This window comes from Musa acuminata, chromosome BXJ1-1, assembly GCF_036884655.1.
Source record: "Musa acuminata AAA Group cultivar baxijiao chromosome BXJ1-1, Cavendish_Baxijiao_AAA, whole genome shotgun sequence".
Classification (NCBI taxonomy): Eukaryota; Viridiplantae; Streptophyta; class Magnoliopsida; order Zingiberales; family Musaceae; genus Musa; species Musa acuminata.
In genome coordinates this window covers 39934259-40078437 of record NC_088327.1, presented here as the reverse complement: position 1 = coordinate 40078437, position 144179 = coordinate 39934259, and the positions used below count along the sequence as shown (strand labels likewise).

General features: G+C 38.8%; 3 protein-coding genes and 1 long non-coding RNA gene across 4 annotated transcripts; all 4 read right to left on the bottom strand.

Annotated features, from left to right (window-relative positions):
* Positions 1 to 5803: 5803 nt before the first annotated feature.
* On the bottom strand, positions 5804 to 9335 carry LOC135678881 (large ribosomal subunit protein eL33w-like). The gene is made up of 5 exons (XM_065192117.1): positions 9213 to 9335; positions 9070 to 9105; positions 8742 to 8970; positions 8615 to 8660; positions 5804 to 6028 (listed from the first exon to the last, which is right to left on the bottom strand). Exons 1-4 carry the CDS (start codon positions 9242 to 9244, stop codon positions 8619 to 8621), a joined length of 339 nt encoding a protein of 112 aa, XP_065048189.1. The 5' UTR covers positions 9245 to 9335; the 3' UTR covers positions 5804 to 6028; positions 8615 to 8618.
* An 11647-nt stretch (positions 9336 to 20982) lies between these two features.
* LOC135678873 (probable xyloglucan galactosyltransferase GT17) lies at positions 20983 to 22845 on the bottom strand. The gene has a single exon (XM_065192107.1). The coding sequence runs from the start codon at positions 22703 to 22705 to the stop codon at positions 21242 to 21244; it is 1464 nt and encodes a 487-aa protein (XP_065048179.1). The 5' UTR covers positions 22706 to 22845; the 3' UTR covers positions 20983 to 21241.
* A 31191-nt stretch (positions 22846 to 54036) lies between these two features.
* Positions 54037 to 128957, bottom strand: LOC135678865 (uncharacterized). Its single transcript, XM_065192100.1, has 21 exons — positions 128689 to 128957; positions 128488 to 128572; positions 127493 to 127532; positions 127148 to 127396; positions 118437 to 118536; positions 118281 to 118355; positions 116765 to 116863; positions 116445 to 116561; positions 116245 to 116360; positions 116021 to 116120; positions 114842 to 115197; positions 88771 to 89104; positions 88304 to 88485; positions 87894 to 88112; positions 79787 to 79973; positions 71526 to 71776; positions 68803 to 68895; positions 68620 to 68721; positions 68081 to 68441; positions 55352 to 55489; positions 54037 to 54888 (listed from the first exon to the last, which is right to left on the bottom strand). The coding sequence occupies exons 1-21, from the start codon at positions 128818 to 128820 to the stop codon at positions 54160 to 54162; spliced, it is 4065 nt and encodes a 1354-aa protein (XP_065048172.1). The 5' UTR covers positions 128821 to 128957; the 3' UTR covers positions 54037 to 54159.
* On the bottom strand, positions 61437 to 63193 carry LOC135587712 (uncharacterized). The gene is made up of 3 exons (XR_010475956.1): positions 63003 to 63193; positions 61707 to 62912; positions 61437 to 61616 (listed from the first exon to the last, which is right to left on the bottom strand). It is a non-coding gene; the product is annotated as an uncharacterized LOC135587712 (long non-coding RNA).
* Positions 128958 to 144179: the final 15222 nt, after the last annotated feature.

Below are 144179 nucleotides of genomic sequence, written 5' to 3'. Positions count from 1 at the left end.
TTAATAATATCAATATAGTTAGTAGATACATCAATATAATCTCTAGGAACTCTAGACTTTCTTTAAATCAATAAAAACCATATGCAAATATTTCTTTTTCTCCTTACACATTTTTATTAATTATCTTAATAAATAAATAGTTTCGATGGTTGAACTTCTAAGCATAAAACTAAATTAATTTTTAGATATATGTATGTCTTATCCTACTTTCGATAACTAAAAATCTCTTTCATTATTTATTATGTATCATTCTAAATCTCATGATTTTTTAAATAAGTTAGTTAACTAAGCTACTCTATTGCGCCTTAAGCTTTTTCAAACATTAATAAGGATACTATCAACCCCACACTATCTTTAATCTTCTTTAATATATCTTTACTTCATTAGTTCTAATTTTATAAATAAATTTATGATTATTAAATGTATCATTATTATTTATTATTAAATCTAAGTCCTACATAGAATATTTATTAAATAATTTATAAAAATTATTTTTGCATCTTCCCTTAATCTCATTATTATTAACAAGTATTCTTTGATCTTCAATTTAATGCATCCTATATTACTTAAATCCTTACACTTTCTTTTTCCACTTTTAACAATTATATATATATATATATATATATATATATATATATCATCTTTCGTACCTAATTTATTATAAAAATTATCATAAGCTTTACATCTTATCATACTGATCATTTTTTAGTCTCTTTTTTAGATTTTTATATCTTTTAATTTTTTTATTTTATAATTTTATTAATTTTTAAAAAATAATTTTTTTTGTAAAAATTGTTTTTGAACTTCCTTGCACTACCGCTAACTCTTTTTTAACATTACATTTCTACATTTAATTTCACCAAAAATCTTATTTGTAAAGCTCCTACTCATATTTTACATAATCTTTATAAAAATTAAAAAATATTTATAATTTTTTTTTAAGCTTTGGATATTCATTTAAATAGATATTTAGAGTGGCCATTGGTACATGCACTCCTACCTACCTACATGAGAGTCATTTGTCATTGGATAGATAGTGAGTAGATCATATAAAAAATATATTATTACTTTTAGAGTCAGATGAATGACATACAAACCATAATGTGTATGGAACGATAAAAATGATCTTAGAGGAATATTATTTGGTTTTAAAATATTTTCTATTGGTTTTGATAATGCATCGACAAATATTGTTGTGGGAAACAACTTTGAGCCGTGGCCTCGGGGCGACGCGGCTCGGTTCGAGTCCGGACGACGGGGATCTCCTTGGGGCGTTCCTCGAGCCCGCTGAGGTGGTCGGGTGCAGTGTCCGATCAGGATGGTGTAGCCGTCTCCTCCGGGCAGGAACTCTTCACCTACGCGTCCGATGGGGACCTTCGGCTTCGCACTTGCACAAAGGTCGGGCCGGGGTGCTTGGCCCGACCCCTCCGACGATCAAGTCAGATGATAGTGGAGGGGGTTTCAGATGAAGAAGTGTTTTTTGTGTATCTCCCTCCCTCTCTCCTAATGAACGAGAGGGTATTTATAGGGAAGCTTACTACTTCCTGAGTTGCCCGCTTGCAGGGGGTAGGCTAGTAGCGTCTGACGCTTGGGTTGGCGTGGCGTGAAGAACGAAGCTTGAGCAGGGTGTTTAATGTGCCTCGATCGACGTTTCAATCTGCATTGAACAGGTGCTGTCGCGTCGATCGAGGCGTGAGGCATCATCTGACGTCAGTCGAGTCTTATCATAATTACTATCCTCATCATATTCCCCCCCCCGGAAAGAAGCTATGCGTCGGTCGTTGTAACGGGAGTCCGAGGCATGGCTTCCGCTTTCAGCCGGGCTGGCCGCGTAGGCGCGGTCTCGGGGAGCATAGAGCCGAGGAGCACGACGCAGGCGGGCTGGCCGTGCAGGTGTGATCTCAGGAAGCATGGAGGTGAGGAGCTGAGGAGCCGAGGAACACGATGCAAGCGGGCTGGCCGCGCAAGTGTGATCTCGGGGAGCATGGAGCCGAGGAGCACAACGCAGGCGAGCTGGCCGCACAGGTGTGTCTAAGGGAGCATGGAGCCGAGGAGCACGACGCAAGCGGGCTGGACGCGCAGGTGTGTCTCGGGGAGCATGGGGCCGAGGAGCACGACGTAGGCGGGCAGGTTGTGCAGGTGTGGTCTTGAGCATCATGCGGCCGAGGAGCACGACGCAGGCGGGCAAGCTGTGCAAGTATGGTCTAGGGCATCATGCGGCCGAGGAGCACGACGCAAGCGGGCAGGCCGCGTAGGTGTGGTCTCGGGCATCACGCGATTGAGGAGCACGACGCAGGCGGGCAGGCCGCGCAGGTGTGGTCTCGGGCATCATGTTACCGAGGAGCACGACCCAGGCGGGCAGGCTGTGCAGGTGTAGTCTCGAGCATCATGCGGCCGAGGAGCACGACGCAGGTGGGCAAGTTGTGCAAGTGTGGTCTAGGGCATCATGCGGCTGAGGAGCACGACGCAAGCGGGCAGGCCGCGCAGGTGTGGTCTCGGGGATCACGCGACCGAGGAGCACGACGCAGGCGGGCAGGCCGCGCAGGTGTGGTCTCGGGCATCACGCGACCGAGGAGCACAAGCAGGCGGACAGGTCGCGCAGGCGTGGTCTCGGGCAACATGGCCAAGGGGTGTGGCTTGGGCGGCAGGTCACCCTAAGGGGGGCTCGGCAGTCTACGACCGAGAGATATGGCGAAGGCCGAGGGACACGACTCAGGCGGGCAGGCCGCGCTGAGGTGGACTCGGGCAGTCTACGGCCGAGGGATATGGCAAAGGCCGAGGGACACAAATCAAACGGGCAGGCCGTGCTGAGGTGGACTCGACAGTCTACGACCGAGGGACACGACTCAAGCGGGCAGGCCGCGCTGAGGTGGACTCGGGCAGTCTATGGCCGAGGGACGTGGCTCGGGCCAAAAGGCTGCCCTGAGGGGGGCTCGACAATCTATGGCCGAGGGATATGGCAAAGGCCGAGGGACACGACTCAGGCGGGCAAGTCGCCCTGAGGTGGACTCGGCAGTCTACGACCGAGGGACACGACTCAAGCGGGCAGGCTGTGCTGAGGTAGAACTCGGGCAGTCGAGGGACATGACTCAGGCGGGCAGGCCGCGCTGAGGTGGACTCGGAAGTCTACGGCCGAGCCGTGTAGATTCAGAAGGGTTTAGGCCGGGGCTAACCGTGAGTCGGGAGGAAGTCAGGTAGATACTGAACCTTCGCTCGGAAGAGACTAAGGCAGGGCTTAGATTTCTTTTCACGAGGACTACATCGGATAGCCGTCGCGGGTGCTTGACCCCTTCTATGGAGCCCGCTGTTGAATGTCGTCCCTTCTCCTTACGGCCGCCCAGGCCTCCGCCGCGATGTATTGGTTAGCCCGTTGGAGCATCTCTGGCACCGTGGTGGGGGGTCGCTCCACGAGGGACCAGAGGAATCTGGAAGGTCGCAGGCCTATCATAAACGTCTGCACTAATAGAGAGGGATGAGTGTTCGGCAAACCCCAGATTTGCGTGGCAAAGCAATCCACAAAATGTGAGAGGGGCTCGTCCTCCCTTTGTTTGAATCCGAGGAGTAGTACCGCGGAAGGCTTCGGCCGTACATAGGCTACGACGTGGAACTCGAAGTCATTGGCGAGCTGGTCGAAGGAAGCAATTGTTCCGGTCTTCAAGCCGCCATACCACGCGTGGGCCGGCCCTCTCAGAGTGGTAGGAAACGCTTTGCACATCAGGGCATTAGAGGTTCCGTATAGCGCCATTTGGGCGCGAAAAGCGGCTACGTGGTCCGTCGGGTCGGTGGAGCCATCGTAAGCGTCCAGAGAGGGGAGCTGGAAGTCCGGGGGGACTGTCAGATCCCGTATCTCGGGCGTGAAGGGAGACCTTTGGTGTGCGTCCTCCCCAAGCTCTCCCTTGGACCTGCGAACCTGTTTCTGCACCTCGTCAAGTCGCTGGCTGACGAAGCGGAACTGGGCCCGTAGGGAGTCTGAAGAGAGTGCCTCGGGTTCCGGGCGGCCGCTCGGGTTTGCCATCACTAGATCCCCGAGTGGGGTCGGTCGGACCCGAGGTGAAGTGGGGGGCTCGGGAAATGTCATGTGGGCCCGAACGGGAGCCTTGCGTTGTCGCAGTGGTTCGATCGCAAGCGGATGCGTCGGATGAGAAACAAGCGGGATAATGATTTGCACCATTTCCATCAGAGCTCGGACTTGATGGGCGAGGTCTTGAAAGGCCTCGGATGATGCGGGCGTCAATTCGGCTGGGGCGTCGTCGGGCGACGACAGGCCCGAGTCGTTAAATATCTGCCAATATCGTTCTGAGGTCGTGGTAGGGTGTTCGTCACGATGGTCTCGTGCGGGGGATGTTCCCCCGAGGCTTCGGTCAGATGTGACCTCTCAACCGTGGGCTCATCTGAGCCGCTCGGGTGATCACCCGACATTCTGGGCCCTTCCTCTAGCGTTAATCTGTTGTGGGAAACAACTTTGAGCCGTGGCCTCGGGGCCGATGCGGCTCGGTTCGAGTCCGAATAACGGGGATGTCTCTAGGGCGTTCCTTGAGCCCACTGAGGTGGTCGGGTGCAGTGTCCGATCGAGACGGTGTAGCCGTCTCCTCCGACCAGGAACTCCTCGCTTGCACGTCCAACGGGGACCTTTGGCTTCGCACCAACACAAAGGTCGGGCCGGGGTGCTTGGCTCAACCCCTCCGACGATCAAGTCAGATGATAGTGGAGGGGGTTTCAGATGAAGAAGTGTTTTTTGTGTATCTCCCTCCCTCTCTCCTGATGAACGAGAGGGTATTTATAGGGAAGCTTACTGCTTCCTGAGCTGCCCGCTTGCAGGGGACAAGCTGGTAGCGTCTGACGCTTGGGTTGGCGCGGCGTGAAGAACGAAGCTTGAGCAGGGTGTTTAATGTGCCTCGATCGACGTTCCGATCTGCATTGATCAGGTGCTATCGCGTCGATCGAGGCATGAGACATCATCTGACGTCAGTCGAGTCTTATCATAATTACTATCCGCATCAAATACCACTTCTATTCTAGAATTACAAACAGTTTCCCAACGTGCTTTTGATTATATATTTTTTAATATTAGATGTGCTTGTGAATTAATGTGAACTTAGATCTTTTAAGACTTTCCTTTCTGATTTTATAAGTTAAATGGCAAAAAGCCCAAAATATTTCCTAAGATATTTATTCCGATAAAAATTTACATATGAATTGTTTAAAGATTCTTTTGAATATAAATAATTATTATACACTTTTTATTATAAGTAATGCTAAGCAAGTTTGTTTGTTTATATCCTCGACATTAGAATGTGTGTAAAAAAAATTAAAAACTTTAATAATATAACATATAATTTGTCTGATGTTTATCATCTACTACACTTTTTTTTTAATTATTTATATTAATATTTTTAGTGTTTTAGAATAACGGGAACATGATGATGATGATTTATAAATAAGAATAATGGCTACCAAATTAAAATGGATAAAATATTTTCTTGAAATTACACATTTTTATAGAGTTTCCTACTCTAGAATAATAATAGATATGATAAATAACAATATTTTTAATCTTGACAGAAGATCATGAGACAAAAATACTAATGACTTTAATGCCGTTAGAATTATAGATGAAATTAAATCGATAGGAGCTCAAAGCCTACCGTACCTTGAAAGGTTATGTCAATTCATAACATCTAAAAGGTTTGTCCTCTCGACAGGACCAACATCAAACAGTGAAAAAATTCCATGTAGGTAGATTGCCGCTATCTGCTACTGTGTTGTTCAACATTATCTTACCAGGAACCGCAAGGAGACACAATTTCACAACTGCCTAATGTTTTCTAATTAGCTCAACCGCAAGGAGTCAATTTAAGTTCAAAGAGCAAATTAACCCCGAAAACTAACACGAGTAGTAAGTAGTCCAAATAAAGTATCATAACTAGTCGAGCTACTTTTAGTATCAAGGAACACAATTTAGCTTCAATCCCCCTTAAAATCTCAGCTACAAATTCCGAAAAGCATCTGCACTGCAGCATTGACTCACCTGATCAAGAAAAAGACATAGCTGGAGCGTTACAAAAGCAATTCAAAGTATACAAGAGTCATAACTAGGCAATCAAACTCTCGGCATGTTTATCAACACAGGCATCCATATGCAGAAAAGTATCGAGTTTTGCAATTTTTCTCGCATAAGCAATCTAAATTCTTGATTTCTTAATTATCCATCTTTCTTCTTGTATGGATCTTTATTTTATGCAAGAACCATGCATCACATATAAGAAATATAGTATGCTTTTGAAAAAATATGTTTTAAGTGAAAATTATATGCTTATTTATTATGGAAGAACATAGGTTAGTTCAACAAGAACAAAGGAATGACTCTTTGATGTGACAATCTCCAGTGATGACTAGTAAAAATTGTTTAACTTAAACAACTTGATCTCTTATCATTTATTTGGATGTAACAATCTTCCCTTCAAATTGATAATTAATGATTTCAGAATGATGCATCCTATATTTTTTTTAATACTGTTCTGACAGCTTATGCTCTTAATCAGGCACAATCATTCGTAACCAAGGTAACGTGTAACTGGTTAATGAACATTCAGAGTTGTGATATGGCTATGGATTCACATATCCTGGTTCATGGTAAACGACGGTGGTCAGTCTACATTAACAAAATAACTCACAATCGAGAAAGTTGGTTCACTATTTTAGATCATGATTCATTGAATCACTGAGATTGATTAGTGCTTGGGCAAGATAATTGGTCTTACCAAGCCAATGATTATAAATTTCAATAGGTAAAACAAGAAATGCACAAAACATTACTGCTTTTATTTAGTGCAATTAACAATTTTGTGCTTTACTATTGAACTCCAGAATAGGAATATCCAAAACAGAATCTAATTATTTTTAGTTATAGTTATTTTATATAACAGTAACAGTTAAGGTGCTAGAGTCTGAACTTTAAAAATTCAAACACAGATGTTCATAATGCAAACATCAAACCCAATGTGGGGTCTAGGCAATGTTCTTGTTTCCAAGACGGGCAATGTGTCCCACTAACAATTTTGTGCTTTATTAATGGACTCTATAATAGGAATATCCAAAATAAAATCTAATCATGATGCCAATCGCCGGCAAGAAGCCTACCTTATGCAGATGGCAGTGCTGCCATCTGCGAGAGCAACAAGAGCAACAATAGTTTCTATTATTTCTCGTTTTTGCGTCAATGATTTTGACGCAAAAAGCTTCTCCAAAACACAATACACGTAGTTCAAAACCAATCATTTGCACAAATAACCTGGCTCTGATACCACTGTTAGGAATTCTAAAAGCGACATCACATGCGCAACGAAAGAACAGAAGACAAAAATCCTAAATTTCCCAAAAGGTGTTCATCATCGTATGAAGATTTGTGTGTAAAATCCATAAAACTAAAAACCACGTGCAAGACATTTGTGTTACCTAGAAAGATTGTATATCTTTAAATCCCTAAAGATTTGTAAGAGTTTATGATGAAGATCAAGGGTCCTCCTCTCTAACGATGATCCACACAGTAGAACTGCGACGACGCTCCTCAAAACTCACGGCCTACTATCTGAGGAGGAGAAAGGGGAGAGAAGAATAAAAGATGGCTACTAAGAAGCTCTAGCCTATGAGGCTTTAGTTCTCTCCTATTTATAGAGGCCCCTAGTTAACCCTAATGAATCTTATTCTATTAGGTATTGGATCTTCATCCATTTACCCAAACCTATTAGATTAATTGGTCTCTACCCAATAATCTCTTATTAGTTTTTATTGGATCTCATCCATGAGATCCAATAATACAGGAACTTATTAGATATCAAATAAGATAAAAACTCCAACGAACATCTCATATTTGAATATTTACTCGTCGCAACACTTACCATATGTGTGTGACCTTCTAAGCCCAATAATCAATATCGAACTGATTGTGAGTCATACTTATTAGAACTCCTTCGGGCTCGATGAATTATTATCTACATAATAATTCACTCGACTCATCAACTGCAGACGTACTAAACCAGTGCGCCATAGTCCCCAAACGATACAGGAAAATCCAATCCTTTGAACCTATCTGTCCTTAGCTACTGTATACCTATAGTCCATCATCCATCTAATATCCCAGAGATCATATAACGAGCATGATATTATCAGGCTCATACTGTTTCTTCTCGAGTCTCGCTCTAATCGAATTCTCCTGGAGAACTCTTTCTTTCTCAATCTAAATAACTTTGACTAAGGATTTATTTGAGCAATAACACACAGGATATTCCTCTCATAATACCAAAAACAAATAATCCTCTATCGACATTAGAATTTGTTTGGAACTTCAAAAGATGTTTCTAATGTTCTGCATTAAGCAAGTGAAACATTTCAGGGATGATATCTAAAACCCAAGTGAAAACATAACAATTTTGCGTGACAATTTCAGGAGAGATAATTAAAAAATGAATACAAAGATTGATGAAAAAAAATCATAGAGAAAGTAAATGCTGGAGAAAAACATTAAATAATAACAAGAGAACAATAAGAAAATAGAACCAAACAAGTACATTTCTCGAAATGACATTCTCCATAACAGGTGAATGTAAAAGCTCACCTCCTCAAATGTTGCTGGGGTACATGAAAACCCTGACCGTTCCACCCTGCAGATACAAAGACGAGGGAAAACCTAAGCAAAAATGTGAAATTTGGAGTACGAATTAACGCAGGGACTCGAGCCTCACCATGGATTTAGGCGGCAGATTGGATTTAAACTTGGCGCGGATGACGCCACTGTTGCCGTGGGGGCGTGCGACCTTACCCCAGATGCACCGGTACCGCGTCCCCTTGGTCTTCGTCTTCGCCTTGTAGATGTACGCCATCCTCTTGCCGCAGTACCAAGCGACTTCCTCCTTGGTGTTCACCCCCTCGATCTGGACCAGCGATGTGTTCTCGTACTGGTTCGACTTCGACCTGATCCATACATCCTCATCAATTCTCACAGAAGAAAAAGAACACAAGTCCAACTAACAACGAGGAACAAATTCGACTCCCGAGAAGAACTCGACTTGCCTCTTGTATCCGAGGATCGTCCCGCGGACGTACAGCCTGCAATCGAGATCAAACGACAGCGCAAGCAATAAGAGATCAACTTGATGAAATCGAAATGGAGAGAAGAAAGAGGTTCGGGTTTCGAAGAGCAAATCGGATTGCACCTGACGCGCTCGCCTTGCCGCCCCTTCACCATCTCCGCCGATGAGGGTGCCCGCGACCGATGCGCCGACTAAGAGCAGCCAACCCCAAGTGTGGGAAACCCTAGTGGCTGTTTCGGAGATGGGGGTTTTAAATAGGACAGCCACCAGCAAAGATCAACGGATCGGACGGTCGCGGTTGCGTCTCGAATGATGCGGGCTTCTCTGATGGGCCACATTTATGCGGGTGCTGAGGAGGGGGGTGGGGAGTTATAAAATTCCATATTTACCCTTAACTTTTGTATTCGTCATTCTAAATACAACACGATTATGAATAATTAGTTAAGATGAGAAAAAACATAAAAAATCTGAAATATCTCTCATCAATTTGTATTAGATTGATATATTTTCAAGGATATCAATATGAATTAGAATTTTTAACCTTTAATTATGAATGTATATATAAAATTATATTCTTAATGGAAGAAATGTGGATTTATAGATATATGCTAAGATTAATATCTCCCAAACCAAAGGTGAAGGGGAACAAAATAAAAGATAAAAAAATATACATTGCTATTGATCACCACCTAGCAAAAGCCCAAGGCAAGATAGAGAAACCCTACTTTGCTGCTTGGGAAGCAACATGGCCTGAGCACAAACCCCAAGCTTAGGGGAATGGATCAGGTCCACCTAGCACAAAAGTCTCTTGAGTTAATTATAATTCGATCGCCGTTATCCCAAATAGCTGAACCCATTATATGAAGTTGGCCCAATCAAGATCCCTATTGTCGCCTAAACTGGGATCCTCTCCAACCTAGACCGCTTCATTCGATATGATCATAATGACAATGATGTGTACTAGAGCACACTAACTAACATGTAATTCTCTTTGCAAGCACCGGCCATAAAGCTACTCCCATCCGTCGCTTTTTTAGAGACGCATATAGAGAAACCTGTTAGGTTGATGGCTCTTATTCAGTCCATGTGGGTTTTATCAGCCCACAGCCTACACCCCCTCTTAATCTAACCCTAATTAAGATTAGGGGGTGTGGTGGCTACGTTTTTGATGCAGATTAAAGCTATAAAAAGACAGCAACGAGGCAGATCTTTGTAGCCACGAGATTCTAAAGAGAAAAAGGAGAACAAGCCAGAAAAGGAAGAGAAAGAAAGGGAAGAAGACAAGGTCAACGCAGAGAGACTATTCTCAATCATCTAGTAGTGTTCTCATCTCAGGTTGATCAAATCTACAGTAGGCTCTTGCTGTGATTACTTGGGAGGTTTTAGATATTGTGGGCAGTGACGTGATCCTTGTATCCTAGTTATTCTCTTGTGGTTGTTGCTAGGGTTTTGGGCAAGAGATTGAGATTTGTATATTCATTATTCTCATAGTGGATTATCTCTAGTTTGCCCCATGGTTTTTACCCTTCACATTGAAGGGGTTTTCCACGTATATCTTGGTGTTCTGTTTGATTGTGTTTCCATTTTATTCCGCTGCGTATTTTGGTTTTCTAGTATTTGTTCCTATACAAAGGTTATTTCTGTTTATATCCCCATCAATTAGTATCAGAGCGGGGTTTTGGTGATTTAATTTTTGTATTTGAACATGGAGGCCAGTAATATTTCTCGCATGATTAGTTTGAATGGAAATAATTAGATGATATAGAAACCAAGAATGGAAGATCTCTTGTATTGCAAAGATTTGTATGGACCTTTGCAAGGGGATAGTGCAAAACCTACAACTATGACAGATGATGAGTGGAAGAGGTTAGATCGAAAAACAATTGCGTTTATTAGATAGTGGCTTGATGATAGTGTCTTTCACCATGTTTCTACTGAAATTTCTGCATATTCTCTTTGGAAAAAATTGGAAAGTCTCTATGAAAGAAAATTAGCTGGCAACAAAGCTTTTTTGATCAGAAAACTTGTGAACCTAAAATATAGAGAGGGTGCTTCTATTGTTGAGCATTTAAATAAAATACAGAGTATTACTAACCAGTTATCCTCTATGAAAATATCTCTTGATGATGAGTTGCAGGCATTGTTACTTCTCAGTTCATTACCAGAAAGTTGGGAGACACTGGTGGTTTCCCTTAGTAATTCTGCACCAGATGGTATTGTCACTATGAGTCAAGTAATAAGCAGTTTGTTGAATGATGAGTTGAGAAGAAAGAGTTCAGCAACATCTCAGAATGATTCACAGGCACTTATCTCAGAGAATAGAGGAAGGTCAAAGTCTAGAAGCAGTTCATGTATGGGTAGGAGCAAGTCAAGATCAAGAAAAGATATTGTTTGCTATAACTGTGGTGAGAAAGGACATTACAAGAACCAATGTAAGCAACCTAAGAAGAACAAGAAAAAAAGAAAAGAAGTGGAGTCTATAGAGTTAAAGGATAATACTACAACTACAATACAGGGTGGTGATTATTTGATTTTGTCTCCTTCTGATGATATTTTTTCTTGTGTGTGTCAGGATCTTGAGTGGGTGATTGACACAAGTGCTTCTTATCATGCTACACCTCGGAGAGAGTTTTTTGCTACATACAGGTCTGGAAACTTTGGTGTTGTCAAGATGGGCAACTATGGCACAGCAGACATCATTGGCATGGGTGATATCCATTTAAAGACCAACCTTGGCTACAAGTTGGTACTTAAGGATGTGAGGCATGTGGTTGATTTGAGGCTGAATTTAATTTCAGTTGGAAGACTAGATGATGAAGAGTATGAAAGCAGATTTCACAGAGGGCAATGGAAGCTCAGTAAGGGTTCTCTTGTTATAACTAGTGGAAAGAAATGTCATACTTTGTACAGGTTACAGGCTAAAACTTATGGTGAGCAGTTCAATGCTACAGAGAAAGACTTCAGTATGGAGTTGTGGCATAGGCGATTGGGACACATGAGCGAGAAGGGGCTGCAAGCTCTTTCCAAGAGAGAGGTATTACCATATCTCAGAGGTATACATCTGAACCCTTGTATTGATTGTTTGGCTGGTAAACAACATAGAGTTTCATTTGCTAGTGCTGCTTTGTCTAGAAAAATGTATGCCTTAGACCGTGTTTATACAGATGTATGTGGTCCTTTGAGGACAAAAACTCCTGGTGGATCTGTTGATGTTCTTGGTATAAGTGGTGCACTTTATTTTATCACTTTTATAGATGATTTTTCTAGGAAAGTTTGGGCTTATGCTTTGAAGACCAAAGATCAGGTTATTAATGTCTTCAAAGAGTTTCATGCTAGGGTTGAAAGGGAGACAGAAAGGAAATTGAAATGCATAAGATTAGATAATGGTGGTGAGTATACGGGATTGTTTAATGACTATTGCAGGTCACATGGAATCCAACATGAGATGACAGTTCCTGGTACACCTCAGCATAATGCAATTGTAGAGAGGATGAACCGCACCATCATGGAAAAGATCAGATGTATGCTTTCACAGGCCAAGCTACCCAAAAGGTTTTGAGATGAGGCTTTGAGGATTGCAGTTGATGTGATCAACTTATCACCATGTACAGCCCTAGATGGTGATGTTGCAGAGCATATATGGTCAGGGAAAGATATTTCCTACTGGCATTTGAGAGTGTTTGGTTGTCGCGCATTTGTACATATTCCTGACAATGAGAGGTCCAAGCTGGATGGTAAGTCTAAAGAATGTATTTTTCTTGGTTACTCACATGATCAGTTTGGTTACAAGCTTTGGGATCCAGAAAAGCAGAAGGTGTTCAGGAGCAAAGATGTTGTCTTCTTTGAGGATCAAACCTTTGAGGATTTGAAGAAGAAGGCACCAGCCAAGACTTCTACAGAAGGATTAGCAGATTATGACCCAGTTATTCCTCCGGTATATCAGGGTGATGGGGGAGATGTGCATGAAGATAGTGTAGAGCCTGATGTTGATTTACCTGCAGGACATGTTGAGCAAGAAGAAGTAGGAGAGCAAGTTCCCGCAGAACCTCAGTTGAGAAGATCTTCTAGACAACGTCAACCTTCCAGAAGATACTCTACAGATGAGTATGTGATGCTTACTGATGCAGGTGAACTAGAGAGTTACCAGGAAGCAGTTGAGAGTGAGCAGAAAGAGAAATGGTTAGTTGCCATGCAGGAAGAGATGGATGCTCTTCAGAAGAACCACACTTATGATTTGGTGCTGCTACCAAATAGAATGAAGGCCTTGAAGAACAAGTGAGTTTTTAGGTTGAAGACTCAAGAATATTGTTCTCAACCAAAGTACAAAGCTAGATTGGTTGTGAAAGGCTTTGGTCAAAAGAAAGGTATTGACTTTGAAGAGATATTTTCTCCTGTTGTTAAAATGTCTTCTATTCGTGTTGCTCTTAGTATTGCTGCTAGCCAGGACTTGGAGGTTGAGCAGTTAGATGTGAAGACATCTTTCCTTCATGGTGATTTGGAGGAGGAAATTTATATGGAGCAACCAGAAGGCTTCAAAGTCAAAGGTAAAGATAATTTTGTCTGCAAGTTGAAGAAGAGCTTGTATGGGCTAAAGCAAGCTCCAAGACAGTGGTACAGAAAGTTTGATTCATTTATGACAGAAAATGGATACAAAAGAACGGCTTCAGATGATTGTGTATACATCAAATGGTTTGGTGGGGATTTTATTATTCTCTTACTTTATGTTGATGACATGCTTATTCTTGGGAAAGATATGTCTAAAATTGACAGGTTGAAGAAGGAACTGAGTGAGTCTTTTGCAATGAAGGACATGGGACCAGCAAAGCAAATACTAGGCATGCAGATTTCTCATGATAGGAAAAACAAGAAGATTTGGTTGTCACAGGAGAAATACATCGAGAAGGTATTGGAAAGATTCAGTATGAGCAATGCTAAGCCAGTTGGTTCTCCTCTTGCAGGTCACTTCAAGTTGTGCTCAGAACAGAGTCCGTCAAGTGATGAGGAGAAGGAGAAAATGCAAAAGGTTCCTTATGCTTCAGTAGTTGGAAGTTTAATGTATGCAATGGTATGTACGAGGCCAGACATCGCATATGCAGTGGGTGTTACTAGCAGATTTCTTGCAAATCCAGGCAAAGAGTACTAGACAGTAGTGAAGTGGATTTTTAGATATATCAAAGGGAGCTCTAAGGTTTGTTTAAGCTTTGGAGGTGGACCACCTGTGTTAACAGGTTACACAGATGCAGATATGGCAAGAGATATAGATACGAGGAAGTCTACTTCAGGTTATGTACTTACTTTTGCAGGGGGAGCTGTGTCATGGCAATCCAGGTTACAAAGGTGTATTGCTCTCTCTACCACAGAAGCAGAATATATTGCTGCTACAGAGGTATGCAAAGAAATGTTATGGATGAAAGAATTCTTACAAGAATTGAGGCTGAAACAGGAAAATTATGTGGTGCATTGTGACAACCAAAGTGTCATCCATTTGTGTAAGAACCCAATGTTTCATTCCAAGTCAAAGCATATAGATGTCAGATACCACTGGATTCGAAATGTATTTGAAGAGAAGCAGTTGCAGCTTCAGAAAATTCATACAGATGACAACAGAGTAGACATGTTGACGAAGACCCTACCAAAAGAAAGATAGGAGATATGCCGACAGCTGGTCGGCATGGTTTCACATTGAGGAGTCATGGGACAGCCTCCCTTATGGGCTGAAGGGGGAGGTTGTTGGGCTGATGGCCCATATTCAGCCCATGTGGGCTTTATCAGCCCACAGCCCACACCCCCTCTTAACCTAACCCTAATTAAGATTAGGGAGTGTGGTGGCTGCGTTTTAGATGCAGATTAAAGCTATAAAAAGGCAGCAACGAGGCAGATCTTTGTAGCCACGAGATTCCAAAGAGAAGAAGGAGAACAAGGCAGAAAAGGAAGAGAAAGAAAGGGAAGAAGACAAGGACAACGCAGAGAGACTGTTCTCAATCATCTAACAGTGTTCTCATCTCAGGTTAGATCAAATCTACAATAGGCTCTTGCTGTGATTACTTGGGAGGTTTTAGATATTGTGGGCAGTAACATGATCCTTATATCCCAGTTATTCTCTTGTGGTTGTTGCTAGGGTTTTGGGCAAGAGATTGAGATTTGTATATTCATTATTCTCATAGTGGATTATCTCTAGTTTGCCCAGTGGTTTTTACCCTTCACATTGAAGGGGTTTTCCACGTATATCTTGGTGTTCTGTTTGATTGTGTTTCCATTTATTCCGCTGCGTGTTTTGGTCTTCTAGTATTTGTTCCTATACAAAGGTTATTCCTGTTTATATCCCCATCAAAACCAATATGGGAGCATTGTGCTTTACCTACCAAACCTCCCTCCTTACAAATATCAATCTCGGAGTTGTCCTTGGCTATTAGTTTTTGAGAGCCTCATGCAATGGATTCAATGCAGGAGCATGTGTAAGCTAGAACCCGTATATCATCCTGAAGCAGCCCCTCCCCTAAAGCATTTCCCACTGATTACTCTCCTAAAACACATGGCATGTTGCCTCTCTCACATCATCCCACCATTGCCATCCTCTTGAATCATGCAAATAAGATCTCCTAACAAGAGACCTTGATTTTTTCGCTGCTGCTGATGATAGAAAAATTATTAAGACGGTTAACCTGACCCTCCTTTAACCCATCACATGGCTCTATCAAGATGCCTATACCCTCCCCTTTACATATCTCAAATCCCTTTATGGTTTTGGCATAATGTGACGAAGCCTCCCTTCCTCATGCTATAACATTACTTCCTAGTTACCAATTTACAATACAAAGCAAACCTCAAATGGTCCAGACCCCCTCACCTCTTGCACCTAATCCTATTTTCTTTGATGCACTAGTTTACAAGATGATAGAGGCTTTTCACAAGGCTATAGAGGAAGGCTTAAGCAAGGTGATAATCTACTTACTAATGAGATTGTCTTGGTGGGTCAAGATTATGGAAAAAGAAGGGATAAACGTTAAGAGGAGAACCCTAAAGTCGACTCCTTCCCCACTTTCTTCCTTCCTTCCGATCCAAGAAGAAATAACTATTGCACCCTAATACCAGTGTCGAATTTTCAAATGTAGAGACCCTCAACCACTCCTCTTCTTAATCTATTGATTCTTCTCTCCTGGAATTGGAGGGATGCCTTGAAGCATCAAGGAAAAGAATGGCTCCTAGGCCTAATGAAAATGCATCAACCTAACATCATTCTCTCCCCTTGAACATGCTTAGATGAGGAACATAATCATATCGTCCTTTGTAAGTTGGGCAAGGCTTGGTGCGGGGATTTCATCCTGATGGTCGGTTATCTTGGCGGAATCCTAGTTTCTTAGAGATCCTCATTCAAGGCTATAACTATTAGTAAAAATGATCAGTCCCTTAATCTTATTATGGAGAACCTAACTACACCTCTACTGTTCTTTTTCATTATTTATGATAGCACTTCAGCCTTCGTTGATCTCTCTGAAATCTATTTTGTGAACTCAACTCTATTTCAATTTCACGGTTTCTATGTAATGACTTCAACGTAATTCTTTCTACCAATGATAACCTTAGAGATAGAGATTGTTTTATCTCTCTAGTTTTATTTTGGACTTTCAAAATTTTATTTTTAATACTAGTCTTATTGATATTAGATTTCATGATAATCGTTTTATGTGGTGTAATAATCGATTTGGCTCCACTCGCTCTGCTAGGCTTGATCATGCTCTCGGTAACCAACATTAGATTTTCTTATTTGATATTATCCTTGTCCAATACCTCACTTGTGTTGCTTCTAATCATTCTCCATTACTGATCTAAGCTAACATTCTTAAATGCGCTTACAATCATGTCAAACTTTTTTTATTTAAATCACACTGGACTGATTACTAAGAAGTTGGTAGCATTGTGGCTTTCTCTTGGATAAGTGGTATTAACCCTCTTATAGACTTTCACCATAGGCTAACCCACAATTACCACCTGCTTTTCCAATGGCACCAAAAGCATGGTCAAAATTTGGAAAAGACTAGTCTAGACAAAAAAAAAAATGTTGAACTTAAAACTAAGGACTCATTGGGCATTCTTGACCATAATAAGCACTTTAATCTTTTTTGCCTCGATTTATTATCTTAAATAGGTAACTTCATATTAAATGGAGGATAAAACCGCTAAAAGGATAAAAACACTATTTTTTTTCACAAAGTTGCCACCCTAAAAAATCATAAAAATTATATTAACATCTTAAAACGTGATAGTGGGGACCTCTACCATAATAAAGATGAGATATGCTCTCATTTTTCTAGTTGATACTTGAACTAGTTGGCTTATTCGAGCTCCAAAACTTTCAATAATTGGGATCTTATTCTCTCTCTTCACATTTTAAATCACATCGATAGTGCCCTCTTGAGTGTAACATTTTCTCTTTTAAAGATTAGTACCTCTCTCAAGCAAATAGGCTAAAGTAAGAGCTTTGATCTTAGTGGCTTCAATGTAGAATTATTTATTAAATATTGGGACCTTCTCAAAGATAATATCATGAATACTTTCCACTTCTTTTAAAACTTCAAATGCCTTCCTAAGAGCTCGAGTAGAACTTTCTTAGTCTTTATCCCTAAAATAGATAATCTTAAAAAAATTCATGGATGATTGGCCAATTACATTGTATAATATAATCTACAAGTTACTTTGCAAGATTTTGGTTGTCCTCAACCATCTTGTTCAATATGAGTAATTTGCATTTATATTTGGTCACTCTGTCCATAATAATATTTTGATTGCTAATAAGTTGGCCCACTCGATAGCCAACTCTAAAGGTAGCTCTCCTCTTATCATCTTCAAAATCGATGGCCTTTGATAGCATTTCTTCGAATACTAATTTGAAGGTTATGAAGCTAATAAACTTTCCACCCCCTTTCATAGCTTGAATTTTAGATTGCTTGTCCTCCCCAATATTTATTTGCCTGATTAATTAGATACCTTCTAACTAGTTCTCTAGATATTATACTATCTGCCAAGGAAACATAATATCTTTTTATCTATATATATTGATCTAGTAGAACCTATACTCTATTCTCATGGGCCTTATCAACTTAAATAAATTTACCCCCTTTAACATAAAAAAGAATTAAGATTTCTTATCTTATTTTTTATGATGATGTGATAATTTTCTTTAGGGTTAATACTAAAACCTTCAACTGTGTTATTTTTGCCCTTAACCTTAGTAAATCTAATATCTATTTTCGTAGATATTGTTCTCCCCTATGAAATATAGAATATACAATCTATTTAGTATCAATGAGAGATCTTGACCTATCCCTTAGCTTCCTACTTTTATTTTTCACACTAGAATCCAAGAGCACCACCAAGGTCTGATGGTGTACAAGGTCCTTAGAAAGATCAAAGGTTAGTACAAAGAACTTCTTTAGTAAAGCTATATTTATCAACTCTATTATCAATTTTATTCTTGTACATACTCATGAATTCTTTGACCTATAAAAAAATCATTAATAATATGGGTAAAGCTATAATAAATATTTTTTTAGAATGATAATACTGATTATAATAAATATAAACTCATTAGTCGGGACATAATCACTAATCTTAATATTATTGTGGTCTTGGCATTCATGATATAAAAATAATCAAAGTCACTTTTATCGCTAAGCATATTCATTAGGATCTCCCACACTAGGTAAGGGTTATTTAATCTTCTAAATCACCCAAGGGTGGGTTGTATAAAATCATTAAGAATGACTCTCATATTAAAGCATAGACTAACCCTTGGATTTGTAACTATCCGATCAATTATTATCCTATATTCTTTGATATTAATACTATTGAGAATATTGATCCTAATCTTATTGCTGATAGATTATGAGACTTGGTAAAACTCAAAGAGGTTTTCTACCCTCTCCTTGTATTCTGTATTTTTAGCATCTATGTGTCATATGTTCTCGGTGATGATGCTTGGGTTTGAACCCTTTCCCCTAAATGCTCTTTAATTACAAGTAATTTTTATAAGTAAGTAAAGACTAGTAAACAATATGAGGATAGAACTTGGAGTAGTTGGAAGGCAATGTGATAGCTTGTGGTGGCCCCAAAAATCAAAATCTTTATCTAAAATTTTTTGTGAAATTGCCTCCATATTTGTTTGACAAAATTCTACACTGTTAACATAAGCTTTGCTCTATTTGTCACTTATTTAATAATTCTTTATGTATTTTCTTTTTTAATACAAGTTTATTTCTCCTTTTGGAATCCGATTGGTTAGAGAATGTATGTTTATTTTTTTTTTTCTTTTCTTCAATGATTCGAATAATAGTTATTGGCTAAGAGAGGGCTTTAACCTTAGACACTTTAATGATATTTGGATCCATAGATTCATTATAAATTATCTTTAGAAACTTTTGTTAAACTGTAATAACTATCACTTTTGCAACCACTATTTGGATCTGTAGCTTTGTTGTGTCGTGAGGGAAATGACGTAATAGATCCACACCTTATACCACTGGGAGTATCCTCTTCATTGTGACTTGAATACAATAGATCTTTTGACCCTTATTATAGTTTTACAGGTGGTGACTTTGTTATCAAGATCATCGAAGGAAGGATTATACTTGAGCAAGGAGTTCCATGTATGACCTCCTCTACCTTGATGGTTGAAACGTTAGCTTTACGTAAAGGATTTTACTGAGCACTTTAGCATAACTTGCCCTCCTTAGAAATTTAGACGAACTCTATCCAACTTGTCAATTACGTCTCCTCCCACGAGATCTTTCATAACATCAAAATCATTTTCAACTATTTTAATAGAACACTTAACTTTGCAATCCATGTTCATACCGCTTTTCTAGGGTGTAGGCCACCTCTCATTTCAACTCAAGGTCTAAAAAAAAACCATTTTGAGGTTATTGTACTTGAAGTGACCTAGATCTAGGCATGCTTATTTTTTCACTTCAATCACACTATTTTCTCACATTTGCTTAAAAAGATACGTTAGATGCCTGAAGTATTCTGCAATGAAAATGTTTGTCTTGCTTATATCTGACAATTTAAGGCACCAATTGTGTTACCAACTTTGTCCATATTACTTTATGTGCTTTATTTAGTTGCTGCAATAGCTCATAAACCTTCCTTGTGTGCTCTCATTTGTAATAAACACCATGTGATTGACTTAGCATTGCAAGATGTGGGTAGCTGCTTCTTTGTGTGCTCTCATTTGCAATAAACACTGTGTGATTGACTTAGCATTGCAAGATGTGGGTAGCTGCTTCTTTGTGTGCTCTCATTTGCAATAAACACTATGTGATTGACTTAGCATTGCAAGATGTGGGTAGCTGCTTCTTTGTGTGCTCTCACTTGCAATAATGACTTGGCATTGCAAGATCTCACTTGCAATAATGACTTAGCATTGCAAGATGTGGGTAGCTGCTTCTTTGTGTGCTCTCACTTGCAATAATGACTTGGCATTGCAAGATCTCACTTGCAATAATGACTTAGCATTGCAAGATGTGGGTAGCTGCTTCTTTGTGTGCTCTCACTTGCAATAATGACTTGGCATTGCAAGATCTCACTTGCAATAATGACTTAGCATTGCAAGATGTGGGTAGCTGCTTCTTTGTGTGCTCTCACTTGCAATAATGACTTGGCATTGCAAGATCTCACTTGCAATAATGACTTAGCATTGCAAGATGTGGGTAGCTGCTTCTTTGTGTGCTCTCAGACTTAGCATTGCAAGATTTGGGTAGCTGATACAAGATAAACAAACATGATTCGTGTTGGATTCCTGCGCTCTTCTCGTGATTGATAGCAATGTCTTCAAAGAGAAACAGCACAACCTCCTTTTATCATACCCAGCAATTCATGATATTTTTCTTGTAGAACAAGTCATCTCCTTCGATCTGAGAAAACAATTCTTGTTTCGTTGTGTACAAGCAATCGATCAAGTGGTTTTCTTTCTCATATTAAGAAGGAACACCATCTTCAATTGTAGGTGGAAAACGGAAGCGGGCATACCAACTTGCACTTTTCCTGATTCCTCGTAAGTCTCCGAGCCCCTCCATCAGCAGCAACCAACGGTCCACATTGATGAGCGTGCATTCACCACCATTTGACTGTTGAATCGACACCATCAATCATTATACTTACGTAGCTTTCACACCACCCTCTCGTCGTAGAGAGGCTCGAATCCGTTTGGTGAGGCCAACCAGCGCAACATCGACCGCGTCATCGAACCCGAGCTCACTTCGGTTCGCCTCCGGGTGGGCGTAGGTCATCCTCGGAATCAGCGCTATCACCGTCTCCCTCATCCTCTCCACCTCGGCTCTCGGGATCCGGGCCAATTCTTCCTCCACCCGGTCCCATCGGTCCCGTTGGAGCAGAACCGACCAGTTCTCAGGTCGGCCTGGCAAATACCACTCGTACTGCGTGTAGGCCGCGTGCTCTGAGAAGAACACTGGGATGCACCCCGCGAGGACCGCGTCGAAGGTGGACCGCCGGGTGAACGACTCGCCGGGCGGCTGCAGGCAGAACTCGGCCCGGCGCATCACGTCGAGGACTCGGTCGGGGTCGCCACACTCGTGCCGAGCCGCTTCGCAATCGACTGGGATGCACCGGTTCGATTTCCAGCACTGGTTCATGATGGTGGACCGAACCGAGCCCTTGTCCTCGTCGGATCGCAGGCCGCCGACGAACGCCGACAGGTGCGTCCGCCTGAACCGACGGAGCTCTGCCTGCCACTCCGCCACCTCCGCCGCGGTGCGCGGGTGGAAGTAGGAAGGGTACGGGATTCCGAACTGGTTGTGGCCCTCCCATGGGTGGCGCTCCACCGTGAGGACCGTCATGTTGGCGACCTCCGGTAGGAGGAGGAGGCGGTTGGTGCCGAGGTCCGGGTACGCCGGGGAGCGCATGAAGTTCCAGGAGGCGTGGCCGAGGGTGAGGAAGTGGTCGCGGCCGCCGTGGCGGCGGAAAGAGGGGAGGGAGGAGAGGTGTGCGGCGAGGTCGACCGCGAGGGCGTCGCCGCGGGTGTGATTCTTCTGCCGGAAGTTGGCGGCGGCATGGAGGCCGGCGTAGAACGGGACGTAGAACAGGAGCGCCGCCTCGGGGTCAGTGGTGCGGCAGGGGTGCCGCTCGGCGCGATGGTGGAACAGCATCTCGGCGGCCAGCGGGTGGGTGGCGTACCACGACGTGCCCACCACATCGTCGGCGCGGAGAGGGAGGCGGAGGAGGGGCCGGCCAAGTCCGCGATGGCCGACGTGGGGGCACACGTCGCAGGAAGCGGGGCGGGCGAGGCAGCGCTGCATGAGGGCGGCGTTGAACCGGGGATGGATACTGTGTATGTAAAAGGGCGCAATGTCGGGGTGGCAAGTGTCCAGCGAGCGGCTGAGCCGGCAGTGGCGGTGGCCGCCTGCGACGGAGCGCTCGGAGGAAGAGGAGGACTCTGGTGGGAAGGTGAAGAACAAGAGGCGAAGCCACAGGACGTAGCAGAGGACGACAAAGACGACGAAGCGGAAGCGACGGAGGAGAGAAGAAGGCTTGACCTCTCTATAAGAGAAAGAGGAAGAGAAAAGCAAGAAGGATTTCTCCTTGTCTTCGGCCATGGAAGACATTAAGAGGCACAAACGGAAGCTCCTTTTTTGCGTTCAATTGGAGAACGGTCGAGAGAGGAGACGAGGAGCAGCGGAGGCGACGAGCGATGTGTGCTTAGACTTTGCGACGGGGGACAGCACAGGCCAACTTTGGTTTCTTTCTTATAGTGGAGTAGAGGGTGGGCAAAAGCAAAAGGGTTTTGACCCATACGTTCATAAACTAGTTAGTATATGACTTGGTGCTACAGTTGTATAATGACACTGCGCATTTAGGTGAGAGAAGCTTTTCTGGATCTTGTCTCTCCAAAGCAAGTGAGTGAGGCTTTGTTCTCGAGACAAGAGTGGGTGGTTAAGCTGTGGGGATTATTAATTGGATAGCCTCGAGGAAGTAGGGCATTAATTTTATTTGGTGTTCTTTGACTTCCTTCCTCTTACTGTTCACCAGATAAAACCTAACCTTTCTGGACACTCAAGGAAGAAATTTATAGATTAATCACTTACTTAATCTTTGCTTGAAACAAAGCCAAAGATTAATCACTCCTCGTTCCTTGTGATGGAACGACAGTTAAATCAAGCGGAAAGATGCATTGCACCATTTGTCATTCCTTGCGCATTCCGAGCTCCTGTTTCCATGACCCACCATATGTGTAGTGCAGAACCCATGTCCTCCGTTTAAGTAAGCATCTTATCCCGAATAAGGTTTCTCTCTCGTGTCCTGCTCGGTGGCTGGCTGGCTATTCACTACGTTCCTCTCTCCCGAAGCAACGTGGCTTCTTGTCGGTATTATGACCTTCTTCTTGTATTCATCACATCCTGCATAAAATGGTCAACCATCCATCCAACACTTCTTCAGTGGCTATTCTTAATGCCAGTTTCAGCTTCAGATTGTTACTCGCCGTCATAACTTGTGATGAGGGTAATAATGACGATAAGACACGAGTTGACGTCAATTGTCCCAAATGATGTCTCGGTTGATCTGACACCATCTGGTCAAACAGATCAGAACACCGACCGAGACACATTAACATCCTGTTCAGGCTCGGTCCTTCACGCTACGCCAACACCGCTGTCAGACGTTACCAGGAGTACGATCTTACTCCCTACAAGCGGGCACATCAAGAAATAATAAGCTTCCCTATAAATAGCCTCGTGTTCTAAACGGGAAGGAAGGAAAGAGAGAAAGATAACAAAAAAACCCCCTGCGACTATTTACTAACTTGATCGTCGGAGGGGTCGAGCCGAGCTCTCCCGACCCGACCTATGTGCAGGTGCGAAGACGGAAGCCTCCCACCACCCAGGCGAGGAGCCCCCTCCCGGAGGAAACGGTGACCTCTTCGTGATCGGACCATCGCAGTCGGTTTTTTGTAGTATCAAGGGTCGTCCCAAGAAGATCCCCTATCATTCAGACCCGAATCAACCGCGTCGACTTCGAGACCATGACTTAAAGTTGTTTACACTAACAACTTGTACAGTCAACACTAACAACTTGTACTGTCAACGTTAAATCAATTGGATAGTTTTGTTATTCAAAGAAAAGATACATAAAAAACACCCTCTGCATCGAAGGATACAAAATTACGAGGAGGAGTCGGCATCACTCTCTGCCACAAAAAAGGTGGATCTCTAGCACTAGTAGCATTGCGATTGACCTCTTCGATAGCGTCACAGATGATACGAGTAAGAATAATATTGTAGAACAGCTTGATGGGGCTCGCAATTGTTTAGCACATCTCAAGTACGCTGGATGCATTATTTTCCACCTGCAATCGGAGTTCCTTATTAAGAACCCAACTCCACCATATGGCATTAGAGATCCTGATTAAGAATCCAAGTCCCTACCCATCACAATCCAGTCTATACCATCATCCTCTTTCCCAAATGTCAGTTTTCATGGGTTCCTTCAAGCTACTGGTCATTAGCTACTCCCAACAACTATCCTAGTGATGTTTTCGGCTTCACATATATACTACAGCTTTCTCTATCCAATACTGTTCATCATCTTCAGCTTCACATACGGCAGCCACAGTTTCTAACACAAGGTGGGTGGCCATGACAGCATCAACATTAGAAATGGAATCAGAAAGTTTTCTTTGTATGATGCATCTAAACCTCTATTTTTACAGTCATTAATCCATCATAATCCCAAACTGAATGCTGTCATTATATTTTCTTTAGAGAGGATTGTCATTATATGTTTTATTGATCCCATGTTTAGAGGTATTCGCAATCGCATCTGTTGGCTGGTCCTTTGATACATCACACTTCCAGCATCACCTACCCCAACTTATTGAATCCAATGGAAGTTGACTGAAGCAGGGACTTTTCCGGCCATGCTGTGTGCTTGCAGATAGAACCGGGGATCAATAAAACAATAAGATCTCTCTCGGTAAAGGAATATTTTTTCCTTTTCTTTTATTTTTCTATTAATAAGCAAAAAAAAAAAAAGTTAATGAAATTAATGAAAATTCAAAAATAGCGATCATAAGACTTATTTGGTTCAAAAACTTCAATCTCTTTTGGGAAAGAATAATAAAATATAACGAAGAATATTCTCTCCTAAATTAACTACAATTCAAACCCAACATCTTTTTAATATATTATGACATGATTCCATAAGAGATGATGTATATTTTTAATAGTCTAGAAAGCTCTAGAAGAACGTAAAAGTATTTATAAACTTATATGCTAAAACTTGAGGTGCATGAGACATCTATAAAGCAACTAGCCATTTATTTTTTTGAAAAATATTTTCTAATATAAAGTTTTTATTCTTTTAAGTAATTTACCATTGAGCAATCTATTTTCAATTAAGAAGATAAATAAAGCTGCCCACCCCAACACAGGTTTCATATATGACAATGATGTGGCATGCAGAACACTGACCACATCCACTCCTCTCTCTTCCTCTCTTCCATCATCGATTGATCTTTTCAGAACATGTGGTGGGCAACAGTGAACAACGACGACATTTACTCTCTCTCTCTCTCTCTCTCTCTCTCTCTCTTCCTTCTCCCATCATTGTTCTTACCAGAACAAGTGGAGGAAGACAATGATTAGGCGACACGAAGTTACACCACTGCATTCAGTGTGCAGCAGGTTCAACTCGCAAAACATGTAGTAGAAAGCAGCACTCGGCACGTAGCTACTGCTGAAGCAATGGTTGATGGCGATCTCCATTTCAGAAGCCTTGCAATCTCTCTCTCTCTCCCCTTATTGGCTTTATTATAACTTGTAGGGCTCCAGCTGAGCTAAGCCAACACTAGCTATTGGAACTGCCTTTTCTCCTCTCTTTCTCATGGGTTACAAGCTAACTGGAGAGACTTCATATGAGCTAAATGTTCAGAAACCAAGTTCAGATTCCCCGAGCTTGATTACAACAACTCAAGTACAAGTTTGCAGAGGTCACAAAAGGCAAGACATCTGCAATAATTGCATAACCAAGTGCTATCTATCTTACATTCCTTGGATTGAGGATGTCCTCATTCATGATCATTACTTTTCAACAGACAGTGCCTTCCATATTTGACGATGATGAAAGTGCCACTGGTTTGCCACTTTCCATTTGTTACATTTTTCTTTCAATAGTCCCAAGAACTAATTAATGGGACTCATCTCAGAAGATCATTCAAAGACTTTTGAGCATGATTAGGGGAGTCATCCCTTTTAATCTGAATTAGGAGCATATTCTTGAGTGATCTCTTCAAATAGAACTGCTCTCAACCTTGTGATGCATTTAACCTTGCCTTCAGTTGTATATGATGATATAAGGTGATTACATGTAACCATCCACATCTAACATAGCACAATTTTGGATCATTTTTTATGCCACCATCTATCAAAATATATAATTCTGACCGCTTGTCTCTTCCACCCTTTATCATTTATTTTTCATAAGAAATATTGACAAGGATTCGCATCACAGTGCTGAACACTGCTACCATGATGACCATGTGCGATGATGTTGAGGAAGGAGTTTCTTTGAGATCATGTCATGAAGTCTTATGAGAGTCATTTAATATCAAGTATGTCACCATAATATATATATATATATATATATATATATATATATATATATATATATATATATATATATATATATATATATATATATATATATATATAAAAGAAGAAAGCAAGTAATTGGCTACTCATCTGAAATAGAAGCTGTAGAATGTGTTGTTATACAGCAAACAAATATAACAGGATAAGATTCTTTTGTTTATATTATTTGGAACAAAAGACAAAGAATCCAGCCATGACAGAACAGCTTGGATCCGAAACATCTTCTTCTTCTTCTTCTTCTTCTTCTTCTTCTTTTTATTTTAGTAAACACTGACTAATTATGATTATTATTATTACTAGTAATAATTGAAGTAATATAGTGTTTGTCCAGAAAAGACCTTCCCCTTCATCTGACAGAATGAGTTTATCACTGTATACTACATGCCCAGAAAACACCTCCTCCTCATCAAGTAAAATAAGATAATTGATTCGCACAGTGATTAATCTTCTACTCGAGGAGAATATGCCCGACGACCAATGACAGATTCTTTTCTAGAAACAAATAAAAAATTATGATCATTGACTTGAACAAAAGACAACCCAAGTCTGTCCTAAATTGCTGGCCATCTCTCTCTCTCTCTCTCTCAATTGATAAACTGTCTGTTCATTAACATATTTTAGAGCGAGAAGATATTGTAATTCTGATGCATTCGACACACCCAAACATTCAATTGTTGCACTTCTTTGCCCACTCTAATAATAACTTGATGCGTCACAAAACTCGGATGTCGTTTATGCTAGTGTATATTTTATATCTTGTTTTAAAATGAGATTCATAGGGTTATGCTGAATAGACCAAATTGAGACAAGTTGTTTACTCATACATTCGATTGTCATCGAAATCGAAGGATGACTATTGTTCTTGTACAACGTAGATGATCATATTATTTACAATTAAAAATATGATAATATCATTTCATAGTCACGCTTACCACATTGCATGTCTCAATCAGCTGTCTATTATCAGTTTGGAATCAAGATTGTGGCATATGAGGATTAAACCTCAATATTGCATATTAATCAAAGTCGGGCGTATGCATTCTAGTCAGCCAAATTTGTCAAAATAAGCTTGTAATATTTGTTAGCATAATATTAAATTTGAATCGTAATATTCTTCGAATTAAGTATGCTATATCAAATCTTTATTTTTATTGGCTGTATTCAGCCAAAATCATAGGAAATTGGTCTCTTCAATAAAAACCACAGTTATATATCTTTTTGCGATGGCATATATTTTCATGATGCACCCTTGCGATCGAGACGCGAAATAAATTTTTTTTCATATCAAATAAATTTTAATTTAAGCATTAGCATAATTCCATCGAAGCATACCTTAATATAAATCCTGTTGGTTAATTACACTCTATAAAAAAAATAAAAATAAAAATAAAAGACCCTATGCATTAGATTAGGAGAAAACATCTCAAAGATTAAAAATTTCTTTTCGGAAAACATATCCGGTGAGGTAGAACTCATGACGCGGAGTTGAAAATTGGTACTAACAAAATCATTCTTGGAATCATGCTTAACTAAGACTCGCCTATGACAAGGGGTACGATTGTTTTGGTCACAATATGATATTCTAAATCAAAATTTTCTCTGTGTAGGTATGGTTAATGAAGGTCGATCAGCACTATTTCAATGAGATTAGGATCTAAGTAGAGGCATCGTAGATGTATTGTATTAGATCATAGTCATTAAAATTATAAGTCTCTACACTTATTTCCAAGAAGTACATTTCTCCTTCTCTTGTGAAGCCAATAAGTCTGCTGATTTCCTTACACATGGAGCCATTCTGATACTACTTGTCAATTATTTTAGAGGTGGCAAGGTCGACAAGCTACCGCCGGTGCTTTCGTTAGATTAGACTACCAATCATATATTGTTAGTGGACAGCCACTTGAAAGGGTTTTCGTATCTACTTTGACTCCTATAATATATACGAACTAACTATCTACCTCTGGTCTATTTGTCTTTATATACTATCGTTTCATTATGGCTACTGTCCTACTGGTAGTACGCATGTACTCATCTTACCTCTTACAAAAAAAAAATTAGGATCACAATAGGCAAAGAGAGAGAGAGAGATGTATATATATATATGAAAGATTTGACTTGTTCCTAGTTTTCTTAGGTGAGTGAGTTATAGCACAGAACATATTGACGCTCATAGTCCACCCACCATTCAAAGGGTTCAGCCATGCAGTCAAATAATTAGTAAGGGTAGTATCTTTTGAGTATATTATGATAAAAATAATAGAAGATAAGAATAATTATTAAAGAAGTGAAAAAGCTTAAATATATTAACATGTTCTTCTCCTATTTATACAGGAGGAAGGATTTCTCTCAACAGAATGAATGATTTTTCTGAATAGAATAAAGAGATTTCTTCGTATAGTTGGAGAAATATTATATTAAATCGTATTATAAGTTGATAGAAAGTCCCTTAGTACGTAAAGATAGCCATAATTTCAATTCTATACGAGAGAAAGGCGACAGTGACTCACTTTGCATAATATCAATCATGAAGACCAATTATCTATTAGATCGACTTCTAACAAATTGATAGTTGTTAGACAGTATTACATTGATATCAGCTTTGTTTGCATCCTACAAAGAAAAGACAAAACACATTGGTATAAGAAAATTTTTGTTGGACGGCTTCCAACATGACATGGCACGATTTCAAAGCTCAAAATTAGATGCATATGTCATAGATTGACATATTATATATTAAGCCAACTAAAAATTATTTACTCATATGGGAGACTGTGCAAATCACATGTTCCATATTTTCCTCATGAAGGAATTTCCGCATTCTTCAAAATCTAACTAAATCACGAGAGATCGTCGCAGAAATAATAATTCATCTCATGGTTGTTAGATATCAATACAACCTATGAGCTCAAGTTTATAGATTATAGACCAATATTTGGTTAATAGTTTCTTTTATTTTCTAAATATATCATACTAACTAATTTTTCTTTGAACATTTCATAATATATAAATTTATTTAGGGTAAAAGATTTCCTGGAAAACCCCTCATTTTATATTTTCCCTAATAATACCCTTCTTTTTTCTTAATCTCCAAAATACCTGCCTATATAACATCTTCAATAGCTCTTATTTTTTTTTTCCGCAATTAGTCCATCGAATCTCGTGGCCTTTGTTATCTCATTTCCTTCTATCTTCCCACTTCTCCATGGTTCTTACTTTTTCTCCTCATCATCGGTTAGGTTCATGCTTTTTCTCTTCCCCGTCTCTTCGTTTCTTCCTCATACTTCGGACATTTTTCCTTAAAAGTAATTATTAAGTCAGATTTTGATTGTGAGAGGTGGAAGCTGAATTAGATCAAGCTTAATCCTTTCTTCAAGTTAGCTTCACCCTCGTTGACTCAATTTGAACTCTATAAAACTATATCGAGGCACTCTTGACAATGCTCCTCTGACACTTAAGTTAGTAGGTTAGTAGGATGGATTAGACATATTCTGAGTTTAGATTATGTGTTGGGATATACCTATAGAACCCTTTTTAGAGTAGATTCCTAGAGTTATTACTTACGGATTGTACGTTACGTTGCTTATGGGAACATGGTGCGCCAATTTCGAGTATAACTATCTTTGGTCCGTGTCAAGTCCAAGATGGCATAACATTATGACATGGTGTAAATCAGATGGTGAGGGGTGGTTGGTAGGTGGGACCAGATGAAGCTATAAAATATTAGCGTACCTACCACATTGTCACGGACAAACTTCTAAACAAGGTGTTTGATGTAATGCTTATATCTGTCCGTGTCGTTTGGCATGTTCATGCCTTGTACAGAATGTAAAGGGGCAGCCGAAGGCTTATAAGTCCCATTTTTGTTGGGTTGGTGGCCTCTTTAGGCTTGTAAATAAAGGTTGTGTCATGTGGACACGTGCGAGAGCTTTTCGGTCTGTAATGGACCATTTTACCCTTTGTTGTGCCACTGTTCAGAGCTTGTAAAGTCTGTTTGTAATTTGCATTGTCTATGAAGTGTTTTTCGGAGATGTTTGCTTGTGGATCCCGTTGGAGGCGTTCTCTCTAACCCGTTCTCTCTTTTGGTGGTCCTAAGGGACAATGGGAGGCTTCGGGGAGGCTGACCTTTGCGGACGGACGCGCGAGGGTGCCGCACGACTTAGGCAAATCCAGCTAAGTCCGTGTCATATGGTATCAGAGCGGGATAAGCACTCATAGAAACACTTGACATGCAAACGTGGGGGACCTAGCGGGGCTGCGTTGAGGGCAGTCAGCAACGCGCGACCGTTTGAGGGAAAACGGGCATGGAGATGTAGAGAAAAGAGTCGCTCAGAGGAGCGGGCATCTGAAATTGGCATTCAGAGGAATGGCCAACCCTTCGCGCAAGAGGCACCACGAGAACAGGCAAGCTTGGAAAAATTTGGAGCGCACAAAGGTTGGGATGGCTGAGTTTGAGCTACGGCTCAACGTTGACAACTATACTTGATGGTGCTCTAGGCAAGCGAGACGCTTGGCAAGAATGAGACCATGCAAGGTGGAATGAGTTGCGCAACGACCAAAAGAGTTATGCAAAGCTCACAGAGGTGAGGGGAATTGCTAACTCGAAGAATTTGGTACTCATGCATGGGCTTGTATGTGGACGACGGAATGTTCGTGGCCATCCCAAGGCGACCGAGACTCGGCGCCATGGAGCATTGAAACTTTCTCTTTGGCAAGCGAAGGATACGTCCGTAGGAGGCTGAAGTGTGCAATGAGTTCAGCATGTTGCTAGGCCTTGAGGGGTGTAGTGGGGGCTGTATTGACGTGGAGTCGCAATCTAGCAAGTGCGTTTGCAAGAGGTAGAACAATGCACAGTTTGTTCAGCAGATCGGAGTAGTCCAAGGGGATGGTGGTCTCCGAAACGAAGAGAGATGTTGCTCAAATGGGATAGTTATCCAGGAGGGATAAGTCCCGGCTCTCCAGAGGGAGAATCATGTGCGACGGACTGCACATGTTGAGGAGGAGTACCTCAACAAAACAACAACTCCACGAAGCTCGATGGACTGAGCAAGCGGCGAGGAGTCGTCGCATGATCTCGCTTGAGAGAATGCATTGGTGGATGCATTGCGAGATCAAGTGGGGGAGCGACCCAAAGAAACTTAAATGAAGGCACACTTGGAGTCGATGTGGAGATCGGACTCAAGGGAGGGCTGACCCGTGGAATGGTGGGCACGAGGGCCACCATCGACTCAATGCAAAAACGAGGAGCGGAGCAACTTGGGTGTAACTTGGTGAAGTACCCAAGCCGCATGAAGGGAGCCAGCAGAGAAGTTGGAACATGGAGCAGAAGCACAGTGCTTTCCTTAGACAGAGGTCAAAGACATGAACTCTTGCAGAGGCAAGAGTAGGATCATGTTGTTCCATGGGTCCTTCATTCTGACGGAGCGGACTCATCTTGCATGGTGCCAAAGACGAAGGGAGCTTCTAGGCACATGCACCTTATCTCGGAGGAGCATTTGATGGAGGAACTAAGGCGACTCAATTTGCGGAGGCGAAGTTGGGTTCAGAAGGCCTTAGCACGGGGCAAGAGGACGCAGAGGCGGGTACTCTTGAAGAATATGCCACAGTGTTGCCATTCAAGTTGCCATGAAGGAAGCAGTGCGCAGCGGAGATTGTGCTGGTAGGGGCAGAGGCCCAGGATCCAGGCAATGGCGCACAAATTACAGCGAAGTCGGTGGACTTCGGGAGCTACTAGGCGACGGACTGTCCTAGAGCAGTGCTTCATCTAGGTGTGACCCAAGAGTGGGTGGATGAAGGTCGATTGCCAAAGGAGCGAACAAAATCGAAGGTGGAGGAGACCCTGCGATGTATTGGCAGAGGCCACACATGGAGGGTTCAAAATTCGAGTTTATTCCACAAGGATCAGAATGCAATGGAGATGTCACCAGGAGGCGACATGGTGCAGCGGATCGTGGTGGAACAGTTCGTGGCAATGCGACACACACGACATAGTCCCGGGAGGGACTAGATCATATGGAGGTATGATCGGGAGCTACTGGGAGCTCCGCTTTGGTGAACAACACGATGGCAAGAAGGGCTATGGATTCAAGGAGTGAAGGCCATGGTACCGCAGAGGCGGGTCTTCCGGGCGTGCACCGAATTTTGCATCGGATGAAAACCTTGATCATCAGCATATGGGGGCTGGGTTCCACCAAGGGAAAAGTTCGAATGCAAGTACCAGTGAGTCCCATGAGAGGGACTTGATCATGCAGAGGTATGATCGAAGCAGCTGGAGAGTTGGACTGCTCCAGAGCTCATATTCGCTTAAGGGAGCCCGATAAGTCAGAGGACAAGGTCGAGTAAGCGAACGTTGCTACCAAGGAAGCTAAGGAGAACAGAATCGGTGCAAACCCTACAATGTGATGGCAGAGGCCATGCATGGGAGTTGTAGTCTGTATTTCCATCGACCAAACAGACTGCTTGGAGAACACAGAGGTGTTGAAGCAGGAGGTCGAAAGGGGCGAGGAAGCGACGACAAGTCCAGAGGGACTTAGCTACCCAAAATCAAGCAATCAGTGAGAATGGAGGTGGACTCAGAGGAGTGTCACGAAGGCATATCTACTGATTGTGAAGAAAAGGGATGTAGATGCGAGACGACGGATAGTAGGGCCATGGGCATGGCAGCGCCATGGTACCGCAGAGGCGGGACTTCCGTCAAAGTCATTGATCCCTTGCTCTCACGGAGGGAGAGCGCTTGGTCGTGAAAGGGGCCGAGGAGGTGGAGCATGCAGAGGCAATCTCCAAGTACCGAGACAAGGCTGAAGGGCAGAGGCCAAGAAACTTCGTAAGACCGGTGTCAACAAGTTTCTCATCAAGATAGCCGTAAGTGAAGGACTTCGGGTCATGCAAGAGTGCACGACCAAGGAACGAAGCAGGCAGTACGTGGTGCTGTACCTTTGCTACTCAGTGGAGTAGGCGGCAGGGTTGATGGAGAAGACGGTACAATCCCAGAGGCGACCTCATCTATCAGAGAATTACTCCAAGTTGGGGTGAAAACTTCCTGCATTCCAGAAGTTCAATGGCATTGAGAAGGTGAATCACAGTAGCTAACTCAACGCAAGGAGTGCAAACACTTCAAGTGCTTCAGAAGTGTGAGCAAAGAGCAGGCGAAGGCCAGTAACCAGCTCGATGCATGAAGTACAACCTCGAGGAGGTGGGCGAAGTCAAGTAACCTTTGCCTTCTCAACTCTTAAGAGAATGGGCGAAACCGAGTACCCCAGTTCTCTTATCTATCTAGCAGAGGAGCTCTGCACAAGTTCAAAGACCCTTCGAAGATAATGGAAGACAATAGTTGTCAAATCCTCACCAACGGTGATCAGTGCTACTAAGAGTAGATTGTCCGCTTCATTTCCCAACGAAATGCCAATCGAAAGCGGAAGTGATGCGAACCTACTTGGATGTGACAACTAACTGAAAGAAGAGTCAATGAGCAGATTTTGTGGAGGAAGGACCCAAAACTTCAGAAGTTTGTGAGGCGATGCTCGTTAAAGCTCCAACAAGCATCCACCCAGTTCAAGCAGCATGTGGAAATTTTGAGAAACTGGCACAGTAAGAATGGTCTTTTCCTTCATTTGGTGGATCCGCAGGAATCAACGAGGATCAATACAACTCAGCCAACCCCACACCAGAGTCAGAGTCATTGGCGAGTTGAAGCAGCATGGCGGATCAAAGGTTCGACTACTCAGAAACAGCAGCGGAGAGCAGCTGGGAACCAGGAGGCGCATTGCAGCTGGAGCAGAAGATTGAAGACTCGGCAAAGGCGAAGAGTTGCAGTGTTCACAAAGGCTTCGACGAGGACGTCGAAGGGATAAATGGGGGAGAATGTCACGGACAAACTTCTAAACAAGGTGTTTGATGTAATGCTTATATCTGTCCGTGTCGTTTGGCATGTTCATGCCTTGTACAGAATGTAAAGGGGCAGCCGAAGGCTTATAAGTCCCATTTTTGTTGGGTTGGTGGCCTCTTTAGGCTTGTAAATAAAGGTTGTGTCATGTGGACACGTGCGAGAGCTTTTCGGTCTGTAATGGACCATTTTACCCTTTGTTGTGCCACTGTTCAGAGCTTGTAAAGTCTGTTTGTAATTTGCATTGTCTATGAAGTGTTTTTCGGAGATGTTTGCTTGTGGATCCCGTTGGAGGCGTTCTCTCTAACCCGTTCTCTCTTTTGGTGGTCCTAAGGGACAATGGGAGGCTTCGGGGAGGCTGACCTTTGCGGACGGACGCGCGAGGGTGCCGCACGACTTAGGCAAATCCAGCTAAGTCCGTGTCAACATGGCGACCACCTAGTGTTGACGTGCCAGCCACCTAACGTCAAAGTGCCAGTCACTTAATATTAAGGTGTTAGTCACCTAGTGTCGATGTTATGGAAGTGTCAACTACTTAACCTTGAGGTGTCAATCGCATGTCGACCACATAATAGAGAGGTGTTGGTTGACTGGCATTTACGTGTCAACCATTTAGCATTGATGTGTCAGTCACGTGGCACCGAAGTATCGGTTATGTTGTTATATCCATAACATATGCCCCCTCCCCCCACTTCGTGGGCTATGTGGAGCATAATAGAAATATGTTGGGAAGTGTCATTCAGTTGGCTATTGATATTGAGGCTCGAAGGGGGTTTCGTGGTCGACAGTGCTTATTTGGTTGAATCATTATATATAGTTGTGATGCTCAATGGGCGAACAAGGCCATGCACAGTGGTGCCTAGTAGGCTAACAAGGTTGTGCTTAGTGGGTCATTAAGGTCGCATGTAGTGGCACTCGGTGGGCCAACAAGGCCACGTGTGATGGCGCTCAATGGGTCGACAAGGCCATGTGTGGTGGCTTTCGGTAGGCCGACGAGGCCATGTGTGATGGTGCTCGATGGGCCAACAAGACTGCACATAGTGACAGAGGTGGGATGACAAGGCCTTGTGTGGTGGGCCAACAGGGCTGCACGTGGTAGCAGAGGCACATGTCGAGAATGCTACCTCCCTTGATAGTTGCACAAGATCGAGCATGATCTGACACTTGAGCACACGCCATAACTACCTATGATTAGGTTGACATAGTAAGATCTAAGGCCTCCACATGGTGATTGTGTAGATTGTGGCGGATTCAATGAGATCATAATGATGATATGAATGACCCTCCGATTGTTCATATCATGCTATGTGTCCCTTCGTAGTTCGAATAGTGCCACGTCGCCTCCTCCCTTCAAGGCGCCTAGGATTTAAATAAAAGCTGAAGAAGTGTCGCCCTTAGCCCCTATAAATAGTGGGCTAGTCAACCTTTGCTCCCCACAATTGCTTACGTTTTAGAGCTCCTAGGACATTGTATTCCGCTTCTGACTCCCAAGGTCTAAGATATTAATGTCTTCTTCCTCCTGTAGCAGCTTTTTAGATTCAGATAGTTCGCCACTCCTATCACCACCTTTGGTGTCAATAGTAGAACTATCTTCCTCAAAGGGAGTTGAGTTAGTCACTCCGATGGATGTTGCCCCCTCAAAAGTCATCTAGTGGTAGGGCTTCGCCACCTATGACAGTCTTTTTGACTTGGACTCGATCGAGTTGGCCTCTGACCTATATACCATCTAGGAGGTCTACCACATCATGATCGAGTTTGAGTTAATTGGTACTTGATTAGGTGACTGACCCTATGAGTCACATCACCTATTTCACATATGCACAGATGCACTAGAGGTGGGACTTGGCTTCCCCCTCCACCTATTTTTTTCGAGGCTTTCTACTTTTAGAAGTTCTCACACACCTAAATAACATTGAACTCTTGGTACTTTTTGTTGGGAAACTTGGACAGAGCATCACATGCACAATGGAAGAACAGAAAAATAAAATCCTAAATTAAAAAAAAAAAATTCGTTGTTGTACGAAGATTGGTGCACAAAAACAAAATACAAAAATCGAAAACTATATGTGTCAAGGTAGATTTGTTATATAGGGAGATCGTATATCCCTGTAAAATCTTAGATATATAGGAGTGGATGAAGAAGGTCAACCATCCTCCTCTCTAGTAGTGATCCACATGGTAGATGCGATGAAGACGCTCCTTAAATCGCTACACGATCTTCCTCTCCATGCGCACTACATGATGAAAGAGGAGCTGGTCCTTCTTGCTGTCCACACACCCTAAACTAGGGTTTCGGTTGAGGAGGAGAGGGAGGGAGGAGAATAGGAGGTAGCAGCTAAAAAGGGTATAACCTATGCCCCTTTTGTTTCCTCCTATTTATAGAGGTCCATATCAACTTAACCCTAATGGATCCTACCACATTGGGTACTAGATCTCCATCCAACTACCCAAGTCTCTTGGATTAGTAGATTTCTACCCAATAATCTTTCATTGGCTCTTATTGGATCTTGTCCACAAGATTCAATAATTCAAGGGCTTACTGAATATCCAATATGATAGGGGCTCCAACGGATATCTCATATTCGAATCTCTATTTATTACAACACCTACCATATGTGTGTGACTCTCTAGGCTCAATATCAAGCTGACTGTGAGTCATATATATCAAAACTCATTCTGACTCAGTGAATTATCATCTCTTATAATAATTCACTTGAATTATCGACTACGGACATACTATGCCACTACATCATAATCCCTAGATGATATAGGAGAATCCAATCCATTAGATCTGTTTGTTCTCAATTACTATATATCTATAGTCTCTCATCCATCTAATATCCCAAAGATCATATATCGGATATTATGTTGTCAAGCTCATACGAAATCTACTTGAGTCTCGCTCTAATTGGATTCTCTCAGAGAACTCTTTCTCTCTCAATCTGAATGACCATAGCTAGGGATTTACTTGAGTAAGGACACATATGATATTTCTCTCGTAACACCGAGAGTGGATGATCATCTATTGATACTCAATTGCCCTCGTAAAGTTGGCAACCACTCCCGATGATCGGTTGTGCTAGATCTGGAACCTCCATACCTATAAGTCCGGTATCAAAGAGCGGAATACTCATATAGGACATCCTTGATATCTCAATCTAAGGATCAGACACACAAACTAAGCATTTTTAGTGCCGACTCATTCCTAACACTCTCTTCCTCAAAATCCACCAATCTCTCATCAAGAACCTTTCTCCCTCTAAAGTCCAAGGACTCTCATCTCTCCTTCTATAAGCCTAAGGATCAAGATTAGAACTCAATCAATCCTCTTGGTGATCTAGAAAGAGGATAGACTTGGAAAAAGGCTAGACTACAAGGGTAACCTCTAAATCCTCCTCTTATTTTTAATCTATTAATTAATCTTAACCTTTTTGTTGGGTAATACATATTGTAGTCTTCATGGCACCTAGAAGATCCTTAAGGGACAAAGGAAAGAGGAGAATATATGAAACCTATGACATCACTCTTTTCGACTCCTATGAATATGCTCTTAGATTTTCAAACTTCAAATCTAGGGTTATCCAAAAGTATGTAGATTTAAAATATTTGGGTAATTTAGATATAATTCAATGGTTCTTTAACTTAAATGTCCTTCCAAAATTTCAAATTAGTAAATCTATCTACCCTAGACTAGTTAGATTGTTCAATAACAATTTACATGCAAATGAATATGATAGGATATCTACTTATCTTCTAGGGCATCATATACCTATTACAGATTGCATAATTTGTAATCTTATAAGAATTACTAGAAACTGATGAGATTGTTATTTTAGAGGACAACCATTTTCGAGGTTATATATTCTGAGGCTATTGGTACCATTTTTGGGAAACCCTAACCTATCTATTGTTCCAAAGAGTTATGAGCATTTGTTACCATTTAACATAAAATTACTTCATCATATTATGATTAGTATTTACTTTCTAAACAATAAATGCTCTAGAAATAGGCACTATATATTAAATTATGACAGGGCGTAATAATTGCTTTGGATATCTTATACTTCAAAATATAATTGGTATATCTTAGAAGAACATGATGCTTCTATATGGTGGCTTGATTATTAGACTATTATATACACACGATATAACTATCCCACTAGATGAAGAAATCATAAAACTAGACAGATTTAATATCATTAATAGAAACCTATTAAGAAGATTGAGGTGCACTATAATAAATAGAATTTGGATTAGATTACCTAGACGAACTTATCCTCCTCCACCTAAGCCTGAATCAGAAATACCTATACATAGGGACAGTCCTTCTTCTTCTACTAGTCCCTTTGAGGTGAGATCTCCAATGGATCCAGTACCCTCTTCATCTTCTAATTCCATAATAGCCCGATTGGATTGTATTAAGCTTCGTCAAGACCAGATTTTGACTGAGATGCAATAGATTCATTAACAACTTGATACTTTTGATGCACATTTTCATACTTTGTTTAGATATTTTGGACTACCACTACCGTAGCTTGTATATTTCTCATTTTTGTTGATGATAAAGAGAGAGAAAAAGTCTTTACTTTTTTATGATATGGTAATTGTGTATGTCAAACAAAGAAGATTATGATATTTTAATCTATGATGATGATGATGCATATGATTTGTGTAGTGATTATTATGATATTTTTAATTAAAATTATGCATATGTTTTATGCAATGATTATTTTGATATTTTAACTAAAATTATGCATATGATTACTATTGAAAATCACTATAATTTATGATCAAAATTGTTTCGACTTGAATTCAAAGACTAACAGAAAGGTTATTATTTTTTCAATTTGAGTTCATTATATTTCAAAATAATATATAGATAGAGGGAGCCTAGTTAAAATTCCATTATCAATTGATTGTCATCATAAAAAAGGGAGAGATTGTTGAATCTCGGATTTTGATAATGAAATCAATCGATGAGTTTATGGATTGATATGCTTTTGAGATAAGTGACGTAAGAAATACATCGATCAATGAGTCAAACCATCAAGGGCCAATTGTCAAAGCAGGAGAATCAAACATTATGTCGAGAATAGTATCATGTCGAAAATTGGACGTTGAGCTAGAGGATTGGTTGACTTGGCCAAGAATGGATTTTGTGCTATAAGTTCAGGCATCATGCCAAAAGGATTACGTATTGCACTAAAAGATTAGATGTCGTGGGAAAGTTGACATGCCGATAGATCAGGCGATATGCTAAAGGAAAGAATAATATGCTGGAGGTTCGAGCGAAGTGCTGAAATATCGGATGATATGCCAAAATAGCACACAACGTGCTGAAAGCTTCGTAATTATGTCGGATATATGGTTGGATTATTAAAGTCTTATTCGAGATCTTTTGGGTCAAATTGAGTTGTTATTAAGCCAAAACCATACTAACTTATCAAGAAACTAATGGGCTTAGACTTGGGCCAAATCGAGCCTATTAAAAGGCCAAAATAGTGGCCTTAAGCAAGCCTGGGTGGTGGTACTGTCAAGCCCAAGCAATGGTACTGTCTGAGTCAACCGACAAGCACAAATAGGGCTTGTCAGCGTTGTCAATGGTGGTACCACCTATGTAGGCAGTGGTATCACTTAGGGTGGCAATGGTACCACTCAGAATTCAAAATTTCGATGGTGATACCGCCCAAAAGTTCAAAATTGCAATGTTAAAAGTTACGACGGTAGTATCGCTAGGTGTTAGCGGTAGCACCGTTTGTACCCTAAAATTTTTGGGGATTTAAAATTTTTAACTATTTAAGCCTTTTGGGGTCTATAAATACCCCCTTAAGACTTGATGATAGAGCATCAATTTTTGAGTTTGTGAAGAGTTGTAGCTCTCTCTTTGAGCATTGTTTGAGTCTCTTCCTCCTTCTTGAGTTTAGAGGTAATTCTAAATTGTGGGAGGTGAGAGATCTTATAAAAGAGTGAGTGTGAAGGTTTTCTCCTAAACCTACTAAAAGAAGAAAAGCTATAACAAGGGTAGCTAATCTTCGCCCAATAGGAAAGAAGATCGATAGTAAAAGCCAGTGACCTCGAGGGAAGAGGAATCGGAAGTGGACATAGGTCAGAAAGACCGAACCACGGTAAAATAGTTGCATTCCTTCTCTTGCTTTTCATTTGTTATTGCTTACTCATTTACTTTACTTGCAACCCTTACTTGTATTTTTGGTTCATTGCATTTCTAATATAGATTTATCGATCGAACTTTAAAATTAGATAAAAAATTATTGCAGCACTAATTCAGCCCCCTTTCTTAGTGCCATTATGATTCTAATAGATGACAGTCCATAAATAATAGGATATGTCAAACTTATTGAGTTCCACCTATGATTTAAGGAGTGTGCCGATAGTGTCCGAATTTGAGAGAATCTATAGCTTCGGTTGGTTTGTCAATACAAGAATGTGGTGAGCTTGGAAATATGATTGAAGCTTCCTAGTTAGCTTCTTGAATTTAGGATATTGAGTTTCTATATCTTAAAGCACATGGTTGGTGTAATACACCGATCTTTGGATTCGAGTCTCCTCTTTGATTAGCACCAAACTCATAGCTGTCGATGTTATTGATAGGTAGAGATACAATGACTTTGACGGTTCCTCGCTATGGACCATGAAATTGAGGAACATACAAGAGCCAATGCCTAACATGCACTTTGAGTGATTTAGCTGCATTTGGAACCTCTTAATTGCTGCAAATGTCTCTCCTAGATTGGCCAAGTGGGTGTCCACGGTCTAACCCATCACCAACATATCATCCATTTATACTAATGGAATATTTTGTTGACCATCCATTAGTAGGTAGCTCTAGCATTCTTAGGTTCGAAGGGCATCACTTTATAGTAATTAATATATGATAAATGATGTGCACTCTTTATCTTCTCGTATCATTTTTATCTAGTTGCATCCGAAGAATACATCCATCAAAGTTAATGATTCATGGTTAGAGGTGAAGTTAACTAATTGTTAAGATCAGTATAATCGACATATGTCATTTTTCATTATTTTTCTTTACAATAATTGTATTAGTGAGCCACTTGGGATAATGAATCTCACGAATAAAATAGACGTACAATAATTTACTCACTTCTTGTATTACTAGTGTGGATTTGAAATGAACTTTCGGGGCTTCTATCGAACGGTTGATGCTCGAGGTTACTGTTGAGTATGCCTCAATTAATCCTGGGCATGTTCCTTGGTGACCAAGCAAACACTTCAAAATTCATGCATAAGAAGTTGACCAACTTAGTTTTCTTTTCATCTAATAATGTCGACCCAATCTTGATAATTTGGTTTGGTCTATATGGATCTAATGGGATTCATCCAAAGGCTCCGTTACCTCTAGATGGGGTTGTCTCCCATGGTTCATTGGACCGATAGTGTCACCTTCTTTGGTAGAGTAACCAATAGCACTACCTTGATTTCCTTGGGTCACTTCTTAGCTCACTTATCCTTAACTAGGATAGTGATGGTGGTAAGTGTAGATAGTGCATGTTATTAGGGAGGAAGTGGTTCGTGGTCGTCAAATCTTGAAATAACCGACGAAAGAGTAGATGATTAGGAATTTGAAAAGTGAGAGGGGTTGGTCTTGAAAGTATCGGGATTAGGGGGTTCAGCACAATATCATTTGACATTATTAGATTCAAACCATTTGGGTCCTCGAGGTTGGGTTGAGATAGTCTAGCAAAGCTTTCTTGAGATATTTGGATTCAACCCATTTAACATATCTTGAGATATGTTAATCAATAGTCAGATTTTGGTTGTTTAAGGTTGAATAAAGTCAATTATCACGACTCGATTTGAACCCTACAAAATTACATCAGAGTCCTCTTGACAATGTTTCTTTAATGCTTAAATTAGTAAGCTAGTCAGATAGATTGAATTTATTCTAAGTTTAGATTGTGTGTTGAGATGTCCTTATGGAATATCTTTTATAGTGGGTTATCAAAGTCGTTACCTCTGGATGATATGTTGCTCGTGGGAACATGGTGCACCAATCTTGGGTGTAACTATCATTGATCTGACATATTATGTTCTGACATGTGTAGATCACATGGTAGAGGTTGATTGATTGGTGGGACAAGACAAAGCCACCACATAGTGGCTACCCAATGTCGATGGGCTAGCCACCTGACTTCGAGGTGTCGATCATGTATCGATCACTCGATACAAAGGTGTCAATCACTTAGTACCGATGTTATCGGGGTATCGACTACTTAACATTGAGGTGTCACTCATATGTCTATCACCTAGTACCAAGATGTCAGTCACCCGATACTTGGATATCTAACTAATATCGAGATATTGATCATTTGATGTCAATATGTTAATCGTATAACGTCGAGATGTTTATCATATCATTTTCTCTATAACAGTAACGTTTCTCCATTTTTACCTTTTACCTTATTTTTATTTTATTGTGTGTTTTCCTTGACTTTTTGTAAATTGGTTTTGAAGTAAATAAAATTTTTCTTCGGCATCTGTTTCAGCCAAAACTTCCGTCGAACTTCCCACTCCCCCTTCCACATTGGCATATGATTCCGTCAGAATATACTTCCGTCAATGTACATTTTCATCACTATTTGTTTCTTTCTTTTTTTTTCATTACATACAAACTCAACATATATGAAATTTAAAATTTCAATTGATATGAACATAATTTACAATGGGGACTGAGCTTAAATATAGATTTAGGCATTGCATGTAAGGAACATGACAAACATGTTAATCATCAATGGTAAAAAAAGTTTTACAGATTTTAACATAAACAATCAAACATTCAATCATAAACATCACATGCATGACCTTAGATGATTTAGAGTTACAATATCTTTGAACATGTTACATTAATTTTATTTTGTTAAATAAAATATATAATAACTCACCAGCTTGTTTTGATCTTTTGCATTATATGTAAACTCAAGAATACAAAACTTGGAATATCAATTGATATGTGGACAAACTTACATGTAACATTTCATGCAGGAGAATGTGACAAACTACATGCTAATTATCAATAATAAATGAAAAACCAGGAGATTTAAGGTGATAAAAAGTTAGTTACAGTTTAAATGGTTACAATATTTTTGTTCACTTGTAAAAGAAAATATTCAAAACATTGTAACTCGCTACTTGCAGACTTTCTTGTTCAATTACAAAAAAAAAAAAAAAAAAAACATGGTAACTGTGTTTTAAAATATTATAAATGGCTACTCTCAAACTCATTCTATTCCATATAAAATCAAGATATATGAAACTTGAAATGAGGAATGGGCACAAACTTGAATTTATGTATTGCATGCAGAGGAATTTGACAAACAACATGCTAATTATCAATTGTTAGAGCTGACCTCAGGATATTTACCAAAGGGTAATTTTAACAACCCAACAAAGATAATAAAGCGGAAGAATAAAAGAAGCGACAAGAACACCAGATTTACATGGTTCGGTCAATTAACCTTGACCTACATCCACGGACGAAAGAGGAGCAAATCACTACTATAAAAGGGACAATTACAAATGCCTTAGGAAGATGTTCCTAGGTCATAAAACATCCGAAAATACTAAACAAGAAAAACCTCAACTATAAGCCCAAACTATTTAACTGAGTGTGGACTTAAACCCAAAGCAAACACTTAGGTTTTCTTGTGGTGCCACTTGTGGTGCCACTGACTTCAAAGTCCAGACCCTTATTTATAGTTCCAATAGGAGATAACAAGTCTGATTTTCCTGATGTGGGATTATGGGACTCGCCAAACTAACAAATCTCCACCTTGGCATGTCCCAACAAAACTTGCTCCACCTTCTTCATAAAAGCCCCAATGGGCAATCACCAACAATGAACACCAACCAAGTCCAAGCATTGCTTGAACTTGTAAACCGGAAGAGGCTTCGTAAGCATATCAGTTGGATTGTCCTTCGTATGAATTTTCTGAACAAAGACCTTTCCCTCAGCAATAGTATCCCATTTGCATCCAACAATTTTCTTATTCGAAGGCGGCTTCACAAGATCCCAAATTCTATTCTGATAGAGAGATTCTATTTCTTCATTCATCGCAATCAACCACTTAGCAGAATTATCACAAGAAACTGCATCTGAGTAAGAAGTAGGCTCACCAACTTCACTTGTTTCTTCTGCAACAGACAAAGCATATGCAACCAAATTTGTATATCTTTGTGGTGGTCGAATATCTCTCAGTGATCTATCCTTGGCTATGGAATATTGCTCTTCCTAGATCATCTACATCAGTAGACTCGGGACCATCTACTGGTATTCTTTGAGTAGAAGAGTTCGAAAGAATCTGAACTACCAATCTCAAGCTCCACCTGCTTCTGCGCACTATCATTTGTACAACTAGTAGAATCCTCTTTGGAAGATAACATAAACAATTCATCAAAAGTAACATCTCTACTGATTATAAATTTTGGGGATTTGAGATTAGAACACCATAATCTGTATCCTTTCACCCTATAAGCATACCCAAGGAAAATGCATTTTTTAGCTCGAGGCTCTAATTTTCCTTCATTTACATGCATGTATGCTGGACACCCAAAAATTTTTAAATTAGAATAATCAGCAGGAGTACCTGACCAAACTTCCTCCGAAGTTTTAAAGTTAAGTGCTGCAGAAGGAGCACGGTTGACAACGTAACAGGCCATATTAATCGCCTCTGCCCAAAAGTCCTTTGTCAACCCTACATTTGAGATCATACACTTTGCTCTCTCCAAGAGTGTTCTGTTCATACGTTCGGCCACACTATTTTGCTGAGGCGTCATCCTAATAGTACGATACCGAACGATTCCTTCATTTTTGCATAATTCTTCAAAGTCACCTTCACAAAATTTCATGCCATTATCTGTTCGAAGCCGCTTAATCTGTTTACCTGTTTGTTTCTCAATCAAAGCCTTCCTTTGTTTAAAGATTAGAAAAACATCATTTTTATGCTTCAGAAAGTAAACCCAAACTTTCTTAGAATAATCATAAATGAAAGTTAACATATACCTAGCACCACCCTTAGACTGAACATGAGCTGGACCCCAAAGGTCTAAATGAATATAGTCAAGAGTACCTTTCATTTTGTGAACTACCGGAGAATTGAAGTTGACTCTTTTCTGCTTTCCAAAAATGCAGTGTTCACAAAAATCCAGTGGCCCAATACTCTGTCCACAAAGTAGACCCCTTTTGCTCAATATTCTCAAACCTTTTTCACTCATATGACCCAAACGCATATGCCATAATTTGGTGATGTCAAAATTAGATAATGATGATGATGAGACTGCAACTGAGCTTGTGACAGTAGTTCCCTGCAAAATATACAAGCTACCAGACCTACAAGCTTTCATAACAACAAGAGCACTTCTAGAAACTTTCATAACTCCACCTTCAGCTGTGTATTTACACCCAAGAGCCTCTAGGGTGCCTAAAGAGATGAGATTCTTTTTTAAATCAGGAACATATCTAATATTAGTGAGCATCCTCACAATACCATCATGCATTTTAATTCGAATTGTTCCTCTACCAACAACATCACATGCGTCATTATTGCCCATCAAAACAATTCCACTATTACAAGATTCATATGTGGAAAACAAATCCCTATTGGGACACATGTGATAAGAACAACCTAAATCTAAAATCCATTCATTTTTAGACATCGTCCTATCATCAGTAGCAAAGAAAATATTTTCAACATTCTCATCAGATGCTACACTAGCTTCAGCGGACTCAGTAGTTTTCTCAATAAGTTTTCCTTTTTGCTTTAATTTATTTTTCAATTTAAAGCAATCAGCCTTAATGTGCCCCATTTTATGACAATATCTACATTCCAAATTTCTATGTCTGGATTTAGATATACTACTGTCAAATTCTCTTTTATCCATTCTCCCCCTAACAACCAGACCCTCATCCTGATTCTCTCTACTTTCCCGAGTGATATTCCTGTTTATCTGCTCCTTAGATTTCAGTGCAGATTTAATTTCTTGATACGAAACTGTTTTTTTTCTATAAATCAAAGTATCACGGAAATGCTTAAAAGATTGGGGAAGAGAACACAAGAGTAACAAAGCCTTATTCTCATCATCAATTTTTGCATCTATATTCTCCAAATCCATAACCAAAGAATCAAACTTATCAAGATGTGAGAGTATATATGTACCTTCAGTCATCCGAAGCATACATAGACTCTGCTTCAAGTAGAGACGATTCTCCACTGTCCTCTTCATGTACAAGGCTTTAAGCTTGTCCCATATGCTCTTAGCCGTAGTCTCCGTAGCTACCTCCCGTAAAACCTCGTCAGAGAGATTTAGAATGATGCTTGATCGGGCCTTCTTATCCATACCCGCAAGCTCTTCTTTTGACATATCATCTGGAATGCTCTCGGCTCCCTATAGTACCAAATCAACTCCGTCTTGAACTAGAATGACCTCTATCTTGAGTTGCCACAAGCCGAAGTTGATATTTTTGTCGAATTTCTCGACAACAATCTTTGTTATTGTCATCATTGCTAAAAGATCCCGAAACCAGGCTTTGATACCAGTTTGTTAGAGCTAGCCCCAGGAAATTTACCAAAGGGTAATTTTGACAATCCAACAAAGACAATAAAGCAGAAGAATAAAAGAAGCGACAAGAACACCAGATTTACGTGGTTCGGTTAATTAACCTTGACCTACATCCACGGACGAAAGAGGAGCAAATCACTACTATAAAAGGGACAATTACAAATGCCTTAGGAAGATGTTCCTAGGCCATAAAACACCCGAAAATACTAAACAAGAAAAACCTCAACTATAAGCCCAAACTATTTAACTGAGTGTGGACTTAAACCCAAAGCAAACACTTAGGTTTTCTTGTGGTGCCACTTGTGGTGCCACTGACTTCAAAGTCCAAGCCCTTATTTATAGTTCCAATAGGAGATAACAAGTCTGATTTTCTCGATGTGGGACTATGAGACTTGCCAAACTAACATCAATAATAAATGAAGCTCTCTTTATCTTATAGCATAAACAACCAAATATATAATCGTAAATATTAAGGTTCATCGTACCGTACCGGCATTTCGACCCGGGCTCGGTATGATACGGTATGGTGTACCGAGCAGTACACCGAGGTGTACCGAGCGATACACCTGATTTCACCGATTTAACCCTCCGAAAATACCTGAAAATTAAAAAAAAATAGGATAGGGTTTTTAAGTTACGAATAAATATAGTAATAGTATAAGTTTAACAAAATCAATGTAAATTAGGTAAGAATAGTATCACATATCTTTTTTGGGCATTGAGGTAGTCTTGTTCGAGGTTCGTATTTCAGCCCGTTATAGATTGAAATATCTATAGAAAAATCAGTTGAATTGTTAGACTATTTTGTTACAATATAAACTCTAAAATTCAAATGAATTAAATAATCACATATCTAGATATACCTGATTGTTGATTCTACCACCAAAAAGAACGACGGGCCTCCATGGGTGGTGGATCGGGGTCCTCGATCCGATACATATCATTATGATACGTTTGTTGGACCCAATCATGAAATTGATCTCATGACATAGTGTATTGACACACCGTATGCCATTGATGCATTAATGTGGTGCTGATCGTAGATTGATCATCATAAATCATATTTGTCCGAAGTAGCTCTTGAGGCATATATTGGTGCTGTTCTGTATCATGTTGTCGCTTAGAGAAGGATGACCAACTATCACCATACTGTTGTTGCCCATATGATTCTCCATAATACGATTGTTGTGAATACGATGAGCCTCTTTCTATGTCTATATCATGTATGCTCTGTCGCATTTGTTCATATTCATCCACTGCCTTCCCTTTCCCCTTCCCCTCCTACGCATAAACTTGACTAGTACCTTGTCGAGTTCCATGATCTGAATCTTGAGTGGTATATGTAAAATATTGCTCCTCAGTCCATTCACCACCCTCAAGTTGTGTAGACGAGACCAATGACTGCCCGACATCACCGCCATCATCTATTGAGGCACTGCTGTCTGTGTTGCTATCATGTCTCTAGATCGAGTGAGAAAGAGAATGTGATTGTGAAGGTGTCTCGTCGCCCGACTCGATTCTTTCCAATGATGCAACTGATGCTACTACCTTCCCCTTTGCCTTTGCACGTTGGGCGGACGAGTGTGACCATTGGGTGTCGGTAGTTCCTCGAGGAGTTTGACTCCTACCATGTTGTAATCGAGGGGGATTCTCCACCTGTTGGGGTTGTGCTTCATCTTCTTCTATTGCCTCGGCGAGAAAACGTGAAGGACGCTGAGGATCTCCCGCCTCATCAAGTAGAGGATCCTCTTGGTTCTCTGCTGCTTCAACCCAATCTAACATTGGCTTTGAATCTTCGTGGTAGAATTGGAGATCAATGGGATCAATATCTGATTCCTCTGGCTCCTTATCCAACTCAACATATCGCAATTTTAGCCGCATGTTATAATGGACATATACTAGTTTCTCTAACCGTCTGTAGGAGAGTCTATTGCAGACCTTTATATGAATCAATGCAAACATTGACCAATTACGTTCGCAACCACTAGATGTTGTTATCTGTGAAAGTACACGAATGACGACCTTCCTTAAATGTGGTGCATCACCTCCAAATTATAGCCACCACTCCACTGCAAAAAGATATAAATAAGATTTTATTAGCATAATAAATAATTAATATTAAATATAATTGATAATCAATATGCATAACTTTTCCTCACCATGATCCATAGTGTAACGACACGATACAGCTACAATGTCGGAGAATGAACCAACTGTTTCTCGAAATAATCGACCATCCATAAGAGCATCGGCTGCCTCGGTAGTGTTTGGCAAGAGCAGATATATAACATTTCGTAGTGTTGTTAGGAAATTATTTTACGTTCTGAGAGCATATCGATATTGAATTGTCGGGTTTAGATAATACACTACAAAATATAATTTTGTTAGTATGATTTTTTATTATCTAAATAATAATAAATTAAATTATTCTGAATATGAATTTACCTGCATTATGGATATCTTGAGATCCATATGAACTTCGGTCTGACGATCAATGATTTGTACATATTGGTTGGCCTTAAAATTATCTTTGAATGCTTTCCTGACCTCCTCTCTTGCTGAAATCAATATATATTTAAGATACGACATCTGTGGACGCTTGTCCATATCGACCTTACAGAGGACAATATGAAGTGGTTCCACACCTTTTATGATTTCTGCTATAGTCTCCCAAAGAAGATAAAAAAGGCCATTCTTTCCATCGCTCAATTTTGAATATCTGGATTCAGACCACTCTTGTGAGCTAGCCATTGCCTTCAAGCCATGCCTTTTTTGCTGTAATGAGTTTAATGTAATAAAATTGGTAGCAAACCGAGTAATTCCAGGTCGAAGTGTCTCACCGTTTACATACTTTTGCATTAATGCGTGGATCCAATGATGATTATATATAAACTTTGTAATTGATTATGCTCGAGCTACACATTTCTTGACTGCATCCAACTCACCAATATCCTTCAGCATTAGATCTATGCAATGAGCTGCACATGGAGTCCAAAACAAAGTTTTTTTTTTTTCATCAATTGCAAACCGACCTTTTCGAAATTCGCTCTATTGTCGGTTATTATTTGGACAACATACTATGGTCCAATCTCCTCTACCATAGTGTCCATCAAGCTCTCAATGTAGTTTGCATCATGGATCTTTTCAGAAACATTAACGGACTTATGAAACACCACTCTTCTATTGCAATAAACAAGAAAGTTGATGATACTCATTCTTGTTGGTCCTGTCCAACTGTCACACATCAATGTCACCCCATATTCATCTCATTGCCTCTTGAAGAATTTGATCCAATCCTTTAGTTCTACCACCTCCTCATCTAAGTACACGCTGTAAATCTCCTTCGGTGTTGGAGGTTGGATCCCCGTGCCAAACTTTTGAATAGAAGAGACCATGCTATGATAATATGGACCTTGGGCTGTGTTGGCTGGAATCCTATGAAGGTTGAACCATTTTGAGATTGCCTTCCCAATATCCCTTTTTTTCTTTTGTGTATGCATCGTCAATCCGCGTCTGTTTCGTTGTTTGTGGGGGATAGGCTTGCAAATCAATATCAACAATATCTGGTGTGGACCTTCTACCAAGACCTCTCATAAAACCACGGAGTCCACCATACCTCATGCTACTAGTTCGACCTAATTGAGAAGGAGTAGTTGGTTGCCTCATGCTAGTTGACCTCTGGATTCCACTACCACTGCCATGCTTCAATTGTGAGTCAGGTCGTCGATGCCTCATTGCTTCATCGACCATATACTGATGCTCCAATGATGCACGAATCCCAGCTGTGAGATCCAGGTCGACTTCATCGCCGCAACCCTCATACTGATCATAAACTGATTCTGTGTAGCCCTATGATATTCTTCCTCAACTCTTGTCTTCTTTTTTAATGTATCTTCCTTTGCTTGTTTAAGCTTACTTTGAAATAATTTACGGATCTCCGCTGAAACATTCTTGCATTTTGCAACATCAGGATACCCACAAGCCAAATGCATTTTCACTCGAGTTATTTCTCCACCCTTGTCAATGTAGTCATAATAAATACATTGCCAATGATGACGGTTTCCATCTAGCTTTCGGGCATGAACCCATGCATCATCATGTGACTGTTCCTTTGGTGTCATGATCCTACCAAATTTAAATAAAATAAACTATAAAATATAAATATATTAAATTGATCAAATATCGATCATAAATCACTAATCACAACATTAAGTAATTTTATTAAAACATAACTAATCATATTTTATCATCATAAATATGTTATATGCATAAAAGAAGTATTAAAATCATTAGATACACTAATTACACAATTAACATAGTTAATTTTTCACTAATTACTTCTCTTTCAATAGTATAAACATGGCAAACATCCTAATAGGTATTAAAGATATTGGATTAACATAAAATCGAATAAATTTTGTTTAAATCATCATTAAAATAACTAATCGTAGTATTAAATAACTTTAATAAAACATAATTAAACTTATTTTACCATCATATATATGTTAAACACATAAAAGAAACATTAAATATGTAATTTTAATCCAATATGATTCAAATTATGATAAAATCATCATTTATCTATACTAATTATACGATTAATATAGCTAATTTTTCACTAATTACTTCTTTTTCACCACTATAAACATGATAAATACCCTAATAGGTATTAAAGACATTGAATTGATATAAAATCGAACAAATTTCGATTAAATCATCATTAAAATAACTAATCATAGTATTAAATAACTTTAATAAAACTTAATAAAACTTATTTTACTATCATAAATATTATTCAATATTTACTATACATAAAACACACTAATCATAATCTTAAATATCTTAATTACTCTCTATTTAAAGAAAACAAATACATACCTTTTAATTAGAAAGTTCTTCCTCTTAATCTTCTCAAATTAGCCTCGATTGAATTCACAAATCGTTGTTTTATAGAGTTTAGGAGAGAAAAAAAAAGTTTAAGAGAGAGTTTAGTATAATGAAATAGGGGAGAGAAGAATGGTTTAAATAGGAGGAGAAAGGGCTCCAATGGTCAAATTGATCGATTTGACCATTGGAGCACTGTAGCACTGCTATGCTATAGTGTGGTAACTATCGATTTCGACCATTAGCGAGTGGTACCGGGCGATACCAAGTGGTGTCGGATGGTAACGATCGAAATTTCTACCGTGCTGCTTGATATTACCCCATATCATCTGATACGAGGTTTTTTTAGGCATACCGCCCGGTAGCGGGTGGTCCACGTACAGATAGCCTATCGGACCGGTATGTACCGCCCGTACCAGGCGATACGATTCGGTATGACAGACCTTGGTAAATATCACAAATACAACGGAGGAAAAGAAATTTAAAGTGATAATAAGTCAACCATAGTTTTCTTAAATGTGGTTACAAATTTTTTGTTCACTTACACAAAAAAAAAATAAAAAACTATAGATATGTTCAAAAATAATATAACTAACTACTCACACACTAGTTTCAATTATCTATTGCATACAAACTCTAAATATAGGAAGCTTGGAACTTACGGTTGATGTAGACATGATTTGCAATTAGAAGTGGGCACAAACTTAGATTAACGTATTTTATGTAGGGAATGTGACAAACAATATGTTCATAATCGATAATAAATAAAAAAATCATATATTATAACATAAACAACCAAATATTCAATTATAAACATTACATGCATAGCCCAAGCAGAAATATTATAGTGTTTTTATTGTCATACAAAGACAATATAACTCATGCATGTTTATATTTTTCCATTGCATACAAGTCCAAAATATATAAAGCAAACTTGTAAGTTTGATTTATATAAATATATTTGGAATTTGGAGTCAGCACAAATTTAGAATTAGAAATTATTATATGTAGGCGAATATGATAAAGTTAACTATCAGTAATAAATAAAAAAAGTATATATATAATCAAACATTCAATCGTAAACGTTATATCAGGTGTAGCAGGAGACAATTTTTTAAAGTGATAGGAAGTAAATTATAGTGTTTCTGAATGTGATTATAATATTTTTTTGTTCACTTATAGAAAAATACTATGACGGTTAAAAAATATGGCAAATGACTACTCATACACTTGTTAGAATTTTCCATTAAATAAAAATTCAAAATATACTAAAGTTGGAATTTCGATTTGTAATGAGGAAGGGGCAGAAACTTAGATTTAGAAATTTCAAGTGATTGGAAGTTATTTTTTACAGTGATTATTCAGTTATCTGAACAAAAATAATACATAAAAATAATATCGAAACAAAAAAATTAATTTATTATATAAAAATAATAGGCACAAAATGTGTTTTCCAACGGAAAAAGGGATTAGTTACGACATTTTATAACAAAACCAACAATCACCTTAAAAGAGAATCAATAACTTTGATGACGAGGAAAAAAAATTGCAGGCGTCTCTTAATGGAACATATACCACTAACTAAAGAAGAAAAGGGGAAGGGGCGTACCGCAAGTTGGAATCCGAGTAGAAGTTCCTCCACCGTCTTTTTATCTTTTAAAGAAAGAGCCTAACAAGACTGTTCCGACGATCCTCCAAAACATTAAGCATAATGCTGTCATCACTTCATCGACAATTAATACTAAAATCATCTCTTAGATCCCAAGGGAAGTGGAACATACAATCTCGGTTGGGAGAAGAGAAATTACTTGTGATCAGACTCAACAATAAATAAATGTAGGACTTTTGCTACAAGTTGCCTAAACTCGAGGTTAATAATGTTTATTTAATAATAATTAACATCACAGCAAGATTAAATAATACATCAGTGAAAAATAAGGTAATAAATAAATAAATAAATAAATAAAATAAATAAATAAAACGAAGATGCGATGGATTCTGTAATCCTATTTATCTCAAAAACAATTATTATATAAAGGAGTAACGATCTCTCCGTCTAGCCCACCGTCCCATCTGCATCGACTTGGGGGATCTGGGCGCTCGTAGTGTGTGACACCGTCTCCGTTGGGGGAGGTGACTCGGTAATTTCTGGGGAACCAATTGGGCTGTTCACCGACTCTACGACCGGAGGGGTGCCGTCTGATTCATCAACTTGCTCTGCAATCGGAGGGGTGCCATCTGATTCATCAACTTGCTCTGCAGTCGGAGGGGTGCCATCCGATTGATCAACCGGTGGAGGTGCTTCCAATGCTAGCGGTTTATCTCGGGTGCCATCCGATTGATCAACTGGTGGAGGTGCTTCCAATGCTAGCGGTTTATCATCCGATCGATCAACTGGTGGAGGCGCTTCCAACATAAGCGGCTTCTCTGTTTGAGAGTTTGACGTGTCGGGCGTGGTAGTAGGGTCGCTCTGGATTGGAGCAGGTGGAGGAGTCTGTGCTGCTGCGGAGGGACCCTGCAAAGCGGTGGCAGAAGTAGTGGCAGTAGCAGCCGGCTTTTTACCAATCGTAATGGGAGGAGCCGAAAGAGATGCCATCCCAGGAGGAAGTATTTCTATGGGAGGCTTCTTTCCAGCTTCTGCTAGGCTCGTAAACTTTGGTTCCTCGAGTGAGGCCAAAAATGCAGCAGCAGCATCAGTTTTAACAACGGGCGTGTGATCGAGTTCCTTCTGTAGCATCTTGTTCCAGGCCTGGACCAAGTTCCTCATTGTCGGCCGACCATGGGCCTAAGAGAACCAAAAATTTAAGATATGTTATCATGCAACAACTGACAAAGTATATTAAGAAATAAAAATACACAAGGAAACATGCAAACAAGTTCGAACATCACCGGGAAGGAATTCACGTTCCCTAAACAATGAAACCACCTGCATTTCCTTTTTCTTGGAAATCTGTGTTCATCTACGTGCAGGTCAAATCTTAGTTAGCTAACACAAGCGAGCTACGCAAGAAGATTTACAGTTATCAGGCTGAACTAGCATTTGGATACCAAAACAATGATAATCTTCTGCTCCATTTTCTTTTCTCATCCAGATGGAAAGGGAAAAAGGTCAGCACAGAAAGACATGCAATTTTCAGTTGCCAACCCAACTTCCGTAGACCCAACAATATTTGATATTGGAAAATTCATTACATGTTGACATGACTGAGAGTTACACATGTAATTAAAAAAGCACAAGACACACTTACATGAGCATGGAGGACAGCCTCTGCAAGCATCCCAGTGTCCAGCCACGCTTTCTCCATTAGGGCATTATCTCCCAAAACTGCTGCAGAAAATGCAGCTTCTTGGCCATGACCGGCCACGATCAGATTAGTTATCAACCCCTGAAAGGTTCAGAAGAGGAACATTTAGTGTTTCAGTAAATTGACTGAAAAAACCACTAATGGAGTTTCAGTAAATCTACCATTAATTTCTTTTATCTAAATTGCCTGGTGATTTGCACCTTAGATTCACTTAACTGTTGTTCATATGGCCTTTTGCACAATTAAATTGTCAGGTGTTCGTTCACCTGACGGTCACTAAAATGTTGATCATGTGGCATGTTGCATGAAGCTCACAAAAGACAACAACAAGATAGATTGCATTGCTATATAATTCGACTTAAAAGTAAATCAGTAAAATTCTCAAGCAAATTTCAAATAGAAAACCATAGTTGATAATTAGTTGCAGTCAGTCACATGGATCCCTTTCATGTCATAAGCTTTAAACTTATTTGCCATTCTCATCATTTTTCAGGATTGCAAACAATTCTTCCTTAATTTGTCTTGGTAAATGCACCTATCCAACTTAATGTCCTCATTCTACATATGCTAATTTTGGGACACATAATTTTCCCAACTTCTGAGGGTTTTGATTCATAAACATGTATTTTGTTACAGTGGTATTATTAAACTTTCCTTTTATACAACAAATGAATATAATTTCCTTACGACTTCTGTCAGATCTTTCATGTCCAATAATCTATCAAGCCAAAAAAGATAATTCGTCAAAAGTTGGTTAATGACATATCTAGGAGGGTACCGGAGAAAATTACTGATTATCATCAGTCATATGGAGCAAATCATATGCAACCAAGTTTACCTAACACGACAGAAAAGGAGAGATTTCCTTACCTTCTCAGCAATAAATGCACATAACACAGACTTCTCAAAGGGTAATATCAAATCAATGAACGCAAAATGTACCCTTTATTTGTGAGACCATGGTTCATTGCAATACCTTCACCAAGAGGATCATCTTTGATATGCTGCTTTCTTATCATGTTGTACTAAATGTTAGGATATCAGAACAGGGGATTGGTTTGTGTTGTACATTGGAAAGAGGGTAATCCTCATAGGTTTTTATATGCTGAACCATATCCATTTAATTTACAGGTCCATAAGAGATGCACAACTCCTCGATCACCCTATAAACTATGATTTGCAGAAGTATCACATACTTCAAATAGTAATATATTATATTGCATCAAATTTCTTGTTCGCCAAAAAATCCTCGTAAAAAACCAAGAACATTATATATTGTCTCTTATGTCGTTGTGCCTCAAGTAAAATAGTTCATAAAACATTCTAATACCTTAATTTAAGATATACCTTTGTACTTATTACATCCCTATTCTAGGAATATAATTTGACCAAGAGATTTTCTTGTGAAAATCAATCATTGTTAACAATACACATATACTTCATATGCATATACACACAACACTTGTACTGCTAGAGGAGAATAAAATTCAATATAGAATCATCCATTTTGAATTTATTTCCTTATTCGATTTGCAACCAACATATATAAAAAGAAGAAGAGGCTTGAGCAGCTCAAGCAGGCATCTGAGTAAAACCTTGTGGATTCAGCCCATGGGTTGGGCAGCTCAGTTAAAACTTATGGGTTTGCTTCGGGTTCGAACTAGATGATTTGGCTGAATTAATTTATCCAACCAAAATATCTCTCCTCCCCCCATGGAAACAAGCTTCTATGATTGGGAGCCTCCAATCAAAACTTCCCTGACAACCATGGTCTTCTGTGATCTCTACTCGACTAAAACTTTTTATTGGAATAGAGGCATTGGTGTCAGCCAAAACTACTTTTGTGATTGAAATCTCTCGTACAATCATTGGCGCTCTTCATCATGGTTGCAATCTCTCTTGCTTCCTCCACCGACTACTTATTGGAAAATAGGCTCCACCATCCATTGAAGCAGTTTTCGCCGCCCGCTAACTATATGCTCCCGGTTGGAGATGCTCTCCTTCGCCTATTTCTTTTGCTCGGATATATGTTGTCCTCCACCGCTTCTCTATCTTCTCCTTCTCTTTCTTCAATGATGTATGTAGGTAACACTCATGCTCCCTGGATAAGAGGCTCCCTTCATATTTGATCCTCCCTTTAATGTCTTATTTTATTTTGAATCTTTTGATCTATAACATGCTGATTAGGATCATGTGATAAACAACATAAGATCCCACTAAAATGGCCATACTAAAACACCATGTTGGTATTTTTATCTAAAACAACACCCTCTTAATGTTAGACCAACATGTTTTTGATATAAATCACTTGGTATTTTGATCTAAAACAACACCCTATTAGATCAACATATTGTTTGAACTAAAATACCTTAATTGGTATTTCGATCTAAAACAACACCTTAATTGGTTACTACAAAATGATATTCATTGTTAGTTATTTGAATTTTCTGTCAAGATGATTGAATTTCCTACAATTTTTCCTTCGATTTCAATCCTTTCTATACTCTAGGATCAATGGCAAATGTCGAGACTCAAAAGAATAATCAATATGAAACCTAAGAAAGAATCCAGGATTGATATACAATCATCCAAGGTTTGTAATTTCGTATCGTAGTAGAGTATCGAGCTCAGCTCGGTATGGTATGGTACAAGTATACCGAGCGATACGTTCTAGTGTACCACTTGAGATATATATATATATATATATATATATATATATATATATATATATATATATATTGTTTTGTTTTTCTACCCACATAGGGCGAAGAAATGCTCGATTTCCTTCTCCCCGTGCAAAAAAGGGTGACGAGGCGACGTCGCCTCATTTCTTCTACCTGCGTGGGGAGAAGAAATGTTGCCTCGACGACACTCGGTTTCTTCTCCCCTTGACATTGTCGAGGCTTCTTCTTCCCGCGTGGATGAGGAGAAGTCGTCGACGACGTCAAGGCCTCGTCACCTCAGACAAGGAGGCGAAACTTCATCTGCGGCATCCAGCGAGGGAGGGCGGCGACAGACCAGGATCGTCGAGGGAGAGCGACGCCAGATCTCCAAGTTCTTCCTTTTTTTTCTCTCTCTTTTTCTCCCTTGGCTAATACCACTCGGTAATGGGCGGTGATGGTTGAAATCGATCGTCACCGACCAATTTCGGGTGATAACAAGGCAAAAATAGCTCCAATTGACGGTACCACCTGGTAGCGAGTGGTCCACGTAACGGTCTGTTGGCGGACCAGTACATACCACCTGGTACGAGTAGTATTATTCGAAATTAAAATCCTTATAATTATTTAAAGAATCCTAAAAATCCTAATGTCTTTTTTTTAGTAAGAAAACTACTAAAGGTGATATTTTTCACATAAAACAACATCAAGTTCGGAAAGAAAGTTAAATCAACATGCAAAAGGTCTACCTAATGTAAAACAAGAATTACAAGTGATCTAAAGAAAAAAAGATTGAATCTTCTCAATATTTACCAAAGCATGATGACACTCAAAATTTTGAAGAAGATGTTGAATGGGAAGACTGAATGAGAAGCATTATTTACCAAAGCATGATGATTGAATATTTTTATTATTTATACATAAACAACTAGGTATCATTTTGATAGAAGATAAGATGAGAGAGAATCGTTAAGATGGTATGGATATGTACTTAAGAGACCAATGAATGTGATAGTTAGAAGATATGAAATGATTAATGTTAGTGGTACGAGAAGAGATGGAGGAAGGCCTAAAAAGACTTAAATAAAAACTATAAATAAAGATTTAAATACTCTAAATTTAACTAAATATAGGATATTTTATATATCTTAATAACGACAAAAAATCCATATAGCCAATCCCAAATAGTTGGGACTTATGATTTTGTTATTGTTGTAAGCTAAATGGAAAGATGATATAGAAAATATCAATAGCAACAAGAGAAGAGTATCTGATAGAGGAGAAAAGAAAGTCTATACAGCCGATCCCAAATAGCTGGGACTTTTTATATATATCTCATTGACGACAAAAAATCCATATAGTCGATCCCAAATAGTTGAGACTTATGATTTTGTTATTATTGTATACTAAATGGAAAGATGACATAGAAAATAATCAATAGTAGCAAAGGAAGAGTATCTAAAAGAGAAAAGAAAGTTGTTGTTGCTATCAAGGTATGCAGTTTCGAATAATACCGTCCGTACCGGGCGATACGTAACGGTTCGTCATCGCCCATTACTGGACGGTATATATATATATATATATATATATATATATATATATATATATATATATAAAGGTGATGTCGTCGAAAAAGGCCATGTCGCATCACCTTTTTCGACGATGTCGCCTTTTATTCAAATATTTTATATATAAAAAATCTTTTATATGTATATATATATATATACCGAGCGGTATACCGAACGGTATACTGTATCGTACCATACCGAGCGAATGTCGAAACGCCGGTACGGTACGATATTTCAAACCTTGATTGCTACAAAGCAAGGATTGAAATACCGTACCATACCGGTGTTTCGAGCTTGGCTCGATACGGTACGATATAGTACTATGTACCGAGCGGTACGCCAGGGTATACCAAGCAATATACCTAATTCAGGTGTAAAATCTTTCAAAAATACCTAGAAATAAAAAAAGTTAGGATAGGGTTTTTAAGTTAGAAATAAATATAGTAATAATATAAGTCTAGCAAAATCAATGTAAATTAGGTAAGAATAGTATCATATATCTTTTTGGACTTTAAGGAATAGTCTTGTAAAAGGTTCGTATTTTAGTCCGTTATAGATTGTCCTTATGTAAATATTGAATAATCAATAAAAAAATCATTTGAATTGTTAAACTATTTTGTTACAATATAAACTCTAAAATTCAAATGAATTAAATAATCACATATGTAGATATACCTGATTGTTGATTCTACCATCGAAACGAACGACGGGCCTTCACGGGTGATGGATCAGGGTCCTCGATCCTATACATCTACATATCAATATGAGATGTTTGTTGGATCTAATCATGAAATTGATTCCACGACATAGTGTATTGATACATCATATGCTATTGATGCATCAATGTGGTGATGATCGTAGGCTAATCATCATGAATTACATTTGTCCGAGGTAGCTCCTGAGGCATATATTGGTGTATGTCAAAGCTTCTACTTTCGCTATTGATCTACTACTCTATACCATACTATTGCTCAAAGAAGGATGACCAACTATCACCGTACTACTATTGTCCGTATGATTCTCCATAATACGACGGCTGTGAATACAATGAGCTTTTTTCTGTGTCTACATCATGTATGCTCTGTTGCATCTGCTCAAATTCATCCACTGTCTTGCCCTTCCCCTTCCGCGCAAATATAAGAAAAAGAGAGTTTAAGATAGTTTAAGAGAGTATGAGAATGAAATGAAGTAAAATAGGGGAGAAGAAGGGTTTAAAAACCTATGAGAAAGGGCTCCAACAGTTAATTTAATTGTTGGAGCACTGTTACCGGGTAGTAACGGTTGATTTCGGTAGTTACAGAGCTATGTTAGGCGGTAACGGTCGAAATTTCGACCGTTATTGCCTGATATAACCGCGTATCATTCGATACGGGGCGCTTTTAAGCGTTCCGTCCAGTACAGGACAGTCCACGTACCGGTATGCTGTCGGACCTGGTATCATTCGAAACTGTATACCATGCTACAAAGTCAATAATTACACAAAAGAACAAGTTTGTACATGTTTCAAGAATCAGACAAAGCTATATAAGACCAAAAAGGAACAAAATTAAGATAAATAAATGTAAATTATATAAAAAACAAAGAAGCAATGAAAATAAAATTTAATACATTACTTGTTTCTTTTATCAAACAACTATTTTCTTTAATGTTGCAAGTTTAGATATTTTTAAACAAGGTTCGTCGTACCGTACCGTACCGGCGTTTTGACCCACGCTCGGTACGGTACGGTACGGGTGTACCGACCGGTATACCGAGGTGTACCGAGTGGTACACCCGATTTCACCGATTTAACCCTCCGAAAATACCTGAAAATTAAAAAAAAAGTTAGGATAGGGTTTTCAAGTTACAAATAAATATAGTAATAGTATAAGTTTAGCAAAATCAATGTAAATTAGGTAAGAATAGCATCACATATCTTTTTCGGGCTTTGAGGTAGTCTTGTTCGAGGTTCGTATTTCAGCTCGTTATAGATTGAAATATCTACAGAAAAATTTGTTGAATTGTTACTATTTTGTTACAATATAAACTCTAAAATTCAAATGAATTAAATAATCATATATCTAGATATACCTGATTGTTAATTCTACCACCAAAACGAACGATGGGCCTCCACGGGTGGTGGATCAGGGTCCTCGATCCGATACATATCAATATGATACGTTTGTTGGACCCAATCATGAAATTGATCCCATGACATAGTGTATTGATACACCGTATGCCATTGATGCATCAATGTGGTGCTGATCGTAGATTGATCGTCATGAATCATATTTGTCCGAGGCAGCTCTTGAGGCATATATTGATGTTGTTCTGTATCATGCTGTTACTCAGAGAAGGATGACCAACTATCACCATACTGTTGTTGCCCATATGATTCTCCATAATACGATTGCTGTGAATACGATGAGTCTCTTTCTGTGTCTATATCATGTATGCTCTGTCGCATTTGTTCATATTCATCCACTGCCTTCCCCTTCCCCTTTCCCTTCCGCGCATAAACTTGACCAGTACCTTGTCGAGTTCCATGATCTGAATCTTGAGTGGCATGTGTAAAATATTGCTCCTCAGTCCATTCACCACCCTCAAGTTGTGTAGACGAGACCAACGACTGCCCGGCATCACCGCCATCATCTGTCGAGGCACTGCTGTCCGTGTTGCTGTCATGTCTCTAGACCGAGCGAGAAAGAGAATGTGATTGTGAAGGTGTCTCGTCGCCCGACTCGATTCTTTCCAACGATGCAACTGATGCTACTGCCTTCCCCTTTGCCTTTGCACGTTGGGCGGACGAGTGTGACCGTTGGGTATCGGTAGTTCCTCGAGCAGTTTGACTCCTACCATGTTGTAATCGAGGGGGATTCTCCACCTGTTGGGGTTGTGCTTCATCTTCTTCTATTGCCTCGGTGATAAAACGCGAAGGACGTTGAGGATCTCCCGCCTCATCAAGTAGAGGATCCTCTTAGTTCTCTACTGCTTCAACCCAATCTAACATTGGCTCTGAATCTTCGTTGTAGAATTGAAGGTCAATGGGATCAATATCTGGTTCCTCTGGCTCCTTATCCAACTCAGCACATCGCAATTTTAGCCGCATGTTATAATGGACATATACTAGTTTCTCTAACCGTCTGTAGGAGAGTCTGTTGCGGACCTTCGTATGAATCAATGCAAACGTTGACCAATTACGTTCGCAACCACTAGATGTTGTTGTCTGTGAAAGTATACGAACGGCAACCTTCCTTAAATGTGGTGCATCGCCTCCAAATTGTAGCCACCACTCGACTGCAAAAAGATATAAATAAGATTTTATTAGCATAACAAATAATCAACATTAAATATAATTGATAATCAATATGTATAACTTTTCCTCACCAGGATCCATAGTGTAACGGCACGATACAGCTACAACGTCGGAGAATGAACCAATTGTTTCTCGAAATAATCGACCCTCCATAAGAGCATCGGTTGCCTCGGTAGTGTTTGGCAAGAGCCGATATATAACATTTCGTAGTGTCGTTAGGAAATTATTTTGTGTTCCGAGAGCATATCGATATTGAATTGCTGGGTTTAGATAATACGTTGCAAAACATAATTTTGTTAGTATGATTTTTTATTATCTAAATAATAATAAATTAAATTTTTCTGAATATGAATTTACCTGCATTATGGATATCTTGATCCATATGAACATCGGTCCGACGATCAATGATTCGTACGTATTGGTCGGCCTTAAAATCATCTTTGAATGCTTTCCTGACCTCCTCTCTTGCTGAAATCAACATATATTTAAGATACGACATTTGTGGACGCTTGTCCATATCGACCTTACGGAGGACAATATAAAGTGGTTCCACACCTTTTATGATTTCTGCTATAGTATCCCAAAATCTAGAGGAAAGAATGGCCTTTTCTATCTTCTTTCCATCACTCAATTTTGAATATCTGGATTCAGACCACTCTTGTGAGCTAGCCATTGCCTTCAAGCCTTGCCTTTTTTGCTGTAATGACTTTAATGCAATAAAATTGGTAGCAAACCGAGTAAAATTGCTGTAATGACTTCACCATTTACATACTTTTGTATTAATGCGTGGACCCAATGATGATTAAATATAAATTTTGTAATTGATTGTGCTCGAGCTACACATTTTTTGACCGCATCCAACTCACCACTATCCTTCAACATTAGATCTATGCAATGAGCTGCACATAGAGTCCAAAACAAAGTTTTTCTTTTTTCCATCAATTGCAAACCGGCCTTTTTGAAATTCGCTCCATTGTCGGTTATTATTTGTACAACATACTGTGGTCCAATCTCCTCTACCATAGTGTCCATCAAGCTCTCAATGTAGTTTGCATCTTGGATCTTTTCAGAAGCATTAACGGACTTATGAAACACCACTATTCTATTGCAATAAACAAGAAAGTTGATGATACTCATTCTTGTTGGTCCTGTCCAACTGTCACACATCAATGTCACCCCATATTCTTCCCATTGCCTCTTGAAGGATTTGATCCAATCCTTTATTTCTGCCACCTCCTCATCTAAGTACATGCCGTGAATCTCCTTTGGTGTTGGAGGTTGGATCCCCGTGCCAAACTTTTGAATAGAGGAGATCATGCTCTGATAATATGGACCTTTGGCTGTGTTGGCTGGAATCCTATGAAAGTTAAACCATTTTGAGATTGATTTCCCAATATCCCGTTTTTTTTCTTTTGTGTATGCATCGTCAATCCGTGTCTGTTTCGCTGTTTGTGGGGGATAGGCTTGCGGATCAATATCAACAATATCTGGTGCGGACCTCCTGCCAAGACCTCTCATAAAACCACGAAGTCCACCATGTCTCATGCTACTAGTTCGGCCTAGCTGAGAAGGAGCAGTTGGTTGCCTCATGCTGGTTGACCTTTGGATTCCACTACTAGTGACATGCTCAAATTGTGAGTCAGGTCGTCGATGCCTCATTGCTTCATCGAATGTATACTGATGCTCCAATGATGCACGAATCCCAACTGTGAGATCCGGGTCGACTTCATCGCCGCAACCCTCATACTGATCATAAACCGGTTCCTGTGTAGCCCTATGATATTCTTCCTCAACTCTTGTCTTCTTTTTTAATGTATCTTCCTTTGTTTGTTTAAGCTTGCTTTGAAATAATTTACGGATCTCCGTTGGAACTTTCTTGCATTTTGCAACATCAGGATACCCACCAGCCAAATGCATTTTCACTCGAGTTATTCCTCCACCTTTGCCAATGTAGTCACAATAAATACATTGCCAATGATGACGGTTTCCATCTAGCTTTCGGGCATGAACCCATGCATCATCATGTGGCTGTTCCTTTGGTGCCATGATCCTATCAAATTTAAATCAAATAAACTATAAAGTATAAACATATTAAATTGACCAAATATCGATCATAAATCACTAATCACAACATTAAGTAATTTTATTAAAACATAACTAATTATATTTTATTATCATAAATATGTTACATGCATAAAATAAGTATTAACATCATTAGATACACTAATATAGTTAATTTTTCACTAATTACTTCTCTTTCACCACTATAAACATGGCAAACACCCTAATAGATATTAAAGATATTAGATTCACATAAAATCAAATAAATTTCGATTAAATCATCGTTAAAATGACTAATTACAGTATTAAATAACTTTAATAAATTATAATTAAACTTATTTTACCATCATATATATGTTAAATACATAAAAGAAACATTAAATATGTAATTTTAATCCAATATGATTCAAATTATGATAATTATCATTTATCTACACTAATTATACAATTAATATAGTTAATTTTTCACTAATTACTTCTCTTTCACCACTATAAACATGACAAATACCTTAATAGGTATTAAAGACATTAAATTGATATAAAATCAAATAAATTTCGATTTAATCATCATTAAAATAACTAATCGCAGCATTAAATAATTTTAATAAAATTTAATTAAACTTATTTTACTATGATAAATATTATTCAATATTTACTATGCATGAAAAACACTAACCATAATCTTAAATATCTTAATTACTCTCTAATTAAAGAAAACGAATACATACCTCTTGATTAGAAAGTTCTTCCTCTTAATCTTCCCAAATTAGCCTTAATTGAATTCACAAATCGTTATTTTATAGAGTTTAGGAGAGAAAAGAAAAGTTTGAGAGAGAGTTTAAGAGAGTATAATGAAATAGGGGAGAGAAGATTGGTTTAAATAGGAGGAGAAAGGGCTCCAACGGTCAATTTGACCGTTGGAGCACTGTAGCACTGCTACAGTGTGGTAACGGTCGGTTTCGACCGTTACCGAGTGGTACCGGTCGATTTCATCCGTTACCGAGTAGTACCGGGCGGTAACGGTCGAAATCGACCGTTACCGAATGGTACCGGGCGGTAACGGTCGAAATTTCGACCGTTACCGCCCGATATTACCCGTAACGGTCGATACGGGATATTTTTTGCGTGTACCACCCGGTAGGGGGCGGTCCGCGTACCGGTCGCCTCTCGGACCGGTACGTACCGCCCGTACCGGGCGGTACGATTCGGTAAGTAAAACCTTGTTTTTAAACATATTAGTGAAACTATTGAAAGATATAGTTCTAAATTAAAGCCCCCAAGTTATTATGAGTTGAGAGTCCTATTACTAAGAAAGGAGTTAGATTATACAAATTATTATTTGAAGGGTCATAAGGACATATAGGCAAAACATAGTTATTATGTCAAATGCATGAATCGAAAGGAGACAAAGGAATATAATGAATTTTTTATTAAATTCTTCATTATGAACTATGTTACTTGACAAGTTTGTAGCAAAAATTAGAATATACAATATTGTTTAATTTATATTAAACAACAGAAGCAAGTATGTCTTAGTTGACATCACTTTTGCTTTGAATGTTTTAAATTTTTAATCATGTTATTTATCTACTTAGACACTTTTCATTTTTATTTTCCTCTTTTTTAGGTATATTACTCCAAGAAAAAAAGGTGACATTTATATTAGAATTCATATGCAACATATTATATTGATCTTATGTTATGTTAGAGGATATTAAAAAGATTCTAAATGTTGTTAGTTTAGAGAGTGATTTTTATTGTTGGCTGTATATACAATCACATTTGAGCATTAAACATGATTGAAGAATTTATAAGCAAATTGGTGAAATATAGTGTCACTCGCTTTATCACTATATTTCTCAAAATCATAATCTTATAAACACGTTTATCTCAAAAAAGTGGGTGACATGTAAATGGTCAAGATGCTAATGACAAGAGAACTAATGATATCATTTTGATGTCATCCTTTTGCAATAATATGGTTTATATACTAAAAGTAATGGGTTCTTTTGTTAGAGTTCGATTACAAATAACAAAAAAATACGACAATGGTATATATATATACATATATATATGCATATATATACATATATATATGCATATATATACATATATATATGCATATATATACATATATATATGCATATATATACATATATATATGCATATATATATACATATATATATATATATATATATATGAGGCTATGGTGAGAGTTAAAGAAAAAATATAAAAACTTTAGTAAGAATGAGAATTATAAGGATATTTTTGTAATTATAAATAAGAGATGGGAATATCAGCTTCATCATCTATTATAGTAAGATACTATTTAAACCCAAAATTTTTTTATAAAAACTCATCTATTGAGTTTGACAAAGAAGTTGTCAGTGTATTATATTTAATGGATATTTGGTACCTAGCATTGAAATTCAATATGAGATAATAAATAAATTATATTATATAAAAATATTGAGGGCCCTTTTAGAATTCCAATGAAGTAATTATTAGCAATTGTATGTTGAGATAAGTAATTATTTCAATGTCGAGATAAGTGAGTATATCTAAGTATTAGAAGGAGGAATTATGAGCATGACAACAACTTCCCATCCCTTTAAAATGCTCTAGAGGTAACAACCAAGAAAGTAAGAAATAGAGAAAGGATAAAAGCAATATATTTTGATTGATGCAAACTCTAGTGTCACATGTGTGCAGCTAAATGTAATTAAGATGCTGAAGATTAAGGGTTTATATCTAATGTTCGCCATTGAATTCTTCTCAAAGTACTTTAAATCCAAGTGTATTGTACAATATATCTTTCAATACGGTACTTGTTAGAGGGCAGGAGCATCTAATTGAATGTAATAGCCTAATAACCAGCAAAACAATTGCCACAAGTTTGATATGATCCTGATGAAATTAAAAAATAATATATCTGCATAAGTAAAGCCAAAATTTTGGTAGAATCATGAACCACAAAGTATATATTATTTGAAGTGTGATTATGTTTATTGCTTATATATATATGCCTATGCCATCAACGAAAAGATATTACTTTTATTATGATCGAAGAAAAGATTGTTTACGTACTGAAAGTCTGGTCAGCTCTCCATGATTTGCAAGCCGTAGTGCAAGCCCTCTCAAAACTTGACCTTGCAAAGCACCCTTCACAGATCCAGCAGAAGCCAGCCTTTTCAGAGCTTCACGAGCAATATCAGCTTGTCCTGTGGCATCTGCAGCATCAATAAGGTCCAAAAATTCCTTAGCAAACTTTGCTATACCCTGGACAGCATCCACAAGATTTTCCTGCTTAACAGCAGTGAGACTGAGAATCTCAGTGATATCTGCAGCAGTAGTTTCTTGACCAACATCCCTGCTATTGCTCATCGTCAACAAGCACTGCAAGGCTCTCTTTAAGTCATTGCTCTGCATGGCCAATTCAAACTCTAACCTGAAGGAAATCAGGGTAAATTTGACCTTAATTTCTCCCTTGAATCTAAACCAGTATCAAATTTCACAATCAGGAGTCGACTATTTCATGCTCAAACACAAAACAAGCAGTAAGACATATAAAAACGGCATGCCACTGATGATGATAATAAATATTTTAAATAGCCTTCTATACGAACCTCTTGGATATTCCAGGCAGATGAAGAGCTTCTGTCGCATATCCCATCCCAAGCATGAACTGAGCCAAATCATCATGATGCTCACGACTAAGCCTGGTTGCCCTGCAGCGGTAAGGAAATGCTCACAAGTCTTCTTTCAAAGAAGCTAAATATAAAATATGAATATATATCACAATGGTTTACCATTTCACTGCACTCACTGCATCTCCATATGCAGCAAGACACCGGCAACGAATACCTGGATGGCTGAGAGACAAGGCATGTGCACACATATACCTGATAACAGATCACCACAGCCATCAGGAGAAAATTACTAAACACAAACTGGATGACACAAAAATTATGATCTTAATAGTTTCTTTGCATGGTAGATGAAATTTGATTAGCAAATAGATGTACATAAGCGAGCAAACATATGGATGACCTGGGATTGAAAAAGGCAATCAAATGAAACAGGAGGTACAAGGAATTTTACTAATCATAATCAATTATGAAGTCGATTAATAAAAATCAGTGCTCCCCCTTCCATTATGCATATGTAATAAAATAAGAAACAAGAGTAAATCTATTTCTAACAAACATTTTGCAATGTAGTTGCTACAACATATTTTCTTGAGAAATTTTTTCTTCCATAGTCTACCACCAAAGCATGCTATTGAATATATAATACCTGTATAATTACTATGGATCATCCGATGTATATCCATGAGTAGTGAACAAAACAGAAAATGAACCTCAAAATTGAAGAAAGCCATTTGATCATTAACCAATTTTCATACAACTATTTGATAAAAATCAAGGATATTAATTTCGCAGGACTGGTCCATGAACCTGTAGGACTACCACATTTTGGGTGATCTAGTCTGGTCTAAAGAAAAAGAGTTCTATAATAAAACTTCTATTAATGCTGAGGCTTGATGCCCTCTAAGGCATGTGAAACATGAGCCTTCTCTAAATCTCTCCGTGTCGCCTAACCACCACCACTTACTGCTGTTCCTCCATTCTCCGTCCACTGCTTGCCTCCATATCCAATATTCAAAATTGAAAACCTTGTTAAAAATATCATCTAAAAACAATGTTCTTATCCTCTAATAAAGAGCACTAAAACTACTAGGACACATAATATAGATTTGCAAGTAATATAATGATTAATGATTTTGCTTCACAATTTCTTTGTTATAACATAACCTTTGAGGCTGCTATCTAATGATTTTTCAACTCTACAACCCATGTATTTTAAGAAAGCAAAATATGATCATCACTGAATTTGTGGAGCACAAAATAATGGCCTTATTTGTAGTTCAGAATCTCGTTTTTTATACACATCCACTATTTGTAAAATTAGCACCATTCCCTCAGTTCCAAGAAACTTTGTCAATATATGACTTCACTTTTTTTATAAAAAAGAATAACATATGCAAACAAAATCATATTAAATTACGCAACGTATGTTAGTCAAAACCTCATCGATTTAATAATGTTATGCACTGAAAAGAAGTTATTAAACAAAAAAATAAAAAAAATAATGATACACATGGCCTATCTGATTGAAGTAGGTGAACATAAAAAAAGCAAAAAATGATTTATTACTATGTCTCATCTACATGGAGAAGAATTTAGCTCTCATTTGTAAATCATATAAAATAGTGGCCAAAAATGTGTGATAATATCATATGCAGTTAATTTCTTATAACGTGCATGGTGCCTTTGAGCGGCAAATCAGATTATAAATATTTTCAATTTTAGGAGCAGTCATGTCATGGTCCACCATCAGACTGTAATCTTTAGGGCCAAAAATTGGCAAAAGATGTTCAATGAAATTATAATTCTGATATTCTGATATTCAATCAAATTAAAGCACATTTAGTTTGAATGACATTAAAACATTTTTAGACAAAATTATAATTAAAAGTATTAATCAGGTCTACCTTAAAAAGTTTGCTAGCCTTGACAATTTTGAAGTTTCAAGCTGCCAAGTAAACCTATTTTGAATAATCAAGTTTTAGAGCCATTACAGATATGTTAGATCATAGATGTTCTATTAGGTTAGAAATCTTTGTTTTGGTATTACTTGATGCTCTAAAATGCTTGCCTAGTAGGAGCAATAATATTCAACCAATTATGTGATGCGCTATGAGTTTTCTTATAGCACTTTCGTGTTTATATATTTTTATGAATTGATCATAACTTTGGAAGTGTTCAATGTCCAAATAGTTTTGTGGCAATACAATAAGAGTTCCAAAAAGAAGCTTTCGTATTTTTCTTCATATTGTGAAACTGAATGGCATTAAGTTATTTTCTAAAATTTGGATGCATGGTTGAAACTTGTTTATCCAGCCTATGGCATTTTTTCCCCCAAAAGGAAGTATCATGTCATGGATATTAGAGCGTGCACAAGACACAATTGAAGGCTCAAGAAAACTAATGATTCTTTAACAATGATCAAAAGATTTAAAACAGATTTTGATATATTCAAACTACAACAGCATTTAGATCTATTTGAGAGATTATGGCCTTCCTACATGTCGTTCTCGTAAAAGGAGCTTAGGATCAAAGGGCTGTTAAGGTGCAATAACTAAAGTTGTAAACTTGACCAGCAACATTTGGTGTTTATTAATTAATCTCTGAAAGTGACATGTGTAAACATATGAATAGAAGCATGATGAAGTTCATGGCACATTGTAATTCTCATCAGCATTATGATCCTCATGATTTCAGCTGACCAAATATTTCAACCATCAATACAACAAGAAATTGCGAGTTCAATAAAAATATTGAACTTTGTAGTAATCTATTATATGTATTGTCTAGACAAACTAACAATGCAAGTTTCTGGTCAGATCCAATATGTGAAATAAAATGTGTCAACAGATTTAAGGTTTCAATCAACAAGAATGTGATCTCACCTGTCAATAAGCCAAAGAACCCCATCTCTAACTCCAACCACAACAAGAGGCCCTATGGGGCGTTTCTGTTCTGGAGGAAAACGAGTAGCTGCTACAGATACACCTCCTCCAGCGACAGCAACTTCATTCACTTTTTTTTCTTCCATCTCTTTTGGCAACACTGTATCTTCCCCATCTACTTTGTGCTGCTTGGGCAATGTTATGAATGGTGGTATAGAAGGAGCATCCTGAAATGAGGCTAATCGAACTACCTATGAATGGACACATTGATGTATTAGAATAAATTGGGACTTGATACTTGATTTTCATCATTGCAAGTACAAATTGGCATTTCCAATAAACCATGACATTAAAAGTTAAAACAAGCTGATAAAATAACTGGGGATGACAAAAGTCCATCCCATAATTTTGTTAAAATGGCATTTTCAATATAGTCACAAATGACAAGAAATTCTAGGTTATAAGGATGAAAAAATTGAATTGATCTCTTCAGATCCATCAAAGAATAAAGTGTAGCTAAGCTGTGATTAGCCCTATATTATATCTAACAATTTTTAATTGGGTTTGGATCTAAAAGTAAGAAAATGACACTAATTAGCTCTAATCAGAGTAAAATCTTATTAAATAAAATAAAAAACACTTAATCAATCAATAAATTCATAATAAAATAACTAAGAACAAGATATAAAGAGCCCCAATTATACCAAATGACCCCTAATTGGATTTACAAGAAAATAACATTGATTATCACTAATTAGACTTTGATCACATTAAATATAAGAAAAACAATCAATCAACCAATAAATTCACAAGACTGAGTGAGACTGAGTGAAAGAGAGAAAGGAAGGAGGTTTTAACAAGCTACAACATATCCCAACGGTCGATTTGATCGTTGTGTCATGGACTTAGCTAGTTTTGCCTAGTGGTAGGTGTAAAAACCTCAGGTGTTCATCTAGGTAAAATTGGAATCAAGCACGTTCTGAGGAGGTTCCATTTGATCGGAGAGATCGTAGCCCATGACAATGTAGCAGTAGAAAGAGTTTTATCCGAGGATAACATTAAAGATCCACTGATGGGGATTAAACATATAGGTGATTGGCTTTAAGTCAAGAGAGAGATTACTAGTTATAGGTGGCCTACAAACCAATCACGTGTGTGATGACACTTGTGATCCGCTTCACAATCTTTGTTAGTTAATAATGTTATTTTCTCACTCTGTATTGCATAATGAATATATATTGTGATGTCCTTAAATTTGTGCAACGAGAATTGGATCATAATAAGATCATGATAATAAGACCATTTTTTTTTAAACACAGATCCTAAATATTCTTGGTCATAGATTATTCGAGAAGGACATCGAGATAATCGAACGGACCGATGTACTAAATACCCGTCCATATGATGGAGGCAACTGGTCTCATAGCTACTTATGTAAGGACCCTAGAGATATAATGTAGATGCTCATTGGAGAATGAGTTCATTGAATGATCCGCTTATGGAATGCTGGATAGTTAATGATATTTTATCGTTAAATAGTGATTCTGTAGTTCTAGTTGTGTATCTGATCCTTAGACTTGAGACACAAAGAATGTCTTATTTTAGTACTCCATTCTTTGATACCGAACTTATAGATCTTGAAGTTTTAAATCTAGTACAACTGATCATTAGAAATGACAACCAACCTTATGAATGCAATTGTGTGTCAATAAAGAATCATCCACTCTTAGTATCATGAGAGGAATATCTCTTGTGTTCTCACTTAGGCAAATCCCTAGCTAGGGTCGATTGGATTGAGAGAGTTCTTTGGGATAATCTGATAAAAGTGAGACTCGGATGGATTCCATATGGGCTTAACAGCACTATGCCCAATATACGATCTCTAGGATATTAGATGGATAAGGGACTATAGATATATAATAACTGAGGGTAGATAGATCCAATGGATTAGATCCCCTTGTACCGTTTGGGGACTATGACGTAGTGGCATAGTACGTCTATAGTCGATGAGTTGAGTGAATTATTACAGGGATAATAATTCATTGAGTTAGAAAGAGTTCTGAGTCAGAAGGGGTTCTGATAGGTGTAACATATGACTAGCTCGGTATTGGGCTTAAAGGGTCACACACATAGGTGGATGATGCGATAAATAGGGGATTAGATATGGGATATCCAATAAGCCTCCTTTAACCTCTTAATGGATCTATTGGGTGAAACCTAATGGAGCATAGAGCTTAGAGTAGTTATTGGATGAGGATCCAATACCTATTAAGCCTTTACATGAGGATCTATCAAGGTTACCTAGAAGGGGCTCTCTATAAATGGGAGTGGTTCTCCAAGAGTCATAGGCAAGATGGAACGCCCCTTCCTTGCTCACTAGAGCCGCCGTCACTGCCCACTGTGTGAACTTCCGCTAGAGAGGAGTTCGCGAGAGCTCCTTCAACCAGCGAGCCAAGATCTGCGCGTCAGGGGATATACAAGTTCCCTTATGTGAGAATGTCTCACCCATTCTTAATGAGGTTTTGATTTTTTGCCTTCCGGTCATCTCCCGACGATCCAATGCTATTTTGTTTGGGAACAATTTTTTGTTTTTGTTTTCGCTACGCATGTGATGCATCATTTTCCAAAAGTGGTATCAGAGCCAGGCTCCCTAGGGTGACAACTATTTTTTTAAATTTCATGTTGTGTAGACTCGATTTTTCGTAACCAAGTTACATTTTTCATCGATTTCAAGTTAAGACAACATACAGTTTTGGCATCTGAAATGTTCAGACGATCAATAGTTTTCTCGTCAAAGAGTTGACGGCAAACTGATCTTGGCAGTCAAGATAGTCCTGATAACCAAGTCGAGCGCCGCTACGATGGTCCTGGCAACACAAACTTGCTAATCATAGGTGCCTTGCAAGCCAATCATATGAGTGATAGCACGTGTGATATGACACGCAATTTTTTGTTATTATATTATTTAGAATTTTATCACTTTATATTGCTTATTGCATGTATAAATATATAATGATGTCCATTGATCTATGCAATGGGAATCAGATCGTGATAAGATTACGATAATGAGACCGATTCACCTTTCAATACAGATCCTAAATAATCCTAGTCATAGGTTACTCGAGAGGGACATCGAGATAACCGAACAGACTGGTGTACTGTATACCCATCCATATGATGCAGACGGCTAGTCTCATAGCTGCTCGTGTAGGGACACTAGGGCTACAATGTTGGTTCTCATTGAAAAATGAGTTCAATGATTGATTCGCTCACAAAATACTAGATGGTTGATGATACCTCATTGTCAGACAATGATTCCGTCGTCTCACTGGTATACCTGGTCCTTAAACTTGAAACACCAAGGATGTCCTATATGAGTACTCCACTTATAGGTTTGAAAGTTCCAGATCTAGCATAGCCGGTTATCGGGAGTATCAGCCAACCTTAAGAGGGCTATTAAGTGTCCATAGAGGATCCCTACTCGGTGTCATAAGAGGAATATCTCATGTGTTCTTGCTCAAACAAATCCTTGACTAAGGTCATTTGGATTGAGAGAGAAAGAGCTTCTCCGGGAGATTTCGATTAAAGCGAGACTTGAGTAGAAATCGTATGGGCCTAACGACACCATGCCCAGTATACGATCGGGTTAAGTTGACAGGGGACCTCTGAGTTGTCACCTCCTATTGTCCTCTCCCTTTCTCCTCCTCATATAGCAAGTGTGGAGATTTGGACAATGATTCGAGGAGCATCTTCACAACCCCTGCCGTGTGGATCACCACTAGAGAGGAGGACGCTTAACCTCCTTCATCCTCCCTCACAGATCTGCAGGAATTCAAGAATATACTATCTCCCTAGGTAACACAATATTTTATATATGCAGTTTTCGGTTTTACAAGTTTTTACGCAACAATATTCGCACAATGACAAACACCTTTTGGGAAATCTAGGATTTTTATTTTATGTTCTTCCACTGCGCATGTGATGTCGACCCCTAGATTTCCCTACAAAACTTAGGTTGCCACAAAGTATTCCTGAAGGCTTGCAATCTGGCCAAGAGCAGTGGCGATGATATAGGTGGCCAATTTTCCAATTGGCCGATAAGTTTTCTTGGCGGCCAGGGCTTCCTAGTAGCCAAGGATACCTTGCGGCCAATGATTCCTAATGACCAAGGTTACCTAGAGGCTAGGGTTTCACAAATTGGATTAATAGTTAATATAAGTTTAATTAATTATCACATAGTTAGTTCGATATATATATATATATATATATATATATATATATTGTAGGCAAATAATCATAGACCATAAGTGGATGTTTGTGTATGTAAGTATGTGAGCCTCCCTCTCTCTCTTATTTAAATCTGACATGTATAAAATCCTATCTCCCTTAAATTGTATCTCCCCTTGATGAGATTAAGGTTTTTTATTTGTATAAAATATATATTTTGGGCCTACATGCTTGTAATTAAATTATAATTGCATAAGAAGGCGCGGTAGGAGCATAGAAGTACCAACAGGATCGATGAGGACGAGATGGAAAATCACCAGGCATGGAGATGTGCCGAGACACATATTTTTTATTTGTGACCAAGCCTTTTGAGTCAGGCTTGATCACGCTAGTTCCTAGTACATGATGAAAATTGGAGGTCTTCTCAAACAACAATCGATCACTGTTCCCATCGACACGGGCAGCACTAATAACTTCCTAAATAGTAAGGTTGCAGCTCGGATGGCACTCCACATCGAAGGGTGCAGCAAGTCCGATATAAAGGTCGCCGACGGCAGAACCCTAAAGTGCGACCAAAGATGCCTGCGGGCGAAACTGTTGCTGTAGGACCAAGAGATAATTGTATATTTCTTCCTCCTCCCTCTTGATGATCATGAGGCCATGCACAGAATTAAATGATTGATAACATTAGGTGATGTTTCTTAGAATTTTATGAAACTAATTATGAAATTTTACAGTAAGGAGAAACAGGTGATACTGTACGGGAAACGTTGGGGCGACGTAACGACAATTTGCAAATAACAAATGGAGAAGGTTTTGCATAAAGCATGCAGTAGCTTTTTGGTACAACTTGAGCAGCAAACTAAGGGAGAGCCAACAGAATTTGAAGATCTAAATTTACTTCCTTTGCTTGCTGAATTTTCAAATATATTTGATGAACCGCGCAACCTACCTCTTACCCGTCGACATGATCATTGTATAACGATTCTTTCAGGAAAATCTCCAGCAAATACTCAGCCATATCAATATCCACATCTCTAGAAGGATGAAATAGAAAGGATTATAAAAGAGATGCTCAAAACAGGAGTTATTTGGCCAAGTTGCAGCCCCTACTCTTCACCGGTGCTCCTCGTACGAAAGAAGGATGGAACATGGCGATTGTGTGTTGATTACCGATCTCTCAACAGCATAACCGTCAAGGACAAATACTCTATTCCAATAGTAGATGAATTGCAAGATGAAAGGGAGCATAAATCTTCATAAAGCTAGACCTTTGATCCGGGTGTGCGAAGAAGACATACCGAAAACCACCTTCTTCAATAGAAGGTGGAATATCTTGGGCATATCATATCAGAGGAAGGTGTGGCAGTGGACCCCTCCAAAATTGGAGCAATGCAGAACTGGCCGACCTCGAGGAACATAAAATTACTACGTGGCTTTCTCAGTTTAATAGGCTACTACCACAAGTTCGTAAAAAATGATGGAAAGATTAGTGCACCACTTACTTCCTTGCTGAAAAAAGATGCTTTCCAATGGTTGGACAAAGCAACCACCGCCTTCGACAAACTTAAAGCCGTAATGATGACAACGCCCGTACTAGCGCTACTCGACTTCGGCAAGACTTTCGATGCCTCGGGAGTCAGAATTTGTGTTGTACTAATGCAAGATGATCACCCCCTCACTTATACCAGTAAAGCATTATCTTCTTCCCATCTCAAAATGACTATTTATGACAAGGAGATGCTCGCGATTGTGCATGCGATGGCCAAATGGAGATCGTACTTGATCGAACGACGCTTTCAAATCAAGACCGACCATAAAAGCCTAAAATATTTCTTGGAGTAGAAGATATCTTCCCCCGAGCTGCAAAAATGGGTAACAAAGCTTCTGATTATGAAATAACTTACAAAAAGGGGAAAGAGAATATTGTTGCAGATGCGCTTTCACGACTATCCAAGCAAGCTGAATTTTCGGCCATTTCACTTTCAACTAGCAACATCCCTGAAGATATTAAGAGGGAATGGCAGGAAGATCCGGAGACCAGTAAGATCATAAAAAAATTGGAGGAAGCACCAAGCTCCGTGGCTCATTACAGTTGGGACTCAAAAGAATTGCGCTATAAAGGACACATTATGCTTGTGACAAATTCTACTTGCATCTTCACGAGCAGATTTTGGACAGAGTTATTTCAGATGCAGGGCACTAAATTGAAAAGGAGTACGGCGTATCACTCACAAACCGACGGCCAAACGAAAGTGGTAAACAGGTGCTTGGAGAGAGCCCAAAGCCACCCACCAAATATGACTACCCAAGGAGAACTCCATGCCCAGTCGAGTACCATTATTAATCGATGGATCGTGACTCGATGACAATGACCCACTACTGAAGTGCTAATATAGTGGGCGAACTTACCAACAAAAGGTACCACTTGGGAGAACTATGACGACTTGAAGATCAAATTCCCAGAATTCATGGATTGTCAACCTCGAGGACAAGGCTGATTTAAAGAGAGCGGGTCTGTTAGGACTCTAGCTAGAAGAGTCCTAATTGAGAGGGGCATTCATGTAAAACCTACCTAAGCCAACCTCGATTAAAGAGGTGAAGAGGCCGACTATGGTTTGGAGGTTATTTCTTAGAGAAGAATTAGGAGTTGTGAAGGAATAGGAGTCTTGAGTAGGAGTCCTATTAGGAGTCATGAGTAGGAGTCTTAATTAAGGAGTTTTGAGTAGGAGTCCTATTAGGAGTTAGGGTTTAGAAACCCTATAAATAGTCATATATTCATCCTCTTTTGATAAGCAATAGATGAATATTTTTTGCAGCCTTTGAGCAACAACTTGGAGAAAGGAACCCCTATAGAGTTCCAAGGAGGTCGATCCCCTAAAGAGATCAACCCCAAGCTTAGAATCTGTAAGGGTTCTAACATGATAATACTCGCTCTTAGAGGACTTATCGCTATGATTCATATATTTGGTTCGATAAGATTAATTTAAGTCATTAAATTAAACATATGGACCAAGACGAAGAATGTAACTATTCTCATTAAATTTCTTCATTTATTATGCAACAATTCTCATATTAAATTTCTTCATTCATTGTCATTAAATTTCTTTATTCATTGTGGTCCAAACATTTTAAACTTAAATTAATCCTTGAACATTATGGAGGTTGATGATAATGGAGAAAAACATTCTTGATGGTAGAACGTCTATATATAAATGCGTTTTTTGTCCCTGGGCTCTGTCTCTATTTTAAAAAAAATTTTACCAACTAAAATGAGAGTTGTGAGCCAAGAAATGCCAAAATACTAAGAGAAACCATTGCTGAAATTCTCAACAATAATGGCAGGGTATATGTTATTTTCATATTAGTAATTTCCCATTAGTTCTTTGTGTTTCTATTTTGGTGTTTTAGAAACACATTTAGGTCTTAAATTGTCTTACAATATAAACATATGCTTGTCCACAATAGACAAGATTGACTTGATGAGTTAAGTTAAGATTGCACCTTTAATCATACATCAAGTTATTACTTGCAATCAGCAATAGAGAGATCTAATACATAACCATGTACTTTGCACATGAAGAAACCTTCTGGACCACAACGACATGTGAGAAGCCCTTGTTGGGTCATTATAGCAAACATGAACTCGGGTTATGATCAGCTATAATAGAGTTAAACTTGTGTATTTCTGTGAAATGTAAGTTAATTCTTCTAAAATTCATTGTGTACCTAAGTGGCTTATAGTACTTAGATCATGTAATAAATAATTGTGCCTAGAATCAATGAGTTATCAGCCATTAACACAAATGCTGTTCTTTCCTAGATAAACTAACAATGATGACAACCAAAAACTATACATTGGCCATTCCCAGGTATCTCTGCAACCAATTTCTAAAACACATATAATTTAGTAGCATGCTGCCATTAGGCAACCAATAGTTAAAATTTAAATCAGTTTAGAGAAGGTTGGGTGCTAATTATTGTTACCACTGAGGAATTTAAACTTAATATCTGGTAAAACTTAATCAGATCACCTGAAGCGTTGGGGGCCTTAAGGAGATTCGATCACTTGTGCCAACTTGTGGGCTATCAACTGCAATAAGTGCCAACTCTCCATGCTCAGCAAATGCCCTACTTTGAGCTTCTTGGGCTTTCATTTCCTCCTTCTTTCTCTTGGTTTCCAGATCAATTGGTGCAACTCCAGCATCTACAAAAACACATCTATAAAGCATAAAGCAATTAGACTTATGAAAATAGGCATTTGGTCATCCGGTAAAACCAAACAATTCATCTTATTGATGCTTGAAAAAATTATTAGTGTGGAGACTGATAAACTAAGAAAATCATAAAACAAAAGGGATACCACTATAAACTTTATGACATGTTAGATGCCTAAACAAGGAGTAAATCTGATGGAAAGGAATTGAAAAGCATTCCAAGATCCTGAACCACCTAGGAATGTTCCAGTTTTTTTTAGACAATGTATTTACAAGTTGAATTGGTCCTGCATTTTGAAACTTATCCAAACCTATTCATAACAAGTCCCAAGATATGTATATAAACTAATTTGCTTCCAATGTGATTAAAGCAAGTTCATCTTATTTGTATCAGACTCTGCATCAGCTGGTTAGGGCCACTTAGAAGCTAGAAACAGAGAATTCCATCTACTGTGATAAGGAATACGATATGTAGAAAACACAGACACAAATAATCATTTGCTTAACTAATGCTCTTTGTAAAAAATCTCATGATTAAGAGATTCTGAATTTCATAATTAAGATATTTTATAATCTCATAATTAAGAAAATTCATACTCTATTTTGGACCACTCAGTCTGTATCAAATCAGCCCATATTATAGGAAATAAATTAGAATGAAATATTATACATAATTTCATTAGTTATTTGGGTTATAATTAGCCTATATATGTCTTCCTTTGTATACAGAAAAGATTAATGAATAAGAAATATTACATTCTCTTGTGTTTACGGTATCAAAGCCTGGGTTCTATAGGAATCATTTTTTTTCTTTCTTTCAACCTTAATTGCTGAAAGTCCTCTATTCTGTCACTGTCCAAATCATCCCCAACTACTTCTTTGTTTGATCATGAGAAACCTATGCTACTATGTTTGGAGGAGAGAAGATGAAACCAATGCCTCCATCTCCAACAAGCAGCTTAGGTGACAATCCATCCTTGCTGATTACAACGTATAATCTCAATGGACAAAAATTTCTTTATTGATCTCAGTCCATAAAATTGTATATTCGAGAAAGAAGAAAGATCGACTATTTGACCAAAACAACAATGACACCTGCATAGGATGATTCCAAGTTCAAAGTATGAGATTCTAAAAATACCATGATCATATCATGGTTGATAAACTATATAGAACCAAAAATTAGCCAAACATATATATTTTTACTAATAGCAAAAGAGTCATGGGATGATGTGGTCGGGATATATTCAAATATGAGAATTTCAGGCCAAGTATTTGATATCACAAACAAGATCAAAGAGATTAAACAAGGTAATACTAGTGTTACAAAATACTTTAATATCTTGAAGACACTGTAGCAAGAGCTTGATATTTTTTATGATTTTGAATGGTCATGTGTTGCTGATAGTGTTCAATACATAAAAATGCTTGATAGGGATCGAGCATTTTAATTTTTGGCAAGTTTAAACAAAGAAATAGATGAAGTTTGCGGACAGATATTGGGGAAGGATCCATTGCCAACTCGCCAAACTATATTCTCCAAAGTTAGGAGGGAGGAAAGTAGAATACAAGTCATGATACAATCTTCCACTCCATCTATACTTGTGAAAAATTATGTACTTACTATGACAACTGAAATTAATTCTTTTGCTAATGTTATGAAACATAAATAAAGGAAGGGAGATGATAAAAGAAAATTATGGTGTGATTTTTGTAATAAACTAACACACATAAGAGAAACTTGCTGGATGATACATGGAAAACTAACAAACTGGAAGAACAAACGAGTTCTAGATAAGGCTAATGGCTAAGAATTTTAAATAGATAATCAATCTGCCAACACCTCTGAAGGAGCCAAAACGGCTCTGTTCAATAGGAAACAAATTGAGCAATTGTTTAAGTTGAATTGATCCTGCATTTTGAAACTTATCCAAACCTATTCATACAAAATCACAATGTCACATTAATAAAAAGTCTCGATCTTCTCACACTCTTCTCACTAGACTGTTAATCGTATATTAACAGTATACTGCTAACTGTATACTAATAATAGTATTTTTATTTATTAGATTAATAATATATTATTTTTATTTTAATACTATTAATTTTTATTTATTTAAAATTATTGTTAGGTTTCAGAATAAATGGCAAGTCTACAGAGAAACTCAATAGATTTGATGTAAAATTTTATTGTGGCAACAGCGAGTAGCGACAATAGTGGTGAGCAGTGATAGTGGCAGCGAGCAACGACAGCGGAGAAGAATCTCAATGACAAAATCGCGAGTGTTAGGGTTAGGGAAGTCGGGGAAATCGCGAGAGGGAGCCTGATATCATTGATTTAGTTGGTTCGATTAAACCAACTAAAGCACCAGAGACCAACCAGACCTAAAAATCTAGTTCGGTGACCTAGTTTAACCCAAGCGCTCGCTTGAAGCGCCCAGTGCCTGGGCTCGGGCGAGCGCCCAGGCCTCTTTGAAGCGCGCCGCCTGAAAATGAAGCGAGGCGCTCGGGCCTCGCCTTGCCTCGCCCGAGCACCTATTGTAATCACTGTTCCTCCTACACACCTTGTCTTGGAAACTCTAAAATAAAAGTTGCTGATGGATCACTTTCTTCTATAGCAAGAAGAGGCACATTAGTAATTTCAGATTTTATTGTATTAAATTCTATACTTCATGTTCTTAACTTGTCTCGTGACTTATTGTTTATTAGAAACTCACAGAGGATTTGTATTGCATTGCCAAATCCTTTCCTTCTCATTGTGAATTTTAGAACCTATATTTGAGGAAGACGATTGGCAGTGCTAAAGATAATAAAGGACTTTATTATCTTGAAAAGGATGCTACTTGGAATGGATAAGATCAGTTGACAATAAATAGTAACACTCCTACTAATAGTGAAATAATGTTGTGGAACTATAGACTAGGCCACCCAAGCTTTCCGTATTTGCAAAAGTTTTTACCTTCAAACAATAATAGGTCTTTATTTCAATGTGAAATTTGTCAATTTGTTATGCACCATCACACTATTTTTCTTTCTCGACTTTACAAAGAATCCAAACCAATTATTCTTATATATAGTGACATTTGGGGTCCTAAAGTAACAATTTGTCTAGAACCAAATGATTTATAACATTTATTGATGACCATACAAGAATATGTTGGCTTTACCTCTTAAAAGAAAATTTTGATGCTGAAAAACGTTTTAAAAACTTTTATACCATGATCCAAAATCAATTCCAAACAAATGTACAAATTTTGAGAATTGACAATGGTAGAGAATACTTTAATACCATTCTTGGTTCCTACTTGTTAGAGTATAGAATAATCCACCATACTTCATTTGTTGATAGCTCCCAATAAAATGGTATTGCATAACGAAGAAATAAACACCTACTTAAAGTAGTATGCTCTCTTTTATTTACCACTTATGTTCCTAAATATCTTTGAAGAGATATCATTCTTCCCAAGGTTCTTAATTTTGTACCGTACCGACGTTTTGAGTTTTGCTCGATACAGTACGAAACGGGCGTACCAAGCAATATGCTAGGGTGTACCGCTCTATGTGTGTGTGTGTGTGTGTATTATATAAAAATATAAAAAAAGAAGAAAAAGGAGGCGTACACTACCTCGGTGGCATCGCCTCCTTTTCTTCTCCTCGTCACATCAGATGAGGAGAAGACCGTGTCTTCTCCTCATCTATGGCGTTCGCCTCAGACGTCTCCAAAGAACACGGCGAAGGCCGCAGGCGTCTCCAGCCTTCGGCGAAGAACGGGGCGAAGAAGAAGCCGAGCCGCCGCCTCTCCGTTACCTCCTGGATAGGGATCGTCAAGGGAGGGCAGCACCGGATCGGGGAGAGTCAAGGTTCTACCAATTCTCCCGTTTCTTTGAGCGCCTTCTCCCTCGACGCTTCTTCTTTCCTCACCGCAGTCAGGCTGATGCCGCCCGATAGCGGGTGGCGACGATCAAAATATCGATCGTTACCACCCGATACAATCCTATATCATCTGATACAGGGCTAGGTCAACAATACTGCACGATAGCAAGCGATCTGCTGGCAAACCGGTACGTACTGCTCAGTATGGGTGGTATCACTCAAAATTAAAATCCTTGATTCTTACTACTTCATATTTGATTAATCAAACAGCTACCAGAATATCTAATCTTCAAACACCTCTTGATCATTTGTCCTCCATTTATCCACATGTAAAATTGTTTAACTCTTCCACATAAAGGTAGTTAGGTGCGTTTCTTTTATCCATATTTATAACCATCATTGAAGTAAACTTAAACCTTGTGCATTAAAGTGTATGTTCATTAGCTACTCAAAAGGGTTACAAATATTATGATCATATATCAAACAAAAAGTATATCACTATGGATGTCACATTCTTTAAGAGAATTTTAACCAAGAAGATTATTTTTAGGAATACTAATCTTGATTTCTTTATTAGATTCATCTCCTACTTTCACTCTACCAAACTTACCTGCCAATAACTAACTAGTCCAATTGATACTCTGGAATCCAAATTTTCAGCACCATAACATAAATCTCAAATGCCACAACATGCCATTGGACAGTCTAGTTCAAGGGGAGATATCACTATGATTGCACCTAAGCTTCGTGTGTATTTAAGACAGTGAAATTTAGGAAAGGTCGATGTTTACCCTCCTGAGTACTGCTAAGAGTTTTAATCGATAGCAGATCCAGACAAACACAAGTAATTCTATTCCTTCCTCAAATCTTGATGTTCCCATTGCCATTTGAAAAGGAATTAGATCTTATACGATACATCCTATATTTAAATATATATCCTATCATAGATTGTCTCCCACCTTTAAAGCTTTTACACCTCACTTGTCTAGTTAAAAATTTTAAAAAATATATTTGATGCTCTATTAATTCCAGAATGGAGAGAGTTATGGAGGAGATGAGAACTCTTTAAAAGAATGATACTTGAATGGTGGTGCATCTGCAAAAGGGGAAGAATCCAATGGGATGCAAATAGATGTTTACTGCTAAATATAGGGCAGATGATTCTATTAAAAGATACAAAGCCAGATTGGTTGCAATAGGATTTACTTAACTATATGGTATTGATTACTAAGAAACATTTGCTCCGATTGCAAAACTAAATACTATTCGAGTATTGTTATCTCTTGCAGCTAATTTTGAATGATCTTTACATTAATTAGATGTGAAAAATGCCTTTCTCGATGGAGAGCTAGGGGAAGAAGTGTACATGGATCTGCCACCCGACTTTGAGAATTTGCATGGTGTGCAAATTGAGAAGACCTCTTTATAGTCTTAAGCAATCTCCACGTGTATGGTTTGAGAGGTTCACAAGGTTAGTTCGTGGCCACAGTTACACTCAAAGTCACTCGGACAGTACAATGTTCTATAAACACTCAGATAAGAGAGATATTACTATTCTTATAGTTTATGTTGATGATATTATCATAACAAGTAATGATGTCTCAGAATTAAAGAACTTGAAGTATATCCTAGCCAAAGAGTTTAAAATTAAAGATATTAGCTAGCTAAGATATTTTTTGGGCATAAAAATATCAAGATCAAATAATAGGATATTTGTTTCACAAAGAAAATACAACCTAGATGTTTTAGAAGAGACATGGATGCTTAGTTATAAACTTATCGACACTCCAATAGATCTCAATCATAAATTGAGATGTCCTTTTCAAAGAGCCACGGTAGATGCAATCAAATATCAAAGATTGGTAGGACAGTTGATTTACCTATCTCATACTCACCTAGACTTGGCATTTGCAGTGATTGTAGTGAATCAATTTATGCATTCACCACATGGAGAACAACTAGAGATAGTATACAAGATCCTTAGATATCTGAAAAGGGCTCTAGGCAAGGGATTATTATTCAGAAAGGACAAGTATATAAGAATTGAGACTTCCATTGATGTTGATTGGGCAAGATCAATAAGTGATCAGAGATCAACTTCAGGATATTGTACATTTATTGGAGTTGGTGACTTGGAGGAGCACGAAGCAGACAGTTGTTGCTAGAAGTAATGTTGAAGCAGAGTTCAGTATTTGTAAACTCTTATGGTTAAAAATGCTTCTAAAAAAATTACGAATACCCACTGAAACTTTTATGAGGCTATACTATGAGTCTATGACAATAAGGCTACTATCAACATTGCTCATAATCTAGTGCATCATGATAGAACAAAACATGTTGAAGTAGATCGACATTTCAAAACGGAGAAAATTGAAGAAGGAAATGTAAACATACCTCATATTCTTACAAAGAAGCAACCAACATATATTCTTACTAAATGGCTTCAAAGATCTTATGAGGATCTAACTAGCAAGTTGGGAATTATTGACATCTTCGAGGCAGCTTGAGAGGTAATATAGAAAATCCTATGATTAAGCGATTTTGAATCTCATAATTAAGAAATTTTATAATCTCATAATTAAGGGAATCTATCTCCTATTTTGGGTCACTCTATCGGTATCAAATCAGTCCATATTATAAGAAATGAATTAGAATAAAATATTATAGAAAAATCAATTTCCTTAATTGTACATATTATAATCAACTGCCTATATATGTCTTTTTTTATATATATAAAAAATTAATAAATAAAAAAATTATATTCTCTTGTGTTCATCCTCTGATTAATTTATGAAGAAATATGAACATTGCTTTACCAAGACAAATATTTGTTTTATAAGGAACAGTTAGATTCAAAGTGGGCCAAGGCAATGGGTATCTAGTCCACCATTTCACATGTGACTGCAATGAAAAAAAAAATTATAATTTACGGTCACTAGAATTAATATAACAAAGTAAAATAAATCATGGAAAGTTATTTTTGTACTTCTATCATGATAAAGATGACCAAACTACTATAGAATATCCTCAAACCTTGTATTAGTGAGAGACTCATATATCCTTTTTTTTATTTTATACATGTGCATGATTCAGATAATTATAAGCAATCATTAATAGTAATTATGATGATAAGGATATTCATTGGTTGAGTAGTAGGAGAACCAAGGGCTTATAAGTCCATCGGGTCACCCTTACACTCAGAGGTGCCTTTTGGGGCTCACAAGCCCCAAAAGGGCAAAACCGTGCAGGCATGCCCAAAGCAAACAATTCCTCGCGAGCCTACGGAGTCGCACCAATGACGGCCAAATATTGACTTATCAAATTGGCGCTAAAAAGAGGACCATGAGCCCTTGACTCTCTTACAAGAGGGAGCACTGATAAGGACATTTCATCATACATTGATTGAGCAGGAGAACCAATAGCTTATAATAAGTCCACCGGGTCACCCTTACACTCGAAGGCGCCTTTTGGGTTTCACAAGCCCCGAAAGGGCAAAACCATACGGGCACACTCAAAGCGAACAATTCCTCACGAGCCTATGGGGTCGCACCAATGATAACCAAATGTTGACTTACCAGATTAGCACTAGAAAGAGGACCCTGAACCCTTGGCTCCCCTATGGGGGGAGCATTGATAAGGACATTTAGTTCCACATTAGTTGAGTAAGAGAACCAATGGCTTACAAGCCCGTTGGGTCACTTTTACCTTTAAAGACTTGAGCCCCGAAAGGGCAAAACTATGCAAGCACACCCAAAGCGAACAATTCCTCGCGAGCCTACGAGGTCACACCAATGACGACCAAATGTTGACTTATTACATGGTAATAAAAACATCTACAAACTTGAACCAAAATAACAAATTCAAGTATGATTTATACATATAAGAGAAATTCTCAATACTATATATCACAATAACTATAAACTGATGCATCTTTAGATTTGACTAAAAAAGCAATAAAAGAGAGAAAAGGTAATTATTTTCTGTATATCTGTAGTTAGATTCAATGAATATAACTATCTTGAGAAGTGATTGGTATATCTGTATATCTTACTCAATTGTAGTTGGGGTAGCAACAAAAAGCTGCCTGCGATGCCACACAGCACAAGTAGCAAAGGGAATTGCCACATCTCCCAGATATCTAAACTGAGGGCGCAAGGAAGATATAACAATGTCTTGATGATAAGCAAAGGCACAATATTCAACAGTTCGATCCCATGCAGTCCACTCTGGCTGGGAGAGAAGGCCACTCACAGGCTGGTAGGTCTCCCAACTGCAATGTTTAAGGATAAAGAAGTCATCTCTGATAAAAAAAAGGATACACTAAGAAGAAAACTACAGCTAAAATAAAAGGGTATGAGATACTTATATAGATAATGGCAATGTACAACTGTGATTAATCAATTCAATAAACAAAATACTGAAAAAAAATGTCAAATGTGTGTGCAGTAAAACTCATGCCACCTGTATAGCTGGAAGTTCTGAGGTGCAGCACCCACAGCAGGTTTTTTGGAAGAAAAAGGATCATCAGCTGCACCAAAAGACGACATTGACTGAGTTGAATAAGCAGTTGCAGCCATAGGGCTGATCCTCCGTGATGTTCGATATGCAACACCAAGCAATGCACCACCATGCAATCCAATTACCTTCAAAGCAAGATTGTTAAGATAGAAAACAGTTAAATCTACCAATTTGAACAAAATGCTTTCCAAATATATCAATCAGAAAACACTGCACTATGATAGACCATAGGCAGCAAAAAAACATACATGTGGAACCATAGGCAGAGAGACATTCAGTAACCATAAATCTTAAGAAGACTTGGGTAACTATATACAAGAACTATTTATTAGCATGTGTTGCATGAACAGAAACTTAGCCACTTTAATAGTTCAATAAGATAAGAAGAATATTAGGTGATGAAAACATACTGGATCACTACGACCTTCAATAGACCTTGTCACGACATGTGAAGTCCCATCATCCAGAAGAATACGCACTTGTACAGTTGCTGCAGAAGCTGCACTAGCAGCTGCTGCAGCAGCTTGAGCAGCTGCAGCCGCAGCTGCAGCTTCTTTTGCTTTTTTAGATGAACCCCCTTTAATAATTGGTATTCGAGGAGGCAATGAAGTTTCTGCTAAAGCATATCTGTCACCACATGTATCCCAAGCGAAAAGTCTTCCAGTCCCTGAATCAACAACTGACCAATCACTGGCCTTGTACACATAAAACGAAGGAATATCGGGCTGTACGATTGCTACATACCTAAATAAATAAAAAACGAGAAAACATTAGCACAATAACACTTGCAGAAGAATGTACTAATTTAATTTAGTTTTATATACATGCCAAATATGAATAAGAACTAATGTTTGCTATACCACCCGAGTGAATACAATACAGACGGTACAAACTAATTTGACTGGCGACCAAGACTTGGATTGCTCGAGTCCTCGTCGACACGTCTTAGCGTACCATGTGTTAATATATCGGTACAGATTGATACATACCAACATAATAAATCTATGAGACGACTTCGATAACTAAAATGACGAACCCTGGTATGAACAATACAATAGATTCTTTAATTAGGTAGCAGACAATATGTTTCAATTTATCATATGATTTAATTGGTGATTGTAGTAAAGATCATTAGTTAGATGGTGGGCCTTGTTGTATGGCTACTCCTTTGGATCTAGGTGACTAGGTTTTAAATCACGAGAATGCCTTTTTTTTTCTTTAAAAAGGGTAATGCAATGTACATTGACTCTCCCTAAGGCCTAAACTTTGCATTGATGGGAGATTATCCACTAAATCACCTAATTAAGATCATAACAAGCATAGTACTTTATCTTATACTTTGCCTTATTGGTTCGTACTGGTATACCGACCAGCTATTAGTACGATACGTACTAAACTTTATCGAGTCATACCGTGTGTACCAACACATGGTACATGAGGGCATACCAATGTACTACCCATACCGGTCCCTTGTCTGATCGATACATACTGCTCATAGTGAGTGGTATGTCACAGTACGATAACCCTTGCTTTATCTCTTATCGACAGTTAAAAACTTGATATGTATGAAAAATTTTTCGATGCTCGAAAGTTCTAGACTCCTATATCGTTCAAAATGCAAATGTAGCAAAAGTCTCCTGTGGAATTAGATATGAACATGTTATCTGGACTAGCATATTTATGTGTCCTACGTTTTAGATCTGGGTAGAAAAGAGGGACTTTATAAGCTTAATCTTATCTGAAACCCCCTGCCTGTTAGATATAATCAAGCTGCGATTGGCTCTCTATAATTTAGATCTACCATCTTTCAAAATCCAAGGAAAGATGACAAATATAGCAGCTAGAATCAACAGAAATGGCTTTGATGGCTACTGAACTGTTCAAGGGAAGCAAAAGAACTGATTACAAAGTAAAAAAAAGAACATGCCATTACTGCCAACTTATGAGGGTTAATCATAGGGCTACCAGTGGAGGCATTATTTAGGTTGAAAGCAGTGTTTTGAAAAGACAATTACCTAGGTACCCAGGTGAGACGAGGCAAAGCCTAAGTGCCTCGAAGAGGGTTTGAGTGAGTCGCTTTAAACAGGCATGACTTACACATGCACTTGAGCCTAGGCGTTGGCAACTCAGGTGTGCACTTGAGTCAATGATGCCAAGGTTAGCCTCGGTCAATCAAATTGAATTAGTTGGTTCAGCTCAACCAACTATTTCAACCACTTATCTCCCCACAACCGACCCTTTATACCAGCGGGAGAGAAACCTTACACCATCGCAGTTGTTTGTTCTTGTGTCCTTTGTTCCTCTATCGTAAGACGTTGGTTACTCTCTTTCTCTGCCTTACATGGTTGACCGTAGCCGCATGAACCTCACTTGAGCCCGAGATTGCAACCTTCCTTTGTTATATGTTGCTGCCTTCCTTTGCCAAGGTGTCATATTTTGCTGCCTTCCTCCTTGGCTCCGCCATATACACCACTACCTTCCTCCACCAACCATTGTCTATAATTTCTCTATCTCCTCTTTCTCCTAATATAGGTACCCATAACAATGCAACTTTGATCTCTGCTCCTATTTCCTGCAAATGATCTCAGCTTGAGCATTGTTAGGACAAAACAACACCTTGTTAGGACTTTCCATCACCCTATTAGATGAAAATAAACTTGATTGAGCACCCTACTAGGACAAAAAAAACACCCTATAGCTGTAGGTTAGAAAAGAACTCAAGAAGGATCGAGGTTAGAAATACAACTATCTAAAGGATCCTAAAGATTCTAATGTCATGACTTTTACTTTCTACGAGAAAACCACTGAGGTGGCATTCTTCACGCAAAACAACATCAAGTCGGGAACTTTAAGAATGCATCATTATGGAAAGAGTCTCTTTGATGTAGAACAAGAGTTACAGAGCTATAGAATGATAGAAAGATACATAAGACCAATTCTTATAGTATTCTACTAGAGAATGATGATATTTAGAATTTTGGAGATGCATGTTGAAGAGGAAGATGATATAGAAAATATCAATGATAGTGGGGAGAGAGTTCTGGATAGAAGAGGAAAAGAAGTTGTTATTACTAAGAAGTCTAAAATTTCACAAAAGAAGCGACAAATGGTCTTGTACATGTTTCAAGAACCAAAGAAAGCTATACAAGGACAAAAAGGAGTAAAATTAGGACAAATAAGTATAAATGATACTTGTAATAAGGAAATACGAACAAGAACGATTCAATACATTGCTTGCTTCTCCTATCAAGTTAGAATTCCCTTTAATGCTTCTTGTTTAGATAGTTTTAAATTGATAATTAAAGTTATTGAAAGATATGATCCTAAATTAAGATATGGTATCACTCAATTTTTCACTTTATTTTTTATATTATAAAGTGTGTACAGGCAAAAGCACAACCTTAGAAATGTAGTTATCTTGTTGCAATGAGTGACAAGCAAATGAGTAAATGATATAAAAGGCAATAGAGCAAGTGATATTATCTTAATATCATTCTTTTGGAATAATATGGTCTATGCATTAAAAGTAATAGGCCTTTTTGTTCGAGTTTTTCTTTTCACAGATAATGAGAAAAGACCAATAATGAATTATATTTATGAGCCTATGGACAAAACTAAGGAAATAATTCAAATATTTTTTGATAAAAATAAAAAAAAGTATAAGAATATCTTGGCCATCATAGACATAAGATAATAATACATCTTCATCAAACACTACATACAGCATAACACTATTTAAACTCAAAATTCCTTTATAAAAACCTTTTCATTGAGTTTGATGCAGAAATAATATTTAGGTTATATCAATGCATTGCAAGATTGGTTCATAGTATTGAAGTTCAAGATAAGATCATAAATAAATTATCTTTATATAAGAATAATAAAAGTCTCTTTGAAATTTTTATAGCAATTCGATCAAGGGCTACTAAGTCCCTAGGTATTTATAACTACATATAATTAACATCATGTACATTTTTAAAATATATTATTATTAATAATTAAGTTTAAATTTACAACTGAGTGTAATGATTTAAAAAGCGCTGAGCGTCAAAAGACGCCAAGGTGCAAAAACGCCCGAGGCGCTAGGTGCTCGCCCGAGCGAAACGAGGTGTTAAAATATAAAAATATATAAATTAATTAATAAATATAATTATTTAAATAAAAAATATGATATTAAATTTAAAAAAATTTACAGATTCACAATATCACATTAACAAAAAACTCAAAATTCAAAACAATAACAATAAATTCAAATAAATAAAAATTAGCAGTGTTAAAATTAAAATAATAAAAAATTAATCTAATAAATAAAAAAATATTATTACTAGTATACAATTAATAGTATATTGTTAATATACTATTAACAGTATACTATCAAGTCGATGTAAGTAGAGGGAGTAAGAGTAATAGTAGCGACAATGGCAGCGAGAGCGGGAGCGACGATAGTGGCAAGCAGCGACAGCAGCGGTAGTGGCAGTGGCAGCGGTGTAAGAGTAAGATTGAGGCTGCTGACTGAGAGAAGCAGTAGCAGTAGCAGGAGCGGGAGTGGCGAGCGACGATAATGACAACGGCAGCAGCGACGGCAAGAAGCGATATATCACGGACAAACTTCTAAACAGGATGTTTGATGTAATGCTTATGTATGTTTGTGTCTTTTGGTATGTTCATACTTTGCACAACATGTAGAGGGACGGTCGAAGGCTTAATAGTCCCATTTTAGTTGGGTTTGGTGGCCGCTTTAGGCTTGTAAATAAATGTTGTGTCATGTGGACACTTGTGAGAGATTTTCGGTCTGTAATGGACAATTTTGACCCTTTGTTGTGCAACTGTTCAGAGCTTGTAAAGTCTGTTTGTAATTTGCATTGTCTATGAAGTGTTTCCTGGAATGTTTGCTTGTGGATCCCTAGTGAGGCGTTCTCTCTAACCCGTTTTCTCTTTCGTATGTCCTAAGGGACCATGGGAGGCTTCGGGGAGGCTGACCTTTGCGGATGGACATGCAAGGGTGCCGCACGACTTAGACAAAACCAGCTAAGTCCGTGACAGATGGTATCAGAGCGGGACAAGCACTCATAGAAACACTTAGCATGCAAACGTGGGGGACCTAGCGGGGCTGCGTTGAGGGCAGTCGGCACACGCGCGACCGTTTGGGGGAAAACGGGCATGGAGATGTAGGGAAAAAGGAGTCGCTCGGAGGAGCGGGCATCTGAGATTAGCATTCATAGGAATGGCCAACCCTTCGCGCAAGAGGCACCATGAGAACAGGCAAGCTTGGAAGAATGCGGAGCGCACAAAGGTTGGGATGGCCGAGTTTGAGCTACGGCTCAACGTTGACAACTATACTTGATGGTGCTCAAGGCAAGCGAGGCGCTTGGTAAAGGATGAGACCATGCAAGGTGGAATGAGTTGCTCAACGACCGAAAGAGTTATGCAAAGCTCACAGAGGTGAGGGGAATTGCTAACTCGAAGAATTTGGTACTCGTGCATGGGCATATATGCGGACGATGGAATGTTCGCGACCATCCCAAGGCGACTGAAACTCGGCGCCATGGGGCAATGAAACTTTCTCTTCGACATGTGAGGGATAGGAGGCTGAAGTGTGCAGCAAGTTCAGCATGTTGCTAGGCCTTGAGTGGTGCAGCGGGGGTTGTATTGACGTGGAGTCGCAATCTAGCAAGTGCGTTTGCAAGAGGCAGAACAATGCACAGTTTGTTCAGCAAATCGGAGTAGTCCAAGGGGATGGTGGTCTCCGAAACGACGAGAGATGTTGCTCCAACGGGACAGTTATCCACGAGGGATAAGTCCCGACTCTCCAAAGTGAGAATCATGTGGGACAGACCGTACATGTTGAGGAGTACCTCAACAAACAACAACTCCACGAAGCTCAATGGACCGAGCATGCAACGAGGAGTCGTCGCATGATCTCGCTTGAGAGAATGCATTGGTGGATGCATTGCGAGATCAAGTGGGGGAGCGACCCAAAGCAACACAAATGAAGGCACACTTGGAGTCGATATGGAGATCGGACTCAAAGGAGGGCTGACCCGTGGAATGGTGGGCGCGAGGGCCACCATCAACTCAATGCAAAAATAAGGAATAGAGCAACTTGGGTGTAACTTGGCGAAGTACCCAAGCCGCATGAAGGGAGCCAACATAGAAGATGGAACATGGAGCAGGATCATGTTGTTCCATAGGTCCTTCATTCTGACGGAGCAGACTCATCTTGCATGGTGCCAAAGATGAAGAGAGCTTCTGGGCGAATGCACCTTATCTCGGAGAAGCATTTGACGGAGGAACTAAGGCGACTCAACTTGCGGAGGCGAAGTTGGGTTCAGAAGGCCTTGGCACGGGGCAAGAGGACGCGGAGGCGGGTACTATTGAAGAATATGCCACAGTGTTGCCAGTCAAGTTGCTAGGCAGGAAGCGGTGCGCAGTGGAGATTGTGCTGGTAGGGGCAGAGGCCCAGGATCCAGACAATGGTGCACCATTTTCAGCGAAGTCGGTGGACTTTAAGCTACTAGGCGACGGACTGTCCTAGAGCGGTGCTTCATCTAGGTGTGACCCAAGAGTGAGTGGATGAAGGTCGATTACCAAAGGAATAAACAAAATCGAAAGTGGAAGAGACCCTGCGATGTATTGGCAGAGGCCACACATGGAAGGATCACAATTCGAGTTCATCCTACAAGGATCAGAATGCAATAGAGATGTCACCAGGAGGCGACATGGTGCAACGGATTGTGGTGGAACAGTTCGTGGCAATACGATACACACGACATAGTCCCGTGAGGGACTAGATCATACGGAGGTATGATCGGGAGCTACTGGAAGCTCCACTTCGGTGAACAACACGACGGCAAGAAGGGCTATGGATTCAAGGAGTGAAGGTCATGGTACCACAGAGGCGGGTCTTCCGTGCGTGCATCGAATTTTGCATCGGATGAAAGCCTTGGTCATCAACATATGGGGGTTGTGTTCCACCAAGGGAAAAGTTCGAATGTATGTACCAATGAGTCCCATGGGAGGGACTTGATCATGCAGAGGTATGATCGAAGCAGCTGGAGAGTTGGACTGCTCCAGAGCCCACATTCGCTTAAGGGAGCCCGACAAGTTAGAGGACAAGGTCGAGTAAGCGAACGTTGCTACCAAGGAAGCTAAGGAGAACAGAATCGATGCAAATCCTATAACGTGATGGCAGAGGCCATGCATAGGAGTTGTAGTCTGTCTTTTCATCGACCGGAGCTGCTTGGAGAACACGAAGGTGTTGAAGTAAGGGGTTGAAAGGGGCGAGAAAGCGATGACGAGTCCATAGGGACTTAGCTACCAAAAATCAAGCATCAGTTAGAATGGAGGTGGACTCGGAGGAGTACCACAGAGACATATCTACTGATCGTGAAGAAAAGAGATGTAGATGCGAGGCAACAGATAGTAGAGCCATGGGCATGGCAACTCCATGGTACCGCAGAGGCGGGACTTCCGTGAAAGCCATTGATCCTTTGCTCTCATGGAGGGAGAGCGCTTGGTCGTGAAAGAGGTCGAGGAGGTGGAGCATGCAAAGGTAAACTCCAAGTACCGAGACAAGGCTGAAGGGCAGAGGCCAAGGAACTTCGTAAGACCGATGTCAACGAGCTTCTCATCAAGATAGCCGAAAGTGAAGGACTTCGGGTCATGCAAGAGTGCACGACCAAGGAACGAAGCAGGCAGTACGCGGTGCTGTACCTTTGCTACTCAGTGGAGTAGGTGGCCGGGTTAATGGAGAAGACGGTACAATCCTAGAGGCGACCAAATCTATTAAAGAATTATTCGAAGTTGGGGTGAAAACTTCCTGCATTCCAGAAGTTTAATGGCATTGAAAAGGTGAATAACAGTAACTAATTCAAGTGCTTTAGAAGTATGAGCAAAGAGCAGGCGAAGGCCAGTAACCAGCTCGATGCATGGAGTACAACCTCGAGGAGACGGGCGAAGTCAAGTAACCTTTGCCTTCTCAACTCTTAAGAGAATGGGCGAAACCGAGTACCCCAATTCTCTTATCTATCCAGCAGAGGAGCTCTACACAGGTTCAAAGACCCCTCGAAGATAATAAAAGACAAAAGTTGTCAAATCCTCACCAACGGTGATCAGTGCTACTAAGAGTACATTGTCCGCTTAATTTCCCAACGAAATGCCAATCGAAAGCGGAAGTGATGCGAATCTACTTGGAAGTGACAACTAAGTGAAAGAAGAGTCAATGGGCAAATTTTGTGGAGGAAGGACCCAAAACTTTAGAAGTTTGCGAGGCGATGCTCGTTAAAGCTCCAACAAGCATCCACCCAGTTCAAGCAGCATAAGACATTTGAGAGACTAGCGCATAGTACGAATGGTCTTTTCCTTCATCTGGAGGATCCGCAAGAACCAATAAGGATCAACACAACTCAGCCAACCCCACACTAGAGTCAGAGTCATTGGCGAGTTAAAGCAGCATGGCGAATCAAAAGGTTTGACTACTCAAAAAACAATAACGGAGAGCAGTTGGGAGCCAAGAGGCGCATTGCAGCTGGAGCAGAAGATTGAAGACTCAGTAAAGACGAGGAGTTGCAATGTCGATAAAGGCTTCGACAAGGACGTCAAAGGAATAAGTGGGGGAGAATATCACGGACAAACTTCTAAACAGGATGTTTGATGTAATGCTTATATATGTCCGTGTCTTTTGGTATGTTCATACTTTGCACAACATGTAGAGGGACGACCGAAGGCTTAATAATCCCATTTTAGTTGGGTTTGGTGGCCGCTTTAGGCTTGTAAATAAAGGTTGTGTCATGTGGACGCTTGTGAGATATTTTCGATCTGTAATGGATCATTTTGACCCTTTGTTGTGCAACTGTTCAAAGCTTGTAAAGTCTGTTTATAATTTGCATTGTCTATGAAGTGTTTCTTGGAATGTTTGCTTGTGGATCCCGAGTGAGGCGTTCTCTCTAACCCGTTTTCTCTTTCGTATGTCCTAAGGGACCATGGGAGGCTTCGGGGAGGCTGACCTTTGCGGACAGACATGCAAGGGTGCCGCATGACTTAGGCAAAACCAGCTAAGTCCGTGACAGATAGCAACAACAAGCAGCGACAACGGAGAGCAGCGACAGCGGAGAGCACCGACAGCGAAGACAGGCAACGATAGTGGAGAGAAGCAACGGCAGTAGAGAGGAAATGCAGCGATAGAAGCGAGCAGGGTTAGGGTTGGGGAAGTTGCGAGAGGGATGTTGGGAGGCTGATATCAGTGCTTTAGTTGGTTCAATCGAACCAACTAAAGCATCGGAGATCGAACCAAACGTAAAACACTAGTTTGGTCGCTTGGTTTAACATGGGGGCTCGCCCGAAGCACCCGACACTTGGGCTCGGGAGAGCGCCTAGGCGACGCCTCTTTGAAGCGAGGTGCTTGGACATGAAGCGAGGCACTCGGGCCTCGCCTCGCCTCGCCCGAGAACCTAGGCGAGTGCCCGAGCGCCTATTGAAATCGCTGGCTAAGTGGTGGGGCCTATTTAAAAATTTCATATCAAACTTATAGCAATTAGTTATCAAAATTCAAAGTTTAATTTGATAGGAGTGAAATTAGAGTGCATTTGAGAATGTAAGTATATAAGAATATTTTAATTTTAACTAATTTATTTTTTTAGACATTGATGCAACTAAGTAGATCTTTAATGTATATAAAATATAATCAAGCATTAAAGGCTTGCTACAATTTGTAAGAGTGCATTGATCCATTTTCGTTAGAAGATATTGATGATTTAAATAAATGATCGATGGGAGAAATGGATGCTAACCTTTAAAATGTTGAAGAAGAGCTTATTTTTTATGAAGATAATTTGACATGGGGAATGTAGCAAGTGTTAGAGAAATGAGAATGATAACTCGCGAGAACAATGAATAAATATGAAAACCTCAAGTTCATAACCAACAACCATCGAAGAGGAGGAATTTATTCTAATAAAGATAAATAAGAGCTTGAGTGCTACAAATTAGGTTAAGAGGAAGATGCTAGCAAGATTGAAGATGTTAAAGATGATAAAGTGGATTTTTGATAAACATTAAAGTTAATCTTATTTTGTTTTTATTATTAGATTTGGTCAATGTAATTTGGTAGCTTAAATAAATGCAATTTAATTTGTCAATTTTAATTTAGTGTTCATATTTCTTAATAATAATATATTAAAAAATTAATATTCGTTGGCGTTTCACTTAGCTCGGGTGAGCATCTAGCACCTCACTTAGCTTGGGTATTTTAGCACCTTGGCACCTTTTAACCACCTTTAACTACACTAGTTGGAAGTGTAAACAAACATTTTACAAGTTGGACATACAAGCTCCACAATAATTCAATATTTGTTGGTGCCCAACTTTGCTCGGGTGAGCACCTAGCACCTTGTTTCGCTCAAGCATTTTAGCACCTTGGCGTCTTTTAACCACCTAGTGCCTTTAACTACAATGGTTGGAAGTGTAACAAAGATTTTAGAAGTTAGACATGCAAGCTCCACAATAATTTAATGTATATGCATTTGCAAGTATATTCCTTTAGACTCTTGCTAATCAGTTTAGGGACAACTTATAACTTTATCTAACCTAACTTACAAGGGTCTATTTTTTGAGAATTTAGACCTTGATTCACTTAGGAAAGAAAAATTGGTTTCACCGAGCCTAATTGCTTTGGATTTTGTCTTAAAATAAAGAGAAGACAAAGATGGTTCGTTACCAATAGACCAACCTAAATTACCAATAGGTCCCCAATTCCTTAAGCAAGTTCTGAACACATGAGTCACCTTAAGCAGGCTAGATTTGGCTAGGCTTGATGTCACGGATACAACTATAAACGAGGTGTTTGATGTAATGCTTATGTATTTCCATGTCTTTCGGTTTTATTTATGTTTTGCACAGCATATAAAGGTCTGACAGTAGGCTTAGCAGCCCCATTTTCTTTGGTTTTGGTGGTCGTCTTAGGCTTGCAAACAAAAGATATGTCATGTGGGCACTGTGGGGATTTCGATCTATAATGGACCATTTTGAACCCTTTGTTGTGCGACCGTTCAGAGCTTGTACCGTTTGTTTGTAATTTGTATTGACTATAAAGTGTTTGCTTAAATGATTACTTGTGGATCCCGAGTAAAACACTTTTCTAACCCGTTTTCTCTTTTATGGCTCCTAAGGAATCATAGAAAGTTTCAGAGAGGCTGACCTTTGCGAACGGACACACAAAGATGCCACACGACTTAAACAAAACCAACTAAGTGTGTAACATAGTATTAGAGCAGGACAAGCATACATAGAAACACTTGTCATGCAAACGTAGGGGACATAGCAGGACTGCGTTGAGGGCAGCCAGCATGCGTGACCGTTTGGGGGAAACGGGCATAGAGATGTAAGGAAAATGAATCGCTCAGAGGAACGGGCATCTAAGATTGGCATTCAGAGGAATGACCAACCCTTCGCGCAAGAGGCACCACAAGGACAAGCAAGCTAAGAATGCGTAGCGCACAAAGGTTGGGATGGCTGAGTTCGAGCAAACATACTTGATGGTTCTTAAGGCAAGCGAGGTGCTTAGTAAAGGATGAGACTGTGCAAAGTGCAATGGGTTATTTAACAACTGAAAGAGTTGTGTAAAACTCACAAAGGTGAGGAGAATTGCTAACTCAAAGAATTCATTACTCATACAAGGGCTTGTATGCGGAAAATGGAATATTCGTGGCCATCCCAAGGCGATCGAACCTCGACGCCATGGAGCATTGAAACTTTCTCTTCGGCATAAAAATGATAAGTCCGTGAGGCTGAAGTATGCAGCGAGTTCAGCATATTGCTAGACATTGAGGGGTGTAGTAAGGGTTGTATTGGCAAAGAGTCTCAATCTAGCAAGTGCATTCGCAAGGGCAGAACAATACACAGTTTGTTCAGCAAGGGGAAGTAGTCTAAGGGGATGGTGGTCTCCGAAATTTCCAAAGGGAAGGATGCGAAGATAGAAGTTGCACCAATGAGACAGATACCTTGGAGAGACAAGTCTTGGTTCTCTAGAGGGAGAATCATGTGCAACGGACCACACATGTTAAGGAGGAATACCTCAAGACAACAACCTCACAAAGTTCAATGGACCGAGCGAGTGGTGAGGAGTCATCGTATGATCTCACATGAGGTAATGCATTGGTGGATGCATTGTGAGATCAAGTGGGGGAGCGACCCAAGACAACATAAAATGAAGACACACTTGAAGTCGATATGGAGATCAACTCAATGCAAATCGATGAGCGGAGCAACTTGGGTGTAACTTGGTGAAGTACCCAAGCCGCATGAAGGGAGTCGACATAGAAGATGAAACATGAAGCGAAGGCATGAAGCTTTCCTTTGACAAAGGTCAAGGATATAAACACTTGCAAAGGCAAGAGCGGGATCATGTCGTTCCATGGGTCCTTCATTCTGATGGAGCAGTCTCATCCTGCATAGTGCCAAAGACGAAGGGAGCTTCGAGACACATGCACCCTATCTCGAAGAAGCATTTGACAGAGGAACCAAGATGACTCAACTTGCGGAGGCAAAGTTGGGTTTAGAAGGCCTTGGCACAGAGCAAGAGGATGCGGAGGCGAGTACTCTTGAAAAATACGCCAGAGTGCTGTCATTCAAGTTGCCATGAAGGAAGCGGTACGCAATGAAGATTGTGCTGGTGGGGGCAGAGGCCCAAGATCCAAACAATGGTGCGCCAATTTTAGCAAAGTCGGTGGACTTCGGGAGCTACTAGGCGACGAGCTATCCTAGAGTTGTGCTTCGTTTGGGTGTGACCCAAAAGCTGGTAGATGAAGGTTGATTGTCAGTGGAGGGAACACAATTGAAGATGGAAGAGGCCCTGCGATGTGTTGGCAGAGGCCACACAAGGAGGGATCACAATCCGAGTTCATCCCACAATAATCAGAATGCAATGGAGATATCACCAGGAGACAACATGGTACAACGGATCGTGGTGAAACAGTTCGTGGCAATGTGATACACATAAAACTAGTCCTACAAGGGACTAGATCATACGGAGGTATGATCGGGAGCTACTGGGAGCTCCACTTTAGTAAATAACACGACAGTAAGAAAGACTATGGATTCAAAGAGTGAATATCATGGTATCGCAGAGGCAGGTCTTCCATGTGTGGATCGAATTTTGCATAAGATAAAAGTCTTGGTAATCAGCATATGGGGGTTGTGTACCACCAAGAGAGAATTTCGAATGCGAGTCCCATGGGGGGGAGACTTGATCATACAGAGGTATAATTGGAGCGGTTTGTCACGAACGATCGTCGCGCACCCGCAACAACTCCGTTCAACGAACCGTTCGTCACTCTCATCTACTTGTACAGCTACTTGGCAGCTTGTTTTGCCTTGGTTTTGAGTTATTTTGCTTGTAAAAATGTAAGTTCGAACAAGTTGCAGCGCTACAAAGCGACCGCTCACCAAACCGAGCAAAACAGCCCCAAAACAGCCCAAAATAGCTCCGTTTTCGTGTGCCGCGGGCTGTTTTCTGCAGCCCGCCTCCGCTCACCAAAACGTTAGCCATCTCAGCCCCTTTGAACCCCCCGGGTGGCACAGGGCTGTATGGGGCTTCGATATAGTGTCGGGCGTTAAACAACCTTTCGCAAGTTTGCACGTTACCTTGACGGGAACTTGTTGTCGCGCCCGGCACCCGGTAAGCAGCTGTTTGTGGACTTGCAGTTGTTCGTTCAACCCTCTAAAGTCCTTGTTTTCCTCCTCTCCCTCGTTTCTCTTGTGCACGCAAGGTGCTCGCTGAATTGCTCGTAAAGCTTTCCCTTTTCGCGAGACGTCGGGACTTGTCCGTCGCTCGTTCTTTGAACTAACCAACTTTCTCTTTTTACAAGTCCTTCGGGACCTGCGAGAGGTTACAAGTGGGCTAATCTTTGCGGATGCAAATCGCAAGGGCGAAGCGCGACTTAGGCAACGCAAGCTAAGTTCACGTCTCGACCGCAAGGGTGCCTCACGCCTTAGGCAATTCCAGCTAAGGCCGTGACATTGTGGTATCAGAGCAGGCAATCACTTCGAGCAAGCAGCGAAGGAACTTCGCAACTTCGCCATAGCAAAGCATCGTAGCGAATCAAGCAAGACGGGGCAAGCCGGACCCTTGCCCCAAGCAACCGCAGGTGGGCTGCATGTGCACACTCGCTCTCAGGCTGTTGGAGCCGCTCAAGAGGAGCGCGGCAGCGAACATGATGAGCGAGAAGTTGGCTACTCTCCGCGAGCGGAGGAGGCACAATCTGGAGCGTCAACTGGGAAAAAGAGTCACAAGGAGAGACTCACAACGACAGAAACCCGCTTGGATGTTCTTGAAGCGAGCATGGAGGAACTCTACCATGACCAACAAAGGCTTGTTGGGGTAAAGAGCTCGCAAGAGGAAGCGGAGTCCAGGATCGACAAGGTCGAGGCCCTAATCGACCGACTGTCTGATGACACCAAAGACACTGTGCAACACTTACAGGATGTTGTGGCGGAACTCACTTCAAAGGTGGCCATGCTCACAAGAGCACTATATGCGGGAGGAAGCAACACCCGCGTTGCACCACCATAAAACTTGAGGGCACCCGAGCCTCATGGTTATGGAGGGGCCAGAGGGGCCAGAGATGCTAAAGAGCTCGAGAATTTTCTGTTCGACATGGAACAATACTTTCGAGCTACGAGGCCCGATTCTGAAGATACCAAAGTTTCTATAGCAACAATGTATCTGAACGGAGATGCGAAACTTTGATGGCGAACCCGTTAGGAGGAGATCCCGTTAGGAGGAGATCCAACAAGGTCGGTGTCGGGTTGACACATGGGAAGACTTAAAGCGGGAGTTGAGAACTCAGTTCCTACTGGAGAACACAGAGTTCGTCGCAAGAAGGAAGTTGAGACAACTCCGCCAGAGTACCACCATTCGAGACTATGTGAAACAATTTTCTGCACTAATACTGGACATATAGGACATGTCCGAGAAGGACAAGTTGTTCAGCTTCCTCGATGGTTTGAAGCCATAGGCTCAACAGGAAGTAAATCGAAGGAATGTCACCGATGTGGTCGGGGCAATTATTGCTGCAGAAAGGCTCACCGACTTTGTTTCCTCCGAAGACCCAAGGAAAAGGAAACAATCTTCAAGCAATCGCCCTCCAAAACATTCTCGAGGGAAGGAGCTCGGGGGCGAACAAAAGAAGAAGAGTTCCCACAAAGGGCCAAACCCGAAAGGTAAGGCCTCAAAACCTGGATGATGCTTCTTGTGCGGAGGACCGCACATGGTGAGGGAGTGCCCACAAAAACAGGCACACAATACTTTTAAGTCAGAAAGTGGAGCGCATGAATGTCGCACAATTGGAGGGCGAAGGCCAAGCAAGTCAATTGCACTCCAACTTCCTTTCCAGGATCAGGGATGGACTGTATAGTGACCCCCAGGCAATTATCCTAATGCAACTCATCAAAGAAGGCAAGGCACGACGATTTTGGGTCCAGGAGGGACTCGTTTACACAAAAGGGAATAGGGTTTATGTTCCTCGAGTGGACAATTTGAGGCGTGAACTCTTAAGAGAGTGTCACGATTCCCTTTGGGTTGGACACTTAGGCATTCGCAGAATGTTGGCTCTCGTGGAGAGGGCCTTCTACTGGCCGAAGATGGGGACTGATGTGGAGGAATATGTTCGAACATGCCTTACTTGCCAACAAGATAAGGTGGAGCAGCGGAAGTCGGTGGGACTTTTGGAGCCATTGCCCGTACCAGAAAGGTCGTGGGAGAGCATTTCCTTAGACTTTATATCAAGCTTGCCACTTGTAGGGAGACTCGGATCGATACTCGTGGTGGTCGATCGGTTTTCAAAGTATGCAACTTTCATTGCTGCTCCCCTACACTGTTCAGCAGAAGAGGCGGCCAAGCTGATGATGAAGGATGTGGTGAAGTATTGGGGAGTCCCGCATAATATCATTAGTGATCGAGACGCTCAGATCTTGGGACGATTCTGGACCGAGCTATTCAAATTGTTGAGGTCAAAGTTATACTTCTCCACAAGCCTCCACCCCCAGACGGATGGTCAGACTGAAAGGATAAACTCGCTCTTGGAGCAATACCTTCAGCACTACGTGAGTGCCAACCAACAAGATTGGGTGAAGCTGTTGGACATTGCCCAATTCTTCTACAACTTGCAGCGGAGCTCTGCATCCAACAAGTGCTAGTCATATGTGCCCAGCAAGCCAATCACGTGAGTGATGGCACGTGTGACTTGATACATAATCTTTTTGCTTATTATATTTTGGCGTATATCACTTTATAACAATTGCATATGTGCATATATATATTGTGATGTCCTTGGATTTGTGCAATGGGAATCGGATCGTGATGAGATCACGATAATGAGATCGATTCACCTTTAAACACACATCTTAAATAATCCCGGTCATAGGTTACTCGAGAGGGACATCGTGATAACCGGATAGACTGGTGTGCTGTATACCCGTCCATATGATGGATGCAGCTGGTCTCATAGCTGCTCGTGTAGGGACACTAGGGATACAGTACAGGTGCTCATTGGAGAATGAGTTCACTGATTGATCCGCTTACGGAATGCTGGATGGTTGATGATGCCTTATTGTCAGACAGCGATTCCGTAGTCCTAGTGGTGTATCTGGTCCTTAGACTTAAGACACCAAGGATGTCCTGTATGAGTGCTCCACTCTTTGATACCAGACTTATAGGCTTGGCTGTCCCCAGATCTAGTACAGCTGGTCATTGGGAGTGGTAGTCGACCTTACGAGGGCTATTGAGTGTCAATAGAGGATCATCCACTCTCGGCGTCATGAGAGGAATATCCTATGTGTTCTTGCTCAGACAAATCCCTGGCCAGGGTCATTCGGGTTGAGAGAGAAAGAGTTCTCCGGGAGAATTCGATTAGAGCGAGACTCGAGTAGAAACCGTATGGGTCTGACAGCACCATGCTCGATATACGGTCTCTGGGATATTAGATGGATGAGGGACTATAGGTACATGGTAACTAAGGATAGACAGGTCCAATGGATTGGATTCCCCTGTATCGTCTGGGGACTACGGCGTAGTGGCCTAGTACGTCCGTAGTCGATGAGTCGAGTGAATTATTACAGAGATAATAATTCACTGAGTTAGAAGGAGTTCTGACAGGTATGACTCACGGCCAGCTCGATATTGGGCCTAGAGGGTCACACACATATGGTAGGCATTGCGATGAGTAGAGGTTCGGATATGAGATATCCGACGGAGCCCTTGTCTTATTGGATGCAGATCCAATACCCACTAGGGAAGGACCCATTAGGGTTTGACACGGGATCTCTATAAATAGGAGGGATTCACAGCCTCATAGGCTAGAGTCTTTGCTTGCCTTTCCTATTCTCCTCTCCCTCTCCACCTCAGAGTAGGCCTGGAGTTTTGAGGAGCGTCGTCGCAACCCTGCTGTGTGGATCACCGCTAGAGAGGAGGACGCTTGACCTCCTTCATCCTCTCCTAAGGATTTGCAAGAAAATAGGGATATACGATCTCCCTAGGTAACACAACCTACTCTATACGCAGTTTTGTGTTTTGCGGATTTTTGCGCACCAATCTTCGCACGACGACGAACATCTTTTTGGGAATCGGGGATTTTTGTTTTCTTGTTCTTCCGCTGCGCATATGATGTCGCCCCTAATGATTTCCCAACAGTGGTATCAGAGCTAGGTTGTTCGTGCGAATGATTGGTTTTGAACTACGTGTGTTGTGTTTAGGAAGAATATTGACGTCAAAATCGTTGACGCAAAAGCGAGAAAGGGCAGCAATGCTGCCCTCGATCTGCGTGCGTGCAGCGCAGCCGAAGGCGGGCAGCGCAGGGGCTGCGTCTGCAGCAGCCGGCCGGCGGCCTGCTTGCAGCAGGCTTGCTGCCGGCGGGGCTGGCAGCCCGCGGGCAGAGGCGTCGTAGGGCAGCGGCGTCTGCCACCGCAGGGCAGCGACGCCTGCCGCCGCTGCTCCCGCGGGCGGAACTCCCCCCACGGGGGCGGCCGCCCGGCGGGACAGCACCGCCTGCGGAGGCAGCGGCGCTCGAAAGGGGCGCCCACCCGCAGCGGCATCGCCGCCAGCGGGCGTGCCGCCTGCAGGCGAGGGCAGTGCCCTCGCCCCGCCGCACAGGCCGCCGCCGGCAGGGTGGCGGCGGCGGCAGCAACGAAAAGGGGAAAGGGCATTAGGGTTTTCTGGGAAAAAGACAATTTTGCCCCTCGGAATTTGAGAAATTCCAGTTTCTGTCTTTTGTCCAAATTACGAAAATACCCTTAGGAATTGGGAAATTCCCTACATGTCCCTGATTTTAGAAAAATATTAATTAATTAAAAGGTTTAGTTGATTATTATTTTTATTATTATCTAGTAGTCCTACATTATGATGATTATTTATACATGTGATGTATAATGTGTGGACGGATGATCATGGACCGTGTGATGTGTGTACTTGTGATTATTATTATTGAGGTCTGCGAACCTCCATTATATTTCTCGTTTATTGTCGGGCCTGCGTGCCTATGATTAAGTTGTAATCACATGAGGAGGCGCAGCGGGAGCGTGGATGCGATAGCGGGACCCACGAGACGAACGATCGTGATGCATGGAGATGCATCAAGATGTCGACGGAACCGACGAGGACGAGATGAACGATCACAGGGCATGGAGATGCACCGTTGCACACATAGATCTTGATGTGAGTGATTAGGCCTACTGGCTCGGGCCTAATCATATTAGGTTGTGGTCCATGATCATCTGATGTGATTGCTTATACACATACTAGATATGTATATATATTTGCATGCGATGTAGATATATATTAAATATGTATATGTGTGACATGTCATATTAGGAGACCAAATTATAGAAACATCTCTCGATAATATTAAGTCGGTAAACGTGAGGCAATTAGATTGACCCACGTGGCCTTTCATCGTTATGAGTAGGAACCGATTCCCGGTGTAAGTTGAGTTGGTCGAGTCCCTCGAGACTCACCTATATCGCGATTCGCTATCTTGCTTACGACATAGAGATGTCACCGGTGACCTGAGGGCATGGTATGCTTGGTCGAGTCCCTCGAGGGTATATCATCAAATCAGACTCACGAAGGTGTTGACTTAACCGAGCATCATGGTTGGTCGAGTCCCTCGAGGCCATGGTGATTCGGAGGCCGAACAGGACGGGAATCACAAGGAGTTGTGATCGGCAAGAGTTGCCTACCTTTTAGGCTTAGTGTGATTGGTCGAGTCCCTCGAGGTTACACTAAGACGCTGATTGGATCCTGATCCCCACTAGAAGTCTGCCGGAGACTTCCGTTTTACGTGCTGAGGGTGTCGCGTGACTCGATAGTAAAATAGTGGGAGCATATTAAGATAGAAGTCCATATCTTGATAGTTTATTTTTTGCAAATTCTGCATGTTATTCATTTCTGCTACATCTTTATTTTCAGAAAATGTCGCTTTCAAATCCCTTACGTGGCATACTTGATGTCAACCGCCTCACTGGTCCAAATTATACGGATTGGCTCCGTAACTTGAGAATTGTTCTCACAGCGGAGAAAATCGTGTACATCCTTAATACAGTGATGCCTACGCCCGAAGAAGGGGCAAGCGAGGATGAGATCGCTCGCTACGTGAAGTACATTGATGACTCCACTCTTGCTCAGTGCTATATGTTGGGCTCTATGACTCCAGAGTTACAGAGACAACATGAAATGATGGATGCCAGATCTATTCTCTTACATGTCCGCAAATTGTTTGAGGAACAAGGAAGGACTCAACGATATGAGATATCCAAGAGCCTTTTCCGCGCTAGGATGACTGAGGGGACACCGGTTCAGAACCATGTCCTAAAGATGATTGAGTGGATAGAGAAACTCACAGGTCTAGGAATGGTCCTAGAGGATAACTTGTGTGTGGACATTGTGCTTCAGTCCCTACCAGATTCCTTTTCACAGTTCATAATGAATTTTAATATGAACAAGCTTGAGGTGACTCTCCCAGAGCTCCTCAATATGTTGAGGGAGGTAGAGAGTACTATTAAGAAAGAGAAGCCAGTTCTCTACACTGGTGAGACCAGAAAGAAAAGGAAAGCAGAAAGGTCCCTTAAGAAGGGAAAGGGCAAGGGCAAATAAGGTAAAGCAAAGGTTGCTAAGAAAGACCCAACAAAGGACAAAGGCCAGTGCTTCCACTGTGGTAAAGATGGGCACTGAAAGAGAAACTGCAAAGAGTACCTTGCAGAAAGGGCGAAACAAAAGCTTGATGAAGCTTCAGGTACATTCATGATCAGTCTCAATTTGTCAGACTCTTATGATAACACATGGGTATTGGATACCGGTAGTGCTTATCATATATGCAATTCGTTGTAGGTTCTGGCAAGGCCTAGGAGACTAGAGAGAGGCGAGATGGATCTCAAGATGGGTAATGGAGCAAAAGTTGCTGTATTAGCTGTTGGCGAGGTCGCCCTACATCTGCCTAGTGGAGCTTTTATTGCATTAGATGCATGTTATTTTGTTCCTTCTATTATCAAAAACATTATCTCCATTTCATGTTTAACAGTTAGTGGATATAAATTTGTTTTTGAGAACAATGGTTGTTCGATATTATTAGATGATAAGATCATCACGAAAGGAACATTGCATAATGGTTTATTTATGTTAGACACCACTCCACATATCATGAATGTAAATGTGTCTAAAAGGAAACGAGATGAGTTGAACAGTGCATACCTGTGGCATTGTAGGCTAGGTCACATCCATGAAAGAAGGATTCAAAAGTTGCTAAATGATGGATATCTAGATCCATTCGACTATGTGTCATATGCAACTTGTGAGCCTTGCATTCGTGGAAAACTGACCAAATCTCCATTTAGTGGAACTGGAGAGAGAGCCACTGAGTTGTTGGAACTTATACATAGTGATGTATGTGGACCCATGTCAACTCATGCCATTGGAGGTTACTCCTACTTCATTACATTTACAGATGATTTCTCAAGGTATGTATATGTGTACTTAATGAAGTACAAGTCCGAGGCCTTTGAGAAATTCAGAAAGTATAAGAATGAGGTGGAGAACCAGACTGGAAAGAGTATCAAAACTCTTCGATCAGATCGAGGATGTGAGTACTTAAGTACAGAGTTTACTCAGTTCCTCAAGGACCATGGGATATTATCCCAATGGACACTTCCTTATACACCTCAGCTCAATGGTGTCTTTGGAAGGAGGAATCGTACGCTATTAGATATGGTACGATCCATGATGAGTTTCGCTGACCTACCCATCTTATTCTGGGGATATGCCCTAGAAACCGCAGCTTACCTTCTGAACAGAGTTCCAACTAAGTCGGTAGTGTCTACACCATATGAGATATAGAAAGGGAAGAAGCCTAATCTTAAGGTTGTTAAGATTTGGGGCTGCCCTACCCACGTTAAAAGACACAACCCCGATAAGTTAGAATCAAGGACAAAGCGATGCATATTTGTGGGATACCCTAAGGAAACTTGTGGGTATTATTTCTATCATCTCGAGGACCAAAAGGTCTTTGTAGCTAAGAGAGCAGTGTTCCTCGAGAAGGAACACATTCTTGGCGGAGACAATGGGAGAATGATAGAGTTGAGCGAGGTTGGAGAACCAAGCTCAAGCACCACTCTACAGCCCGAGTCTGTTCAGGTACCTAATACACAAGTTTCAACTTTACGCAGGTCTGATAGAGTATCCCATCCTCCTGAGAGATATGTAGGACATATTAGAGTAGAGGATGTAGAGGATATTGATCCTCAGACCTACGAGGAGGCTATTATGAGTATAGACTCCGGGAAGTGGCAAGAAGCCATGAATTCTGAGATGGATTCTATGTACTCCAATAAGGTTTGGAACCTAGTTGATGCGCCCGAAGGTATTGTACCCATCGGTTGCAAGTGGATCTTTAAGAAAAAGATCGGAGTAGATGGAAAGGTAGAGACCTATAAAGCAAGGCTAGTGGTTAAGGGGCATCGTCAAAGGCAAGGTGTTGACTACGACGAAACTTTCTCACCCGTAGCAATGCTAAAATCCATCAGAATTCTATTGGCTATTGCAGCACACTATGATTATGAGATCTGGCAGATGGATGTGAAAACCGCATTACTCAACGGGAACCTCGAGGAGGAAGTGTATATAATGCAACTTGAGGGATTCGTGTCCAAGAACTGCCCAAATAAGGTGTGTAGGTTGCTTAGATCCATTTATAGACTAAAGCAAGCTTCCCGAAGTTGGAACATAAGATTTGATGAGGCAATCAGATCTTATGACTTCGTTAAGAACGAAGATGAGCCTTGTGTATACAGAAAGGTAAGTGGGAGCACTATCACCTTTTTGGTGTTATATGTGGATGACATCCTCATCATTGGGAATGATGTAGGAATGCAATCCACAGTAAAGACTTGGTTATCTAGACACTTCTCCATAAAGGACTTAGGGGAAGCATCCTATATCTTGGGGATTAGAATCTATAGAGATAGATCCAAGAGGATGCTTGGCTTGTCCCAGTCCAGGTACATAGAAACCATTGTCAAAAGGTTTGGCATGAAAAATTCCAAAGGGCAAACATGAATATGATACCTTATGCCTCAGCAATAGGGTCTATCATGTATGCCATGCTATGTACTAGGCCTGATATAGCGCATGCTCTGAGTGTCACGAGCAGGTATCAGGCGGATCCAGGCTTGGAGCACTGGAAAGCAGTAAAGTGTATCCTTAAGTACTTGAGAAGGACTAAGGATCTTTTACTAGTATATGGAGGTAATAGCCTTAAGGTTGAAGGCTACACTGACTCAAGTTTTCAGTCTGATGTCGATGATAGCAAGTCGAATTCAGGGTATGTGTACACCTTGAATGGAGGAGCAGTGTGTTGGAAGAGTTCCAAGCAAGATACCACTGCTGACTCGACCACAGAGGCGGAGTACATTGCCGCATTAGATGCAGCAAAGGAGGGAGTCTGGATGAAGAAGTTCATCACAAATTTGGGAGTCGTGCCGAGTAACGAGGAGCCGACTTCCTTATATTGCGACAACTACGGGGCGATTACTCAAATAAGGGAACCTGGGTCTCATCAGAAGTATTCTGAGGAGGTTCCAACTTATCAGAGAGATCGTAACCCGAGGAGAAATAGCAGTGAAAAGAGTTCCATCCGAAGATAACATTGCAGATCCATTGACAAAGCCGTTGTCTCAGATTGTCTTTGAGCGTCACAGGAGTCTGATGGGGATCAGACACATAGGTGATTGGCTTTAGGTCAAGTGGGAGATTGCTAGTCATATGTGCCCAGCAAGCCAATCACGTGAGTGATGGCACGTGTGACTTGATACATAATCTTTTTGCTTATTATATTTTGGCGTATATCACTTTATAACAATTGCATATGTGCATATATATATATATTGTGATGTCCTTGGATTTGTGCAATGGGAATCGGATCGTGATGAGATCACGATAATGAGATCGATTCACCTTTAAACACACATCTTAAATAATCCCGGTCATAGGTTACTCGAGAGGGACATCGTGATAACCGGATAGACTGGTGTGCTGTATACCCGTCCATATGATGGATGCAGCTGGTCTCATAGCTGCTCGTGTAGGGACACTAGGGATACAGTACAGGTGCTCATTGGAGAATGAGTTCACTGATTGATCCGCTTACGGAATGCTGGATGGTTGATGATGCCTTATTGTCAGACAGCGATTCCGTAGTCCTAGTGGTGTATCTGGTCCTTAGACTTGAGACACCAAGGATGTCCTGTATGAGTGCTCCACTCTTTGATACCAGACTTATAGGTTTGGCTGTCCCCAGATCTAGTACAGCTGGTCATTGGGAGTGGTAGTCGACCTTACGAGGGCTATTGAGTGTCAATAGAGGATCATCCACTCTCGGCATCATGAGAGGAATATCCTATGTGTTCTTGCTCAGACAAATCCCTGGCCAGGGTCATTCGGGTTGAGAGAGAAAGAGTTCTCCGGGAGAATTCGATTAGAGCGAGACTCGAGTAGAAACCGTATGGGTCTGACAGCACCATGCTCGATATACGGTCTCTGGGATATTAGATGGATGAGGGACTATAGGTACATGGTAACTAAGGACAGACAGGTCCAATGGATTGGATTCCCCTATATTGTCTGGGGACTACGGCGTAGTGGCCTAGTACGTCCGTAGTCGATGAGTCGAGTGAATTATTATAGAGATAATAATTCACTGAGTTAGAAGGAGTTCTGACAGGTATGACTCACGGCCAGCTCGATATTGGGCCTAGAGGGTCACACACATATGGTAGGCATTGCGATGAGTAGAGGTTCGGATATGAGATATCCGACGGAGCCCTTGTCTTATTGGATGCAGATCCAATACCCACTAGGGAAGGACCCATTAGGGTTTGACACGGGATCTCTATAAATAGAAGGGATTCACAGCCTCATAGGCTAGAGTCTTTGCTTGCCTTTCCTATTCTCCTCTCCCTCTCCACCTCAGAGTAGGCCTGGAGTTTTGAGGAGCGTCGTCACAACCCTGCTGTGTAGATCACCGCTAGAGAGGAGGACGCTTGACCTCCTTCATCCTCTCCTAAGGATTTGCAAGAAAACAGGGATATACGATCTCCCTAGGTAACACAACCTACTCTATACGCAGTTTTGTGTTTTGCGGATTTTTGCGCACCAATCTTCGCACGACGACGAACATCTTTTTGGGAATCGGGGATTTTTGTTTTCTTGTTCTTCCGCTGCGCATATGATGTCGCCCCCAATGATTTCCCAACAACAAGAGCCCCTTCGAGATCATTACAGGACAACAACCGTCGACTCCGCACACCATGACAATTGGGTACACTGGGAGTAGTCCGTCAGCCTACCACTTCGCAAAGGAGTGGCACCGAAATGCAGATATTGTGCGGGCGTACTAGAAGGTGGCAAAAAGGATGAAGAAGTGGGCAGACTTGGGAAGGCGACCGCAAGAGTTCAAAGTTGGCGATTTAGTATTGGTAAAGCTCCAACTAGCATTACTCCAATTCTATAGGAACAAAGTCCACAAAGGATTGGTGCGCAAGTATGAAAGGCCCTTCCTAATTATCAGTAGGGTAGGCAACGTCTCTTACAAGTTGCAGCTGCCGGCATGGTTCAAAATTCACAACGCTCTTCACGCCAGCAACCTAAAAGCCTACCACTCGGATCCGCAAGATGCTGCCCGAAGTGTTCCAACTCGGCTACCTCCCATCATAACCTCCTACGAGAAGCGAGTTGAAACCATTCTGGCGGACCACAAGTTAAAGCTACCCAATGAAGCTGAGCAGACAGAGTACTTGGTGAAGTGGCGAAAGCTTCCCTGAACTAAAGCCAGCTGGGAGCCTGAAGACGCCCTACGACATGAAAAGGCCATCATCAACAACTACAAACAAGCATCGACGAGGGCGTCGACAGTTTAAGTGGGGGAGAATGTCACGAACGGTCGTCGCGCACCCGCAACAACTCCGTTCAACGAACCGTTCGTCGCTCTCATCTACATGTACAACTACTTGGCAGCCTGTTTTGCCTTGGTTTTTAGTCATTTTGCTTGTAAAAATGTAAGTTCGAACAAGTTGCAGCGCTACAAAGCGACCGCTCACCGAACCGAGCAAAACAGCCCCAAAACAGCCCAAAACAACTCCGTTTTTATGTGCCGCGGGCTGTTTTCTACAGCCCGCCTCCGCTCACCAAAACATCAGCCATCTCAGCCCCTTTGAACCCCCCGGGTGGCACAAGGCTGGATGGGGCTCCGGTATAGTGTCGAGCGTTGAACAACCTTTCGCAAGTTCGCACGTTACCTTGACGGGAACTTGTTGTCGCGCCCGGCACCCGGTGAGCAGTCGTTTGTGGATTTGCAGCTGTTCGTTCAACCCTCTAAAGTCCTTGTTTTCCTCCTCTCCCTCTTTTCTCTTGTGCACACAAGGTGCTCGCTGAATTGCTTGTAAAGCTTCCCCTTTTCGCGAGACATCGAGACTTGTCCGTCGCTCGTTCTTTGAACTAACCAACTTTCTCTTTTTACAGGTCCTTCGGGACCTGCGAGAGGTTACAAGTGGGCTGATCTTTGCGGATGCAAATCGCAAGGGCGAAGCGCGACTTAGGCAATGCAAGCTAAGTTCGCATCTCGGCCGCAAGGGTGCCTCACGCCTTAGGCAATTCCAGCTAAGGCCGTGATAGGTTGGAGAGTTGGATTGCTCCAGAGCTCATATTCGCTTAAGGTAGTCCGATAAGTCAGAGGACAAGGCCAAGTAAATGAAAGTTGCTACCAAGGAAGCTAAGGCGAACAAAATCGGTATAAACCCTACAACATGATGGTGGAGGCCATGCATGGGAGTTGCAGTTTATCTTTCCATCGACCAACGGGAAATACTCGGAGAACATAAAGGTGTTAAAGAACTAAGCAAAGACTAAAATAGTATAAATAACACATCAATTTAAGAAAAGAAACTCACTTTCCAGAACAGCTTATGGAGAGAATAGAAAATGAATCATGTGGAGCAGGTGTGCTGATATGCTTCTTTGTCTGCTTAACAAGCGATTGTTCAGTTTCCATCCTGGATTTTCCTGTTTCAGAAATGGTGCCAGTGCTCCCAAGAGATGTATTAGTAGTATTAGTCAGTTGAAAGTTTAATAACTTGAGCTCTCTTTCAACTGTGTACACAGCAGAATGTTCTCTGCCACCAGGTGGTGTCGGTAGAGCAGCTACAGCTGGAAGAGCCCGTGCATCGAGTTCACTTAAAATAACACCAATATTGGTTCCTGTAGCCACAAGATGTGGTTGCAATGGATGTACAACCATGCAGTACACCTGCAATATACACCCTTGTTTTCAGGCATATTCTTTCAGGAAGACCAAATAAAGGTTCTGTTTCCTATGTGAACAAAGGCAAACTATTTGTAATATGACTGACCAACAGTAACAAAAAGAAAGAACATACCATGTAAGTACAAGGATCAAAGATATGATGTATTCTTCATGGAAACTAGAAAATTATAAAAAAGTAAACCTCCAAGTCAGCTTAAATGGTCTTTAACAATTGAGTGATCAAGAAAGTCACCTATGATTTGAAACATGGTTAACCTTGAAAAAAAAATAACAATCATGTTATCATCAAAAAAATACCAGATTTAATACAAAGGCCTTAGATCCATGCTCGCAAGTGATGGTCCAACTGGACCGTGCTTTAGTGAATGTCAAAAGTTCAAAAAAAAGCACTACTTTAAGTGCAATCATGCACTAGAAAGGAGCAAAATGGACCCAAATGCTTAAAAAAGCAGCAATTTAGCCTTAGATTTTATAATGTTAACAATAGTTTGCAACTTGAATTACAAGATTAAAAACGTAACCTCCAATTGCATCATATGTACCTCCAACAAAAACAGGTTCATCAATGCAAAAAAGCACCATCAATGAAACCCTTTGAAACAAGGGATTTCACTTAGCCTAATTGAATCTTTCTAGTAAACTATGAAGGCAGAATGTGATTAACTTGAATAATATCTTGGGGGTCACAACTGATAACCAGAGTTGCAACTGTCCAATCAATATAAACGACAAAGAAAAGAACTTCCCATGTCATAGAATGATATATTTGTCCAATCATTCAGACACTAGAAATTTAGTGGCATACCCTGAGTTTCTTATTTGATGCAAGCACTTGTGGAGGAATAAGTGATGATAATTCACACAATGGTCTCGTCAAAGCTGAATAAGTTGGATGCTCGATAGCCCTGTTATTAAAGCCAAAAGAAACTATAATGACCATAGCATATCCCAACTTAAGGAAACATGCCTCAGCAACTAGGTAACGAGCATAAAGGATCGAACTTACACAAAGAAAGAGGAAACGCATACCAGATATGAGAATCTTTAACACAAGTAAGAATATCAAGGTTTGGAGCGCGGGGATGGCACCAAGATGCCACACTATGACAAGCAAGTTTTGGAACTGGTTTTATACGCCTAAGTTCCTGCAATTGGATATAGACTATTGTGGCAAAAGAGACTGACAGAAACTTATGATGGTATGAGTATCAGGTCAGAATACAACATACCCTGAATGAGATACTGTCCCATATAACTAAAGTTTTATCAGCACCAATAGTGATGAGTTGAGGTGCACTTCCCATCACCCTTGAAAGCTCAACAGCCACCACCCCTCCATCATGTGCCTTGCAAAGGTTATTGTCAAAGTATATTTAGTCTAACCAGACACTATTTGTTTCATCTTAATCCAGAAATAAAATGAGGACTTATCCTTTAGTTGTTAAGAAACAAAGGGATATACTGAGAAACGAACTGGAAGAAGGCAACAGATATTCTATCATAAACCACTAGCAAAGAAAGGGAAAAAAACAAAAGAAGATTAAGCTACCTTTAAACTAAGCTTGGGCACAAGTTCACGTGAATCATGGATATGGTCTGCACTCCATATTATAAGCAGACCATCACTTGCCCCAGAAACTAGGAATACCTGAAAATGCAGACAACATTATATGGTACTGTACATATAAAAACCACAGCAACATGGACATACATGAAAAATCAAATAAAACTTTAATGGACTTATTTTTAAATGCAGATAATCTAATAACCCCTCTCACATATTTCTTCTGAGTCAACCACCAAACAAGAAATGTCGCATCTTTTTCTTTTCCTCCCAACTGACCTTGCCAAATGATGAAGAAACCAAGAATTACTGGATAACATATATTGAGCAAATATCAACCATGCCTTGCATGGCTTGAGCCATACTTCCAACTTGAGGTGATGCAGTTTTCTAAATAATACCAGTCAGATTCTAGGGTTCCACCAATCGCAACCTTTAAGACAAGTTGCAAACTCCCAGCATGTTCCGAGCAATGTACGATAACAGGTTTTGTCCCTGCCTTGCTGATATCAAAGTATCAGCAAGGAAGCCCTTCAAGAAGCAAAACCAACAAACATTAGTTGATTTTGCATCATTGTCTCTACTTATTGTCCCCCATCTGAGGTCAAGAAAAATAGTTCTTTCATAGACCAACCATGAATATTACTCATAATAGGCTAGAATGATATTTTGTCCTTTGAAAAGAAGCAAGGAATGGCATCATTTCTCCGAGGTCTGAACATGTCCTAAGTTCATTAAAGGTCTTTTCTATACTTCAATAACCAAAATGACAAGGTGTATGCAATTTCCAATCAGATAAAAAACAATAAATATTTAAAAATTACTGAAAGAAGAAATTTTCTTAACAATTTTGGATCATTATACAATGTTGCAGGCTCCATACATATGCAAAATAAGAAAGCTGTGGTGTATTTAGTGTTTTGATTTGTTTTTGGCATCATTTATGCCGGATATCTTAGTTATCAAGATATAAAATTATTATTTCGCATAAAATACATATACAACATAAAACTTACCTAATGAACTATCAAGTAAAAGTCTAAAACTATAAAGGAAATAGCAACTTTATGATATAATTATCTTTAAATAATCATATAAGACCATGGGTGCTAAACTGCTAACAAACTTAATTAAATCAACATTTTATTTGAATTAGTAGCTAAGCAATCGAAAATCCAGCCATCCACTCTAGTATATTACAATTAAAATGGACATGTTCTGCTTTGCGAACTGCTATTACAGTGAAGTAACTCGAGATATCTCTGCACCAAATCTAAAAGGGCTCAAAGGAACTTAGGAATCAGTGAACAAAGCATCTCAAAGTTGTTATCATCTCTCAGTCACTGTGGAGACCCAAAGTCGCATTGATCAGAGAACAATATATTTGTAGATATCACTGATAGGAATTCTTAAGACAATAACATGCAATATAATCCTAATATGGATAAAGTGAAGCTATTCTAGCCTCAAATACAATAGCCAAAATTAAACAAGATATTACCTCGCCACTAGATGAAATAAATGTCATCAAGCAAGTGATCGATCCTTTATGGCCACCAGTATACCTACGGACAAGCTGCAAAGCGGAACTCTAGCTAACATTTTCAATAACAATGCAAGCAGATATTTAGACACAGCACAGTGTAGGTGTCAAAACCTTCCATGTTATCATTGACAGAACTCTTATTACACCATCTGATCCACCAAAAGCAACAAGTGGGCCATCACCAGTAGCAGATCTGGATAGAAATTCCATACTGCATAGAAATACAAGTCCAGATATTTATATGTAGATACTGTCCAACCAAGAAAGAATCAATGATGAATGTTGAAGACCAATGGAAGACCAGTTTGACAGAAAAGTCAAAGGCCCAAATGGAGCAACAACAGTGATAATGAAAAAGCTATTGACAGCTATTAGAGACAGGCAATTGATTCTCAAACATAATAAAGGGTGAGATCCTCAGTCAAATAGGCATCCTTCCGTAGCTTGAAACAAAGTCTTATTTGGACTTCCTCAGCATTATACCGCTGTATCATTTCAGAGCATCAATGTTGTACAAAATCATTACAAACCATCAAACTACCACATCTTATCCTCAAGCCATTGCAGAAAGTTCACTGCCAGGGGGTGCAGAAGCCTCAGCTAAAGGTTACCTTGACAACACAGGAAAGAGCAAGTAGGATATTACCGTGTGCCATGCCCACAGGCAATGCAACCATGACATTCTACCCTGCCACCAGTCAATTTGTCATAGCATGAGTATATGATACCAAATTTGCTTCCAATATAGTGAGAAATCCTTATTCTAAAAACCCTCGGTTCTAAAATTCTCCCTGCTCAAAGAGAAAAGGGAAAAGTGATGAACAAAACCAAAGAAGGTGAGGGAAACTCAAAGACTAAAGTGGTGCATATGACAAGTGATCTTCCAAATTCAGATCAGAGTTGAACAAGGTAAGATTTATAAGATATGAACTCTGTCTGGTCTACATTTTCTGTATCTCTACAAGAACACTCATCATACTTTCTCTGGGATACCCTAGAACTGAATTAGTTATCCAAACAGAAGAGCAAGACCAATTAATGTTTTATCCTAAGCTATAGGCAACCAGTAGATATTGAAATTTTGGGAAGCAAAATCTTGAAGGACTCAAAACTCCAGTTCATTTGAAAGGTAACTAGGCTGAGAAAAGAAAAGGAAATACAACTATTTTTATTCCTTCAAGCAACCTAGAATGGCATAGTTTAGGACAGGATATAGAAAAGTTACATGCAGCTGATCTAAAAAGACTAGTGGTTTCTTAGAATAAAAGTTCTTCACCAAACATTGTTCATTCTTCCCAGTCTTTTTCTTTTACATCTTCTCCTTTTCTTTTGTTTGTTGCAGCAACAATACAACAGTTCTCCAGACATTTTCAACTATATCAATTCAAATAGCCTCCTTTCCTTTAAATTGAATAGTTGCACATACCACTCCCTTATATTCTCGTTGTGCACAGAATCGTACTTCCTCTCAGCTGGCTGCTGCAGACAAACTTTGTAGTCCTCTGAAATAAATGTTGGGAGCCGACGTAAGCCATTCTTTGATATCCTTGTGTGCCGAAAACAGGTCCCATCAGTAACATCATAAACTGCAAGAAGAAATTCAAAACACCATTGGATTTTGCATTGGTGGGGTCCCCTCAGGGACAACTAGTCCAAGTGCCCTAGAAAGGGACACTGACATTTCTCATGCATGTCTTGATGTCATCAATGAGACCATCTCAGCATTTGAGGATCATACACAATGGTCCTTGTCAACTTCCGCCATACAACTCATAAGGCAATTTCAGACATTTTGGCAATATTTATGGGGCCCAATCTAACCAATAAAAATAAGTTGTAAGGATCAAACTATTTGGGATAGACTAAATGAATTTTTTTTCCACCATTGAGCTCTATGTAAAACAATATCTTACTAAATTTAGATCACTCAATTCTTTTTTTTAGTAGTTTGAATCAAGGTTCGCAATACCGTACCGTACCAGAGTTTCGACCTGGGCTCGGTATCGGTACGGTACGGTATACCGCTTGGTACACCCAGGTGTACCAAGCGGTATATTCAAGCGTGTCGAGTACTGTAGCAGTGCTACAGTACTGCTACAGTACCGGAACGGTAACATATGGTCTGCGTACCGGAAGTCTGACGGACCGGTACGTACCGCCCGTACCGGGCGGTACGGATCGGTACTGCAAACCATGGTTTGAATAAAGTCTTCTTATGAGTTTTTCTATCTCTAGCACCACTAATCATAATTAGCTTAGCTCATGTAATTACAGCATCCACAAGAGGCAAGATCACTCATCACACTCAGTAAATTCATTAAATATTATCAATGAACAACAATTTAAAAAGAATAAAAATACTTCTCCATCTAACTTGGTCATGAGGTCCACAATATTAAAGTAAGGTTGGTCTTCATGAGGCCAGTATCATGGATCTTACATTTTTTATTCACAAATACAGATTGGTGGAGTGAGGATTAAAAACAAGTAATTCACCCATGCCATCCAAAATGACAATCATGGCACCAAATTATCCACTAGATTGGTTTAAGAAAGAAAAGACAAAGCAAAGAGAAGGAGGTAGATGAATTCAAATGGATGAGAGTATTTGGCTGAGAAATAGGACTTTCTCATGGTCACAGTCATCCTACTGGTATGGATGGACCATAATATGATGTTGATAATAAATCTCATTTTACCAAATTTGACTTGTGACTCAGAATGACAGCATAAATAATGGCATTTTTACTCACTGTGGTCACATAGCTAAGAATTAGTTCCACATCAGCAACTGCAATCTACTTGTTCTATTATTCCAATAGAAACTAGAAGCAAAACTAAGCTTAGTGACCAGGATATCATGATTATTGCATGTTCATCAGAATTTTTTGACTTCATGCATTTTACAAGTTTTTATGAATGTGTTTTTATTACATACTTGACACGGGAATGCCTAACTTGCTACAATCTGCTTATATGGACCTTGTTGATGCTATGGTATTTTTTTCAGCCCATAATGTTGCCTCATAATTTTCAACTCAGCCCACTCAAATATGACAGCTAATGAGCATATTCCTTACACAAAGTTAAAGTTATTTCAAGATACTTTTCTTTATGACTAAGGAACGCATTAAAGGAGTTAGTTACCAGCTATAAAACATTTAATCCCGTAATTTCCTATGCATGAAGAGTTGTTTCATGCACTAGTACTTATTTTGGTGCTTTAGGGTTAGAAAGGAGTTTAGAAACTGATGATATTGGCAAAAGTTCTCTTGGAGTGCTGAGTCTTTAACACCTCCTCTTAAACTCTCTTAAACTCTGAATCTTTTGAATGTGTTCATGAGTGGTGAGTCTTTTGCTTTTAGTTCTATATCCTTGTTTATTATCCTTGGGGTAGTAAACTTTCTATATCCCTTTGTAATATTAAACTTGGTGGTGAACCTTTTTTTCGATCTTATTAAAGTTTTATCGTGAGTTTATTTTTTTTCTATCCAAAAAATTTATTTCGGCAAATACAACTGTACTATCGGCTTTCTTTCAAAATCCATTCTGCATCACCCCCGTATCAGTTTGGTATAAGAGCTAAAGGTTAGAGATCATGGCAAGACGGAATGGAAAAGATGTAGTTGGTGAAGGTAGCAACCATGAAGATGATGTTGAGTCGTTAAGGCTGCAGCTACGAAGATTGTTGCATAGTCTGCAAGAAAAAAAATGAAATAATTGAAAATTTTTGAAATAGAAACAACCAGCATGAAAATGATGTCCAAAAGTTTACTTCTGATGATAATACACCTCCTCTTCCAAGGGAATCGAGAAGATTTTGAGCAAAACATGGAGTCCAAGATGAGTGACAGAATAAATACAACCTAAGACTAGATATTCCGGAGTTTGAAGGTAAAATCAATGTTGATGACTTTATCGATTGGCTTAATACAATAGAAAGAATTTTCGATTTTTATAAACCACTAAAACAAAATAAGGTAAAACTTGTGGCACTCAAATTTAGACGGAATGCATCTTTTTGATGGGAAAATCTGAAGAAACAAAGAGAACGTGAGGGGAAGAATATGATCGTGACACGGGAGAAAATGAAAAGAGAGCTGAAGAGAAAATATTTACCTGACAATTATAGGCAAGAGATTTTTCTCAAAATCCATGATTTCAAACAAAAAGATCTTAGTATGGAGGAGTACACAGCAGAATTCGATAATCTCATTTTAAAATGAGAGCTTATGGAACCAGAAGAGCAAACCATTGCAAGATACTTAGGAGGTCTGAAATATGAGACTGCTAATCTGCTCATAAGGACCTTGTTGATCTATGATATTTTTTTCAGCCCACAATATTGTCTCGTAGTTTTCAACTCAGCCCACTCAAATATGACAACTCATAAGCATATTCCCTACACAAAGTTAAAGCTATTTCAACATGTTATTATTCATGACTAAGGAACACATTAAAGGAGTTAGTTACCAGCTATAAAACACTTAATCTCGTAATTCCCTATGCACGAAAGGTTGTTTCATGCACTAGTACTTATTTTGATGTTTTAGGGTTATAAAGGAGTTTAGAAACTGATTATATCGGCAGAAGCTCTCTTGGAGTGCTCTCTTAAACTCTGTATCTCTTGGATACATCCTTGAGTGGTGAGTATTTTGCTTTTAGTTTTGTATCCTTATTTATTATCCTTGGGGTGATGAACTTTCTGTATCCCTTTATGATATTAAACTTGGTGGTGCGCTTTCTTTTTTATCTTATTAAAGTTTTATCATGAGTTTGTTCCTTTTCTATTCAAAAAACTTATTTCGGCAAATACAACTGTACTGTCAGCTTTTTTTCAAAATCCATTATGCATCACCCTCGTATCAATAATTCATAATAGGTCTTAAAACATATTTTTGATTAATTATTTAGTAAAAAAAAGTATCGGTACTGGACCAAGATCTTAACAAGCCGTAGCAAAAGACTATCAAAACCAATGCCCTAGACAACAGTTGCAACAGCATTAACTACATCCAAAATTATAAAGGAATCAGCAATATTTTTGCAGCAACAGTTTCCTCTACCAATTACGATAAAGGTAACAACAATCATAGGCAATGGTCAAACACTTAACATAAAAGAAACACAATGAGTTGACTCAAAAAATAAAGCAGAACTTCTTAGCTACTGAGAAATATATGATTAAAAACCTGATTGGTTGATACCATTCCATCCAACTTTTGTCAATCCAATTAAGAACCAGAAAGTAGGCTGGCACTTATCAATATACAAACCCAGATATAGTTTCAACCAAAGATAGCTTGTTGCAGTACCACCGCTACAAAAAGAGAGAGAGGGAGAGGGAGAAAGAGGAGAGAGGAAGAAGAGAGAGAGAGAGAGAGAGAGAGAGAGAAAGAAAGAAAGAAAGAAAGAGAGGAGAGGAAAAGTTAATTGGTGTTGTATGCGATGCATCTAATGTAGGAATTGGTATTGTTTCGAGTCAAGACGGAAAGCCTATTACCCTTTTTAGTGAGAAGTTGAATGATACAAGAAGAAAATATTCTACCTATGATAAGGAGTTTTATGTCATTTATCGAGCTTTATCTCATTGAAGTTAGTATCTTTAGAGCCAAGCAATTTGTCCTATATTCTGATCATGAGGCATTAAAATTCATTAACCAACAACACAAGCTAAACAAGAGGCATGCAACTTGGGTGGAGTTCTTACAATCATATAATTTTATAATCAAGCACAAATCTGGTGTTCAAAACGTAATTGCTGATGCATTAAACAGAAAGCATTCTTTATTATCAGCAATGGAAGTCAAAGTGATTGGATTTGAGATATTCAAAGATCTCTATGAGAATGATGTGGATTTCGGCTCAATATGGCAGAATTGCAAATCATGTTCCTTTCAACAATTTTCTATCTTTGATAGTTTTCTTTTTTAAGCTAATGCCTTGTGTGTTCCATCTTGTTCTTTGAGACAAGTAATTCTATCTTAAGCTCATGGTAGTGTTTTGGGAGAACATTTCGGTAGGGACAAGACTCAACTCTTGTTCAATCAAATTTCTATTGGCCTGAGATGTTTAGAGATGTGGAGAGACACGTAAAGCAATACTGAGTGTGTCATTTGGCAAAAACAAGAAGTCAAAATTCTGGTTTATACACTTCATTGCTAGTGCCAAATACTCCATGGAAGAAGTGAGCCTTGATTTCGTTTTGGGACTGCCAAGAACTCAAATAAACAAGGATTCTATCATGGTTGTTGTTGACAGATTTTTAAAAATGTCTCATTTTGTTCCCTGCAACAAATCAAATGATACATCTCATATTACTGATTTGTATTTTAAGGAGATTATTAAATTACATAGTATTCCAAGAACTACGGTGTCTGATCGAGATTCAAAATTTCTTAATCATTTTTTAAGAACTCTTTGGAGGAAACTGGGTACTTCTTTAAATTTCAATAGCTTGCATCACCCACAAACCGATGGGCAAATTGAGGTAACAAATAGAAGCTTGGGAAACTTACTTAGAAGCTATGTTGGCAAGAACATTAAACAATGAGATTTTATTTTTCCACAAATTGAGTTTTCCTACAATCGTTCCTCATATCATAACATTGGAAAGAGTCCTTTTGAGGTTGTTTATAGTGCTAATCCTACTGGTCCTTTGGACTTGGCCCCTCATTCAACAACTAAGCAATTTAGTGGAGATGCTAATGAGAGAGTTAAGCAAATAAAGAAGCTGCATAAGGGTGTTAAAGCAACCATAGAAAAACAAAATGAGAGGTACATAAAAGCTGCCAACAAACATAGAAAACATATGGAGTTTAATGTAGGTGATTTGATTTGGATTCATCTAAGGAAGGAGAGGTTTCCACCAGGCAAATTTGAAAAATTAAAACCAAAGGCTGATGGTCCATTCAAGGTGCTTAAGAGAATTGGTAAAAATGCTTATGAGATCGAGCTACCGAAAGATTACAAAGTGTCCCCAACATTAAATGTGGCTGATTTAAGTCCTTATCATAATCAAGTTGATGAAATAAATAAGGACTTAAGGACAAGTCTTTTTCAACCAGGGGAGATTGACACGGGAGTGCCTAATTTGCTACAATCTGCTTATATGGATCTCGCTGATGCTATCATATTTTTTTCAACCCACAATGTTGCCTCATAGTTTTCAACTCAGCCCACTCAAATATGATAACTCATAAGCATATTTCCTATACAAAGTTAAAGTTGTTTCAAGATGCTTTTCTTCATGACTAAAGAACATATTAAAGGAGTTAGTTAGCAACTGTAAAACACTTAATCTCGTAATTCCTTATGCATGAAGGGTTGTTTCATGCACTAGTATTTTATTTTGATGTTTTAGGGTTAGAAAGAAGTTTAAAAACTGATGATATCAGCAGAAGCTCTCTTAGAGTGCTCTCTTAAACTCTGTATCTCTTGAATGCTTCCTTGAGTGATGAGTCTTTTGCTTTTAGTTTTGTATCCTTGTTTATTATCCTTGGAGTTGTGAACTTTCTGTATCCCTTTGTGATATTAAAGTTAGTGGTGAGCTTTCTTTTTTATCTTATTAAAGTTTTATCTTGAGTTTGTTTCTTTTCTATCCGAAAAACTTATTTCGACAAATACAACTGTACTGTCAGCTTTCTTTCAAAATCCATTCTGCATCACCCCCGTATCAATACTTCATAATAGGTCTTAAAACATATTTTTGATTAATTATTTAGTAAAAGAAAGTATCGGTACTGGACCAAGATCTTAACAAGCCGTAGCAAAAGATTATCAAAACCAATGCCCTAGACAACAGTTGCAATAGTATTAACTACATCCAAAATAATAAAGGAATCAGCAATATTTTAGCAGCAACAGTTTCCGCTACCAATTACGATAAAGGAAACAACAATCATAGGCAATGGTCAAACATATAACATAAAAGAAACACAATGAGTTGACTCAAAAAATAAAACAGAACTTCTTAGCTACTGAGAAATATATGATTAAAACCCTGATTGGATGATACCATTCCATCCAACTTTTGTCAGTCCAATTAAGAACCAAAAAATAGGCTGGCACTTATCAATATACAAACCCAGATATAGTTTCAACCAAAGACTAGCTTGTTGCAGTACCACCGCCATAAAAAGAGAGAGAGGGAGAGGGAGAAAGAGGGGAGACGAAGGAGAGAGAGAGATAGGAGAGGAAAAGATACCATTTCATCTTATTTTTCCTCCTTTTTATTTTTCATAGACAAGTTTACTCTTTTAGTTCTTCGTTTCATTTTTATATTCTATTTCTACTTTTGTTATTAAAGGTTCATTTTGCTGCTTTGTTTTTTCAAAATGTTTATGTGAGGTCTAAGAACATACAAGGCATACAACATGCTTTTGACCAATATTTCCATTATGACATTACAGTCAAACAAGGCCCCCCACCAATCACCAAGATCTTAATATGTGGAACAAAATTAACAATTGTATTTCATGTAAATCATTAAACTTAAGCAAGTCAATAAAGGCAAAATCAAGTCAAAGAAATTAATAGGTTTATGAAAACTTGTTTAAAAAACCATGATTACATCTAAAAAGCATGTATTGTACCTTTATTTAGAAAAGCTATAACCAGGTCCACATTATTATTTATCCTAGAGTCCACATTATCATTTGGAACCAAAATATTTACCCAAAGAAGAGAAAGCAAAAGAAGGTATTAATTTATACAGAGGGATAAGAAAAGAGACCTGCATACTTTATACATAATACTTAAATGACTGTTTTACAGTCCACAGAAAAACCAGAGAAGAAAAAGGTTGGAATGATATGTCATACCATAGAAGAGACCTGTTATCGAGCTCTTGCTTAGGAACATCACGCCCTCGCATAGTAACCAAATCCAAAAATATGGCTTTGTTCTCACAGCAAATGACGATAAAATGTCTTCCTCTAGTGGATGGAATAGGTGAACTAAAAGCTGAGGATTGTTGATTGGCAGCAGATGGTGCTTCAGCAGCTGCAGAGCGATTCCGCCAGTGTTGCCAGAACCGCACATCATCATCATAGAAACCAACTTGCTTCACACTAAAGTACTCATAAATTAATGTTTCAGTAAAGCCTGTGAAAGACCACGAAGAAATTCAAACGAAAAAAAAAAACAAAACCAATAAAATTCATTACCTTCCTCCACGTATAGCCTCTGTAGGTTTTCCTCTGAACTCTGTCAGCATAATGAAGATAAAGCTGATAAAGAACTACTAACAGATGCATGTTTCAGTTCATATACAATTGGAAATATTTATAATCACAAATTTAAATAAAAAGCAATTTGCAAGTGATTACATTAAACAATGATCATTTCCGTTTCTGGTCAAAACAGGAAAGCAAGCATTTTCTTGCTAACAATGCCATCAGCATAGGTCGCTGGAACCAAAGAAGTGTGACAGATGCACTACAACCAAATTTCTGCCACCAGCTTTATCATTATTAATGATCGTTATCCATTATGCTTGAGTACAAGCTAATCCACCTTACTATTCTTCAAGCACTCTTCTACCTAAACAAGGTCCAGATAATATCTGTCATATTTCACCAACTTGAATGGTAACATTTTCAAATATTGCCTGTCAATTGGCACATTTAATAAACAACTTAAGAAGAATTTAGGTGCCCTGTGCGTAATACGAGAGCTGATACCAAAGGAAAAATCGTTAACCTGATATCGGTAACCATTATGAATAAATCAAGTTCATTAGATTGCCTTGTATATTTAAATCACCATCTCATGTCACAAAAAAGAGGTTACCAAATTTGTTTAGTTTACGTTCGAATTTTAAATTCTTGAACAATTTTATCAACATAATAGAAGAGGACTCCCAAACAAACCAGCCTAGTGCAATGTCCCAAATACCAACAGGCATTGGCAGACTTGGCATATCTGGGACGCAGCATATAATAGTGGTAGAAGTTGCAACAGCCGAACTCAACTTGAGGAGCGGAACCTCTAATTTTACCGGAATAACTGAGTTATCACGAGTAAATTAAGAACTCTTATAAACATAAAGACTCGAGAAAAAGACAAGTCTCGTATTCTCATCGTTAAGCCAATTGGTAATCTTCAAGCATCAACAGAAAACCAAACTAAGACGAGAAACGTACGAAATCAACTCGCGTACCAGTTTCTCCTTCGGCGAGCTTCTCCAGCTTCGTCCCAACCAAGCGCCGCTCATCGACGCCGCCGGCCTTCAGCTCATATATCACCTATCAAGAACCAGATCAAAGATGTCGTGAAAACCAATGTAACCCTAAAGAAGAAACAGAGTGGAACATGAAAGAAAAAGAAAAAAAAAAGGAAGGCAAGAATGAGATTCTCGGACCTGGCGGTGCTCCCAATTCCAGACGGAGACGTGGTCGGAGTTGTCGGCGGTGACAAGCCAGGGATAGGTGGGGTGAAGCTGGATCTTGACGATCTTGCCGTTGGTCTGGCGAAACGCCCGCAGCCGAAGCATCTTTCACCGTCTCTTCCTTGCACCGACCTAACCTCGATCAAGAACAAAGGAAAAGAACGCCAGATCTGATGTTTTGAAATCACAGCCTCGGACCTTGGATCGAAGAAGAAGAAGAAGAAGAAGAAGGGCTCGGTGGGAGATCCACGTCGCTCGCGATCCATCTCCGGATCTTGGCCTTGACGTACAAGTAGAAAGAGTGGAGAGCGAAGCGGAGGGAGGACGTGGCTTCCTCGATTTCAAATGGGTAAATAAGGTTACGTCGTTTTTGGGTCGCATAAGAGAGCCTCGCACATTCTCGAGTTGGCCCCATTAGTCTTTTTGTCTTGGGGGGTCACTTTGTTTAAGGCAATGGCCGTGTCACGATAACATTAGCTCTGATTGGGGCAGTTATGTTTTGATTCCGTGGTGGATTGGCCGCCCGCCCTCGTCGTCATCTCCGTAACAAACAGTCTAAACTTGCGGGAGAGGCAACTATTTATGTTTATTTATTTCAAAATAATATCAAAATTGATTTTTATTTATTTCTTAATATAAAAAGGAATGAAATAATTTTTTTAATAACAGAGAGGCAACTATTTGCCAAATTATTTATAAAAGAGTGAGCTTACATTTGCACTTGCTCTCATATATTCAAATTCTTATTTAAAAAAACTCGTGAATCATTAAAGACTTATATGCGATAATTACGTACAAATTATTTTATTTGCACTTGCTCTCAACTATTTGCCGACTATTTGCCAACTTGTTTTTATTGAGATTACGTACAAATTCTTTTATCATCAATTCCCGATGATGCAGTCAGTATGCGCTATCTATCAGCAAATTGTCATGGACGACTTGGCCTTTGACATGTGAACACTGTTCATAGTTTATTCCTACCTTATGCAACATCTAAAGACTCGTGAATCATTAAAGACTTATAAGCGATAATTACGTATTGTCAAAATTATTTAAAGTTTGAAGCTTCCATTCCATATCGTATAGGGATTTTCTTATACGATGATGACATGATGCAATGCATTACAATCTTGAGCGAGGTTTGTAAAATTTACCTTGTTAAAATATCAAAGAAACTTATCTTTGAAATATCTATCTTATCATCTATAAATAAATGTTATCTCATTAATACTCAACGTGGATATATGATATTATTATTAAGTCTAGAATTTTGATGATAAACCTAATGATGAATTTATTAGACTAAATATATTTTTGAGAGCAATTGGGTGTTAATAAAGGATCATCCACTCTTAGTATCATAAGAAGAATATCTTATGTATTCTCACTTAGGCAAATCCCTAGTTATGGTCACTCGAATTGAGAGAGAATGAGTTCCCCGAGAGAATCCGATAAGAGAGAGACTCGGATCAATTTCGTATAGACTTGATAGTACCATACCTGATATATAATCTCTAGGATATTAGATAGATGAAGGACTATAAATATACAATAATTGAGGACAAATAAGTCCAATGGATTAGATCTTATTGTACCATTTGGGGACTATGGCTTAGTGGCCTAGTACGTCAATAGTTGATGAGTTGAGTGAATTATTATGAGGATAATAATTCACTTAATCAGAAAAGAGTTTTGACAGGTGCAACTCATAGTCAATTCAATATTCGACCTAGAGTATCACACACATATGGTGGACAAGTGCAAATTATTTAATGATCCCTTTAAGTAATCCCTTTAAGTAATCAAGATGGTCACTCTATCACACATCCTCCCATGTTCAATGGGATGGAATATGCCTATTAAAAAATAGATTTTCTTACTTTATATGGATTTTGATTTATGGAATGTTGTTGAGTTTAGTTTAAAAAAATCCTTCTGTTAAAGCTATGAATGTTTTATTTTATATTTTAGATAAAAATAAGTTTAATCGAGTTTCTTCTTGTGACTTAGAGATATACGATATACACTTGAAGTTACTCATAAAGGCACAAGTAAAGTAAAAAAAATCTAAAATTAATCTTTTAATTCATAGTTATGAATTATTTAAAATGAAGCCAAGTAAATCTATGGATGATATGTATACCCATTTTATGGATGTTGGTAATGAATTAAAAACTCTTGATAAAACTTATATTAATCTTGAATTAGTGAGTAAGATCTTAAGGTCTCCTTCTAAAAGTTAAGACCCAAAGATAATGACAATCCAAGAAGCTAAAAATTTGAACAATATTTCTCTTGAAGAACTCATAGGATCTTTAAATGACCTATGGAATAATATGCAAAATGCATGATTTAGAGGATAAAAATCTTTTTTTAAAAAAGGATATTCCTCTGAAATCCAAAGAAGATTATTTGAGCAAAGGCTCAAAGACGTGATACTTCTTAAAAAAAATTGAATAAGTTCATCAGAAGAAACAAGACAAATATTGTAAGATGAGAATGTAAGAATAAAAGTGAGTCTAAGAAAGATGCAATCATATGTTATGAGTACAAAAAAATTGAGATACTTCAATAAAGAGTATCCACAATTTAAAAAAAAAAGTTAATTCAAAAAAGAAGAAAGTACTCAAAGCAATATGGGATAAATCAAGTAAGTCAAAACTAGAATAGCAAATTAATGAAGAAGATATAACAAATTATACCTTAATAGCTTTCAATGATGACATATTTTACTCTTCCAAAACTTCTTTATTGCATCAAGAATTACTTGATGTATTTTATGATTTATATGATTAACTTAAAAAGATTGATAAATTTGCTAAAAAGGGATCATGTTTCACTCGTTAATAAATTTGATACATTGAAAAATAAGTATAACAACTGTATGTCAGCATCTTCCAACTTCTTACACAAAATGTAAAGATTTAGAATTGTCTAGCTTTGAACTTAAAAATGAGTTAGTTCAAAAATCACTAGAATTGCATGCTTTGAAAAATACAAAGAATGACTTATTTACCATGAATGAAAAACTAGAACATTGCTTAAGTGAGTCTATTGATAGTTTTGATATAATAGAATCACTTAAAAACGAGAATATGTTACTATGACAAACACTAAAGGAATTTAAAATTGGAAACAAGTCATTTAATATAATTCTTTCTAAATAAGGTTGTGGATATATAAAGGAAGGTATTGGTTTCACAAGTAATAATATATAAATTTATAAAATGACTCACACTATATGTTCCTCCTAAAGCTAAATACAACTTTTGTGAAAAGTTTGATCACTTTGCCTACGTGTACTCTCTTAAAAAATAGTCATTATAATTAGTTTGGGTTCCTAAAGAAACCATAAATGATTTAAAGCCAAAAAGAAAAAAAAGTAAATCTAATCATAAAGGATCCAAAGTTAAATGGGTACTTAAAACAAATCTCTCTTTCTTATATGTATGTCTCCAAACAAGAGCTATGAGCAAAATATGACATCTTGATAATGGATGCTCAAGGCATATGACCGAAGATCCTACAAACTTTTTAAAGCTCACTATTTGAGATGGAGGATATGTTACCTTCAGGATCAACAATAAAAGAAAATTCATTAGTATTGGAAATATTGGTAACAAATCAAATCTTGAATATGTGCTTTTGATAGATGGTTTGAAACATAACTTAATAAGCATTAGTTAACTTTGTGATAAAAGATATAATGTTAAATTTGAATCTCATGCTTGTATTTTAGAAATATCAAATAAGAATAAATCTATGATAGCTTTAAGAAGTTATAATATTTATATTGTTGATCTTGATTATTTTTGTGATACAAATTTTTTTATTTTATTTTGAATGATGATGCATGGCTTTGATATAGGAGACTAAGACATGTTAGTATGAAATTAATTTTATAAATTGAAACGAAATAACTTATTGGAGGAATGCCTAAAATTAAATTTATTAAAAATAAAATTTGTGATGTGTGCAAACTAAAAAACTTATAAGTAGTAACTTTAAACCCAAAAATCAAGTACTTCTAGACTATTACAACTAATTCACATGGATTTATCTAGAGCTATTGATATCATAAGTCTAGGAGATAGTAAATATGTCTTTATGATTATTAATGATTATACTATATATACTTGGACATATATAAAAATAATTATTTCAAATATTATACAAAATTTTGTAAACTAGTTTAAAATGAAAAAGCTTTTATGATTTCTTGTAGTAGTAAATTTAAAAATCATGATTTTTAAAAATTTTATGGGTACGACTATAATTTCTTCGCTCTAAAAAATTCACAACAAAATGGAGTTGTTACGGAAAGAATATGAGCTTACAAGGGATGACAAAAATCATGCTTAATGAGTATAGTCTACTCAAATATTTTTAGGCCAAAGTCATTAACATCACATACTATGTCATGAACAAGGTTCTTATAAGACCTCATTTATCAAAAACTAATTATGAATTATGGAGTAATAAAAGACCCAACATCTCATATTTTAAAGTTTTTTATTATAAATATTTTATTTTAAATAATAAGGATGCTTTAGGAAATTTTGATGTAAAATCCAATTAAGACTTTTTTCTTGAATATTCTTTTATCTCTAAAGCTTATCGAATTTTCAATAAGAGATCCTTAGTTATTAAACAATTTATTCATGTTATTTTTGATAAATCTCTTACAACTAAAAAAATTAATTTTGATGATGATTTTTAATTTGATAAATTGAATTTGAATAATGATTCTTCTCTTTAAAACAACTTGGATACATTTATTTTCAAATAAACCTTACCCAAGAAATAAAAGTATATAGATGCACGTCCTAAAGAGCTAATTATTGGAGATATATCAAAAGGTATTCAAATTTCTATTTTATTAAGAAATATTTATGTAAATACTATTTTTTTTTAATCTCAAATGGAGCCTAAATACATTGATGATACATGACTTATGGGTCTCAACATTACATGAAGAACTAAATAAATTTGAAAGAAAAAAATTTAAGGGTATAGATTTTATTATCCTAATCAATGTATGAAAATAGTTGAATATGATAATGTAAGATTCATAAAAAATGATGAAATTAATGCAAGTGAGAAATCTCAATTTTTTTTTTTAGATATTGAGGAGATATATGTTGATGTTCCTTTATTATTTCTTATTTGAGAGATTGTTATTCTCCATTGTTGAACTATATGATAAAAGTAAATAATAAAATAATATTAATGAACTCTTATATAATGTTGATGTCATTATTGAGAAAATTGTAGAATAACCAAAATTGATAGTTTTGATAATATCTCAAAAAGAAAGGAGATTTATTATTTTAGATAATTTTATGGTATATCTACAAGAATTATGTTATGATATATAAATAAAAAAGAATAGCATTTCAAAAAAATAGCATTTCAAAAAAATAATATGATGTAATGAAAAAAGAATTAAGATCAATGAACTAAAATGGTATATGAGAACTTATTGAATTATCTAATAATTGTAAAAGAAGTAATTATAAATAGGTCTTTAAGACTAATATGACTCAAATGACAATATCAAATAATAAATTTACACTTATGACCAAAGGTTTTTCTCAAAAAAAAATGCATCAACTATAGCGTAACTTTCTTTTTATTTTTTTGAATTACTAAAAAAGACTCATTAAGAATTGTCATGATATTAATAGTTCATTATGATCTTGAATTGTATTAGATAAATATAAAAATAACTTTTCTCAAAGGGGATCTAAATAAGAAAATTTATATTAATCAACCTGAAAGATTCACATAGAAAGAAAAAATAATATTTTACTTGCCAAATGTGATCTTAGTTTATTATATGGAACTAAAAATTTTCTCACCTACAAATTTTGGATGGTTGATATGTATGAGTTAGATTATATTATTAATATAGAGATATTTAGGAATATATCTTAATAATTATAAGAACTATTTTATAAATAATACATCGACTAAGTCTTGAAGAGGTTATGTAGTTTTCTTCAATAAAAATTTCACTTGTAACTAAAGTGAAAATTCAATCAAAGCTTAAAAAACTGAATAAAAAATTAAAAAAAAATATTTTTTATATATACATAGTTGAAAGGCTATTACATGCTTAAGTCTATGCTAGACCAAATATTAATTTATTTGAACATCTCACCTTACGTTCAATTAGTGAAGCAAAAACCCTAAAATTTCATCATGGATTAGCAACAAGCCATTATTGACGAGGTTGATAAGTTCTTAGGAGCTGAAGTTTAATATCCATATTGGCCCACAAATATTATACTAGTTAACAAAGCTAATAGAAATCGGAGATTTTACTCTGGATAAAGCCTTTCTAAAAAACAGTTCTTCCTTGCTTTGCATCGATTACATCACCATGCCATGTCATGAGTTGATAATACTACGGATGCCTTCTCAAGATACACCCAAGTTCAAATGACTGAAAAAAATTAGGCACACACTCATTGATTGATAGGGGCATGTATTACTATCAGATTATGTCATTTAGATTAAAGAATGCATATGTCACATACCAAAGAATAATAAATCAAACATAAAGTCCAAATTAAGCAAAATTTGGAGGCCTACATTGATGACATGATTGTGAAGAGCAAGATTGCTAACTCAGATTTGGTCGATTTAGTTAAAACTTTCTAGAAATTTAAAAAGAACAAGATGTAACTCAATCCAGCCAAATGTATTTTTGTAGTCAAGAAAGTTCTTTAACTTCATTATATATTAAAGAGGAATTGATGTGAATCTTGAGAAGGCGAAAGTCAACACCTTGTCTTTGATAATAACCCTTAGCCACTAGCTTTACTTTATAAGTCTCCACCTTTCCATCTACTCTGATCTTTTTCTTAAAGATCTGCTTCCAAACAATGAATATAATACCCTCAACTGCATCAACAAGATTCCAAAATCTTGTTGGAGTATATAGAATCCATATTGGAATTCATAACTTCTTACAATTTACCGGAGTCTATACTCATAATAACCTCATCGTAGGTCTGATGATCAATATCCTCAACATCATCTCCTCTGATATGTCTCACATATCTCTCAAGAGGATGAGGTGCTCTATCGGACCTATGTAATGTTGGAACTTGTGTGCTAGGTACCTTAACAAACTCATGTGATTGGTTCCCTCCTATTTATAGAAGTCCTTATCAACTTAACCCTGATAGATCTAGCCCTATTGAGTATTGAATATACTAGTCATTAAGTGCCCTAGAAGCCAATCACGTAAGTGATGACACGTGTAACATAATACACACTCTTTTTACTTATTTAATATTTATCTCATTTTATATTACCAATTTCATATATTGTGATGTCTATGGATCTGTGCAATGGGAATCAGATCATGATAATATCATGATAATGGGATCGATTCATTTTTAAACACAAACCATAAATAATCATGATCATAGATTACTCCAGAGGGACATCAAAATAACTGGACAGACTGGTGTGTTGTATACATATCTATATGATGGAGGCGGTTGGTTTTATAGCAGCTCATGTGAGGATACTAGGACTACAGTGCATGTGCTCATTGGAGAATGAGTTCACTGATTGATCCGCTCACGGAATGCTAGATGATTAATGATACCTTATTATTAGACATCGATTCCGTTGTCCAAGTGGTGTACTTGGTCCTTAGACTTGAGACACTAAAGATGTCTTGTATGAGTACTCCACTCTTTGATATCGAACTTATATGTTTGGAAGTTTCGGATCTAGCATAATTGGTCATCGGAAGTGGCAGTCAAGGTTTCTTGGTTACCACCTCCTATTCTGCTCTCCCCATCTCCTCCTTAGATAACAGATGTGGAGATTTAGGTAGCGATTTGAGGAGCGTCGTTGCAACCTTACTGTATGGATCACCACTAGAGAGGATGGCGCTTGACCTCCTTCATCCTCTCCTACAGATCCATAGGGATTTAAGGATATACGATCTTCTTAGGTAAAACACAACTATCTCATACATGGATTTAAGTTTTGTGGGTTTTTGCACATCAATATTCGTACGACAATGAATACCTTTTTGGGAAATTTGAGATTTTTGTTTTCTATTCTTCTGTTATGCATGTAATGTCGCTCTTAGGTTTCCCTACGTGATGTTACCCAAGGTTTCCTAATAATAGTTTACTCGAGAAGGACATCGAGATAACTGGGCAAACTAGTATGTTGTATACCCATCCTTATAATTGAGGTGACTAGTTTCATCGATGCTCGTGTGGGGACACTAGAGATATAGAGCAAGTACTCATTGGAGGATGATTTCACTAATTGATCCACTCATGAAATGATAGATGATTGATGATACCTTATTGTTAGGCAGTGATTCTGTGGTCCTAGTTGTGTATTTGGTTCTTAGACTTGAGACACCAAGATTATTCTGTATGAGTACTCACTCTTTGATACTGGACTTATAAGTTTAGAAGTTTTAGATCTAGCACAACCAGTCATCAGGAGTGTAAGTTAATTTTATGAGGGTGGTAATTGAGTGTCAATAGAGGATTATTCTCTCTTGGTATCATGAGAGGAATATCCTATATGTTTTTGCTCAGAAAAATCCCAAGTCAAGGTTATTTGGATTGAGAGAGAAGGAATTTTTTGGAAGAATCCGATTAGATAGAGACTCGAGTAGATTCCGTATGGGACAAACAACACCATACATGATATACGGTCTTTAAAATATTATATGAATAAAAGACTATAGATACATGGTAATTGAAGACAGACATGTCCAATGTATTGGAGCCTCCTGTATCGTTTGGATAATATGGCATAGTGGCCTAGTACAACCGTAGTCGATGAGTCGAGTGAATTATTATAGAGATAAAAATTCACTGAGTCATAAGAAGTTCTAATAGGTATGACTCATGGTCAGCTCAATATTAGGCTTAGAGAGTCACACACATATGACAGGTGTTACGACGAGTAGAGATTCGAATATGAGATATCCGCTAGAGGCTCTATCTTATTGGATATCCAATAAGCCCCTGAATTATTGGATCTTTTGAGTGAGACCCAATAAGACTAAATAGAGATTATTGGATGGAGATCCACTAATATAATAAGCTTAGGTAATTTAATAGAGATCCAATACCCAATTGGGCATGGTCTATTATGATTAAGTGGTAGGAAGCTTTATAAATAGGAGGGGCTAAAAGGTGGTATAGGTTAGTCACCTCTTGGCCACCCCTCCTATACTCCTCCATCTTCTCTCCCCCTGAGCAGATAGCCCCAGTTCGGGGTGTGTGGATAACAAGAAGAGTTAACCCCTTCTTGATCATATGGTATGCGTGGAAAGGAAGATGGAGCGTCTTTGCTGCATCTACCTTATGGATCACCGCTAGAGAGGAGAATAGTTGACCTCCTTCATCCACTCCTATAGATTTGAGATTTTTTAGGGATATACAATCTCCATAGGTAACAAATCTCACTTGATATGCATGATTTTCGGTTTTACGATTTTTGCGCACCAATCTTCGCACAATGATGAGATACTTTTTTTATGAAAAATCTATAATTTTATTTTTTTTTTTCTATTTTTTCACTGTGCATGTGATGCTCTAATCATATTTTTTAATAGTGATATTAGAGCCAAGTTGTTTCATACGATGATTGATTTTTAAACTGCGTGTGTTGATGAATCACGAAAAATTATTTTATACGTGATTGTTATGATTTTTTTATCATAGTTTTCAAATCCAAACAGTACCTTTTCTTGGTGTTGAGAGGTGTTTTCGAAAGGCCTTTTGATATCAAAATTATTGATGCAAAAAATGGAGAAAGGGTAGCAACTGTTGCCACCCTATAGATCGGCCAAAGGCTGCTTGCAGCCTTGGCCAAGAGTCCTAGAAGAGGCTCTTGTCTTGACCACCTATAGCAAACTGAGAGTAGCTATGCTGCTCTCGGCCATTGCATAGGAGTCCCATGTAGTCGGGAGTCCCGACTGCATGGGGAAGCCTAGCGGTTAGGGTTTCCTAGCTGCCTAGGAGACCCTACGGCCAAAGATTCCTAGTCTCCTGGCCACATGTGGCAAGCAGCTTATAATATCATTCATTTCTAAAAAATTTATAAGGACTTGTTTGTAGTGTAAGGACTAGTTTTAAATTATTTACAAGGACCTAATTGTAAATATGAAGACCCATTTATAAAATTTGAGGAACTAATTATAAATCTAAAGACCCATTTGTAAAATATGAGGACTTATTTGTAAAATCTGAGGACCTATTTATAAATATAAATAATATAAAAACTGAATTATAAAAAGTATAAAAGATAAAATATCTTCCATGGCTTCTTTTCTTTGCCTTCATTCTTAAGCAACCTGAGAAGGTAGTAATCAGTGGAGTAGAGGGGATAAGAAAGGGAGGAGAAGAGCAAGAAGAAGAAGAAGGGGAAGGATTTGGGGCTAAGGTTTTGGTTCAAATCCTTTCATTTAGGATCTAATCCTTCAAAAGCTAAGTTCCCAACCACATCGTATAGTAATCTTAATCTTTGTTTTGATCTTAATTCTGAATAATTTGAAAGATTTTGGCTTAGCACCATATATTTATCTCATTTAGATACAAACCATGAATCTAAATTTTTTTGGTAATATGACCATTATGCCTTATTTTAGCAGTAACTTTCAACACCCACCGAACTTTGCTTTAGGCAAAGCTTAATTTATATGAAAACAGACTTATAGATCTTTCTTTTGATATTTGGATTGAAATATTTGGAGTTCAAATGCCTACCCAAACTTCTATTTATATTAACCCTATGGATTTTGTAAAACAAGGATCATAATTTCTAACCTTTCAATACTAAACTGCTTTATAATTTTCTATTGGAAACTTTGATTTGTACAAAAACATGCTTTATTGGAGATTAGACTCATAGGAGATTTGAAATTGGACTCATATATTAAACCTTTTGATATCTTTTCAATACATTACTCGAAAGATTTAGAGCACAAATACCTACCCAATCATCTATTGAATTCAACCCCATGGATTCCGTAAAATAGAGATTTTGTTCTCTGACCTTTGGTTACCAAATTATTTTTAACTCTCTATTGAAAATTTTAATTCATATAAAAATTATTTTATCTAAAAGTATATTGATATATATTTTTAATGATATCTTTTTTTAGTAAATTAGAGCATAATTGATTGTTCAAATTATTTATATAATGTCCTTCACAAAATCTATCGGAACTTTCATCAATTATGCCTATTCTTGTTTTATCTCTTTCGATATTTAATTCATCTAGCATTCTTTCTTTAATTGAGCTATATGTCATTGCTTGGAATGCTTGTATGTTCTTGCCCTTAATTTCTTTCATATTTGAATACATTATGTAAAAGGTTATGTTTGCATCATATTGACTGCACATGTATATTTTATTGTTCTGCATATGCTTCCAATATATGCTAATTTTATTATTTATAATGTCCTTTTATACTATAGTGTTTATGAGATTATTTAAACCTTTGCTAGAAATGATAAAGGGTGTTATGCTTAGAGCATGCGATGCTCTATCAACCCCTTTTGGCTTCATCCAAATGTTGATGGGTGGCGCTCTCAAACATGAGAGATTATGTTTGAAATCTCGCTTCACTTTCTATGTATTTGATATGATATTCAAACCTTTGGTTATGTGTTTCTATATATGCTTTGGATAATAATAAAATGAATGCAATGTCAAATATGACATTTGAGTTTCTATTTCATATTTGCTCTTTTGATATGCTCCAAAATATTTCATATGTCATTAATATATTCCGAAATACTTCTAACGTCATTGATATACTCCAATTAGTCTTTATTCCATCGTTATGAATAACACATGCTTTGAATAAAATGATATTATGATTCTGTATTCAATGACTATATATCTATAAATACTTGTATTCTACCTTGTATTTTGATACAATGATTGTTTGAAACTATCCTCTTGCCATTGATATGTTAATCGTTTACTGAGCTTTATAGCTCACCCCGTTGCTATATAAAATTTTCAGGTTAGCTTATCACTCGTTGAAAGGTTAGAATTGGGTTGAGGCAGTAGAAAGCTATTCAGATTTTGGGCAAGTTTTGTTGGTTGATCTTGTGGTTGTTGTATAAGTATATTTTATATATAATAAAATGTTGTCGATGAATCTGAATTGATGTATCATGTAAAAGCTATAAAAGACCTCTTGCATTTAGAATTTTGGAATGTTATATTTAGTTTAGAATGATATAAACTCGTGATAAATGGTTAGTTTTGCGGTTGTATAGATTCTCACAGTAGTGGATTTATAAGTGTGATTAATATTTTATTAAGTTGGCTTTGGGTTTCCTGAATTATCGAGTGATATAGTATATAATTATAAACTGCATAGGCTAGTAGCTAAGGGGTATCGTCAAAGGCAATGAGTTGACTATGATGAAACCTTCTCACCCGTAGCCATACTGAAATCCATCCAAATTTTGTTGGCTATTACAGTACACTATGACTATGAAATATGTCAGATGGATGTGAAACCGCGTTCCTTAATGGCAACCTCAAGAACGAGGTGTATATGATACAATATGAGGAATTCATATCCAAGGAGAGCCCATATAAGGTGTACAAATTGCTTAGGTCCATCTATAGACTAAAGCAAGCTTCCCGAAGTTGGAACATAAGATTTGATGAGGTGATCAGATCTTTTAATTTTATTAAAAATAAAGATGAGCCTTGTGTATACAGAAAAGTAAGTGGGAGTGCTATCACTTTTTTGGTATTATATATGGATGACATCCTAATCATTGGGAATGATGTAGAAATGCTCTCCACAATAAAGGCTTGGCTATCTAAACATTTTTTCATGAAGGACTTAGGAGAAGCATCATATATTTTGGGTATTCAGATCTATAGAGATAAATCTAAGATGATACTTGGCTTATCTTAATTGTCAAAAGGTTTGGCATAAAAAATTCTAAGAGAGGTCTCTGATGAGAAATAGAATATCACTTTCTAGGAGTATGTCCCTAAAGACTCCTATAGAAAGGATAGACATTGATATGATACCCTATGCATCAATAATATGATCTATCATATATGTTATACTATGTATCAAGCATGATATAGTGTATGCTCTAAGTGTTAGGAGCAGATATCAAGTGGATCCAAGTTTGTAACACTTAAATATAGTAAAGTATATCCTTAAGTACTTGAGAAGGACTGATGATCTTTTATTGATATATGGAGGAGGTAGTCTCAAGGTTGAGAGCTATATAGACTTGAGTTTTCAATTCGATGTCGATGATAGCAAGTCTAATTTAGGGTATGTGTTCACCCTGAATGGAGGAGCAATATGTTAAAAGAATTCCAAGTAAGATACTATTGCTGAGTCAACCATAAAGGCGGAATACATTGCTGCAGTAGAAGTAGCAAATGAGGGAGTCTGGATGAAGAAGTTCATCATAGATATGGGAGTTGTACTATGCACAAGGAGCGGATTCCCTTATATTGCATCAACAATTGGGTTATTTCTCAATCGAACAAACCTACACCTAATCAGAAATCCAAGCACGTTCTAAGGAGGTTCCATTATATAAGAGAGATCATGGTCCGAAGAGATGTAGCAATGAAAAGAGTTATATCCGAAGATAACATCATAAATCCACTAATGGAGTCATTGTCTTAAATTGTCTTTGATTGTCACAAGGGTCTAACAAGGATTAGACATGTAGGTAATTGGCTTTAGGTTAAGCAGGAGATTGCTAGTCATAAGTGCCCTATAAGCCAATCACGTGAGTGATGGCATGCGTGACATGCTACGTAATCTTTTTACTTATTATTATTATTAGTATTTTCTCACTTTATGTTGTATGCTACATATATTATGATGTTTATGGATCTGTACAATGGAAATCAAATCGTTATGAGATTACGATAATGAGACTGATTCACTTTTAAACATAGACCCTAAATAATTCCAATTATATGTTACTCGAGAGAGACATTGAGATAGTAGGGTAGACTGGTGTATTATATATCCATCTATATAATGGAGATAGTTAATTTCATAGCTGCTCGTGTGGGGACACTAGGGATACAATGTAAGTGCTCATTGGAGAATGAGTTCACTGATTGATCCGTTCATGGAATAATGGATGGTTGATGATATCTCATTATTAGACAATAATTCTGTGGTCCAAATTGTGTATCTAGTCCTTAGACTTAAGACACTAATGATGTCCTATATGAGTACTCTACTCTTTGACACTAGACTTATAGGTTTGGAAGTTTCCAAATCTAACATAGTTGGTCATTGGGAGTGACAGTCAACCTTACAAATGCAATTGAGTATCGATAGAGGATCATTCACTCACGATATCATAAGAGGAATATCCTATGTATTCTTGCTGAGGCAAATCCCTAGCAGGATCATTCATATTGAGATAGATAAGTTCTTTTGGAGAATCTAATTAGAACGAGACTTAAGTAAATTCTATATGGGCTTGACAGCACCATACCTAATATACGATCTTTGGAATATTAGATGAATGATGGACTATAGATACATAGTAACTAAGGACAAACAGGTCCAATGGATTTGATCCATTTGTATCGTCTATGGACTATGGTGTAGTGGCATAGTACATCCGTAGTTGATGAGTCGAGTAAATTATTAAGGAGATAATAATTCACTGAATTAGAAGGAGTTTTGATAGGTATAACTCATTATCAGCTGGCCTAGAGGGTCATACATAGTAGGTGTTGTGACGAGTAGAAGTTCGGATATGAGATATTTGTTAGAGCCATTATTTTATTGAATATCCAATAAGCCCCTGAATTATTAGATATTTTGGGTGAGATCCAATAAGACTAAATAGAGACTATTAGATAGATATCTACTAATCCAAGAGGCTTGGGTAATTAGACAAAGATCCAATATCCAATAGGGCAGAATCCATTAAGGTTAAGTGGCAAGAACCTCTGTAAATATGAGAGCCTAAAAGGTGGCATAGGTTAGACAACTCTAGACCACCCCTCCTATACTCTTACCTCTTCTCTCCCCCTCAACAGACAGTCCTAGTTTGGGGTGTGTGGATAGCAAGAAGGGCCGACCCCTTCTTGATCACATAGTGCACATGGAGAGGAAGATCGTACAATAATTTGAGGAGTGTCTTTGCCACATCTACTATGTGGATCACCACTAAAGAGGAAGATAGTTAAATTTCTTCATCCACTCCTATATATTTAGGATTTTTCAAGAATATACGATCTCCGCAGGTAACAAATCTCACTTGATACATATGGTTTTCGGTTTTACGATTTTTGCGCATCAATCTTCGCACGATGATGAGATTTTTTTTTTGGGAAATTTGTGTTTTTTTTTTTCTTCCACTGCACATGTGATGTTTTGATCAGATTTTCCAATAGTATCCTTGGTCGTCTTATAAACCCCAAAGTA

Excerpts from the sequence above, each read along its gene's own strand:
- LOC135678873 (XM_065192107.1), bottom strand. The coding sequence starts at position 22,705 with ATGTCTTCCATGGCCGAAGACAAGGAGAAATCCTTCTTGCTTTTCTCT.
- LOC135678865 (XM_065192100.1), bottom strand. The coding sequence starts at position 128,820 with ATGCTTCGGCTGCGGGCGTTTCGCCAGACCAACGGCAAGATCGTCAAG. Across the intron at positions 116,121-116,244 it reads GTTAAAGATTCTCATATCTG|GGCTATCGAGCATCCAACTT; the intron begins GTATGCGTTTCC and ends CTTTAATAACAG. Across the intron at positions 88,113-88,303 it reads CAGAACTTCCAGCTATACAG|TTGGGAGACCTACCAGCCTG; the intron begins GTGGCATGAGTT and ends TAAACATTGCAG.
- LOC135678881 (XM_065192117.1), bottom strand. The coding sequence starts at position 9,244 with ATGGTGAAGGGGCGGCAAGGCGAGCGCGTCAG. Across the intron at positions 8,971-9,069 it reads ACGATCCTCGGATACAAGAG|GTCGAAGTCGAACCAGTACG; the intron begins GCAAGTCGAGTT and ends TGTATGGATCAG. Across the intron at positions 8,661-8,741 it reads ATCTGCCGCCTAAATCCATG|GGTGGAACGGTCAGGGTTTT; the intron begins GTGAGGCTCGAG and ends TTGTATCTGCAG.